We start from the raw sequence: 144,179 nt of genomic DNA, 5'->3' as shown, positions 1-144,179 counted from the left end.
TTGTGTTTGCGGCTTGCCTTCTTACCAGACCTTTGAGATTTCTCCACGGATCGCGATCGACTATGTTTAGGCTTCTTAGCCTTCTTTTCTTTGCTACTTCCTGGAGATTCAGAACTGCTCCTTCCACTAGAATCAGAGCCTGAATGTTTTCTACTGTCTTTGGTGGCACTTTTCTTACTATCCTGTCTAGAATCATGTCTGATGATTTTAACAGATATCGAACCACTCCTAGAGAATGTTCTTTCACTTTCTCGTTTCCTTTTTAACCTATCGTCCTGATTACTGAACTTAAAATCTTTTTCGTCCCTTTTTTGTTTCTCTTTTCTCCTATCCTGTTCACGCTCCCTTTCTTTGTCTTTCCTTTTCCTATCTTTATCTACACTTCGACTCCTCTCCTTTTTTCTCTCTTGTTCTTTAGCCTCACCTTTATGCTTATGACTGCTCCCACTAAGATTTCCACGTGGATCATCAATTTTACGCCTATCTCGACTCCTACTGCGCGTGGACCGATTGGCTCGCCTATCTCTTGAGCGACTTCTACTTCTACGCCTGTCTCGGGAAGGGCTCCGATTTCGCCGTCTCTCTCTTTCAATGCTATTTCTAGTAGATCTCCTCCTGTCTCTAACCTTGACTCTAGCCCTGCTGCTCTCTATTTTAATTCTGCGAGAGTAACTTCTACTCCTACTACGTCTGGCTTTAACTGCTGGAGATCTGCTCCTACTGTGCCTCTTTTTCCTTTTAGGAGAAGAAGATCGAGAAGAAGTGCGGCTACTACCTGAGCTCGAACTGTATGAAGAGCTAGACGCAGTACTACTGGTACTACTAGTTCTGCTATTGCTACTGGAACTCCCACTGCTAGAACTGCCTGACCTACTCCTGCCTTGTTTCTCTTTCTCTTTATGCTCTTTTTTTGGTTCTAAAACTAATGGAGTTTCATTTGGAGTTCTTTTCTTTTCATTAACCACATCACCATCTGCTTCTCTTGTTTCTAGTAGTGATAAACTATTTTGCTCTTTATGGATAAATTCATTCATCTCTTTTGTAACCCTTTCTGTTTGCTGCTTTTCTTCTGAAACAGAAAAAGACAAAAATACACTAAGAAAAGTCAAACGTACAATGAAAAAAACTCCTATATTACCTAACTTAAAGCTATCAAACTATAAAAATACAGCAGTAATGTTCAATAGAAATAGTATGCAAGCTACATAAGCAATTCAAGATTTCCTCGTAGCTACATTAAAAGTAAAAAAAAAATGAATTAATTTTAGATTTTATTAACCCAATATATCAAAAATATTACCATTTCAACATGTAATCAGTTAAAAGAATACTGAGATAGAATTCCTGCTTTTTATTTTCTTGTGAAGTATTTGAAATCTAGGGTATTTTATACCTACAGCACATCTCAGTTTGGGCTAACTACATTTCAAATGCTCATTGGCTATATATGCTGTCAATATAGCAAGAGTATCAAAGTGTAGAGGTACAGGTGAAGCAAGTAAGACTTTCCTTTTGTCCAATAAAACAACTTAAAGAAAGTAAGTAATTTACCGGGAACTTTTGACTGCTAACTCATTATCTTTCAAATTGTCCAAGTAAGATTTTTCAAAAAAGATATTCTAATAGTTTCTTCTTTATTCCTAGTACCATTACGGAAACTAAGACTGGTACTCATTCATGTATTTTACATTAAAAAGAACTTCTAAAAAGTCCTGTATTATCCTTAAATATACTAGCTACAAATTACTTCTCCATAGTTTTGAAATGTATTTATTTCCCCCATTTCAAAAGCCTTCTTTTAAGAACTTTAACAAGAAATAAAAATACACTAGATAGCTTAACTTACACCCACTGGAATTAATGTCTCCCAAAAAGAACAAAAAACAGTTTACCTTTTTATGAACTATGTATTTTGAATGCTACACTTAATTTTTACTTTAGTGATAAAAAATTGAAAATAAGCCAAAAATCTTCATTTCAGTTTTATCACATAATATTTTAATCTTGCCTTAATTCTACCCTTTGATATTTTTAGGTTAACTGAAACATAAAAAGAAATATAATCAAACTTGGACAAAAATTAAGTGACTCTCAAAGATATACCTTCCATCTGTTTATCATGTAACAGCTGCTGTTCTTTTTCTTTTCTCCAAAAAGCTTCCTGTTTTTGCCGGATTCGGTGCCGTAATTCCTCCTCATCAGTATCAGATGACTCAGAGCCTCTGTCACTCCTCTCATCTTCACTGTCTCCGGATCCATAACCACCCAGTCCACCTGTGTGCATAAAGCCCAATCTATCATATGGAAAAATATTCTATGCACTAAAAATTTTTTAAGGTCTGAGAAGAAAGGTCATTTTTTTCATTGTCTTTTCTTGGAAGAATATGCTTATTCGGGGTGGGGAGGAGTATAAATGCCAATGCTTAAGGAGTTCATAGAACCCTCATGAAAATTGTTACTTAGTATCTTATTCTTTCTGGAATACTTCTCACCATAAAGGAACTGTTTTTTTTTTTTTTACTGTCCATACTAACCAACAAAAAAACAGTTAAAAGGGTAGTAACAAAACCTCACTAATTATAATCAATTCAACTACCTTAAAAAATTTTATGATGATCCTGGAAGTATTTCTAAAATTTACTCAATCCCAGGTAGTATGCTAAGCACTTTTTTTCCCTAAAAAAATTATAGATACTGTGTTTCCCACTGGCACAAAAATGATATGGTGCTAAAACTACTCCCCACCCTGAAGTGTTCAAAACAGTAGTCATCATAAAATCACATGGGCATTTGGTTCTACCCGTTTCTGTCAGTCCTCACAAAGGTTAATTTGAAATGAAGATGTGGAAAAGGAAAATTCAAGCTTTCATATACCTGATAATATATCATGCAAAGAGTAAATTATGAACACATAACTACTATTATACTATGACAAGATAGACCCTTTCCTCTATGTTAAAACTTGCCTTGCTGAAACACAATCTAAATAAAGGTCCCTAAAAGCGATATTGTTTAGGTTCTTCCCTAAGGCATGTATGCAACAATTGTGAAAGTAGCTTAAATACTATCATGGCTACATTATGAACTATGACAGCTTGCCCCAATAAACTATGAATTAGTCACCACATTTATAATAATCCCATCGTGAATGCTTTAGCAAAAAAAAAAAAAAAAAAAAAAAGGCAAACCTTTTAGAGACTGATATAACCCTAAGACCTAGGTTTTATAAATTGAGTAGGAACAGTACAGTTTCAAAACAGAACATGTAGAGAGACAAGGTAAGTGTGATTTTCCCTTTAAGGCCCTCTCACAAATCAGGAGAACACTTACCGAGTCCAGTGAGGGAGGCCAGTGCACTGGACTGTGCCAGCTGTTTTGCAGGAGCTTTGTATCACATCAACAACAGGAACAACATGTTAACACAAATAGCCACGATTTCATAGTCATGAGTCTATGGTATTGTTAAATCTACTACTATTGCTGCTTTTTGGGGAGAGAAGAAACATTAAAAACATAACATTCATTTTAAACTAGTAGCATGTCTGGCCTTGAAATTATAACCCTGATGTGAGCTGAAATTGGTTTATAATAAGAAAAAGTGTTGACCAGTATATGTCAGTATTTTTATTTTTAGGTATGGCCCATAATTGAAAGTTTGATTTCAATAAATTTTTTAAGTGTTACTGGGGTAGGAGGGGTGAGGATAACACTTGCTTCTGCAAGAAGTCTAAGTGGTAAAGTGAAAACTCCGCAAGTTTGTAATTCAATTCATTAGTCAAACTAAACTGTATTAGAAGTCATACACCAATACCACGGGATCTATTTTTAAAAAATCAGGTGAAATAAATTGATCAAGAATTCTCCACAATACATTTTAGAGAACACCAGCATAACAGCTAATGTGTGCTCAGAAAGGCTGGATAAAACAAAAATATTTGTATAGTTTAATATGGCGCCTACAAGCTAATCTTTCCCAAATAGTTCAAACATGCAAGAATATTCAAGCATCTACCAGTAGTTCACCAAGGACAACAAAAAAAGTCCAAAATAGCCACCAAAACCAAAACACCCCCAGAAAAACAAAACCAAGAACACCCACATGTACCTTTCGTTGCTTTCCGGTGCGCATCTTTGGCTACATAATAAATTTCTTCATCTGTGACATCCAGTAGGATTTCAGTCAGAAGCGTCTTTGTCAGCAACATCTAAAGGAGGAAATTTTACATATTGTTCTTAATTTAATTATCATAGTTACTAACAGTTAAACATTTTTCAAAAAAAAATTAAAGGCAAGACCATATTATAAAACATGGCTTAAAAGAGTTCAGCTCATAAGCTTTTCAAACAATATGGCTTCTCTCTCCCTTACCAACTTTACATCTCCCTGTATGGCCCCAGAAGATGACTGGTTAGCCAGAGACGGGTAAGATTCCTCAAGGGAGGAACAACCTAAGACAGGCACAGTCGCAGGGGGGCCATCACGTGAGAAATTGGGGAACAACAGAGGTGAGGCTCAGAACCTCACCCCCCCTGCTTTGAGAGAAATCTTCTGCATTCGTGGATGTCTTGCTGCCCTTGTCTAGCCTGGATTAATACTTAGTCCATAGGCACACACCTGATCATCTGATCATCTACATTTGCCCTCTTACAGCACTAAACTATGTTTTCTACCTTTATCTTGCATCTACCTACCACTTCAGCATTTTATTAAAAATAAAAATAATAATAATAATAGAGGGAGAAATGTGGGATCAACATATAAATCAAGTACAAAAATCAAAAGAATATTCATATTTGACCTGATTGTTTATACTTCATAATGCGTGATCAAAACCGAAAGTTTCTATGATGAATGCCCTTGTACTGTTCACCATGTAAGAATTTATTCACTATGTAAGAATTTGTTCACCATGTAAGAACTTGTTCGTTATGCTTCAGAAGATTGGAAACTGACGAGAATTAGGCTTGAGATGGATTAATGATTGTGCATTGAGCATTGACCCCCCTATACTGAATTTTATTGTTGTTAACAACCATTTGACCAATAAATATGAGAGATGCCCTCTCAAAAAAAAAAAGAGTTCAGCTCAGCCATTCCAAGGAATAGTGTATCTTGAAAATTATTCTAAAATATGAAAACATTAAAATATTTCAAAATCATATGGATTAAAGAAAAATATGAATTTATCTGTACAGTAGACACTGAATTCTAATTCTAGAGAAAAAATATTTTTTTAAAAGGTTCCTATTATAAAATTTTTCACAGATGTTGTAAGTTGAAAGGAATAGCCCCTCATTTAGTAATATTAGTAAGCATTACATTAACCTTCAGTCCACGTAAAATTTGAGATGGGAAAATAAGGAAAAGGCCGTTATTCCAGTCTATCAGATGAAGTCCTTTTTTTCTTGAGTACTATAATACAGAGTACATTAGGAATGAAAGAACACATGGATTCCAGAACTGGTTTGTTTGGCTACCAACAGTTGTTTCAAATGTAGACTACTAGTTCCTTAGCCTCTCTGGGATCAAGATTACTTATCTATTAAAATGCGAGTACACTCACAATCAGCATCTTCCAAGCACTTTTCAAAGATCACTGGTCTTTCAACATAAGAAACCAGCACGTTATATTTCCAATCTTAAAAAATGACAATCACATTACAGATACTAAAGGTTTTGGAAATTCTTCCACTGAAGAAATAGTTTAACTGTGTTTAACCCAGTGCTTCCTAAACTTATACTTCTATGAAGTCTTTTAATCTTTCTCAGTATTCAAAAGACACACTTTAGAAAATAACAGATCAACAAATGAACCCTCAGGTCTCATATACAGTAAAACATTGTTAACAGCGTTAGTATTAGGAGACGTGCTCAGGGTCTGCTTTATAAGCCAGTGATTGCGTGCCACCTGGCTTCTGCAGACATTACTGCCTAGCAAATCTATACATTAATATACAGTGTAACTACTTCATGAGTTCTCAGTTTTAATGTTTTAAGACAGCCAACCAGTAGTTTAAAATATTTCAAATTCTTTGGTATAATATTCTATGTCAACTATACCTCAATAAATTTTTTCTTTAATAAAATAAATCCTGTACATGGTAAGAAATTTAACATTTTACCATTTGATACTCCTTCTCTTCTTCAGTCATCTCTGGTTCACTTTGCTCTTCTTGAGGAACTGGAGATGGACTTCTGGTGACTTTCCCACTGCTTGCAGCCTCAACATTTTCAGCGTCTTCATCTTCCTCATCACTGTCCTAAAAAAAGTAGTAGTGTGGGTACCCCAAATTCATGTTTATAATGTAAAAGCACTTACAGTTTATTTCAGAATCCCAAATTAAAAAGTCGTTGAAACAGATATACAAAAATGAAATTTCTCTCTAAATTCCCTTTTGGTACTAGAGACTTCATTTAATAATTTAAAATGTTACCCTGAGGGGAATGTAAGATTATAAAAACAGCTTACGAGAATCAATGATTTTAATTATTCTTTTATTTTTTTTTCTTAGACAATTATGACCTTATTTTATAAATAACCAAAACTACATCATGCCCACAGACTGATTAAACTAATATTCCTTATATATGATGGTCCTGAAACCTGCAGCTTGTAGAACTTTGGATAAATGAACCACATTCATATTATTCAGCATAACCTTTACAGCTGTAAATTTAAGCTATTTACCTAAAATTGTGTGAATTAAAATGAAAACTCTGCAGTTAGTCTGCAGATCTCAGCTGGCCCCAAAACTCAGTGAAATCTACTTCTTTTTAGCCACAGAATGGACAGTAAAGAAATGAAATCTACTTCAGATGAAGGAAATGCTAGCAGTTTGTCTCTAAGGTTTTAGGTTTTCAGGTATCCAGACATTTTTCAGGTTTTCAGGTTTTAGGTATAGAGAGAGCATACCCACCAAAAAGTGGGTTCTTCTTGGGCAGAGAAGTATTCCACTGACACTCTAACAACCCTACTAAGTGAAAGACAAGGTGCTCCCTTAAATATTACCACTATGCAAAGACGACTGAACCAGGGAAGGAATACCTAGAACACAGCCCAGAGGCAGCTGGGAGGAGAGGAAAGAGCATCTCCAAACAAGTTTTCTCATGTTTTTTTTTCACTGAAGTATAGTTGATATACATTATATTGGTTTCAGGTGTATAATATAGTATTTGATGATTATATACATCACAAAATCATCACCACGGTAAGTGTAGCTCCCGTCTGTCACCATACAGAGATAACTACAATATTACTGACTATATTCCCTAAGCTGTACTTTTCATCCCCAAGTCTTATTTTATAATTGGCAGTTTGTACCTCTTATTTATTTTGCCCATCTCCTACTCCTAATGCAATTACCAGGTTATCCACTCTGTTTATGAGTTTATTTCTATTTTGTTTGTTTTTTATTTTACTTTTTTTTATTCCACATAAAAGTAAAATTATATAGTATATGTCTCTCTGACTTATTTCACTTAGCATAGATAATATTCTCTAGGTCCTCCCACGTTGTTGCAAATGGCAAGATTTCATTCTTTTTATAGCTAAGTAATATTCCATTATATATATATATATATATATATATACACACCACATTTTCTTTATCCTTCCATCTATTGATGGACACTTAGGTGAAAAGGGAACCCTTGTACACTATCAGTGGGAATATAAATTGGTGTAGTCACTATGGGAAACCATATGATGGGTCCTCAAAAAAATTAAAAATAAAAATATCATATGATCCAGTAATTCCACTTCTGAGCACTTACCCAAAGAAAACAAAATTACCAATTTGAAAAGACATATGCACCTCGATGTTTACAGAGGCATTATTTACAAAAGCCAAGATGGTCAATTTTTTGCTAATAAAAATAAATAAAATCTGGAAATCCACTACTAAAGATTTAAAAATTTTTTTTTAAAAAGGTTAAACATCAGTAGTGGCAGTTTGTTGTTCCCTATCTTCTTAACACCAGAATAAAAACACATTTCTGGCAACTTTTTGTTGTTAACAAATAAAAGTAACTTACTGCATATGGAATTCAAGCAAAACCAACGTTCGTTTAAATCTAGTTACCTCACTCTATTTGAAACTTGTATCTACAGAAGAAAATGGTCTTGGGAGGAGGACCCATTTCCAGAGGTGCATACCAGTCAGTGCTGCAGCTGTCTTACCGGGTAGGAGACATTATTGCTAAATCAAAAAATTCCTAAGCTGCTGATGTCATCTTAATGAAGATTTAAAGATTTAACTTTGTTACTTTTCAGAGCTCATGTCAAAAACCATTAGTTATTACAGCTTCTGGCATAAGTATATATTTACATGTTCAAAAAAGGCAGATTTATATCTCTGTTGCTGCTCTTAGTTTTGTTTTATCATTCACCACTAGGGAGTTAGCTGTACCACACAAAATAGATTTGTCCAGATATTCACTTACTCTTAACATCCCAATGAATAAATTCTCTCTGGAATAAAATGTTTTATAAACTTGCTACCCCTTTACTCCACCCTCAGTAAGACGTACATAAAACCATAATCCCTAATATACTTAACTGAAAATCATCTCAGGAACATTAATAATTCTCTACAGGCTAGAATACCTATATATTTCGATAAACTTTTCACATAGATACCATCACACGGAGTTTGATGTCAGGGGTTTCTACTTACAAATTTACTCCTCTGAGGTAAACGAGGACCATCCCCTCCTTCAGCATCTTCTGTGGCTTTCTTTTCTTTTTTGGACAACTGTGAACGTTGCTGTTCCATTCTTTCTTTCTCCAACTTCTTCTGCTTTTCACGTTCCATTTTTTCAAGACCTTCCCGAATCCAAGCTGGAAGAGTTCTGCGTTTTACTGCATCTGTTTCACATGGGAAAAAATATTAATACATTAGTTGAGTAAGAATCCTAAGTATCTGAGTTCCTTATTCTTCAATTTCTATAAACTTTGTGAGTAAATTAAAAAAAATAATTCTGATGCCATTTGGGTACTTACAACAAATACTATCATTCTTCAGCAAGACAATGGTAATAAAAACAAGCCATTAAACATCATGCTTTTCTTTAAAATCTTCATTTTTTTGTAGCAGCAGTGAACATTGTCATAATGCTTACAATGTTCAAGGCACTATGAAAGCACATTAAATATCATCTCACTTAATCCTAGAAAAGCCCTACAAGATCACTACTATTACTTGCTCTCTTTTACCAATGAGGATACTGAGCTAAGGGATGAAGTGGTGTGCTCAAGGTTACAAAGCCACGAAGCGGCAATGCAGACTAGAACTCATACTACCCTGCTTCCTGAAATAAGAACACAGAACAGAGTAGCACAATGCCATTTTCACACTGAGGATTCACTTGAACAGGTGATTATTTTGTAAGTTATAAAATAAGTTGTAATCTTCCTAAAATGTCTTCATGTTAAATAGGAGAGACTTAAATATCCTGGTCCATTAAGTACTGAATATGGATTTCCAGATATACAGTAGCGTAAATATGTAACTTGTCATTGAAGTAGGTTAGTTCTAAAATGTTATTTAAATATTGAAATTTTCTGCCAAAATACTTACAGGAAGTAAAATAAAAGAAAATTAACCTGGCAACAATGTTTCAGTTGAAATGAGAGTGGAAAGAGAACAGAGAGAATAACTAGGATGTTTTAAACGGGGAAACTGTGCACATATTGGCATAATTTACCAAACTGTCAACAATGAAAAAAATACCACAAAGCTATAGCCATGATAAATTTATTATTTCATCATAAAATCTGGAGTTTAAAGAAAATTATTCAAAACTTTTAATATTTTGGACCAGTACTTCCGTAATTTTCAAGTTTATGACTATAAAATGACATGACTGTAAAGTATCAATTCCTAACATAATTGGAGGTTTCAGAACAATTTAAGAAAACCAGACATCCTTATCACATGATCAGGAAATCATGCCAATTTTGGTTCACTAAACTTAAATAGCTACCAATTTGTGGAGGCTCCTGCTTCACAGGAAGTGCAATAGGCGATCGCTGCCGATCCCTGAATGATGAGGGCCTTTCTCTTCGATTCTGGGGAGGTGCTGGAGGTCCTGGAGGTCCTGGTTGCCAATAAGGAGGATGAAATCCACCTTGCGGTGGACCAAAAGCAGCCCCATGCTGAAAGAGTATTGCAGTTTATTTTTCTTCACATTAATACATTATACTTCCTGGGACACACGTGTGTTATGAACTGGGACAGTAGAAATCCATGTGTGCAGCAAATCCAAGAATTCCATGGTTTTAATATCCTTCGAAATTTCTGTAGCCTCAAAAACCTAGGCTTACTTTTCTTAAGAAAGATAAAGATTTTCTGCCAATGTAAATATAAAAAGATATCTAAAATCCAACTGATACACTATTTTTAAGAAGCATAGAAAAAGACATGTATATGAACTTTCTCACTCTGAATCCATTTGTATATTAATCATTCCACTATCAAAAAATCAAGTCAATATTTTCTATAGTCAGAAAACAAAGGGAATTTTTTCCCAATTCCAATTACCTACACCTTGTGAACTTCAATTGTTTCTGTAATCTTGCAAGAAATATCTATTTTAACCAAATATAAGTTACAGAATCATTAAATATTTTTTGCAATTTTGCCACTTTCAGAGGCTCTTCTAAGCCAGTTGCCAAAAGAGCTCTTCTGTCTTGTTAGCATGGAGATCTACCATGTAAATGTGCTGTAAGTAGAAGCTCTCTGCTACTACATTTCTTCAAAAGCACAACCAACCAAACATTGTCATATTTGTACACCTAGTATTAGGATATAACCTGTATCTGAATATGTTTGAATAAGAATTACTGCCTCAAGGTGAAAACTATTTACATTTGTGTCACTTATCCATACAATTAGTGAAATAACATACGGGTTTTTTCAAAATTTTAAATTATGACAGCTCAGTTTACAAGCAAACAATTGTAGTGAGTTATTTCAAAATGATACCTAGCACAGTAATTTAGGGGGATACCCTGGCTAAGTGTTTAGAAAAAATAAAGACCCACATAATGAACCTATTCCCCATAGAGTTCTATGTCCCTAGGAATGAATCAGATGCTAAAAGGAAATTATGTGGAGTTCCATTAACATGTCATGTCAGAATGGAAAAAATAGACAACACTAGAAAAAGTCCTAACTCTACACAGCAGAAGAACTGCATTTAGGAAGATGATCTATGTTCATGTATTTTATTCATGTATTAATAATCCATTATAGATAAATAATGTATTCAACTACTGTGTATTTTCTAAACTTTATTTAACATTTAAATATACCATTTTGAAATTAGAAAACAAATCATATAGCAAATGCCCTTCCACATTTTTCACTTTGTCCAAATTTTTCCCTAACAATCCTTCATGCCAGTTCCCTAAGCAAATTAAAAACCAGAAAATAAAAATCTAGTAATTTTAATGCTCAAATATTGATGATTTCTCTGAGACATAATATGCGCTTATCTGTACAAGACTGAAAAGTGAAACACATATCTTAGGTACTCTTGATGAGACACTTCCAAAGCATGGATTACGTGCACATCTACGTTATTAAAGCAACAAAATATCTTTCACCTGATAGTCAAACTGGTTCACTGGCCCCACTGCAAAATTATCGGGTGGTCCACCAAAGTTGTGATTGTTCTGGTTAAATATATGCCTGTTGTCAGGGGCAAATTCCCCACTGTCCTGACTGTTGCTGTCTTCAGAAGGAGGAACAATGTCCATTGGGCCTGGTGTTGGTGGCATCCATGGCTGATCTGGAGGGGGGTGTGGGGGTTGCTGATGCATTCCCCATTCTATTTAGGATTTAGGCATAAAAACATTCAACAGGGGGTTATAACAAAATCAACACAAATTTTTAAGATCTCAAGACAGATTTTTCAGTAAAGAAATAGATTTAAAATTTATGACTTCTTGGTCAAATTCCTCTTGTATATCTTAAAAATAAGCAATGAATTAATCTAATAAATAATTCAAATACACTAACTCTAGTCTAATTCGTATCCTAAACAAATGGAAAACAAGTGCCCAAAAGTATTTTTAATAAATAACAAAATCCAAAGCAATTTTGTTGAATTTTTCTATTTGTGTTCAGTAACAACGCCAGAAAATAATACCTTGAGATTTTATGTAATTTCTTTCCTCCATGATCACATTTATCCTCACAACATCCCTGTGAGGTAGGGAGAAATCAGGTATTATTTCTGCCAATCTCAGGAGGGAAAACTGAGGCACACAGACGTAAATCACTTTCCCAGGTCACAAAGAAAGTCACTGAAGTAATTGCGGCAGTGGGGATTCTAGGGTGGGTCATTTTTGGAACTTGGGAGCCAAAACATTCTCAAACTTGGGGAAATTTGGTTTAGTTTCAAGAAAATCAGAAATGATTTGATACCTCTAGGTATCAAAGGTGAGAAATGAGAATATTCATTCTCCTTTAAAAATGGTATTAGAGGATTATTTCCTGAGTTTTCCATTCTTACACTGAGAAACAGCAATAATAATTAATAGGGAAAGGGAGATATAACTGTACCATCAGCATACTGAAATGTAAGATTCCTCTACAAATTATCTGAAATTACTATTAGAAACAGTAACACAAGTTATGAAAACTGAACTAGCATCAAGGACTCTACATCATCTTGTGAAGTAAAAAAGCAAGCAAATAAACAAAAAATGAAACATAAAACTTATGGAAGATCTTCACTAACAGAAAAAAAGGGGAGAAAAACATGGGTGGGTGGGAGGGGCAGAGTATACTTGACAGATTAATTTGTCACATAGTGACACGGTTTTTCATTAGAGGCTACACATGTTTTGCTCTGCAAGTGCTGCTTCTGAAAAGGCCAGAGGTTGCAACAGAGAGACATAGAATGCTCTCTGCCCTAGATGACAAGTGAGGTTTCCAGTGTTCCCAGCCCCTGTCAGCCTAGGAATGAAGAACCAAGAAAAGAATCAAACCGAGTGCCACAATGCTAGCAGACTGAGAACAGAATCATTTTAACCACAAAATTTCAAGGTCAAATCTAATTGAAATTACCTATTCCTTAAGGAACATTAATTTCAAGAAGTCACAAACTAAACTAATTAAATAATTTAATTTGAATCATTTAAAAATATACTCCTACTGAAATTTGGAAATAATAAGTAACAAACCTGGTTGCCACATTCTGTTAAAGTTTGAATCTCCTTGAAAATTCCCATGATTGTTTGGACCGGATTCCATGGTAGGCATATCTTGTCCATTTGGCATCATCCCTGGTGGCTGTTCTACCATGCTTTGCTGCCCTGACGCTTCTCTTTGGGCAATCCAAGCTTGAGCCAATGCAGCCCAATCAATCTGGCCTAGCATAATTTGACACAGAATTTAGCATTCAGAAAGTAGACACTAAAATAACAGTGCCTCTATGCAAAACAAGCATCTCAATTACTCCTTACTTTGTGGTTTTTAAATATTACATTATGTTACGGTTAAATATTACAGAAAGGACACTTAGAAAATAACCCATATTCAGACAATAATACAAACTACTTAAGACTTTCAGAGAAAGAGTCCACAAAAACACTAGCATTTACTCATAAAAATTTATCATCTGTACCTAGTTTATCGAGCTTTTAAAAAACTTTTTTTTTTAACCACCTATTAAAACAAACGATCAAACTTACTCATTTCTTCCTCAAACAGGTCCCAGCCAGGCCTGCACTGGGTCCTCCCGACCTCAGAGGAGGAGAGCTGTCTAGCCCTAGTCTTCCTCTCTCACCCTTCTTCAGCTAAGGCTCCCTTTTCTAGAAATACGTCTTCTTAAAAACTTTGTGGCTATTCTTTATTCAAAATTCATGGCCCTCACTATCTTAAAAGTCCTCTTTTGCTTCTCAAATATCTATACTTAACATTTTAAGATCTAATAAGGGAAGCAAAGTAGAGTAAGATACAGCTTTCCACATCTCAGCTTAGTAAAGATTAATTAGGTATTCTCATACATTCTGGTGACATAACTCACTTGGAGTTAAAACTTGGCAACATGGATCTAAAACTTTTCCAATGTGCAACTGTGATCTAACAAACCCAGTTCTTAGAATTTTTTCTAAGAAAATAACTGGACAAACAAATAATATATGCATATAATTTACAGTAACTGTAATTAATTCAAAAAGTAAAAAGCTACAATCAACCATGCAAAAGTGAATTTACCAAATTACAGTACAGTCCTAAACAGAATGCTATGACTATTAAAAGAAGAAATAGGAGCTGATTAACCCAATAAAGACAGGACAGTAGAAGAGGTCATATCAATGAAACAAACTGGCCATGAGTTAATGACTATTAAAGCTAACTAATAAATGGAAGCTCTCTATATTGTTTTCTACATCTGTGTATGCTTGAAATATTTCATATTAGAAAACTTTTTAAATGATATAGCATAACTATGATCTATATAGAATTATAAATTCAGAATTAACAAGAGAATGCTTTATTTAAGCATCCTAAAGCGTTCTAAAAGACCTCTTTCTTTAGAAAAACAAGAACTAATCAGTTTTTAAAATGTAAAATCTTCATAAAGTTTTCTACCCTCTGAGGCAATCTTCCAAAGGGAAATCTATTCCCTAACATATATGCTATGGCAAGATTATTATGAGAAACGATTAAATTGACCATAAAATTATCCAACAAACCAATCTCAATCCCATCTCCCTAACCCCAGTGCTTATCTCCCACTCATCCCTCTATCTCCCGTGTCCCACCTTCCAAATGCAACGCGTCCTTACTTGGATCCTGCTGGTGCTGGAATGACTGCATCCATTGCTGCTGGTTCAGGGGCCACTGCTGCCAAGGCTGTCCTCCTCCTTGGTCCCACATCCTGACTTTTACATATACTTGACTTTCTATCTACAACAAAATACACACATTTAAAAAAAAATGAGAGACAGTTCCAACCTGAAATTATTATATGATGATACATTTATGCGATCAGAACTCTAAAATTGTAGTCAGTAGATTGCCAGAGGCAACTGGATTTTTTCAGTTGGCAACCAAGAGCAAGAAATTTCATGCTAATACCAATGCAGAGTTTGGGGGCAAGCATAGCTCCACTCAATTTAGCTCAAAAAGGGGGGAGGGGAGAACCTAATTTTCCCCATTTAAATCTCTGGAATTGTAATTATTTTGAAGATTATATGAATAAGTGATTTAATCTCCCCCAGCCAAGACTCTTTGAGGGTAACCAAATAGCTCTAGCTGATACAGAAAAACTCTTCATTATAAATAATCATAGCTAATGAATGCAAAAGGTAGAATAGATTTAGAAAACTTTCATATTACCAAACTTAATAAAACAATTGATTCAGGCAATCTTAGAAAAAAAAGTTGATGGGAAATCACAAATCCAAAGGTTGTTGAAATATCACCCCTACAAATTATTAGGTGTCTCCCTATGAGATACAAAATTATGTACCCGGAATCACTAGCAATAGTTCCACCAAAAAATGTTTCACTGGATCTGTTAAGCTTCTGGATCTCACTTCCAGCCTAAAAGAATCACAGGAGACAGGAGTGAGGTCAACAGTATCAAAGAAACAAGCAGAGAAACCGATAGTCTACAAGACCAGGTTACTTCACATGTAAATAAGCATAGAAAGGGGGGAGAGAATACTTAATTATTAAATCTAGGTGATGGGTATGGGGGAGTTATAACACTAGTCTACTTTTCTGTAAACTAGTTTGAACTTTCATAATAAAAAAGTTAAAATTCCTACAAGGCTAATACCTACTTTATCCAACACTGATACACATCCCTGTTCAAGAACCACTGACACACATGGTAAGAAGGGCTTATTTTTTCAGTATTATACCCAGTGCTTAATATATAGCAGACATTAAATAAATGTTTACTAAGTGAATCCTTCTAGGCTGATCCATTCCTCTATTCTAAAAGCCAGCCTTACTACCGCAGGATCACAGAAAGTAGGAAAGCCAGGTAACACGGACGTAAGAGACCAACTCAAACAGGACGATCGGCTATAAGAGCTCATTCAGGCTCTTAGAATTTGCAACTCCAGTCTTGGCAGCATTCACAAAATGTTATATAATTCTATCAATGGCAGATCCTGGCCTCTCAACTGAAGAACACTATGCGTTAGGGAAGACATATTCCTTTGTTTGCTTGATTTACTTATTAGTCAAGTGCACCTATCTTAGTTGTACTAAGATAATTTAATTAGTTGTACTAATTTAAAGGCATTTAATGTACTATTATAATGGCATTATTAGAATATGAGAAATACGCACTAAGTAGTACCATACTTGAGGCCAACAGCTGGCTTGGGTATCAATTCCAAACTATACGTACTCCTTTTTCTAATCTTTCTTCAGGTATTTTTCTTTTTTCCCCTCTCCTCTTTACAACTATACCTTTAAAGCCTTTTAAAAGCTAAATGACTCATTATAGCCCTTAAAAAGTAACTTCACTTAAAACTTTAATTAAAAAGCAACAAATAAACAGAGGAAACACCCAGAAGAAATATCAAATGTTATTTTGACTGACCTCAGAGGTTCACCTTCTGTTTAAAATTTAGGTTGATTCAGGCTACAGCTTGGAAGCATAGCAACAAGATTACTTATGCCCTGAAAAAGAAAAGAAAAAAGTGTATGTTTGCATTTAGATTACCAAGTTATTAGAAATAATAAAAATAAATTCTAGAAATATAACATGAAAACGTGATCATCTGCAAATGAACTTGGATCTTTTTCTCCCAATCACTTTATAATGAGAAAGTTAAGGGAAACATACATAAGAAATGAGAAGGTAAAGCTTTTTCTTTTTTCTTTCAAAATATCTTTTTTAGTTACCTGAACAGTTAACAGTATAAAATAATGCAAACAATGTAGAGATTGTCACACATGCTGTGAAAAAAAGAAACAAACATTTGAAAGATCTCATTCACCTGTTTAAATGGTAAAAACATGATAAAATGTATTAATTCTGATTTTTCTATGGACTTGTTTAAAAATTAGAATCAGCAAAGAAAACAGTTTGTCCCCCACAGGTTTTCATTTTCTCCCCAGTAGATCAAAAGCTTCTCAAAGTTAATACAAAGACAAATCTATTCATCTTTTTACCTTGCGTATGATACAAGACAGCCTCTTGCACACAGCAGGCATCAACACCAAATGAATACAGAATGGTCTGTAGCTCCTTCCTTGTACTTTAAATAAAAGTTAATGATAAGGAGGTGGCTGACCTATACTGACAAGAACCAAAAAGCTGGCATGAGCAGTGTGCTGTGTTTTCCAAAGCTCTAAGACATTTCAGAGTTCAATGCAGATTTTTCTGTCACAGGTTGTAAACCCATACAATGCAGGCATCGTAACTAGCTCTACACAGTGCCTACCGGAGTCACAAATAGACGTGCACTTAGTAAAAGGACTTTAATGATGAACATGTACCAACTCCCTACCGTCACTTCCATACACAGATTTACTTTCCTAGAAATCACTCTCACCTAAGTTTCCTTCACTCGCCCATGCTTAATGGTTGTCACGACGACTTTCTCAGTTCTCCCTTAGGTTTTCTGATTATCACTTGTCATCTAGACTTCAGAGCACGACCTCTGGTTCATGGTGCCTACCTGCACTGCTGGCAAGCTATGTGAACACAGGCACATCAACTACTCTCTATCAGTCCTTGGTTTTCTCATCTGTGTACTGAAGTTTATTATTAAAAAAATTAAGACAATCCAGTTTTCCCATGCACAAAGGGGTTTGTTTGTATATTTTCACAAGTTTGATTTGTACTACTTGTAGCCATTTTTCTTTTTGTTAAAACCAACCACTTCTACCTTGACTATTTTTTTTCAAAGATTTTTTTTTTCTCCAAAGTTTTAATGGAAGACACTACTCACATCCAGTGTTTGATATACTTAGGCTAAGAAAAATATGGAAAGAGATGTGAAATTATGAGCAGAGCAGAATAAAAACACAGCTAAGATGGTGACAGTGAGAGTCAAGTAAGAAGGTAGGAGCTATTTAATAAAATGGTTCAATTAAATCTGCAGCTGAGAAACTTTTCTGGCTACAGAGGATCAGTGCTGAATGAGGCTATATGTAAAACAACAAATGAGTCTTTTTGGATTACAGCCTGTTATCAACTTGTACAAGCACATCTCTCTGACCAGCCATTTCACTTCACAGTCTTAAAGCCATGGATGAGTATACTTACCATATAATTAAAGTCTGCACTGTGTTTTTAACAGTGAATATCCACTTTTAGTGACACTCAATTAAAGGGCAACAGGTTAGTTTATAAAAGTGAGCCACCCATGGATGCCTATTAAGCCATCAAAATGATTAAGGTAACTTTTATATGTTGAAATATATTGATGTACAAATTATATTATTAAGTGAAAAAAATACAGCATGAATAAAATATACATAACATGAATAAAAATGCACTCCAGGTCTTTTTCTTTTTAAGAATGTGATATGCAGATTTTTCTGTCATAGGTTGTAAACTCATACAATGTAGGTAACTAGCTCTATACAGTGCCTACTGGAGTCACAAACAGTCACAAAAAGAATAGTATAGACAATTCCTAAATTTCAAAAAAAATCTCTTAAGACTGGTACTCTCTGAGTAGCAAAACAGTTCAGGGAACTTCTCACTTTTTATTTTATACCCTTCTGCACTCCTTGAATTATTTATCATGAGTATGTATTTGTAAAAATAAATCTATATGTTTTTAAAGATACGAACATCAATGTAAGCTGACTAGCACAGTCCATAATGACTGGCATAGGCAATAAAATTACACAAACTATAACTATGAGACTTTGGGCAAATTCCCTGACCTCTCTTTCATTTTCTTATGAAAGACTGAGTACATTTCTGTGACCTAGTCCATGAAATTTAGTTACGCTGAATTTTGTAAAGGGATAGATTTTAAGGAAAGAGTTGATATACTCAAGTTTTTAATATAAAATTTTATATTCAGCATACAATGCTTGATAAAGGGTTTCACTAACAAGATTATGACTTGATGGCAAAGGTTTAGAAGCTCTTTATTCCTTCATCTTCACCATAAAATCTTCTTTACTGATTAACAAACATAACAAATGCAAAATTTGGAAAACAAAAGGAATATGAAAACACATCTGGCAATAATAAAGTTTTAATTTCATTGTGGTTCAGTGAAATAGCACAGCCTTGTACCATACAATATGATATTTACACATGGGCTTACTAATGATTTGGGAAATACTGGTAACTGTTAAACATGAGTGGTAAGTACATTAGGATTCACTATATTCTATTTTTGCACTGTTAGAAAACTTCCATAACAGTAAAGTTAAAGATGACACAGAGTACTTGTTATAGGGAAACTTATATTGAATTTTCATATGTTTTTGTCTTGGCTCAAACAAGAATCTTCTTGAAGGCACAGGAAATGTCTTATATTTGAATTGTCCACAGTGTTTTGCCCACATTAAGTAGTGAAATATTTTACTCAGTCCCTGAAATTTATTATCAAGTAAATACATTACTATTCAATGATGAAAATGACATTCTAATATTGCTACTCTGATTTTAAATTAAACATCCAAAATCAATCCCTATTGTTCTTCCTTTAGCTTTAATTTAAAGATCTTTAGGCTCAACTTCACAGGCTGGACGAAATTTTATTACAGATGAGCCAGGCTGCGAGACTTTCCCCTTACGGGGTTAAACTCACGGCTATTTCCTTGGAGACATCCGGGCCTGGGGAAGGACAGGAACATCAGTGGCCACGGTGCTTCGGGTCATCCGAGTCACACGCCCGGCAGTGAGATCTAGCTTGTGACCATGGCCCCTGCACGGACTGAACCGTGACCCCCGCCAGAAGGTGACGCTGAAGTCCTACCCAATCCCCACAAACTGCCAATGTGATACCTGGAAATAGGGTCTTTGCTGATGTAGTTATACTTGACTAGGGGGGGTCCTTATTCGATATGACTGGTGTGCTTAGAAGACACAGACACACACACACAGGGAGAATGCTATGTGACCACAGACAGAGACAAGGGTGATGTGTCTACAGCCAAGGAAAGCCAAGGCGGGCTGGGAACCACCAGAAGCTGGGAAGAGGCAAGGAAGGATCCTGCCATGGAGCAGAGAGAGAGAGAGAGAGAGAGAGAGAGAGAGAGAGAGAGAGAGAGAGAGAGGAAGGGAGCAGGGCGCCCACCCACAAGCAAGGCACTGTGGAAACTTTGGCTTCAGACTTCTGGCCGGTTGAGCTGTGAAACAATACACGTCTGTCTTTTTAGGCCACTCAGTTTGTGGTAATTCATTACAGTATCACTAAGAAACTAGAACAATCAGAAATGACCATCATTTACATTACCCATTTCTTAGATGACTGTTTTAGAAGAGCTTTATTCGTTGATTTGAGGTTCTTAAAATTACTTGTTTAAATGACAATCATTAGTATTTGCAAAAGTCACCTCACAGACTGACAAAAAGAGAATGAAAATGTAACATTTTACAGCCCTTAAGCATCAATTGCTAAATCAGAGCTACAGAAACACACCTATGCTTTGATACATATGGTGAAATGTTTCTCACATAAACTAAGTTCAGAAACCACAAAATGCCAAGAATCCTCCCTCTTCTCCCCTGTCATTTGAGCCCTACCCACCAGGTGACTGACCTAAAAATCAGGAAGATTTGTTCAAGTCAGTTTAGATTAGAAATGGCAGCAGGAAAGGTTAACTTGGTAATCATTTGAAATGTGACAAGGTTTTCGCTACATGATGTGACCGCATTTAGCAAACACTGAAATACTTTGCAGCTTGCAGATCAAGAGGGGTATTCAAAAAGTACTGGAGTGTATTTGGTTATAGCTATCCCTCCCCAAAAAGTGACAACTGAAAAATATAGAAAAGGAAATGACACCCCAATAGCAACAAGCAACCCTGCCTTCATTCTAAGGCCATTCTCCAGTAAAAGGACTCAGGACTCTTAAAGAAAGGGCTGATTTTAGGACTGGTGCAAGAAATCCACAAAATGACCCTGGACCAACTTGTGCCAAGAAGGAAGAAAGAGCTCAACAAAAAGGATGGCGGGGGCGGGGGTGTATCTCCCTATGTCCAAAGCTGGAACACACTGAGTAACTAAATAACGTAGTATGGGATCATAACACAAATTATGACATAAATATCTGAGTCTATACTGACATAAAGGGGAGGGAAGAGACAAATTTCTCATGCATAAGAAATCCAAATAAATTATATAGGTCCCCTAAAGGAGGGAGAGCCTGACTCTCCAAGCCAGTGTGCACTGTGCAAAGAGATTTCCTTCCAATGAGTACAGTATGGAAAAGAGAAGGAAAAAAGGGAAGAGTAACTTTTCAGTGGAGAAACGTCACAAACACTACTACAAGCAGATGATCAAGGTCAGCATCAACCTGGTAAGTCACATTCATAAGGGACATTCACACGTACCCTTGATAGGATGTGATGACAAAGTCATTTACCCCTGTGATCCTCCTCCCCCAAGCAGCTAAGACCAGTGGTATGAGAAAACCACCACATTCCAATAGCAGGGCACCCTACAATATAAACAACCCTCCCCTCCAACTGTCAAGGACACTATAGTAGTTCGCTACAGCCGCCACGGCAAAGTAGCCCAGACTGGGTAGTTTCAACAACAGAAGTTTATTTCCTCATAGTTCTGGAGGCTAAAAGTTCCAAGATCAAAATGTCAGCAGGGCTGGTTTCACCCAGAAGTCTCTCTTTTCCGCTTGAGGACTGTATCTTCCCTCTTCACAGGACCATCCCTGTGTTCGAACCTCTCCTTACAAGGACACCAGTCATAACAGATGAGGGCCTACCCTAATGACCCCATTCGCTTCTTTAAAGACCCTATCTCCAAACAGTCACATCCTGAGGTACTGAAGTTAGGACTCCAACATATAGATTTTGGAGGGGCACAATTCAACATGTCGTGGAAAACAAGGAAAGCTAGAAAAACCGTCACAACTAAGATGAGACTAAGGACACATGACAACTAGGATAAATGGCATCCTAAATGAGGCCCTGGGACACAAAAAGGGCATTCAGTTAAAACAGGAAATATGAATAAACTATGGGCTCTAGCTAATAATAATGCATCTATTAGTCCATTAATTTTAACAAATGTACTATATTAATGCATGTTAATAACTATGTGGGGGGGGGCATATGAGAACTCTGTACTATCTGCTCAAACTCTCTGTAAACTAAAAAAAATTGTTCTAAAATATAAAATCTACTGACAAAAACATTTAAATACAGAGTCTCAAGAACATTTAACTTAAAAGAGCTGACTTACTGTTACTTTCCCTATAGCCCCAGGACACTTTACTAACAGTCCCACAGGCAGATCTTTAGTGTTCTGGTTTATTTTTGTTGCTTTTGCCTTACTGCACTCAAATCAGAAATTCCAAGTTTGTTTTGCTCCTTTATGAATTAACCACAATCAAAGTGCCCGTAAAGTTCAGATAATATTCACCATTGAGTAATACAACTGAAATATTGGATACTGCCTGTCTCTCGGGAAGCTTAACATACAAGGTCCACCAGTGAATAAAAACAAGAAAAATACAAACTAGAGAACCTAATCGTAGTTACAGGAATCACTGGCCCTTGGCTGCGCCTGCGTAGTCGGAGATGCCCAGGGCGGAGGTCCAGGCCCCGGGCCCCCGCCTCCTCCGCGGCCCCGACCCCCTCCCCATAAGGGGGTTCCCACCGCGCACGCGCAGTGCTTAACGGCCGTCAGGAGCCCAACAATTAGTCTCTACTCACATGAGAGGCAACTCTCATACTTAAGAGGAAGGGAGCTTGCTCATTCTCTTTAATGAGAACATTTCCTTTTCACCGAGAGCACCGCTTCGATTCCCCAAGTCAGGCGGACAGCACCGCTTTAAGGGGATGAGATTCCAGCGATCGCGCCAAGCAGCGTACGCAGCCTACATGTTTAAGTTATGCTACCTTCGCCGCAGGCATCAAAAAGGCTGTAATGGCCGGGCAAGTCCGCCACGCAGAATTGTTGTCCACCACTTACCCACACTGGCTCCGAACACCGCTGTCGCCACCGCTCTTGTTAACACCTCTCCAACCCTTCCGATGCTTCTACTTCTTCACGAACAAGACAAGATGGCGCCCGATTGGTCCCACCCGGAAGTGAGCTTTTACATCCGCTTGTCATCTGAAGTCATACTGGCCCGCATCCTGGTCTATGAGGACGTGACCGCACCCGGTTAACATGTGTGGACGCCATCTTTGTTGTGGGCAAACCCACGTTCACCGTGTATTCAACATAGTGTGTGTGTGTAAACGTTCCGGTACGTTACCTCTTAAAATAACCAGCACCGTGCCCGCCCCATTTTCACCTTTACAGTGGGGAAAAAAGCCAAGAGCTTAAGTGTTCTGTACAGAGCGCCCTCAGATTTTTCCCTTTAGCAACGTGGTCCTCCTTCAAGAGGTGGTATGTTCTCCCGTAGGAATGCTTTCGCTTCGGAAATGGAGGCTCAGTTCGCGGCGCTTTCAGACTACGGAGGGGCCCCAGGATGAACCCGAGCCAACTCTGAGGGCTGCTCGCTGCGCCCGGAGAGGCGTGTCCGGAGGCCAGAATCTGGTCGGAACTTGCGGAGAACTCCGGGATTCGGGCTCAGAGGCGCGCCGTGGCCTCCGCCTCAGCGAGACCGGACGTTAGCGCCCAGGCTAGACGGCAGCGGTAGCGGCGACCTCAGCTGACCCCGCAGCCGTCGCGCTCTCGTGACCCGCAAAACACCGCGCCTCCTTCCGGGGACACTTGCCCGGCGCACAGTTAGTTCCGATCTTTTGATCTTTCGATCTTTCCCCGTGGCCCTTTGGGAAAAGTGGGGAAGTCCGGTCTCCGTGCTGCTACTCCTTCCTCTCAATGACAAGATGGCCTCCCCGGACGACTTGGGCAGCAGTTCTTCGAATAGAATACTTTGATTCCACGGTGTTTTCACAGGAAGGACGTTCAGTGTCAAAAGTATCCATTTCCAGGCTAGGAGCTACAAGTTACAAGAAAAAAATGTTTCAAAGACACATTTGTTTCTTATACTTTGGGAAAGTGCCTTCCTGGAGAGTAACATGAAACTTTGGTGCGGCTCGAGTCCACCACGTCTCTAAATTGTTTCACTGGAAATTGTGCAAAAGTAACAAGTACAGTAGAAATAAAACAGCAGGAGTACATCTAAATAAAGAAGATAAGACATGTGAGAATACAGATGTTTGCATGAAATTCACTCTTCCTTAATAAAACACTGAAACCCAGAAACTACTGGATTAGCGTTATAAGAAAATCCTCAATAACTAAGGATCTGATGATCCCAAGTCCAAGTGGCCCTCGAAATAAAAATGCATTTGTAATTCACTAATGACAGCTGCCAACACCGTGACCCGAGCGCATGAAGTTAATACTGCAGGAAAAAGGGAAGCTCCATTCCTTCGACTCCTCCCCTCATTTCCACTTAGCAAAAAAGGCCTACACCACATTCTAATATGCCTTTTTAAAGCACTTTATGGAACAAAAATTGGAAGGACATTTTGCCGTGCAATTTTTTTCTTAAAAATAATAATTATTTTTTTTTTTGCATAGCCAGTGGATTTTCAAGTTTTTCTCTCTCAGAAACATTTTAATCAGAGAAACATTGTATCTTCAATGTGCAGCCTGATTGTCCTAATGAAACGTTACATGTTTCTGCTTCCTATAATGATCTTGTGATTGTTTGCTTGTTTCCCTAGCAAAGTTGAAGCAATTTTTTTTGCAGTCCCCACCCTTGGGCTTCCAGCCCTAACGCCCCTCACCCCCATCTCTGCTCTCCAACTGGCCAGCATACTGCTTATTGCACAGAAAGTTTTGCGTTTATCCAACAAGGAATTAATATTTTGAACAGTGACACCAATATAGGCCATTTTGGAAAGCTATTGACGAATTTTACAGCTCCATTTCCCTTCCTCTCGCCGGTATCGTCTAGCATTTAACTATAATGTTATGGTCTGAAGGAGATGTCAGGTATACATATATCTATTTGAAAACCGCACTTTCTCAAAATGTATTCTCAGTTCAAGTGTCTTGTCACATACACGACCTGCTGCAGTCCGGACATTCTGCATCTTGCTGGGAAAGTGCTCTAGCAGCCACCTTCTCGCCAGTCAGCTATCTTCATGACTCACAATCGGGGGACTTCATAAATTTACATGTTTATTAACTTGCCCTGTTTGCAGTGTTTCAAGAAGGAAATTCACGGGGAGGATATGTTCAAGTCAGTACTGTGCATTATTATGGAAACAAGTCATTCCCAAGGTAAAATGGAAAAAAGCTGAATGAGTTGTAGAAAACAAAGGATTAGGAAGTATTCCTGCTTCTTGAGATGTGGATTTTTACAGTGTTAAATTCCATGTCACACCCATCTTAAAATTTAAGAAAAAAAATGATTTGAAGCTGTGATATATGCATATCATAGAAAGTTATGCAGCCTTAAAAAGGAATGAAATTCTGATACATGCTTAGGTGAAACTTGAAAATGTTACGCTAGGCGAAACAAGGTCTACACACAAGGACAAGTGTAATTTCGCTTATATGAGGTACCTGGATTAGGCAGATTCATAGAGGATGAAAGTGGAATAGTGATTGCTGGGGGCTGGAGTTACTGTTTAATGAGGAAAGGGTTCTAGAGATGAATGATGTTTGTGCAACTTTGTGAGTATACTTAATACCACTGAATAGTTCACTGAAAAGAGGTTAAAATGGTAGATTTTATATATGTTTTACCACAATGAATACAATGGAAGATAAATTAAAGCTATTATGACACAAAATCATTGGAAATGACAACTTTTAATTCTTAATATTGTTACTTAAGCATCTCCTAGAAAGTAGTGAGAGTATCTGGCATAATGAAATATGAGGAGGCTCTAAAATAATAATTACTTCAGCTATTTAACAGTGGACCTAACTGGGCTTTATGCAGGCAATGGCCATTTAGACCAGACTGGAGAAGGTAAGGTAAACCTACTAGGCTACTGACTGCATATTCTTACCTAAGATCCCATGTCATTCAACTGCTCTTTCTGTACTAATTTATTTGTATGATGTGGTATACAGTAGCAGGGTTCACCAATATCTGATTCCCTACAGACTTAAAAGCACACAGAAATGGCATTTCTAAGCCCCCTTCATGTTAGGACTTGGTGGAATAGTTCTGGCCTATGGGGCTGTGGGTTAGTGATGACTATTGTTTCTGGGATCTAATGTTACAAGACCTGATGCACTGTCACATCAACCAAGAAGAATACACTTCAGATAATGCAGTTACAGGTTGGTAAATCTCTATGAGCCTGGATCACTGAGTTACTTCTTAGGAAAAGTGACCAGAAAGAGCCCCAAATTCACAAAAGACTTTGAAATGACCACAAAGTCACTTTTTAAGCCTATCCTATTCTGACAAATTTAGATGTTGGTAAGAGGAGTAGGGTGCTGCTCAAAGAACCTAAATTTGCGGCAATAACTTATCAGTTGGTTGGCATATATAGAAAACTAACATTGGAAGCTAGAAACATGACACTTCACATTACGCAGTGGTAAAACATCTGACCTGTTACCCATGATAGCCTGGGAGACAGGAAATGTACATAACGAACTTCGAACTAGGGGAAGAGGTGGAAAATACGAGTGTGTGCTATGTGTTGGGTGCTACTGGGTGCATTTGGCAAGATAAAGAATAGTTGACTTGTAAAAGCTGACACAAAGGAATAGAGGCAACCATAAATCCTGAGCCTCACATGGTTGAGTTTTTCAACTCCCAACAGTAGAAAATACACTGAAGAAAGCCTTTAGGTGACAAAAGATTGTTATAATTCAGCCTTGCAGCAAAGATCCTAGCTAAGGGTGGTAGACTTTATACTTACTTTAGAATTCTTTTCAATGGATTAAGAGTGCATCTTTTTTTCACTTGGAAGAAAAACTACCTGAGTTTGAAAATGTGGATAAGAGGATAGCTCTCTCATCAAAGCTAATAAACAGTATAAACAGAAAGTCGTTGCCATAAAGTCAGGAAAGAAGCAGGAAACCAAATACAGCAAAAAATATAACAGCCCAAGAACTACTTGTCTCCCAAAATGGTATGGTTACTAGCATATATATCTGACCTGGAAACAGATAAGAGGCCTGCCAAGTTGTTAAGAGTTGGCCTGGAAGAGAAACCATAAACCTTAGCAAAGAATGTATTCCAAACTTAAGCCCCAATTATCTAGGAAACAGGCTGGAAAAAAGCTGTGCCACTCCCAAGAATGGCATATTCCTCAGTAGCCATTCATATGTAGGATATAACAAGTCAAGCGGACAATAAAAAAGATCACTCCAGAGTCCGGCCTCTGGAATCACAGAGAATGGAGAATGGAATTCTTAGAGAACAGAAAAAATGCTGTGAACATTCTCCATGCCAGGGCAAGGGATCCCGACAGTATCTCCATTCTTCCTCCACTCTCTGAATAAGAACTTTTCTTGTAGTGGTTCTACTGGTTCCACCACTGCACAGTAAGTGTGGAAAGTTAACACATATGCTTTTGTTTCTGGGTTTCCAACATCCAGACCTGACAGCACTTTAAAAGAGCCTGGTCTTGGAAAATAAAACTTTGCCTGGATGGGACCCCTTGAAAAGGGAGTCACTGTGTCCCGTGTGTAGAGAACAGAGCGAGCTGAGTATTTGGGGACTGGAGTGTGGATTGTGAGAGATTTCCAGTGCACTGTGTACCCCATTCCTTTCTTCTGAGCCCAAGGGAAACTTACTCTTTTCTACCGTCCTACCCATCCCTCCCTGCAATTGGGGCCATGTGACTTCTGGCCAAGGAGTTGCGACAAATCCAAAATGAACTTAATTGATGGTGCAAGATCTTTTAGTGCTCTCTTCCCCTGCCACCTGGGGAAGCCTAGTGTTAAAATGATAGAGACACGAGACCATCAGTCTGGATTACAATCACCAGTTGGAAAATAGTTTGCAGGTTGTCCAGACTCACAGTGGACTTTGCGTGAGGAAGATACAAATTTTTGTTGTGTTAAGCCATTGGGATGTGGGGTTATTTGTTATTGCAGCATAATCCAGCCAATTCTAGTACATACGGGAGTGCAAATATTTTGGATAATTCTTATTGAGCAACTTGAAATGTTTGAAAATGGCTTCACAGGGCCCATGAACCCCTCAAATTACATACAAAAATCTGGAGCATATATTTTTCTGAGAAGATACAAATGTCAAGATTTCCCTTTCCAACCTTCAGTGGGAATAAAGAGAAGGCCGCAGAATTAGAACCCTCCTCTTTTCCCAACACTCACAGCTTTCCTTTGGGACTATCAGGACTAATATGGTGACACCTTTTATCCCTAGAACAGCCTTCACCCAATGGACCTTAATTCCTATGTGGCTTTTTGAGTAATGCTGCTTGATTTTTGTCCCTATCATTTGCCATTTAATGTATCTTTTCCTTAGTCTTCACTCCTTAGAATATCTATTTCCTCACTTGCAGATTTCTCCTGTGTTCAGTGCTGTATCACTGATGCCTACCATGCAGCAGGTATTCAATAAATACTTACCAAATTACTGAACAAATGAAAGATGCTCTGTAACTTTCATCATAATTTCAAAAAGCTTCGTGATGCAAAAAAGGTTAAGTACAAATGGGTAAGCAAAATATTTCCTATTGAATTATCCTGCCTAAATAACTGGAACATTTGAGAAACTTCTAAACGGATGAAGAGCCACCCTTAGTAGATATTGAAAACTGAGTGAAAGTGGCCCATAAGAAGATATTTTGTTCTGAAATAATGAATTTCTAAAATCTGAAGGCTATTTTGAAAATAGCTAAGTAAGCAAATGGAGTATTGATAGATAAAATATTCTGTCAATAATGTGCATTACAAAAACTCCAGGACCAATCTTGAAACAAAGTAAATAAGAATTTAATAATCATTTTGCATGTTTATACAGTAACATCAAAATAATGCTCAATAAGTTACACAGCTATTTTCTAAAAACACTGCAAAAACAGTAAAGATAAAACAGTAGGAATGATATATAACCAATACTCAAAATAGAAAATATAGCATTCTATCTTTTGAACAGATTTGAACTGATGATTTCTACATAACCCAAAAGTTTATATATCTAAAAATATACAATTCTTAGTGCACTAGATGATATATAAAAGCTCAGTTTTATTGCACATAATATATTTGGTTTAGGCTTATTGATCAAGTAACATGCAAACTATGAATATGAATTTCAGAAAATTAGGCAGGATGTTATTTTGTACTACAAAAGTTAGGTGAAAGTAATACATTTCACAGCTTAATCTTCAGGAAATTTTATTCAGCCATTGTATATAAAACCACTGACTAAAATAATTACACATGCATTGAGGGCTATTAGATATATTATGGTCAACTAGCTCTGTTGGAACATTTGAAATAAGAAAACAGGTATCAACTGTTCTTAGAATAGATGCGAACTACCACTCTCCTTGGTTACCCAAAAAAGGTGGTCTTCACATCAGTTTTAAGAACATTAAATGACAAAATCTTAAGTACAGACACATATTTGGTTAGGTCAGAAATACATAATTGGCACATAATCAAAATTTTATATTTTAAATATGGAAAAGCTAGAAGAAACTGGATTAGACATACCCTGTAAAACAGTTTCTAAGTAAAGCTAGTGAAACATGTTTTCTTCTTAAATTAATTGGGCCAAACAACTATGTTGGTGTTTTGAGGATCTATAAATACTCTCACTTATTTGTACTGTTTCCTGAGGTCATCTGAAAGCTACTGTTATTCTAGTAACTTCACAATTTAGTACCCCTGCAAATGTGCTTTGGAATTATTCAAAATGAAAACAGAAATTTTATTGTAGACCCATGTCTAACTTAACATACTTTCTCTACTACAAAAGCTGTCTTAAGTAAATTCTTAGGTATCAAAATCAAATTCATGATCAACCCAGAGGGCATTCATAAACTGTAGGCCATAAAAAAATAAATTTCAGACTTAGCTCATTTAACATTATAAAAATGAAAATAAAAGTATCTTCATGTTACTTCTAGAATAATGTCTAAAACTTATATAGGCCTCTCCATTTTAAAACATGCTAAAAACAGTGTCAGCACAGTGCCTGACTCACACAGCAGGTATTCAATAAATATATACTTCATGAATAAATGTGAGGTTAAGCATAAAAACTACTGCAGTACTTGAATGGTGAGGTAATATTCTGAAGCTCCACTGTCTCACTCATTCAGTGAAAAACCAGTCTCTATTGGTACTCAGAATAAAGCTTAAAAGATCTCCTATTTGATGCACATGGCCCCGGTACACTGCCTGGCATCCTATCAATGAGAAGAGGACCTCGGCACTTTCCTTGACTCTTGCCCTCCCCTGTCACTCACCAGGTCTGACTTCAGCTGTGTAAGGGATAAGCCAAGAGGCAAAAGAAAAGAATGTTTTTATTTCTTTCCCCTCCCGGTTTCTTCCTCTCCTTCCCTCTCTCTCTCTCTGTCTATCCTTCTCTCAATAAAACAACATTATCTATCCTTCTGTTAATGAGACAAGCAGGTGACCATTCAATGAAAAGTACATGCCTCTTAATAGTATCTTTTCTAGGAGAATAATGAGATGTCTTAATATTTACACTCAGGGAGGGGATGATAACTGTCATTACCAGGATGGCTGACTTGAATAAAGAGATTTAGTATTTTAAAAAAAATTATTGCTCTAGTACTAAAATCTTTAATGTTCGTACGTTACAATTAAACAAAGTACATTACTTAATGTAAATACTGTTTAAACTACCTTTCACAGGACACAGCCTGAATTTGCAGATTAATTTACAAAGCTATATTCCCATCATTTCACTGTTAAAAATCAAGAAAAGCACTACTATTGAGATTTCAAAACCTTAAAAATAGAATTTGTGCAATGACATATTTAAACTCTGCAATTTCTATATTATTACCATCACAATTCCACTCATCCATATGTCAAAAGGGTCAGAGTCTTGGTTAAATATTTCTACACATTATCTACAGCCACTGGTCTTACCCTGCCTTTCAAGAGGAGAACGAACTGGGACTCGGCATTTACCCAGCACTGCCTATAGTATCATTTGTTGGCACTAATAATTACTATGCTTGAACCATGCGGTTATGTGTTTTGATTCAAGAATGTGACACCAAAGCCACCATTATGTTTAAAAATTTAAGTCTATGTACTAGGAGTATTTTCAGGCCGTATTTTGACAGCTTAATGATTTGTATTTTAAGGGAAAATATTATATTTGTGCTATTAATTATTTTAAAAGAAAATAGGAAATACCATCTTTATGCTCCATTAAAATAAAAGCTAAACCCACTTGAACTTCATGATGCTTGAAGACAAAGAAGTGATTTCAAAACCCCAAAACCATGATTAATATTTACTGATCTACAGAAGTAGAAAATATATTCCATTTCCCTATTTTGTACAAGAGTATAATTCTCTATCATTTACAAATAAAAATTGGTAATTTATATTTGAAATGTATCCTATGGTCCCATATGGATTAACAAATTCTATTTACCAATTCTGCATGTTACGATGACCTATAATTATATTCTGACCTTGGCTAATCACGTGCAAATTATCCTCAACTCTACCGTGAATAGGCTGCAAATAAAGTGGTGATAAATACTTCAATATTTTTCTAGTTCTCAAAACCTGGGAGCAATAAGCTAATTAATATATTATTTGTAAACCCATATTCCTGAAGTTATAGTGGTACCTTTTTATATGGCTGAGTCACACAAACTATGACGAAGTCACTATGCCAATTGCATCTGTACATGCTACCGCAACATTTCCCGCACAGCAGTACGCATATACTACCGACTTCCCTGAGATGATGTTGAATGGAGTGCAAATGGATGAGCAATTTTTCTTTAGTAGTTATATATCTACTTTAATGTTTATTAGAAAAAATATAACTAGCATATTATGTAGAGTATGCTCAATACAAGACTATGTTTTAAAAAGGGTAAAAAATAAGGGTAAAAACAATAAGTAAACAATGGCACAAGAGATATGTGCATGTGTATATATGAGCTCAGTAAGGTGGCATGTGACTCCTATTTGGGAAACACTGTTTTGAGGAATGATTTGGCTTGGCCACTATCATTTCTGGATGTTTGTAATAATCAGCCACATCATATAGGGGTTTCCTACCACTGTAAATTCTGGGTTTTTTTCCAGGACAAATATTTTTAAAAAAAATATGTGTATACATTTATTTTAAGAATATAAATTTGAAAGCATTGACTAAATATAATCTACTTTAAAAGGATTCACCAAAATGGTAAAAAATGTTCAGGAGCATTGAGGGAGATGCTATTCCTACAGGAGAAGACAAACTACAAGGCACCTGGCATATTATGGTTATCACTGCAGCATGTAAATAAAAGTCATCTAAGTCATCATTATCAGTGCTATTTAACAAATAATTATAATATTCTTTCATAGAATAGAAGGTATGCTTGTGCACTAAGTGCTCTTGATTCTGGAACCATCTGCACGTAAGTGTCACTAACATGGACCCACTCGCCTGCCGATTCACTCTCGGTTTCTTTAAAATCTAACAAAACAAAAAGAGGTATAATTTTAAAATAGGTAAGTTCTTACTCTACTTTATAAGCAACAATACATTCATCACAAACTATATTTATCCTAGTGCTAGATTTTATTGCCTAAGTGTTTCTTCTTGGGTTAAACATCTTCCAAAATGAATTCTTTCAAAGCATTAATATTAGAATCATTTCAAACATCTAGTGAAATATTAGATAGTCTTGTAAATATTAATTTGTTCAAGGAAAAAAATCATTTTCACGAAAAGAGAAAGAAAATAAAGTTAGCATGCTTATCCCTAAGCTAAGCCAGCAAATTTTCAACTCCAGCTCTCTCTGAGGACCCGGTACATCTTCCGACACTTTTGGTATCATTAAATAAAATGCTGCTCCACTGCAGTACAACAATGCCTTAACACCCTGAAAAACTATGTGTCACTTCACATCATCCTGACAGGTACAGTCTTATGATATTTACTACTCTCTAAGACTGTCTAAGTACTCTTAAAGGTATTTCTCACTTAATAGAAACAAAGTGAATCCACTTAAGGTATCCATGAAATAACATACCTCTTCCAGAAAAGGAAGAATAAATTCATTTGTTTTTTAAGAACAACATAAACTTAGGATGGCATACCAGGTACATTTTTCTTTCCAGTGATATGTTCCAGTAATTTCCTGGAGGGTGTCCTCACTTTCACGTAAGCGGTGTAGTGCCCTCCTCTCATTGAGCCACTATGTTCCACTATGCCATAGAGACCGTAGAGAACTTTATCGCCCACACTTACATTCTTTAAGACAAAGAAAAAGGCCAAATTAGAAATACTTAGTGAAAGTGCGATATTATTGTAAGGAAAATTGAGTCAAATGTACATCCTGGTTCAAATAAGAGAAATGCCTACTAAAACTACACTGAAATACTTCCCACACATATGAGACTGGAAAAATGCAAAAGACTGGCAATTTTCTGTTAGCTGGGCTATGGGAAAGGAGTACTCACACATACACTGTATGTGGGAATGCAAAGGGGCACAAACCCCTATATTTGATGTTATATAGTAAATTACATATGTATTACTCTTGTATTAATCAGTGTTATTTGTAGGATTCTATTTCATAGGTACATAAGCAAAATGCTAGAAGACATGCACCAGGCTATTAATTTTGGGATTATGTATAATACCAAAAACTTGAGACATAGAGATGCAATGTACAGCAAAGGGAATATAGTTGTTAATATTGTAAAAACTTTGTATGGTGGCAGATGGTAGCTACTTATTATAATAATCTCTTTGTGATGTATATAAATGTTGAATCATTATGTTGTACAACTGAAACTAATATAATGTCAAGTAAAAAATTTTTTCTTAATTTTTTAACTGAAATTGACCCAAATGTCCATAAACTGGGAACTGGTTGAATTAACTATGATGCATTGTACAAAGAGTATTATATTGCTTGAAAAATGGTTTACATCCTATCTGCAAATACTGCTATAAAATAATCTTCATGATATAATGTCAAGAATAAGGTAGCAAAAAGGATACATATTATAGGCCAAGCTTATTTAAGAGTGAAGAGGAATATATAGATACCTATCTATTAAAAAATAATAGAAGAATGAAGATGTTTTAAATGGTTATAAGGGGAAAGAAAAAAAGGTGTAAGAGACCTGGGAAAAAGCTAAAAAAGCTACACTTGTTTGAATTTACCTTGTTTTGTACATTTGATTCAGTTGACTGTGAACTACATAAATATTTTTATGCCATTATTACACAAAATATTTTAAATTTAAATTTAAAAAACAATCCTTAAAAATTAAAATAAAATAAAAAACCTAACCACATGAGTGCTATATCCCTTTGGTGGCATAATCATTCAGAGAGAAACCACTAGGATTATCTCAGGAGAACCCAGGAGCCAATCTGAGTGGCTTTCAGTAGCTAACTATGGACCTGCATGACTAATACATTAGAGCATGAATAAAAAGAAAAGTATAGTACATTGAAACAAATCTAATTTGTTTCAATCCATGAATTCATAATGATAAAATTTAAGTGATGACAGTTTGAGGATGCTAGTGAACTAAGTCGTTATTCTGAAAATCGGTTTAAAAAGAGGGCAAGGGAAGGACTGAGCATTTATTCTGCCTTTTCCATAAGAACTATATCATAAAATAACCACAAAGATGAAAGGAATTCCTCTTTCTATGGAAATATTCTAGTTAATAGATGAAGCAGAAATGACAGAATCAGGACATCACCATTCTGCAGTTCTTAGTGGACTCATGGATCTAGCATCACCAGTTGCTGATATAATATCACAAAAAGACAGACAGCTGGCACTTGGTGCCGTCTGAAGAAAGCACAGGACAATCCCTACCAAAGAGTGTCACCAGAAAAAAAAAAAAAAGGGTCTCAAACATGAATCTGTTCAAGCCTCTCTAGAACCAACTACCTGTTTGTAGGAAATAAGGATGACAGAGGAACAATCATCAAAATCCACACTGTGGAAACTACCAGAAAGGTGACCCAGTTTCTTCAACAAATAAGCTGCAAGTGGAGAGAGACGGGAAGAGGATGGGAGAGGGAACTGTATATTAAAAGACTAAAAGTCATTATCCAATCATAATGTATAGCCCTTAGTTAGATTAATTCATTTTAGAAACTTCATATATGAGACAACTGGAAATATATACACTAGAGGCTATGAAGGAATTCTTGATATTATTTAAGAATGAAATGATGCCTGATATTTGCTTCAAAATCAGATAGGAGGAGGAAGGAGATGAGCATGTGAATGGGGCAGGACTGGCCATGTAATTAAGGTTTTAGGTTCAGATAATGGATGCTGTAGAGTCACTTTACCATTCTGACTATTTTTGCGCATGTTGGAAACTAATCTTTTAAAAAACGGATTCTCATAAACGTAATACAGAGCTTGTTAAATTTTATTTCGTTTACCAAATTATCAAATTCTATGAATAATAAGTGTTGCCATTAACAGATATCCCATAGCAGATGAATTGGATTCACTAAAAATTTACATTCAAGATATTTTGTTTTGATTCATCAGTGTACTGAAAATACTACATCCATTAAGCATTCTGTTATGCTACATACTACAAAACCCAGAGTGCCAATCAGTAATCATGAACAGGGTCATGTGTTAGCCCACAGCTGTTTGGTTCTCTCAAGCAAGACAAAGTCATCAATTTCACCTACCAAGTTTGTATAAGCAAGTATAAACCAGTCAACTTTCTATACCTAGTTATTAAAGTATGAGCAATTTTAAGTATCATATCAGCTGACAAGTACACTATTCTCAGTAGTGTACAAGAAATGGCATGAAAAACAATACATCGGTATGTTGATTTGCAAAAAATAAAGAACTAAAATACTAAAAAATAAAGTGCTACAACTACTACCAATATTGTGTCATTCACAAAGAGAAGAGGGTATAAATTCTGCTTACTTCGCCCAGCAACTATTTGCCTCTAGCAGCATTTACAAGCTGCTTTGATCTTCATGATTATCAATGCCTGGTGATTTACGCATCTCTTCGACTTTCTCTTACTCTGTCTCCCAAAGGACAAAAGTCATATTCAGTGTGTTAAATGTTCCACGTATTACTGATTTAACTTCACTAACTATAAAAATCCCTTTCAGAAAAAAAAAGGCCTAATATGCATAGGACATGTTTAAGCATATTGTTTGCAAGTCATTTAAATATCTTAATAATATACTGTACCTTACAAGTAGCAGAACAGAACGGGGCTAAATCAAGCATGAGTGGAAAATCTACATGTCTGTTTACTTTGCGAAGACTCAAGCCAGCCTTAAAAAGATAAAGAGAAAAAACTTTTAATGTAACAGAGTTCATCTATATCACTGTTAATTAAAACCAAAAGAGGAATCCTGGAAGTAGTTTTTTCACAGACATAAAAACATGACTAATAGTCCAAAACTGATACACGACTAGGCTTTTTACTAGGTTTCATTAGCTGTTACTGCAAAGATCATTCATTTATTTACATGGGCATTTTTACCATAAACAATGTGGGAATAATTACTTTCACTGTGGCTTTTTAATGGTTAAGGAAAAGTAAACTCGATGTGATAGGAGCTAAGCTACTGACACAGAGGCCAGCATGACCATGTACTCAACTGAAGAGTCAGGCGCCTGGTGTTCTGGGCCGACCAATGTCTGGTTAAATCGGCTCTGTGCAACCTCATCTAGATCAAGGCAGAACGTAGATATAAATCGGTAAGTTTAGGGCCTTTTCAGTTCTAAGAGTCAGTGCTATTCATTCATTAACAAGAAAAAAAGCCTGAACACTCAAATCATCTTATCAATAAAAGTAAATGTTATATATTATATAAATAAAAATAAACCTTCATGTCCTTAAATAAACTCTATTTCTTTCTCTATTTTTAATTTCTAAAGGCAGACCTTGAAAAATGTACACTTTGCATTATGTAATAGTAATAAAAACAGCTGATACAAGTCAGCTGTTTGTGGTAGAAAACTCACAAGCTGCCATGGACTCGGATGGAATGAGAAGATACCTAAATCTGAATTGTTTGGGGAGACAAAAACCTTTCATGACGTCAACAACTAGACTTCTCATTTGCATACCAATCACAAAATTGTACTGTAGATCTGTTGCCTATTTCTTACCTTTTAAATAAAAAATTTTGACTGAAACATATAGCCACTTACACATGTTTTTTTTCAAGTAATCGTTAGAAGGCTTAACATGATATCTGACATAAAATAATGAGGTGATGTCCCAGGAGTAATTATTTAATCTGTATTTAATTTGTTTGCCTATTTTTTCCTCATCCTGGGACCTCTATAAGCACCAACACCCACACTATCTGAGATCATTTAGCTAATTGTCCTCCCCTAACAGTACTTTGCTTTGAGAAATTACTCTGTAACAGGAGAGGGCTTTGTAAAGGGTTTTAATGAAAGATAAATCTCTTTTTCTAGGGATAACTTTTGGAAAATATCTTGCCTTATATTTGGCATATGCAGTCTCCTGCCTTTTTCTTTTTTTCTTTTAACTGAAAGAATGATACGCCTTAAGTATTTTTTCCCATGTCTTTAAAATATAAAGCTGATGTTCTGCACATTGGACAGCTACATTAGGCCTCAGATCTGGCATGATCTGTAACGACTGGGATACACATTTTTGTGTATATCCCTACTTCTTTGTGACAGGTTCTTAAAAGTGGAAATAGTAAAAAAAAGTAATTACTTTTATTCAAAAATTATGTTTTATTCAAAACATCACTTAATGTTCTCGATATATATTATTAAACTACTTTCTATCTTTCTATGTGTTACAAACTTACATCCCCACTGCTGGTACCTGAGAGTACCCATATCTCACTTCATCCTTACCACTAATATATCTTTGCCAACTTGGATGGGTTACAAAAATGAGTCTGTCATTTTATTTTGCATTTGTTTTGCTGGAAAGAACAGATCTTTTTTTTCATGCTTTCTTGGAATTTTTACTTCTTTTATGAACTGTCAATTCATCTTTACCATTTTATTATTAGGGTCTTGATATTTTTCTTGTTGATCTCTAGGTGCTCTTTATATATTTATGGTATTAATCATTTGCCATGTTTATGACAAAGATCTCTATCTTGCCTAAGATTTGCCTTTCAGTATTGTGGATGTTTCTGATATACAGTTATAAAGTTACTACAGGAAAAAAGGCTGCCCAGCACATTAAAATACTAAAAGCAGGGACATTGCTTAGAGACCCTGATCTCTATAATTTTCAGTCCCTGGGAATGAAAATGAGGCTTTACTGACATTTTATTCAGCTAGAGAACAAGAAGGGATCAGGCTATCCATAAACATTTCCCTTTAAGGGCATGAATTCTTTTATAAGTTGTTCCTAAATAGGGATGCAAGTGTCAAATATAAAATAATTGTGGTACATCATAGAATTAGTGTCTGAGATCTGGCATAACGCTTTGTTGTTCACACACAGTCACTGCAGATGTACACCTTCCATTAGGCACTCTGATGTAAAGAGATACAAGACATCTTCTTCTGCTTTCCTGGCCATTTCATTCCCACTGAGTCATTTATAATCTTGGCTATAGGAAATCAAGATTTATTTATTTATAATCTAATCTTTCTGTGAATAGGGATTGGGGTGTAGAGAAATATCTCTTCAAGCTCATCTGTGGCACACCTGAAATGTTGCAGTTACATAATCAAAGCTCTTAATCTTTTCCCTTGAGATTTCTTTCATGAGTTTAATATTTAGGAAATCTTCCGCACAAAAGTCAGGTGATGGATCCTATACTGAATAATCCAGCCCTCTTTCCAAATGATCTGAGATTCCTCCTTTATCCTAACAAAAGAGCTTTAAATTTTACTCGTGTCTTCTTATGTACTGACAATTCTGACCATACATACTGTATAATGTCACTACATATAAAACTGGTATCAAAAAATCATCCCTTGTAACGCTTTTTTAAGTCTTTTCACTTCCTCACTCTTCCAGAGGAACTTGAAAATCATTTTAGCAAATGCAAAAAAAAAAAAAAAAAAATGGAGACCAGGCATTGGATCAAAATTTTAAATAACTGGAGAAAGAATTGACACATTAAAAACATTTAGGTTCCCCCCACTAGAGTCCTACAGGGCTGGGACTGCCTTCCAGCCCTTTTCGCATTTAGTCCTGGCCAACCTTGCTGAGCCCACTCACCCATCTCACTGGGATCCTGGGAGCTTAGAAAGCTATGTGCACTTTGCTATTTCGCTGCTCCTAAGGGTTCCTAATAAACCTTGTCTTCCACTGACACACATGCACCCATGTCTCTCCGATTCCTACCACCTTAATCTTTAAATATTGTTAATTAAACAATTAGAAAAATATTGTAAACTATTATGGCTGAAAAAGCAGTAAATCCCATATGACAAATTTCTAAATTCAATAAATTAATCCTTGAGAGTATTTCATAAGACATAAGGCTCTGCAAAATATGAAAATTATCGTAGTTCTATTGAAGGGACTTTTACCTGATGGAATCTTTTAAGATGGAGAATTAGGATAGCTGGAACAGCAGAAATGAGCAGTTGCTTCCTGGCATTAGTATAAACCCCTTCTGTTTTCTTTCCTGCATAAAATGTAATAAAATACCATTTTATATGCTATCTATCAAATAACAGAGTAAACATTTATATAGAAGTATTATACACCATTTTAAAAAATATTTAAAAAGAAATGGTTGCAGGGTGTCTATACTTCTTTTCAAAACTTCACTAAAATGAAAGGGAATTTTAAAAAGGGACACACTGATAAGGACGAAGCGTAGGGGAAGAGAAACTTGCAACAAAATTTGCGGAGCTGGAGAGCAGATGGACTAGCACTGACCTATGTCAATACTCTCCAGCCAAGGACACCAGAAACACCCATAGTTGAAAAACTTGGGTTGAGTCATTACACCCTGCAGTGAAAGATCACATATTATGGGAACGATGGAGCACTTCAATAAGCGGTTGTTAGAAAAGACTTGTGAGAGGACTTGAACATGGCCAATTGCATATTTAACTTGGATTAATGATTAATGTAGGTTGGTATTTCCTCCTCCCATCAGGAAATTTCTTTCATTACTAGTGTATTAAGCTTGTCTTTATGCTCATGCTTTGACATCTGGGGCCTCTCTGACACTAGAGGCCCCCTCTCCTTCCCCCCACTCCCCGCCCCCAGAGCTAGCTAAGTCCTAGACACAGTGAACAACCTAAGTGCACCTTCACATGCAAACCAACCAATCGAAAGCCCACGCCCCAACTACCTCCTTCCCCGGGCCCTTATACTCCGGGCCACTCTCCTCCTACCCTAATCACACCGGGGTCAGGGACCAGACAGGAGACGGCCCCTATGTTCCAGAGCCCGCTGAAATTATTCAACTCCACTCAGTACTACACCAGTTTGCCCTACCTCACCCATTCCTTCTCATGGAAACCGCAATAAAGGCTGCCACCCATGCTTTCTCCTGGCTCCCCCTGCTTCCCGACTAGTCCTGGTACTTCCCCAGGTGGCCCTATGTGGCATGGCTTAGCTCACCCCCATCTCTTGCGAACTCTAAGCAACAAAGTGTCAAAGTGATAAACTACCTTTCCAGTGGCAATCATCTGCTGGCTTCACCATGCCTAAGAAACAATAAAATCTACATTTTGAAACAACTAATCATTAAGAATCAGAGTATTCTCTCCACGGCTAGAAATACACTAAAAATTTCTTACTGGACAAGTCTGCTTTTTTCCACTTTTATCTGGCCAACTAAACATAGTGACTACATTGCTAGCTTTGTGACATACAATTATTTTAAATCTTCAAACTTATATTATGCTATGACTTCATACTAGATAAATGGAATGTGCACATTAATCTCACCAGAGACACAACTGTAAATTTCAGAGAAATTTCTTCTGGAAAGATTTCAGATAGCTAGTCCCCAGAAATAAGATTATTCAGATGTGCATTTTCAAGGCAGAGATGAATACGTCCTGTTCTTCAATTTACTTCAACAAAAGTCTACTGAAAATTTACTCTGCCCAGTCAATGTCTTCTGGATGAGGTACAAATATGAAAAAGACAACCCCCACCGCCAAGCAGCTCGGACGGGGAGATAAGGCTCTTGGCTTCCTCTATCTGGGACCTACCACCCACTCGTCACCAACTATCAGATAACCCATGAATACTGAACCAAACAACCTTAAGCTCAGTAAGTACCTGCAGAAGTGGTTTGCTTCTGGCGCCTCTGTTTCTTTTCAGTACAGTGCTCGCAGAGAAGCCTGTTACTCCCTATCAGTAACTCCATGGATGTGAACTGGTAGAGACAGGACTGAACCGAACATTCTTTCGCAGTAGTTACGTAGCTCTGAGAAAGGGTCTGAAAAGCACTCTGGGGGCTGTGGGACATCATCTGCTTCTCCTCTGAAACACATATACTACTTGGAACATTTAGTGGCTTATTTTCTCTGTCAAAATCTCTACCTCCACTCACAGGGCTGCTCAAGTGAAGCTGAGCCATAGCTCCAGCCACTCCCTCATCAGCACTGTCAGGGTCCCTGGAGGGGGGCGCCCGTGATGCTGGACGGGAAAGGAGGCTGTTCGCGGGCACCCAGCAGCCCCTGCTGAATCCCAATGACACAGTCTGCCTGGAAGCCCTTTCGGACTCGGAAGCCTCACTGTCGGCATCAGCACTGCTTTCAGAATGGCTGGCTTCTTTCTCACTGACGTCGGGGGGACTGTCAGTCAGAGCTGACTCGGTGTGCATCCTGCTTTCAAGCACAGAAGACTCCCCGTTTGTTTCAAGGTCTTCGTTTTTCTGGTATATGATGACAAGCTTATCTTCTTCAGACGACAATTTTCTTACATGTTTTCTGCCATGAACTAGTTGATTCTGTAAGTTGACAGTGTTTTCAGAGAAAAGAATCTTGTGACCTTACTGGAAATAAATGCCAATAAATCTTTTTTAAACGTTCCACAATTATTAAATAAATATTGTTTCTAGCACCTCTGAAATTTATTTCCTAAATCTACATAAACTACAATCAATAGAAGATATACTAACAAGTAGTTCTAATTTAAAAGTAAATCTTTAGACAAGAAACCAACAACAGCAGTTACGTATTTGCAGAGAACAGGACTGTTGCGGAAGGAGGCTGTGAGGGAGGCTTTTTAACTGCAAGCTTTTGCACTCTCTGCAGCCTTGCCACTTCGAGAGCCTTCTAAAAGAGTAAATCTGATCATATATCCATCTGCCAAGTTAGTACAAATCATGTCATATCAAAAAAAATTTTTGTAATGAAGTGCAGCTTCAGCCTGATTTCTTTACATTTTTATGGGATAATTCAACTAGTGAAATAACGGGTCTCGACAGTGGTCATCGGTGACTGGTGGCATCACGGAACAGGAAACATCACACACAGGCATCTCCTTGATGAGAATAAACACCACCACTTACCAGTTTTCTTGCCAAAAATTAAATAAATAATGAAACTTAATTAGGCCTCTAGATCTAATTGCTTTAGAGGAAATAAAGGAGACACAGGGACTAGTTCACACCATGAGGTACAATAGCAAAGTGAATTACCCTTGAATGTGGACATGTGAGGAACTGCTGAAAAAAATGGCTGATTGTTTCAACAAATGGCAAAGGGAAAGGAGGAGGACAGGAGGGCGGATCTATAGATCAAAAAGATTTAAGAAACATGCAATTAATAGAGATTGCAATCAACGTCCTTTTTGGATCCTAAATTCAAACACACCTTAAAAAGCAAAAACAATTATTTGTGAGACAACTGCACAAGTTTAAATGATGGGATGTTCAGGCTATTAAGAAATCATTAATATTTTAGGTATGATAATGGTACTCTGGTTATGTCTTTAAAAAGACTGTTTATCTTTTAGAGATACAAACTGAAGTATATAACGTATCTGGGACTTATTTCAAAGTAACTAGCCCTGAGCAGATAACTAGAAAGCTGAGAAATGGGTGCAAGGGATTAATTATACTATCTTCTCTATTTTTATATACCTTTTTTTAAAGTTTCTGAGTAAAAACTTTTTAAAAAACAGAGATGTCCCACAAATGCACATAATCTTACCTTGTCTTTTGATGAAGAATTCTTGGTGGCTCTGCGGTGATGAGAATTTTCTGTAGAAACAGGGCCACTGTACTGACCATGGTCTGTCTCCTGCAAACTTCTATATTTACTCATTCGTCCCAGAAGAACAGGTTTTGAAATCTAAACAGAAGTCACGTACATAGCAGAAAACTTCTTTAGGCAGCCATCTTGGCATCATCTACTTTTGAAGCTTCTAACTCATTTGAAATACAGATAACTTCCTTAACATTAGCTCCCAAAATACAAAACATAGGATTTCAATTCCTTGAGAATAACAAATACTTGATGCATATAGATGCAAACCTCCATACTAAATACACTGCACAAACTCAACTGTTGTATATGAAAAATAATGACTCTAATAACTGATAATACATTCAACAAACATCTAAACACATAAACGAATAAATGCCCCTCATAAAAAAGTTATCATTAAGCTTTTTTTTCTTCTTACCCTTTCTTCTTTTATAGGAAGTGAAATATCAATGAAAGGATCTTTCACCATGGAGATCTTCAAAAGAAATCATATTGAGAACTTCAGTTAGAATCCCAATACAACCAATGTACTTTTTTTGTAAAGTCTCAAAGAAATCAAAATTCCTGGGCAACCTGAAACTCTAAGTTAAAAAATGTCTCCGGGACAACAGTGATTTAAGTGGGTATATTATTCATCAATACAAGACATCTAAGATGTCAATAAATGCAATGCAGCTGAATGTCATGTTGTTGGTAGTGATGAACCTGTAATATTTAAAGTAACTTCAAAATAAGCTGTGTTTAATCAAACTAACTAAAGATATAAACATATTGGTGAAATTGGTGCCATAACATAAATAAAATATGAAAGATAAGGAAAAGCCAGAGTACTTGGCTATATTTTGTAGATTCTTTAGGATAATTCTGTTTTTAAAAGATACTCTCTAGCTTGTGAGAGAGAAATCAACTTCTGTGTTGAATATAACAGAAATTTAAGTAATATCATGTCGGCACATTCTATCCTTCAATACGACAGGCCAGAGGGAGATATAATACTGACTTTGCAAGACAGGAGAGGACAGAAAGATATTCCATAATCCAGGACAGGAAAATGGACATAAAGGCCTTTTCTTTTATGATTAACATCTAACAAAGCTTAAACCTATCATAGCCTAAGTCACATGCTTTCAGAAACATTCTTTACCAAGCAATTAAAAACCTATAAAACAGTTGTTAAAGTACAGATAACAAAAAATTATCACTAAATTAAAAAATGAGTCAAGTCTACTTCAAAAAAACTTCAGTAAGTCCCATAACTATAAACTTTAAGTCTTACGTGGTAAATCACCCTGTCGTGTCACTACATTATTTTTACTGGGATCACATTTTAGGGTAATGCATAGTTACTCTCTTCACAGAAGTTTCTCGTTTGTTTCAATCTGAGCAAGTAGCTAACACATTTTAACACATTAAAATAGGCTGAAAGGACTTCACAGGTTTGTCAAGAAGAAAAATGAAATAACATACTTTTAAAAACTGTAAATTATAATTATAAATTACCTCCTAGGAGCAAAGGATATATTTTAAAAAGACTTTCAAAACATATTATGTAGTCATGAATAAAAACAAATGACTGCTGATGACTATATATGTGAAAGAAACGATAAAAATGATGTGATTATAATTTATTCCATACGGATGTGATTTCCAAAATACCTACATTTGCACATTCTTCACACATGACTGTGCTAGTTAATTCGCCAATAAAGATGCGATCTATGAAGTTCATTTTCACACCTTCTCTTCCATATGCTGTAAATAATAATACGTTTTTTAATGCAAAACACATGTCAACCATCAACCTAACAATGTAACATGGTTTTTTTTTATTGATTCAAAGGAAATCTGAATGGGGCAGATGTCCAGTTCTACATTTAATCATACATTCTACTATATGATGTTATAATGTCTTTCTCCCTTATAATTCTGTTGAGAAAATGTGGGTGTCAACAACAGCAGTCTCCAAGAAATAACCAACAGTTCTTCAACTTAAGAGGTAAAATAAGTAGAGCAAAAACCGCTATTCAAACCATACAGCCCTCTCCTGTTCCACCCTTTTAAAGCCTCTGTGCCCAACCTGGAGGTAGACAGAGGGATGGGAAAGGAAATTAATACTTTTAGGGCCATGGATGCCAGGACCAACACTACGTAAACAACAGAGAAGTAAAAGACAAGTGAACACAGCATAGAGCAAAAAACTAACACGGGCAATTAATAACTCAGGTATATATACAATTGATCAGACATATTTAAAAATGTTAAAATGGGGGAAATAGTTACAAGTCAAAGGAAATTATGCCTATAATTTGCTTCAAAAAAAAAATCTGGGGCTGGGAGAAAAATAAATGAAACATTATACACCATGAATTTAATGTAGTTTAAGCAGGATGATGGGTAGATTCATAAATATCCTCCTAGGAGGCTTCATTATACTATTCTTTCTATTTCAATAGAAGTTTGACATTTTCCATAGCAAACCCGGCCAGTGGGGGAGGGGCAGCAGATATCTTAAAAAACCAATTCGCTCCTCTTTAAAATTTCTCTTCTGTCCTTTTTGGGTCTCTACCTTCAAATTTCATACAAGCAACATTTAAAATCATTTAAAAACATAACCTGAAGCACTGAATAACTGAGCTGGCTTATATCTAGATATATCAATACACACTTATTAATTATGCTACCTACTACTTAGAAGTTAGGGTAAACTAAGACGTTTCATTAAAAAATTTACACAAGGGGTTGAAAATAGAAAAGATCACAAAATGGAAACGGTGAAAGAAAAACAGGGCAGTGATTCTAAGCGCGTACTAGACGGCACTGCGTTAAAACAAAAGCACAAAGAACATGCTTGGGAACCTGCATTTTTAAAAATCTTGAACCCTTATCTGCTCTGCATATGAAATTTTGGCAGGTACAATCACAGTGTATGTACAGTTGCTTATAAATTATAGACATGCAGTATGTACATATAACACTATAAAAACAAGTTATAAAGAGAATAAATAACATACAAGTAGCATTTTAAAATGTGTTCTAAAAATGATGACTTCACATTACCATTAGTTAATATCTCAAGACAAAATATACATTTGGGACAAATTAAATCACTAATAATGTGGAATATGATAATTATAAACGACCAGCCTTGACTAGCTAATCATTGTTTCTGCCTCATATTTTGGCCAACGACACGCCAACAGTACAAGTAGACACATATGCCTGATTTATTAGTACTCTAGTCAATAGATGGTTTCCTTACAGGAAATCTTCTGAACACTTAAGCATTTTGTCTAGTTAAAACTAGATAATATCCATAAATCCACTTATCCAAGCACATGGCAACTACAAAATGATACAATATGATGAAACTCAATTTCCAAATGAGGTCGCTACTTTGAACACCCTTTCGGGTCTCCTTTAGGATATATCACGTAAGGACGTCTGTGCCAATCTGCATATCAATATTAGTTTTGTTTTTCAATATTCACATGGATATATTCTAACACTTTCTTTCTATGACTCACCAGTAGTTGCAGCTACTGGAGGAAGGATACCCTACTCTTTAAGGCCACAATATTTGTTCACATAATGCTCATTCTTTTGACCCTAAAAAGGAACTTTTACTATTTTCTTCTAAAGGAAAGTTTTAACAGTGAAAGAGTCAACATACCTTTTACTTTTTTTCTAGTTTCATCATCAGCAGTTTTAGTAGTTGGGTTGTTAAATGCTTTTAGAATGCTGGCTTGTATTCTCTGTAAAACAAAGTTAAGAAGAATTTAATAAGAATCTATACTAGAATGTATTCTTTCAAAGATTTTGTGTTCCTCTGAGTAGAATCTGGTTTAGTGACAGTTACCTCAAGCATCATCCTCTTAATAATGGGAGGACTTTGCAACTGCAAGATATATTGGATCTCAATTCCCTAGTCTATAAAATGACTAAGTTTAAAAAAAAAATTAAATATGTCCTTTCTTCCAGTTCTAATTCCATGAATGAACAATTCTCTAATGCCAAATACTCCAAATCAGAGTCAAAGCCACTATGTTCAGGTTCTCTCCTGGGTGCAAATAATTTTTCCCATTATTCCTATAGGTTTAGAGTAAGTTCACGCTCTTCTTTCTCTTCCCATTACCCCCTTCTTCCCTTCCTCTCCCCTACTCTGTCCCTAAAATGACATATTCCTTAATCAGGAGAAAAAGTGACATAGACATTATGAAATTTCTCATCTATGAAGAAAATTCTTAATACATAAGAAACTATGAAACTGGTCACTATAACCTCCATGCAGATTAGTTTACTTATATACATATGACTAAAGTCCAGAATATCAACTAATGTCCACAGCAAAAAGAATCTTCCAAATCTTGATTAATTTTATTTTATCTGCATTTAATTGTCAATAATAATCATGTATTAAAATCTTTAGCAGTTCTTAGTGAATGACAAGGTTTAAGTTTCCACTTCTCTTACGTATGCTTTAGAAAAGATCACGCTTATAAAAAACTTTCAGATTGAAATAAAACTATGTTCCAAGAATAAAGACTTAAGATAATAAATTATCATCTTTTATACTCATTATGCCCCTAATTAGTGGATGAATCTAACCTTCTCTAATTCACATTTTAACTTGGGATGAGAGGAAAGCTTGTTAATTAACCTTCAAAAGATTTTTTAAGTAAAGTCCTGATCACAGGTTTTCATATGTTTTACCACCATTTGAGCTGGACTTCCTGGTGTGAAAATGATACATAATTCTGTTGCTGAAAAGTTACTATGTCAGAGAGAAACTAAACCCAAATTTCAGGTTTCCCAAAGAAGAATAAAAACATTACATATCAGAATCCAAGATATTTTCCACTATTCAGAAGAAAATTCAGTCTTAAATATTGAAATCAATTGAAAAGAATAAAAACAAATGAGTTAAGCAATCAACTTGTAAACTTAGAAAAAAGAATATCAAAACTGAACAAAAGTAGAAAGTTAATAAAGTAGAAATTGAAGAGAATTAATGAATCAAAAGCTGATTCTTTGGATAGGGTAGAAGTAAACCCACTGGGGGGTGGGGGTAAATAAACCCACTAGCTAATCTTAATCAAGATAAGGATGAAAAGCATAACATCACACCGAAGAAAAGAAACTGCTAACAAAATTAAAGACATTTTAAGTAACCATGAGAGACCACTTTGCTCAACTCTTACATATTATACATATGAAAATTCAGAAAAAAAATAGATAATTTCCCAGGAAATTAATCTTAGAAGAGACAGAAAATCTTTCAGCTTCCATGGGGGGATTGGAGGGGAGAATGTTGGTCAATAGTACTCCTTACAAAAGCTCCAAGTCATCACAATTTCACAGAGGAATGCCATTTAGTCTATGTTCTAGGGTGTAGAAAAAGGGAAACTTACCAATTATTTTCATGAAGGCTAATATTGGTACCAAAATCTGACAGAGTGTATACCACACACACTGATGTCACTTAGCAAAAACTTATAAATAAAATATAAACAGAATACTGCAGCATGTTAAAAGAACAGTGCAATATGGCAAAGAGATTTTTATTCTAGTAATGCACGGATATTAGAAAACCCACTAAATAAGCCATCATATCAAGAGATGTAAGGAGAAATAGATTATAAAATCAAATCCCTTCATATTCCCTATTCACTACTGTTATTTATCATTGTATTAAAAGTTTAGTCAATGCATTTAATAGAAAAATAAATCTCAGACTTATGAAAATATAGAGGAGATAAAATTATTCACAGATGATAAGATTTTTTACCTGGGAAAGTCAAAAGAACCAGATGAAATAAAAAACAAATATTAATAAGAAAATGTCATATGGGGTATGTAAATATAATGAAACCTAAAGCCTTCACACACACACACAGAAATGACATATGGAAGAAAATGCCCTTTATACAGCAACTAATTTATAATAAATAGCAAGTAAAAGATAAAAAACACTAGGAATAACTTAAGAAATGTGTAAAAATCTAAATGAAGAAAACTTTAAAACACTACTGAAAGATATAAAATTTAACTAATTATGAATCTCTTAATTGATTTTTAAAAGCAAATTACAGGTAAAATATTATACAATATTATCTACTCAGTTTATCAGTTTGTTCAAACTATAATTACTCAAAATAACAAGTCTCCAAAAAACTAGCATAACTTACTTAAGGGACTGTTTGTTTTTTCTTCCCAGTTCAAATCTTAACTACTAAACAAATCATTTTCCTAATTCTATACAATACTGCTTATTCAAGTTTAGTTTTAATGCTCCTTCATTAGTGACTAGCACAAATAATATTTTCTTTAAAGCTTACTATTTAAAATTTAACCATAGTTATTTCACTATTTGAAAAAATATTAAATCTGATTCAGTAACTATGGTATATTAATAACTTGTTGAGGGGGTCAATACAAGATAACTAGGTGAAAAGAGAGACTCTGTCTTTGTATTATGAATAGTAAATGCATGTTGATGCTTCTAAGTTTACAGATGATGTAGAAACTGTCCACTTAAAGATTAAGAAAAGACAACTTATTCAACAAACATTCACTGAGCACCAACTATGTGCGAGGTACACGGGATAGAGAGAACACACAGTACCATTCCTTCAGGAGATCACAATCTAGGAGAGGCAAAAAGACATACATCTAAATAGAAATAGAAATATTTGACTTCATAATCAAAATATATAAAAGTAGAGTGATAGCAGAAATGGAATGACGCCTTCTAAAGTTGAATTCAACTCATTTGATAGGATTTTTCCTATTATGACAATGCAGATGGACAAAGGCTGCCTACAGCGCTATGCTGAGAATGATCCGGAGGCTGAATCGAGCTCATCGGGACTATTGTGAGTGGTCAGCAATGTCTGCTGTGAGTGAGAAAGGGGGAAGTGGAAGATAGGTGCTGTGTATCTTCAATATCTTGCATGTTCTCTGAAAAATTGTACCCTATCAGCAGTGGACCCCATCAAAAAAGCTGAATTTAAGTATGTTAATACTAAAGTCAACAAACAACCAATCGATTAAGGGACAAGACTACAAAAAACACTGAGCTATGACTTCTGTTCTCGGAAACACTCCCTGGCCCGGGAGGTTGGGACCCCACTCCCGTAGCCACAGCGACAGACCTTTCCGGACTGGATCCTAACCCAACATGATGGGACAGTGAAGTTTCTCTCTCTTGGGAATTTAGAATTGAGATTCACAGCCAGTTTCATTTTCATATCTGCACAACTGTGACATGCTAACTACGGCGGTCATGTGCTACCGTCCAGACACAAACAGAGAAACTGCTGAGTCTACAGAGAGATGAAGAAGAAATCTACAGAGCCAGCGTGAGCAGGGGGATAAGAATGCTACCCAGGCTCCTGAGGACCCTCCTGTCCCCATACTCCCAGCTAGATGACCCTTCACCAGGTTCTTAGATTCCCTTTCCTTTACCAAGCTAATGTGAATTGATTTCTGTTATTTAGGAGCAAACAGTATTAACTAACAAAGGATGATAGGGTTGTGAAAGGTTGAAGGAAAGTAACCTTATAGAAGAAGAGCAAGAAAAAAGGGGAGAATAAACAGGTTAGAAAAACAATTACTTCCTAGCCTTACATTAAGATTATGGTAGAAATTAATTCCTTCAGTTCTGTGCCCTCTTCTTACAGGGTGTATGTGAGGAGCATAAAGAAACCTGACCTTTGTTTCTTCTGTCCTCACTGCATCCAGCAGATAGTGCAGGAGCTCCTGACTGTCCTGCTGTTGGAAGCTTTTAAATCGAGGGGCCCTGCGATTTAAAAACAAAACAGGAAAGAAAAAAAAAAAAAGAATGATCATTTCATCAACAATATATTATTATTATTTAAAACCATTTTGAAATAGCATATAGTCAACTATTCATTTTAGTTCTTTTTCTGCTAAACAGACAGACAAAATGTGATTACCATTCCAATTAGCATGAGATCTCAGGTGCCCCGAGAACACTATGGCTATCACTTACTAAGCACCATACATGCCAGGCACAATACATATCTTAAGCTTTATATATGTTAAGTCACATAATCCTTAAGTAAACTTGGAATGTACTATTTTCCCCAGGTTATATGAGGACTCAGAGGGATTATTTAAATAATTTGCAAGGTCACACAGCGAGCAAAAGACAAGTATTCAAACCCAAGCCACTCTGATCTATTATCTTCCTAACTTAACCAAAAGAAAAGCAAGTTTATTTATACTACATTAAAGAACTATAAATTGATATCTCCATGAATGTATTTACGGATTTGACAGATTTCTTGTGTATTAATTACATAAAAGGAACAGGTGCTATTCATGGAGACATCGACAAATATTTAGTTCATTTCAGCTTCAACTTTAAAAAGTAATACTTTTTGCAATAAACTCCAAAGGTAAAATGAACAATTTTTGCCTTTAATGAAAACTAGTAGTAAATTTAGAAAGTGCTGTGATCCAAGATGAAGAAAGAATTTTGTCAGCATAGTAAGAATATCTTATGGTAGTACAAGATAAGTTCATAATGGTCTCATTATGATATATACAACGTATCTCATTTGATATACACAACAGTGCTGTTTAGGAACTCATACCTACTATGAGATCCATTTTACCCTTGAAAGAACTGAAGAACAAGCTATGCCACTGACATAAATCCAGGCGTTTTGACTCTTGAGTCTAGTACTGTAAGTATTATTCCTCATTATCACATGATAAACATTCATCCTGGTAACACAGTAACGTGAGTCCCTGAAGCTAAAAAGCTATCTGAACTGGTAGTGAATCCAGCCTGAAATTGGAACCATCATTTCAAGATGCAAATACCTGCCAATAAGCAAAGAGTTGCAAGACATCAAGCACACATTCAGTTACTCCCAGACGGACCTCCCCTTCTGCGTGTGGTGGATAGCGCCCACCTCCTACATCAGAGGGGAGGACAGAAGCCAAGACGGACATAAATTCCAACCCTATTTGGGCCTCCACAGCTGGAATCTATGAAAGGCCAAAAACTGTGTGACATTACACTTGTGCTGTACCAAGGTATCAAGAGGGTCACGAGGTAGAAGACTGAAAGGGGAATCGGGAATCCTACAGAGATCCTCACCAGCCAGGTGAGGTGAGTTTATGGCTTTTAAAGCATTTACACTGGAAGGAAACTGGTCCTCAAAAAAGAGAATCTGTTTCCACCATGTCTCTGCCTATAGCTCCATCTCAACCATGCACAAAGTACTTACTGCCTTCTAAAGCACTGAAGGAAATTTAATAAACCTAGATTCTTTTTTTCTTTTCTTACCTAGACTGCGGGGGAAGGGGTGGGAATCGTATGATGATTTACAGAATCTCTACTGGAGTTTATCTGAGCTACCAACAGACCAACAAGGATAAAGAGGCTAAAAAGAGAAAAATCACCAAACATATGAAAAGATTCACCCTATACAAATAAAGGGAACACTAAACATTCAAAGGAAATGTACCTCAGAGAAGTGTTACTGTGGGAAAGAGGAAGAAACTTCTAAAATCTCAAGTTGTAAGAAGAAAATGTACGCACACTCATAAAACAGGAATAGATTGTCAAGAAAAAGAAATGTACAAAGAGAGACTCTCTGGCAGTGTCTTCTAGGTGAAGACGAATCAGTCTGTTGATAATCTAAAAACTCTATTCCAAACATATAAACAAAAGAAAAAACAAAAGAAAATTAAACTAAAAGGCATAAGCGGGATTCAGTACACAATAAGTCCCGCAGAGCAAAAACAGAACATAAAATAGTAGAAAACACTGCACTTGATGGGCTCTGGGCCTGAAAGAGCTCAGCCTCAAAGGAACCCACAAACTGATATTATAAAACAGATAAAGAAATTTAAAGTTAAAAAATCAACAACTGTACTGAATTTACTTTGCTCCAAATTTTATGTCACCATCCTAAAGACATTAAAAGTATGTTGAGAATGTCCAAGAACATAAAGGCATAGCTGCTAATAAAATCCTATATACTAAGAAAAATAGCAAAAATTAAACATGTAGATATTGTTAAGACAGCCAATTAAAAATATTAGAAATAATAAAATAGAACCACAGATATAAAAATACAAAAGGGGATAAACTCAACCTTACACAGCTGATGGGTGAATTAGTAAATTAGAAGACAATACTGAAGAACATACCCAGAATATTATAGTATACTGTACCTTCTTAAGCGTATCACACACCACAAAATATCACAAAATTAGGAATATACATATATTTCCTCATGGACAAAATGCAAAGAAAGCTCAACACATTAATATTAGTTGGCAACAAGAAGGAGTGAAGGAACAAAAAAGCACATAGTGAGAATGATGAAACAGAATCACTCTACAGCATCTCTGAACCTATTAAGGAAGAGTGCATGTAAAAACTGGTAAAACCCAAGTAATATTTGAACCAGAGTTGATAGGATTGCATTAATGTCAATTTCCTGGTTTTGATAACGTACTGTTGTTACAGAAGATATTATCATAGAGGGAAGCTAGACGAAGGGCAAAGGTACTCTGTACCCCTCTTGCAACTTCATGTGAGTCTTAAAACTATTACAAAATAACAAGATATTGGAGGGGGAAAAAAAGGCGAGAAAAAGTTGAAGAATTTGGTCCAAACTTCATCACAAGTGGTCAATGTGTCTGGTAATCACCATTATATAGAAACTCCAAGAGATTGTTTCAACTTTTAAATATCAATCAATATATACACACAACATGGATGAATCTCAAAATAAGTACGCCTGGAAAAAGAAGTCAGAAAAAAAAAAAGACTACATGTTACATAGAGAATTTTTTTTAAATGAAAACTAATCTATAGTGATAAACAGGTAAGCAGTAGCCCAAGGATACGGCTTAGGGGAGGGAGTCCAGGGAGTGTAATTATAAAGGGGACCAAGAAAACTTCTGGGGGGTGATGGGTACATTCATCATATTGATGTGGCAATGGTGTCACAAGTGTATATATTCCTCTAAGTATATAAAGTATATAAAACTTATTTGATATATACTTTTAACATGTACAAGTTATTATATGTCAAATACATTTCACTAAAGCTATTCTGAACACTTGTTAATACAATTTACTATTTCAACTGCCTAAAAAGAAACATGATTATTTCAATAGATGCAGAAAAAGCATTTGATAAAATTCCATACCCATTTTTTTTCCTTCAGAAAACAACCAACATTCACTATCTCATGGTTTCTCTGGGCCAGGAATCAAGGTGTACCAATACCCATTCTTGATAAGAACTCTCAGAAATGGGAATGGGTATTTCCTCAACCTAATAAAAAGCACCTATGAAAAACCTACAGCTATTATCATAGTTAGGTGTGAAAGATTGAATGCTTTGCCCCTGATACCAGGAACAAAACAAAGGAAGCCCACTTTACCATTCCAACATTGTACTGGAGATTGTTGCCAGTGATATAAGGTAAGAAAATATATATAAAAGGATAGAGATTGGAAAGAAAGAACTAAAATGGTCTTTATTTATTGATTACTGTAGTCATTATTGTCTGCATAGAGAATCCCGAAGAATCTACATGAAACTACTATAACTACTATATGTAAGTGGATTGAAAAAGCAGCAAGAAACAATGTCGATATACAAAAGTCAAGTGTATTTCTATGTATTAGGAATGAACCATTGGTAATCAAAATTTTTTAAAGTACCGATTTACAATAATTAAAAACATGAAATTCTTAAGGGCAAATCTAACAAAATAATGCAGGATTTGTAGGCTAACAACCGAAAAAATTGATGAGAAAAATCAAAGACTTAAGTAATTAAAAAGATGTCTCATGCACTGGTGGAAGACCCAACATTGTTAAGATGTCAATTCTCTCCAAATTTATCTACACATTTAATGCAATCCCAATTGACCAACTGATTCTAAAATTCATATAAAAAAGCAAAGGACCTTGAAGAGCTTGAAAAAAATTAAAAAAGGAAATTTTGAGGATTCACACTATCCAATTCCAAGACTTTACTAGAAGCTACAGTAATCAGGACAGTGCAATACGGGAGTAAGGATAGAAATACAGATCAATGGAACAGAAAAAGAGTCCAAAAAGAGACCTGACACAAATGGCTTAAAACTTCTCCTGATTTTTTAATAAAATCATTTTCCTAATATATATCTCTTTTTAAAATAAACATAATAAATCAAAAGAAAATGCCATTTTTAAGTGTTTCTTAATAATGTTTGATTGAATAATTCTATCATCCCACAGATGTACTCTCACAAGTACAAGTTATATACATATATAGACATCACTCATACACAAATTTACTTATGTAAAATCAAGTAAGTTATATTCACATGTCCTAAATGGAAAGATGTAAAAAATACATTAAGCAAAACAAGCAAGTTATGAGTACTTTGTATACACATCTGTGTATGCATAATCACTTTTGAAAAGAATAAGGAACAGATAATAGTACTTTGAACTTTTATCTGTGAGCACCTATTATTTTAGCTATAATTTTAAAAATCCTTCCAGGTCTTTATAAAACCAGAAAAAAGGATAAAAAACAAAGCTATTTGGGCAGAGTCAAAAACAAATTTCTGAAGCACACAATGTCCTAAAACCTGTTGAAGTCTATGAGGCACACATATCTCTGAGACTCTCAAGGGCTTTTTTGTTCCTTAGGCTTTGAAAAAACAGCATTTGCCAAGCAAATGAAAAAGATAATAAACATTCTATGTTTTGGACTACACGTAAACTACCATGACACCTTAAGCTAAGGTAAATAAGTCATGGAAAGACAAGTACTGCATGATTCCATTTCCATGCGGTACCTAAAATAGTTAAATTCATAGAATTGAAAAGTGGAATGGTTGTTGCCAGGGGCTGGGGTGAGGGGGAAAGGAATGACTAAACACCAGACGTAAAGTCGAAGTCAAGCAAAGAGGACCTGCTCTACAGATCGGCTGGTCAGCACTGTACCTGTACTCAACAATCATCTACTGCACACTGAAGATCTTTTAAGAGTGTAGATCTCATGTTAAGTGTCCTTTCCACAATAAAACTGAAATTTAAAAAAGATACTACCATTGCTAACAATTCGATGAGATAAAATTCAATAATATAATACACCGTGGTACAGATAACTAGTGTAAATTAAAATGAAACTTTAAAGCTTGTAGATATACAAAAATACAAGTGTACATTTAATGAATTTTTTTCTACATATTTTAGTACTTGTGGACTGAACTGGTTTATGAGCTCCATACAGGGTCCTTTTTTAATATATTATATATTGTGTATACCTGGATCCTAGTAAGCACCCTTATAAGTACACTAGATTCATCAATTTTCTACAAGAATGAATGAATGAATATATTAAAGTTAAGTCATGTCTTTTATGGTATGTGTTTATTTCCAAGCACACAAGGATTTTCTTTTTAAACATACTAAAATATCTTGAGAAATTCACTTAAGTTCTATTTGTCTCAAAGTTCATCTCTAAAAATAAGGAAACTAGGTTAGATGCTCTATTACTGAACCTTTTAGGTTTTTACAATTCTTTAATTTTTCTTGCTTTACGGTATAAAATCATGGCCTCCTAAGGCAAGACAGACCGCAACTGAATCCTGGCTTTGTCACTATGGAACTAGGTACCCTATTAAACTTTAGTGAATCTCTTAAGTTTTCTAATACATAAAATGGGGGTAAACAAACACTTCTGAGTATCACGTGATAGAATCTACATAAAGCATACAGCTGCAACAAATTTTTTTTCTCTTGATAGTCTAAGCAATAATATCACTGTTACAGTAAAACTATACTATTTGATAACTCATCATTACTTATTTTAAGAATATAGATGCACCCACTTCTGACAAAGCTGGTTAAAAAGAACTTTAGGAGAAAGTGGTCCTTTTTCAGTCTCCTTCATGCTATGAAGAAACAGGAACAAGGCTGAGGTCAGTGGTCCAGGGCTCGAGAGTTCCACCACTAATGGGTCCTTTAAAAACATGACCAACTCTATTTCAGAGATACACGATTTTAAAATAACATGTTATTAAAAATCTAACACATTTTTTAAAGATGTCAAGTAAATTGCCTCAAGTATTCTAAGAACCTTTATTCCCTCATATATAAATGATATAAAGATGGAAAATGGAATTAAATGCCTTACCTTGAAAAACACAGGTTTTCTCATATACCCTGCCCTGGACTTAATAAACCTATCAGCTTAAGAGTGAAACCACCAATCCTTAGTTGCTTTACTGTCCTTTAATGTACTCTCCTAAAAGTAAAATTGGTCATCCAGCTGATATTTGTATATCTTCACATGTAATCATAAATTATGCTTATTAGCAAAGCTCCATACAGTTCTTTCCCCCAAATATTGTAACTCGTAAAATAAAGAATGGGAAATTATGTCACAAAAGTGGTACATCATTCTCCCCTTCTTAAAGGATAGACATAAAGCTTGACAAAAACAGCTAAAATTGTGTGAAAAATCAACTCCTTTATTCTAGAATTTATTTCCCTACCAAGTTTTGTTTCCTAAATATTATCTTCACCAGTAACCCCCTCTCCTTACGAACAATGAATAAAAAGCAGATCCCAAATATAATCTTGGGACATTACAGAACGTTATCTTCTAAGACAATTATCAAATATGTTGTGTCATTCATGTATTCATAAAATCCTTGTTACATTTATATATATTTCATACCAACTAACCTTAAAAACCCACCATCCAGCTAACACCACAGAAAGGATAGGCTATAATTTTCTATAGTTTTTGAATATCAAAAGTGTTCTTCACCATGTTAAATAAATTAAAAGTTACTTCAAGGGTCAAAAGCAAAATCAAAGCAGTCTCAAAGCTCAAGCACTAAGGTGCTGTATCCCCTACTCCCAACGAAACCATTTTTAGACAACATTAAAAACCTTCATGATCAAGCCAGGAAGTAACCTTGGTTTTTAAAAATATACTTAAACTTCGAAAACACAAAAAAGTCTGCTGATGAGGAGGGCGACATGGATGAGCCTCACACACATCCGTCGGAAAAGAAAAAGCTTCCTCTTGGATGGAAAGGAGCTAAATGCAAAAGTGTGCAGAGTGTGTGATTTTATTTATATATACCAGTAAAATAGGCAAAACTAATCTGTCCTGCTAGAAACCAGGTGAGTAGGTGTCCTTGCGGGCTAGGGAGGTGCTGAACGGAAGGCGACCTGAAGGGGAAGTCCAGCTGCTCTTCTGTTTCCTGAGCAAAGAACATTTCAGTTGGTTTCAGTTGTGTGTTCAGTTTGTGAAAATTCATCAGCTATACACTTAGGATGTACATAGACTTCTCTGTGTGAATATTTCAGTTTAACGAAAAGTTTTTGAAATCAAGCTTATTGCTCATATGCATGGACATAGTAATAAATTGAATCCAGCAACATATGAGAATAATATATTATAACTAAGTGGGGTTCATCCCAGAAATACAAGATAGGTTTAACATTTGAAAAAAATCAGTGTAATTTACCACATTAACAGAGAACAAAGAAGAAAAACCATATGGTAACCTCAACAGACACAGAAAAAGCACTGACAAAGTTCAACATCCATTCATGATGAAACTCTAAGAAAACTAGGCACAGAAGGGAATGTCCCCAACTTTATAAACTTTTAAATTTCTAGGTATTTATCTGAAAAGAATGAAAACACTAACTCAAAAAGGTATCTGCACCCTCATGTTCACAGCAGCATTCTTTACAATAGGCCCAATTTTGTAACAATGTAAGTGCTCATTGAAGGATGAATTGATCAAGAAAATGAGGTTTAAGGCTGAATAATATTCCACACACATATACACAGTGGAATATTATTCGGCCATAAGAAAGAATGAAAACTCACCATTTGCGATGGACCTTGGATGAGAAGCGAAATAAAGTCAAACAGAGAAAGACAAATACCATATGATTTCACTTATATGTGAACAAATAAAACAAAACAAAACAAAAACCCTAAGCTCATGGACACAGAGACAGATTGGTGGTAATTAGAGGTAGGGGATGGGAGGATGGAGAAAGATGGATGAAAGGAGTCAAAAAGTGGAAACTTGCAGTTACTGGAAAAAAAAGAACACCTATGAAAAACCTACAGTTAACTTCATTCCTAATCATAGTGAAAGACTAAACGTCTTTCTCCTAATTTGAGTGTTTAGGCAAGTATGTCTGCTCTCATCACTTCTAATCTCCATGTTACTAGGGGCTCAAGTTAGCACAGTAAGGTAAGAAGAGAAACCAAAGGCACATTACAAAGGACAAAAGTAAAATTGGCGATTCACAGAAGTGATCTGCGAGGACAGCCCCACAGCTCAGGTCACCTGCATGTCCTAAAAACCTAAGACCTAAGACTGAAACTTTCTCTCTTAGAATGACACAAACCTAACATGATCAGCTGTAACACTGAACTGCCATATAGTAATCTTGAGACACAGTCCACACGTGAAATACTTAACATCCAATCACATTTAACTAAGCATTAACTAACTTTTCAAATAACTAAGCATTAACTTCCGTTCCGTACTCTTCACTAACTCACTGCACTTGAGAAGACAGCACTGGGATCTCCCATAAACATTTAAAGGGGCTGAACAGGGAATGAGCTTACAGACTGACTTTTCAAAAATGAGAAAAACACAATACTGTCTTTCAAAAAGGCCCCCTTGAAAGAAAAATCTAAGATTACAAAATTGAGCTAAGAATTTGGGAGACTTCTCTTAAGTGTTTTCACAAGGCAGATCATGAGCTAAACATCCTCTTTTTTCCTCTAAAACGCACACATACAAATCAATTTCTAACCAAAACCATTATTACTAGCGTCAGTGCCTTCCAGCAAGAAGACCAGAAAGAACTCAACGGTAGTCGGACCAGGTGGGTTTACTGTCGCATGGAGAGACTATTCGCCCTGGAGAAACTACGGGGTATCTCAGGAAGAGGGGATCAGAAGAACCAGTAAAGGATCTGGGCTTTGGCTGGGTAACCTGGGGGAGAGTCTAAAGAAGCCGAGGGCTGCTCTCAACTGGATGCTGTCAGAAAGTGGGATAATTCTTTTTTCTTTTTTAATTTTTATTAAGGTATTATTGATAAACACTCGTAAGAAGGTTTCACATGAAAAAACAATGTGGTTACTACATTTACCCATATTATCAAGTCCCCACCTATACCCCAATGCAGTCACTGTTCGTCAGTGCAGCAAGATGCCACAGAGTCACTACGTGCCTTCTCTGTGCTACACTGTTCTCCCCATGATCCCCCACACCATGTGTACTAAACATAGTACCCCTCAGTCCCCTTCTCCCTCCCTCCCCACCCGCCCTCCCCCACTCCTCCCCTTTGGTAACCACTAGTCCCTTCTTGGAGTCTCTGAGTCTGCTGCTATTTTGTTCCTTCAGTTTTGCTTCGTTGTTATACTAGAAAGTGGGATAATTCAAAGACTGGGTATCTTGATAAATCTTACCTTTTGTGGGGAGACTAGAATAAGGACAAAACTACAAATTGTAAAAAAGGAGCAGTCACTCATTTTGCCCAAGAGAGAGGGCGTTTGGCAGTTTCTAAGTGGTAGAGTAATCCTGTTTTTGTCTGTGTTCAGACAAAATTATGAAGTGGGCTTGCTTTGTCTCATTTTATCAGTCTCAGAATAACCTAGCCTGAGGCTGCTATTCTGCGAGACCATTGGAATAACAGGGCCTAGTAGTGGGCGCGGACCAGCTTCTGAATGTCAGGGGCTGCTCTTGTTTTTTCTTTCTCACTAGAATAAAAATCCAGTATCAGACTAGGCTCCAAAAAATCCCTTTCAGTGCTATTAAAATTGAACCCATCTTTAAGGAACAAAAATGCTCTATTTAAGCAAATGTCACGGGTAATTACAAAACAGGAGTCCTAGACACTTTTCTCAACAAAAGTCAAACCCCTTTTGCTTTTTCCAGCATGTTTGTTTGAAAGCTGAATCAACATTTTTGCATTGTGTTTGACCCCTGCTATGTTTGAGCCATAACATAGCTTAAAGTTATAATTTTAGAAGTTTTAAATCTGACTGTGTATTATCACCAAATGCGTTGACATTATTTTTCCAAATCCTCTGACTACCACCTCAGCTAACAGTTCTGCAAAACAGGAAAGATAGACGTCGGCACCATCAGGGGCTCATCTGCAGAGAGCTCTTACTGACACAGCTCTACTCACCAGCTGAGAGTGGGAAGAAGGAACAATCTTGAGTTTTGTACCTCTTTCTCTCACCTCACTCATCAGTTCAGTGAGAATGTAAGACTGCGCCAAGTTCTGAAAGGAAATCAAAGTAAACTCGTTTGATTCCGTTGTAATTTGCCTCTGATTTTAGGGAAGAAATACTCAAAGTTTCAAATTTCATCTACACTGTGTACACTTTTTTATAACTTTAAAAAAATCTAATTGAATACATTTTACATTTAATAAGCGTCAGTTTTACTGACAGACAGTACATACAGACAAGACCTTTCCAAAGCCCTGTGGAAAGAGATGTGTATGAGTGTGGCGATGGCTGGAGATAGTCTAACAAGCAAAAAGAAGACAGAAATTCCAACAGGAACATGTAGCAGTCGCTTGACCATCTACAGGTGTGCCGACAAATACAAATGAATTAAAATAATCTTTTACATTTTACAAAGATTTCTGATGGCTCTTACCTGCATGACAGCATTAAAAAAGCAAGTATTTCCTAAATTCGTAATTCCTTTCACAGCAGCCACACTGCTGGCTGTACTTCCTTTCTTTTTTTCACCTGTTTCACATTTTTCTTCCCCAAGCTTTACGACTCTAGCAAATGCACCTACGTTAGAGAAAACATAACTGACATGAGATACAAAATTAAATATTTATCATTTCATATAATCAACTATTTTACTTAAAATTAAATACGATTTCCCCCCTGAATTAGTGTTCCAGAAGGGCAAAAATACAAACACAAACAAATGTCTCTGGCTTTGTATCTTACTGCTAAAGCAATTAATTCCTTTTACTATAACAGATCTGTACCTCATACCAAATCGCAGAATATATTACAGATGACTTTAAAAATTAAATCTAAATGAATAAAGTAGAAAACATCCAGATCTTGGTTTCTAAATACCATTTCCCACTAAAAGGAAAGAAGACTCATTGAAGAAAAGGCTAATCCTAAACCTGGGGCAGCAAGGAGACAAAATGGGCCTATAAGGAAATACACACAAGAAAGTGGAGTATGTCAAAAACAGGTGCCATTTTGAATGGGTTCCCACTGGTCCAATCTGGGACAATCTGAAATTCAAAATAAGGAAGGGCAGGAATAGATTATTATTCACTGAAAAACATGAGCATAAGCCTGAATCGATAATTAATAGATTTTAAAATGAGAGGTGGGGGATGGGGAGAATTCTCTTCTTTATAAGAGAATGCCAACTAATAAACAGAAGAAATGATGGAATTAGAAAGTCACCATAAAGTGGCAATATTTTCTGTATTGTTCTTGAACTTTTCTGTAAGTTTAGAATTGTCAATATAAAAAGTTGAAAAAATTGAACACACTATAATATAAAAAGTAAAATACCTAAGAATATGGTACGTAGGTACATGTTTTAGGCTTACTGATTTGTGTAATTAATGCAGATTTGAAAGTTATAGTATAAATTTTATATCAGAAGTTTCTAATATTTATGAATGAGCATGATTACTTAACAGCATATTACTTTCTGAACCAAAATTATAATTTGAAGTTTGACAGGAAACTCTCACTTTTTTTCTCTTTAATCATTTCTTGTACTTTATGGGTTTTTTTTCTCGTTTCTTTATTTCTCATTGGATTTTCTTAACTGTTAATGTGTTTTGTTTTATACTAACTTTGAGGTCTTTGCAATTTCTTGGCTTTTCTTTTTAACACATGGAACCATGTCATTGAGAAAAATGAATTGATTTCTAAGATGTTTTTCTCACTAAGCAAATCTGTTGCATGGAAAAAATTTTTCTTTCAAGTCTTAACTTTCATTCTGTGATGTAATATACTTTTATTTTTTAATTGAAGCATAGTTGACATACAATATTACATTAGTTTCAAGTGGACCACAGAGTGATTCAACAATTATATATATATTACAAAATGCTTACCACGGTAAGTGTAGTTCCCATCTGTCACCATACAAAGTTTACAATATTATTGACTATATTTCCTCTACTGTACTTTTTATACCTGTGACTAATTTATTCTATAACTGGACGTTTGTACCTCTTTATCCCTTCATCTATTCTGTGATGCAATACTTTGTCATAAACCCTATTACCTGTTTTTTCCCTTTATTACTGTTTGATTTTGTAAACATTGTTGGTTGTTGCTGGATGCCTGCTCCCCAGACACTGAATAATATTTTTAAACTCCTAACCCTTGAATTCTTAGGTAACACAGAAAAGAATCTTCAAGATAGATCTCTTCTCCTGTCCTCCAGATAGAACAAATGACAAGAATCAAACCCCATACTGGAGCCTGGGGGCAGAGGCTGGTATAATCAGTGAGAAGGTCACTGAGGTACAAAGGCCGGCATTGTAGAAAGGAGAAGCAGGAAGAGGCCAGACAGCATTCAAACCTGCAAGTAAACGTTCGGAGCAAATGGAGAAGCTTACAAGGCACAGCATGACAAGAGGAAGCCTACAGGGGTGCGGCTGGGTTTGCCCAGAAGCAGTCCCCCTTTTACTTATATCTGAGATTCCAACTGGAGCCTAGAATCAGCAGATGACAGGCTCTCTGGTAGATGTTGCGCTAGATGGTTTCCTAGTGATTCTGCAGTGATTAAAGATGATAAAGTAAATTCAAGCATCACTCCATCTTTTTGAGCAAGGCTCTTACTCAGATTTGACATTTACAAAACTCAGTCTCTAACAGATCTAATGATTTGCCCAAGGTCACATGATAACCTCTTGATAATAGGTCCACTGCCATTTTACCACTTAATTTCTCTTCGGTGATTTATGTATAATGAGAAGAATTATAAAGAAAAATTGTAAGGCAAGATTCCTACCGATTTGGGTATATGCAACCCTGAAGATACATGACTCCTCAAAAGTTATTTCCTTTAGTTAACAGTCTAAATAAGTGTTGCCTTAGTATTTTTTCATTTATTAATATGAAAACAGAATTGCTGGGGGAAATAAACTATATAGACCATATAACTATATATAAATAAATATATGTATATACATAATCCACTTGGGAAAATACTTCCAAGAATAAATTGTATTTTATTCTTAAAAGAATAGTATTTTTTAAACCGTAACATGCAAACCGTATTTACTCATCAGTTTTCAAAACATCTGGGATAGCATCCTAAAGTAAACAATGTTCATAAGACCATCTGGACAAACCTGTAGGCAAAAAAAAAAAGCATAAACATATGGAAAAACAGATTTTGCCTTTCCCTTCAGCAGTAAGGGATGACAAATGTTGAACCCAGATATATCCACGCTTCACTGTGTGACACTTTTCAGCACCACCTGGCTCTCCATGCAAAGCCACCAAATATGGACAGCGCTGCCAGAAAGAACATATCCACAGGGCAGCGGCAATAAAAATCATTTATTTCATGGTTAAATAGCCACTTCACACAAGTGGTGAGGGTCTGTTTACTGAGTTTTACATGTAAGTCTGGGAGAATATATTCAAAATTAATTATCCCCTTAGACTTGAATATTAAGTAGGTCACATAATTTTTAAAAACTAGGACATTTTCCAAGAATTATTTAAATGTGTTTTATTTAAAGCACAAGCTTTTCATTTTACTGAATAGCACATTTATAAAACATAACAATTCAAATTCAATCGATTTATCAAATGTCCATTGTGTGTCAGGTCCTTTATGAACCACTGTCTATAATTACTTATACCTCATTGCTGATGATTTATGATTAGAGTACAAGGAATTGACAGTGAACAGCAGAGAGATATAAAGCCTTAAATTCATAACATCTTAGTAAAAATTTTAGAAAATAGGTATACAAGTACATTTGCTCACTAAGACAAGTGTCAGCCGAGAGTTTAAGATTCTAGTTTACAACAAGGCTGTGTGCATCAGTCTCTCAATTATTCGACACACAAACAGGTAATGTGCGTACTAATTAAAAACAATGTATTACTTCTAGTTACGAATGACTATTGATAGTTTCACTTTTAGGGACAACAAAGCTTTCTCAGGCTGGCAGTGATTTTACATCGTATTTGCCTGAAGAACTCTTCCCTTATAAACACAAAACCAGATGCGCTGCGGGCTGGACTTGCTGGTATTCTGGAGTAGGGTGTGACTGAAGGGACATGGCTACCACAGTGACAAAAAGGACAAACGATACAAAATTTTAATTATCAATCATTTATTTTCTTCTCCTCAAGTTTTACCGGAAGCCATAAAATGCCCATAACTGGAAAGAATAATCACAGAATTTCAGAGTTAGAAGGTCTTTTATTAAATGGTGTTTATCTCGCCTTACTTATGTGCTTTATATTACCAACACTGTCATCAGACAGCGCACTTATGTAATAAAATGACGCAGAGTCCAGAATGCAAAGAACATGGAGAGAAAACTTTAGGCATTCCAGATAATAATTTTAAAGCTCTTTTCTAGCTCCATAGTTTACCTTGAAGTCTCTAATTTGAGTACTCAAAGAGCTGCTGGCTAACTGAGTGGACCTGACAGGTTTTGTACATACTGTAAGTCTTGCAAACCAGGAAACTGGTTGAAACACCAGCAAAGAAAGAAAAAACGTTCTCAACAACCTGGTTAAGACTAAGACTGTCTAAAAAATAATTCTAACTATCTCAAATTTTTCTACAGTAAAAATTACTCCAACACAAATATCCCATAATTATCATTTTTTTAAAAAGTTTAAATATGAAATTGGAAATATTTTAAAAAGTAATGTACCATGAATTTTAGGTGAATATCTTTATAACCTTAGAATACAAATGACTTGCAAGGCATGACCCCAAAGGCTAAAAAAAACATTACGGAGAAGATTAGTAGGCTTGGCAGTGATAACATTAAAAATTTCATTATTGAAAAAGAAAAAAAAAACCTAAAACTGTAAGCAAAGTTAAGTGCAGAAAAATGGGTATTCTCGTCAACTCTACCTTTTGCATAATCTTTCTGGAGGAGAGTTTAACAAAAGTAATAAAAATTTAAGACATGTTTATATATTGGCCAGAAATTGCAAAAAAATTTAACCTACAGAAATAAAATACACAAATACACAGAAATGAAGCTTTGCTTATCATGGGAGAAAACTGAAAACTGCAAACAGTGGATGCAACCAAGTAATTTTTACGTGTCTCTCTCTCTTCACAGAGGTATAAATATTTGTGAATTGCCTGGGTTTAACCAGGAGAACACTGGCGCTTCCTGAGTTTTCACAGGCCTGGGGAAAAGTAAGCTTATTTTGCAGTATGCTTATTTAAAGAAAGTTTGACTCCAAATTATAAAATAACTTAGTCACAGGGATGAAGGAATATAGCTCATAATAGGGCAGTGTCTGTGTGATGGCAGATGGCAACTACACTTGCAGTGAGCATTTAATAACGGATGTAATTGACCAACCACTAAGTCGTTCATATGAAACCAATATTGTATATAAACTATATTTCAATAAGAATAATGATTATTAAAAATGAATTAAATAAAGAAAGCATTTGAGAGCATTATCTCCCTGGTTAGCACTGTCTCCACTGCAGAGACAATGAGATCCAGACACACAGCTAGTTAGTGACAGGGAGGTTCAAACCCACGAAGTCTGGTTTCAGAATCCACACACTTAACCTCTATGATCTACTATCTGTCTATGTAATAATGGATGATAAGGTTAATAAGTATGATGGCTTAAAACACTAACTCAATGCTAGTGGTGCTTTGAAAGAAAAGGCCACTATTCGTAAGCAAAAGCTGGATGTAATCAATTGCTGGATATCTTTGGTGTGTGAATTTATAAATTTATTAGGCAGTTTACAGCAGCCCTTCTCATAGGGATGCTAAAAAAATTAAGCCCTAATGCTCCAGGCACCCACTGTATGTAATTCACTTCTCCTGATGTGTCTGGAAGGATCCTAGTTAGCAGAAGGGCTGAAAAAACAAGTCGCTCAATTTTCTATTCTATAGTTCAGATCTGTGAATTGGAGGAACCCTGGATTTAAATCTCAGGAAACAACAAATTGCTTTTTGAATATCCAATATCTTTTTGTCCCTAACCCCGTTTTCACATGGAAATAACTATTTTTAGTACGTTATTTTTGAAAATACAAATTTCATAGGCATATGACTTTCACTTTATGGAAAAACAAAACGTATCACTTTTTATAAAAAAAGTTAAAGAATTACATCACACTCAAATTGTTACTGTAAAAGTGCACAGTAATTATCCTCGGATACATTGTTAAGAACACAAATGTACTATTTACTTTATTTCAGAAAAAGATATAAGAACCTTACACTTAAAACCAAAATGACCAACATAACTCATGTCTTTTTACATCAAGAGCATAAGCTTAAGGAATTAAACAGAATATTCTATGCTCTCTTTGAGCCCTTTGAAAATGGCATCCCACCAGTATTAAAACTATGGGCCAAATTTACTGGTTTAGAAAAGAATGGGGATTGTCAATCATCCATCTAGTTCACAAAAAGCAAACCAATATTCAATGATATTATTTCACCAGGAATTCCTGTATTCTGTAAGTGTTTATAGAATACTTATGTGACATTTATAAGACTATCAAAGTGGCAAACCTCATCAGCCTTTGAGAGAACATTGGCACACTTTTTAATAATGCATATTTCTGGGTCTCATAAGGAAGTTCTTTTCTTTTTCAATCTTGTGTTATTTATAACCTTTTCATTACATGGGGATTTTATTTGTGTTTAGTTTTCTGGTAAATGTTTGAAGGGTGGGGGTGCGAAGGGGATTTTTTTTCTTTCCTAAAGCAAATCCGAGCATCAGATGTGAAATCTACACAGCTGGAAGCATTCTTCTGGGAACCGGCACCGGGATTTCCTCAACTGCTTAATGCAATTACCTAAACCAGTCATGTAGTATTAATGTAATGTGACCATTTCTACAGCTGAAAACTTCAACCTTTAAAGAATGAGTAATAAAAAACTTGCTGTCCCGCTACTTTTCTACTTCGGAACCAAAAATAATTCACCTGTTTATTCTCAAAATTTTACTAACTCCTACGTTAACCATCAGCCCTAGAAATCTTTATTTAGCCATATAATAAATTGATATTGCCACATACGTGGGAAGTATACATACAAAGGCATTTTTCTCTAATTTCATACTATAGCCTACGGACCATTCTAAAACATGAAACTCACCATCCACTTCTCCAGTTAAAATCTACTAGTGGTTCCTTACTGCCTACAGGACAAACTAAACTTACAAGGCCCTTCAATATATGTTCTTACTTACCTCTAGAGTCGCACCTCTCACCATTCCCCCAACATCACAAAACGCAACCTTGCAGCTCTGCAGAATTCCTTGAGCATTCCCAGCTCCCTCACTGAAGGGTGTTTCCTCTGCCTGGAACACACCCCTTCCCTCTTTGCCTGGATCATTCCTAGATGACCTTCAGCTCTCAGCTTGGCAATCTCTTCCTCTAAATAAAATCTTCCTGGCTCATCCAGTCTAGGTTGGCTACTACTACAAAGTGTTCTAGAATCCTCTGTGCTAGGTCACAGCATTATTTAAACAAAATAATTCTAATTAAATGTGATGGGTCAATATTCCTCACTATATGAGGGTAGGAAATGAGAAATAGGTCTGTTTCATTAATTACTGCATCTCCAATTTCTAGCACAGGATCTGGGTACAAGGTAGAAAGTCAAACTGAATAACAAAAATAGGTTTGATGTTAATATTCAGGGTTTTTTTTGGTGAAAATGCAAAGCTTATCTACTTCCTCAGTAAAACCTGGTCATATGCTGGTTCAGTTCAATTCAGCAAGTATTTACTGCTTCACTACATGACAATCAAAAAGAAAATAAGCCAGGGTACAATCCTCAAGGAACACAGTTTCATAAATAAGACACCTACACACATGACAGTTAAGCACCACAAAACCATGTGTCCGTACATTCTAAGGTATGCTGCATGGTAGAAAAGATAAGACAAAGAAATAGGAAGGTGCTCCTAAAGTAGGTGTTGAGCTGAGCCTAAGGGCAGTAAGGCCAAAGGAAGAAAATACAGACAGAAATGTGGGAGCTCAGCAGTTCTAAAAGTGGATCTGAAGACATATCCTCCTCCTTCTGGGGCCCTCAAGGTCAAAAGTATTTCCATAATAAAAGGCTAAGATGTTCTTTGCTTTTTAAAAAATTCTCATTCGTTCTCAATTACATGACTCAGTTTTCTGGAGGCTACGTGTCATGTACTGTCACAGCAGACTGAATGCAGAAGTAGATATGAGAATCCAGCTGTTTCTATTAAGCTAGACATTAAAGAGATCTGTCAAAACGTGGAACAATGCCACTTATTAAGTTTGTGTTGTTTTGGATGAATTGTCTTTCTTAAAAGTATGTTATTTTTGTTATCTCATGGAATTACTGCTTTTCAGTGAATTAATAAATATTTTAACTTTTTTGCTTTAGTTTCTAATATGATAGATGTTGATAGATGGTGGCCTACCTAACCAAAGCTCTGTAAGTCCTCAATAGTTTTTTAAGAGTCTAAAGGGCTACTGAGATTAAAAGTTGAGATTTACTGAGCTCGTTGTTTTTAGAGATGGAGGGGGCACCAGATTCTTTATTTCTCATGTAGAAAAGCTGAATTAGATGTAGGAGACAAGAAATTAGCCCAGGCACTGCATAACTTAAAAACATGCTTAAGTTTTATAGGCTTCCCTCTGTTATTTTTACTTAGTGCAAAACACAACATGAGTCTCTTAAAATCATTCTTTTCCTCCCCCCAAAACACAATATAGACAGTTTCACGTTCCCTTTGAATTTCCATATACAGATAGTTTCACATTTCTACATCCTTCAGAATTATCACTTAAAATAGCTGCAAAATCATATCCAGCATGCCTACAAACCTCATAGCAACTTTCATATTTGACTTTTTTAATATTTCATAAAAAGATGCTAAAGCCTCATGCAAGAAAGATACGGCAGATTACGATCCCCACAAACTTACTTCTGAATGCCAAAGGATCAAAGTTAAATCAAACTTGCCTGAGAGATACTGTAGCTTGGAATACAAAGATAATGACATTCTGCCCTAGAACTTCCGGAAACCGTGAATTCAAAACTCTCTCCCTAACGGTGAAGGCTCTCTTGACTCTCAAGCTCCCTCGAAAACCTGTTTCGACCGTTCCAGGTGCTAGGTTGGGTGCAAAAGCATGATTAAAGCTTCCCACCACCAGAAATGGTTTCTTATCCACCTCTGCTTATCGAAGCTCATCCCTTCAAGGGTCAGCTGGAAAGCCAGCTCATGCACGAATCCTTCTGAGATTTTTCTGACTGGATATTACATCCCTCTTTCACTATCTGAAGGGCTTTGAACGCCACTCAAGCCACAAATTCTATTCTGCTTCTATATCATCATTACTTTTTTATCTCACTCCTTCTTTTAGATCTTCAACTTCTTTAGGAATGGTCTTACCTCCAGTCCCCGAAGCACCACGGGAAAGAGGGAGAAAGTGCTGAAGCAGATGAGGCTCAAACTGCAATGTGCCCCAGGTCACACAGCCAGTGAATGGAAGGGTCAGATCTGAACGCCAGACCCCCCCCCCGAACTCCAGGCCCACGTTCTTGCTCCCGCACCACTCCATGCTCCCTACCTTACACCCCGTGTCATAAGAAATATCCTAGAGCTCTGTAAAACTGAATGGAATCAGACTGGCTTCGTTCTTAACCTCAAGGAAACTCTTAACATAAAACACCCAGGGAAAATGGTCCCTACCACCGTGCTTTCTGCCACCCTGGGCATTATACCCCTACATATCTTATTATGACCGACAGAGCAAATTTAATGTGCAGTTTTCAGGTGATGCATTAAGGCCAATACGTGTCCCTGAAGCGCCAGATGTCTGCGCTGCCATATCGTCCTGGTTCTTTCCCTGAGCAGAGCTGGAGCTATGGGTAGTGTGCTTGGAGCACAGCAGCATTTCAGTAAATGTTTGTTGAATAAATAAATGAATGAGAAATAAAATCGATCATTTCTCCTGCTGACCAGGACCCTGAGCTCTCCTCCTCCAGTTTCACCTCCGATTTCTTGCCCCTGACAGTCTCAGAGCAATAGCTGGCCAACACGGTTGTATACTGGGCTACAAAAGTACAGCCGATAACCATATTTTTATATAAATTTTCAGTTTCGGATGCCCCCCTACTAAACAGTACAGTTCTGCTCTAAAAGCACTTCAAAGTTATCATGTCCATACACGGCCGTTCACCTGGTTAATCACAATCCTGAGCTTTGTACCGATTCCTCCCACTCCCCCTACGCACCGACTCCAGTCCACTTCCCGTCCACCATGCCTCTACTAGCCTCCCCCTGCTCTAAGCGCAATAACCTCCTTCCACCTTCTTACTGATCACCCCCCTCCACTCCTAACCCCCAAGTCTGTTCTCCACGCAGCAATCAGAGTAACCTCTACTTTAAAAGGATGAAATGACTGTTACTCCCCTGCTAAAACACTTTAATAGCTTCCACTACACTTCCAATAAAATAAAAACTCTTTACTGTGGAATTCCTTACGGTGCTGCCCACCCAGCTCTTAACTTCACCTCATTCCACTCTTTTCCAGCAAACCACCTCCAGCCACAGTGGCCTTTCTTGATCACTGTGACCAATAGATTACCTATTATTGCAATCTGCTCTTTTCCTTTGTAGTACTTATCAGATACTGTTCTATATTTGCTTATTTTGTCTCTCCCCCTATCCTCTAAACCCCAAGAAGGCAAGATAAAATTGTTTTTTTTGCCACTATATATTGAAGAAACTATAAAACCTGACTTATGGTAGGCCCCTCATATTTCTGAATCAAGAAACTGCTTCTCTACATACTCTAACTTATGCTAACATATGTGCTGCTTACATGTTAGGTAACAAAGCATATAATGTGTAATATATTACTCATGTACAATAAAGGGTTTGGCTACCCTTTGTGCCAGGTTCCTGAGTACCCTGGACTTCTCCCTGAGTGACATGAGTGAGCCCTCGGACAGTTTATGCTCTGAGACGACTCAGGACAGGAGCCAGCCACGCCCCAAACACCAACCGTGTGATTACAGGGCTGGGTTGCTGGGGACAGTTTAATTATGCGGCCAGTGACTCAGTCATGCCTGTGCAATGAAATCCCAATACAAATTCTGGACACTGAAGCTCCAGTGAGCCTTCCTGGTGAACACTGTTGCCCATCAGTGGGCGGGGAATGTGACGTGTCCCAGCGCCATAGGACGCACACAGGGGCTTCATGTTTCAGACTTCCCCGGCCTGCGCCCTGGGGGTCTCTTTTTTTTGCTGATTCTAATTTGTATCTCTTTTTTTTCTAATATAATAAACCAATTTTAAGTATAAGCACTCTTCTGAGTTCTACGAGTCATTTTGGCAAATTATTAAACCTACGAGGGTGGTGGGAAGCCAGAATTCGTAGCCAGTTGGTCAGAAATGCAGGTGGTCCGAGACCCTAAGCGTGAAGATGGTGCCTGCGGAAGTAAGGGCAATCTTGTGGATGGACCCCTTTATTTGCAAGGTTCGCCTAACGCGAGGTAGGTAGTGTCAGAACTGTACTACCATTATGTAACAAATAACATTATTTCATAAACACATGTTTCATAAGTTTTAGATACATTTCAAGATCCTTAGAAAACATTATCTCTAAGCCTCACAACTACCCGCCAGGATAAAGTTATCATCCTGATTTTTTTAAGTATGGAAACTAAGGAGTAAAAGTCACATGGACAGTAAGTGATTTAAGAGGAGCCAAATTCCAGCTCAGTACTGTCTGACTCAAAAGCCAGGGACCTAGTCCCTCTCCAGCTCCTCAGAGTGGTTGGGTAGCAAGATGATGTCACAGGTTTGCTACCTAAGGAGGCGTGGCACCAGTCCTGAGAGGTCACAGCAAAACCTAAGCTACTCTTTACAAACTTATGAACTCTACATGAAATAAAAAAATACTGTACTTTAATACAGATTTCCTTATAGACTGCTTAACTTACTTGTTTGTGTTTTAGTGACATGTTTCTGGAGAAAATCAACTATCTGAGCCAAAACCTTCTTATTACAATGTGTTGATAATTTTTCACCACACTCATAACACCTGAAAAAATACAAAATGTAAGCAAATATTATGAAAACATCTTCAGTAATGTTGCACATCAGGTAATAAAGTTGGTATTTACCTACTTTTGTCTTTATATTATCGGGGCAAGAGGTATTACAGGGTGAGGCACTAGGGAAGTCTAGAGACATAAGCAGGGGATAGCTCACACAGACAGAGCCTTATCATTCAAATTAAAGCTTGGTAGTTTATCCTAAGGGTAATGGAGTGGGGAGTTGAAGCCGGAAAGTGGTATGATCCGATTTACATTTAAAAACATCTCCCTGACAGATTGGAGGGCATCAGGAATAGAAGCAGATCAGAAGAGACGTGGTGGATCTGGAAAGAAATGAACAGATCTGTTTACTTACGTATGTTCAGGTAGCAACTGTCATGAATTAGGTATAAAAGAAAAGGGGGAGGTGAGTGTCACAACAACTGCCATGGGAAAGAGAAAATAGGTGAGGGAATGTCAGTGGTTCTCAAGGAGATGCAGCTTTGCCATTTGGCAATGTTTTGAGATAGTTTAGTTGTCACAATCGGGAAAACATCCAGTGGGTAGAGGCCAGGATGCTACCATGTACAGGAATGTGTGACCTCTCACAACAAAGAATCATCAGCTCAAACACATTAGTACTGAGACTGAGAAATCCTGGTCTAAAGGAAACAAGATTTGCTATGAGTTGTTAATGTTTAGAGCTGGGTGATGGGTACACAGAAATTCATTATCCCATTCTGTCTACTTCTGTTAAAGGTTACAAAATAATATAAGATAAAAAGGGGAATAATGTCATTGCCAGGCTTCTGGATTGAATACTTAAGTGATGGAGTTTCCAAGTACAGAGATAGGGAAGACTGGTGTAGTCAGTGGGCGGCCCCTGTGGCTGCATTAGATTATACAGTGGTGATCCCTTCCATAAGCCCAAATATCCTTGTGTTAATTTTAGAACCCTGAAGTGAAAACACAAAGTTAAAATATTTTTGTCCAAAAGAAAACTTGAAAACTTCTGAGAATTCACTCAAGGAACCCTACGATGCCAGTTAGAAATTTTTCATTGTAAAATACAGGGAAAACTTTTCCTATAGTATCCACTTACACTGCGGCTAAGCAGCAGTGTGGTGTGCTGGTAAGAGACTAGGGGACCGAAAGACTTGTTTCAGTTCCTGGATTTTTACTTTGTAACCACAGAAACGTAAATGATACTTAATGTCTTACTATGTAAAATGAGGGAACTGGACTTGGTTCCTAAGCAGGGCTAAAGACTAGGATCACCTGAATCTGTATAAACCACATATGCCCAGGCCTCCCCTTTCCCAAAGCACCTGACTGCCTGAAGTGCTTTCCTCCTCTGGGACCCTGGAATTGTGCATTAGCAAGTTTATTACACAAAATCAACGAGCCACAGTGTTTCTTTCTCATACACTAGAATTGTTAGAGGAATCACTAAATGTTTTACTGTTTAAAGTTTACATTCATGGGTAATGTTCATTTTTTAAAATTATTTCATAGGTTGGTCAGGCTAAAAAGCATAAACTGGTATAACATCTTTATATATATGTTATGTATATATATATAGATATATATACTTATAAACTCATAAAGCTCAAGGCAAAAGGTATTTTTATAGAGCACATAAGTACTAACAAAATCTAACTTACCATATAATCCACGTGCTCAGACTAACTGTAATACAGTGAGGCTCTGTTGCCCAGCTCTTGAAGTGCTTCAGCGAATGCTGGCATTCTGAGTTTTTCCCGCAGCCCTGAAGATGAACAGGATGCTCTTTGTATGAGTCGCACGTAGGGATTTTTCAAACTCATCAGAACTTAAATCATAAACTCCAATTTATACTGAAAAGTTTTCTTTTTAATTTCAAGCAGGAAGGAAGAGTGCAGGAAAGCAATGTAGATTCTCATGAATTTCTTTCAAAGAGGCCAACTTGCTTTTTGTTATACAGAATTTCCCTAAAACAGTCATGAGCCAAGTTTATTTCGCTATAGTTTAAAAATGTATGCACTCTCTATCTTGTGCATGGTGGGGCACTGAGCATCCCCAGGGGCCGGTGGGCGCTCCCTGCTCCGCACACGTTTCCTACCACTGAGCGCACCTCCACCCAACCTAACCTGAAACTAGTGAGATTCAGACCCGCCACAGTACTTCCCCTCACCAGATAAAGACATGAGATGCAATTATGGTCAATGCAACGTAAGTAGCATCCTGCTGCATGTTTCTGGTTTATATCGCCACAAAGGTGGCTAAATGACTAAAAAGCACAGAAATACAAACAAAAAAGTTGTACTTATTTTAAAAAGAACACAGGGAGGGGATGCACTTTTCGCCTTCTTCCTGGCCTCTGGGGATTGCTGTGTGATACATAATGCAGGAAACATCTTTGGCCATCCTGCAGCCATGAAATCGAGAATGGCACAGCAGAAATCTCATCTTTTAATGTTCTTTTCACTGAATTCACTAGCCCAGAAGTGGCCCTACTTCTAGGCTGTCTATGTGAGATAATAAGATTCCTCTTACTTTAAACAGATGTTTATGCTTTTAATCCTATTAAAGAATTCCCTTATCATAAATAACAACTGCATCTAAGCTGTTAAGAGAAATTGTTTTGCCAAAAAAAAAAGGCATAAAAATCCTTTCTCAGAGAGAAGAAAAAAGAATCTAAAAAGCTGAGGAAAAAACTTGTATCTGTTTCCTAAGTGACTACAAACAGGCAAAGGCAGGTCTAGAAATGAGAACTACTGAGAGTGGAGTGTATTCCCTTCTGACCTATTTGTAAACCACAAATGATTACTTTCTGAACATAACCTTTTTTACTTTATCTTAACAAATATTTCTAAGCTCAGCATTGAGAGTTTTACATAAACTTTAGAGTTCTATCTAAAGTTATCTTGAGTTCAAAGCATTCAACACTGTAACTCACAGAGAGCATTTAAGGAAAAATATTTTAAGACAAATGCGCACATAAAGAACGTTTTCTTACCTGAAAACCACACTTGAGGCACAACCAAACATCAGAAGACAGTACTGGCTCCCCATCAGAGCCTCTTTCTTTTAAACATTCAGAACAAACAGACCACAGAGCCTCTGTTACCGCTTTCTTCACATGGTTCACACTGACAGCGTGACTTACGTGCTGGCAAGTGAAACCTACTGAATGAAACAAAACAAAATCTGAACAACTTCTCTGCTAAACCAAAGTGCTACCATCAGTAAGCAAAATTAACAGCATTAAAATGCTGTAACTAAAAAGCACAGAGATACAAACAACAAAGTAACTATAAAGGAAACATACCGCTTGGTTCCATTTCTAAAACATCCATGAAATGGAAGTCATTACAGAGTTGCTGAACAGATTAGGGGCTGCCAGGGGCTATGGATGGCGTGCATGGTTGTGGCTGTATAAACAGGGGCAGCACTTGAGGAGGTGATGGTGCAGTCAGGTATCTTGATTGTGGTGATTAAACAAAGCTAAACATGTAATAAAACTGTACAGAACTACACACACACACACACCCTTGAGTGCATGTGTGACTCAAGGTGAAATCTGAATAAACTCTAAGGATGGTACTGATGTCATTTTCCTGGTTTTGATACTATGCCACTGAAACACAAGATGGTAAGTGAGGAGAGGTTGGGTGAAGAGAGCCAATGGGACTTCCCTGTATACCTCTTTGCACCTTTGGTTAATACACAGTTCAAAAAATAAAATGCAATAAAAAAATTAAGATTATTAATTGAGCAGCTACAAAATGTGTCAAGCATCTTGAATGTATTTTCTTTCCATGAGGATACACACAGAAAAGCTTTCCACACAGACCTCTTCTGCTATGATGCTGTTCCCCTCGTTGGTGGGAGGAAGACGGAGGGACAAGCAATGGCAGTGGTTACAGGAACAAGAATCCTGAGAATCCCCCGGAATGAAGAATCCCAAATAACAAATGATTCTGCACGGTCCTTAATCACGTTTTACAACAGGTTCCCACTCTGCGCATTGTGTGGACACAAATGGCCAAAATCAGCAAATATGTTTTTGATTCTTCAGATAACCATATTCTTCTCCCGAGGGCACAAAAGCACTTCCATTTCTTCCAAAGACCTGAACACTTCCTACTGCTCTGCCTCAAGCATTCAAACCCTGAAACTGTGATTCCCGCCAAAACCCAACCACAAAGGCGGGGATGGATCCTTGACAAGGGAAACGGAAGGTGTGTACATATGCTTCACTTTTCTCCACTTTCCTTTCTAAATTCAAAGGATTCCTTTCCGCCTACTAGTTCACTAGAGAGAGGCTAAGTATTAGTTCCATTTCAATCTGAAGACTAAAAATGCGATTCCTGACAAATTATTTATAATAAAGTAAAATATCAACACAAATACTATGCAAATCTGATAAAAGATTAAAACTTTTAATTTTACACCAAAAGCAAGTGATTTATAATAGGCATAAAAGGAATAATTGTGAAGTTTTATGTTTGAAAAGTAAGGAGGCATGCCATTAAAGAAAGGGTTGTGTTCAGGGTAAGACTGATAAATGGCCACACAGGTACAGGCTCTAGAAATGGCTTACAGAAAGTCTCTGCTTTGCCTGAGGTTTTTTTTTTTAATTAAGGTATCATTGATATGCAATCTTATGAAGGTTTCACGTGAACAATAACGTGGTTTCAACATCCACCCGGATTATCAAGTCCTCGCCCCCCATTGCAGTCACTGCCCATCAGCGTAGTCAGATGCTGAAGAGTCATTACTTGTCTTCTCCCCGCTGTTCTGCTTTCCCCGTGACCAACCTGTACTGTGATTGCAAATTATAGTGCGCCTTAGTCCCCTTCTCCCTTCTTGTCACCCGCCCTCCCCCATCCCCTCCCCTCCCCTTTGGTGACCACTAGTCCCTTCTTGGTGTCTGTGAGTCTGCTGCTGTTTTATTCCTCTGGTTTTGCTTTGTTTTTATACTCCCCAGATGAGTGAAAAAGTCATCTTTGCCTGAGTTTTTGCATTTTAAAATCCTAAGGGAAAAATCTTGCCACACACCTGTATCATCTCTGGGGTGGGCTCTGCTCAACTTAACCTTTCTCTAATTCTATAATTCAGACTTATAAAACTGAAATTGTTATGATTCAGAGACAAGTGACTCAAGATAAAAAGGTTCCAGCCCCCTAAATTAAATCTATTAGCTTGTAAATGTCTCAACAACATATTCTTTTTGTATGCGATTAAGTAAATGAAAACGTTTGACGTTTTCCTATAAGAGCTAAGCCACATTTTAAAAATATTCACTGTCTTCTGTGGGGGGAAAATATAAAAATTTCTTTCTGTGTTAACAAGTAAAATTCCTCAAGTTTCCTGTAATTTGTTTAATCATATAATTGTCCAAATTTCATCTGACAAATAGGTCCTCTAGAGATTCCTGTATAAAATATAAGAACGTATTAAAGTCTCTGGGTGTTTCACATGAACAGATCAAAAACAAGAACCAAAGTCTCCATGATTTCTGCTTTGAATATGATTAAAAACTTTAACAGGAGGTCTTCTGCAAGTAGTGACTCTGTGGCATCTTACTATACTGATGGGCAGTGACTGCACTGGAGTACGGGGGGAGGTCTTGATAACATGGGTGAGTGTAGTAACCACAATGTTTTTCATGTGAAACCTGCATGAGAGCGCGTATCAGTGATACCTTAATATTTAAAAAATAAAGGGAGGCCTTCTGGTTTGCAAATGGTGGCATAAAACCAACACTTCCCCTTTCTCCTCCTAGATATTATCCAAGTGCAACAAGAACAGGAGACAAAAGCACAAGGTCCCTTTTCAGGAAAACCAAAAGACAGCTAAAGCCCCATGTCCCGAGTAAGACGGAAGGGTCCCACCGCAGTGCAGGGCTAAATGAGCTCAAATTCAAAAGTCCAGTTCGGTCTCAACAGGCCGTGGCCCTCCTTCTGTGCAAATCCTCTAAACAAACTGGCCCAAGAAAGGCAGCCCTACATCAAAAAATGGGTCATCAAAGAAACACCAAAGCCACAAATGCTACGCCAATAGGTAAGAAAAGGCAAGGGACGAAAAGGAAAAACGAACGGCAGGGCCATCAGGCCGACGAAATACGGACACAAAACAGAAACAAATACTTGGCACAAGCTGGAAAAACGGTAAGTGGCAGAGTTCGGGGAAGATGTGAAAAAAAACAAAACAAAACAAAAAAAACTCCCCCAAACGAAGGCAAAACTGAAAAGGGCGTAAGGTGAGGCAGACCCCGCTGAGAACACAGTAACGCCAACGGTGAGCGGAGCGTGCAAACCGAACACAGCCCCGGTAGAGGAGCTGGGGAACGGTGACCGCGACCCAACAGGCAAAGGAGAGTTAAGACCATGACGGGAATCGCTGAGAAAACCACACGCGCAGATCAGAACATTTAACGATATAATTCGGACTGCCTTCAACGCAGCAATCGAGCTACCCTGAAACGGGGGTATTTTTTTTGGAACTAGGCAAGCGGATGCTGAAGTGCACGCAGAAAATGGTAAAAAAATAAAGAGCAAAGGATTTCTGAATTAAAAACATGTTCTTTCTTTTCCACAACACCGTTTCGGACGCCAGACAGCACAGCTTACCAGCAGGGCCATCTGAGGGGCCTTCGTCCTGAGCTGCGGCAGGCCGTTTACTCCTTCTGGCTTTCGCAGGCAAAGCTCTGCTGGGCTCCTTCACCCGCATCTGTTAGTTACTGAGAAGGTTGGCAAGAAAAATGAACACACTTTAAAGTGGGTGCCTCAAAACTACAATTTTATGTATTTTACTGAATGCACATTAAAACTGAAGTGATTCCAATTTTAACTGGTCTAGTAAATTACCCGAGGACTCCAAAGAAACCTTGATTAAACCAATATACAAACGGCACATTACGTTCAACTTTTATTAACGTCTCCCTATTTTGTCCAGGTGAACAAAGTACTAAAGTTGTGGTCAGCAGTGTACATGCTGCTCCGGGATCATGTGTTCCCCTGGCCCTGTCGCCCATCCCACCAGCTAGGAGACAGTAGTAGGAGCTGGCAAGGCCTCCACGGACCGGGAGGAGAGCCACGCAGGGCCACCACGCTGGGCGTGAGACCTAGTGCTGGACTACTGAGAGAGAAACACATTCCTGTCTTTTTCAGCTACTGCATTTTTTATGCTTTTTACCCCCACTTTTTTATTATGAAAAATTTAAAACTTCACAAAAGTTAAAAGAACAGTATAGTGAACACCCATATACTATCTACATTCCACATATGGATATCTAAATATCAGTAGGTATATAGAGAGACATATATACATGTATGCAAGTATATTTGTTTTTGCTGAACTATTTGAAAGTAAGCTGCAAGAGCATGTATCTCTTAAGAATGACATTCTCCTACAAAATCACATCATTATCACATCTAAGAAAATTAACAATAATTCCCCAATATTATCTTATATCCCATCATATTCTAATTTCTTCAGCTGACCCAAAAGTGTCTTCCATACAACTGAAAAAAAAAATTCAGTCAAGGTTTGTATCTTGTACTGGTTATGTCACTTTAGTATTTAATCTACAACCATTCTTCCTATCTTTGGCTTTCCTAAAACATTAACTTTTTTTTTAAGAGATCAGAACAGTGCATCTGAGTCACCTCGGACATCTTGTTAAAATGCAGACTGTGATTCAGCGAGCCTGGCACAGAACCTGACATTCTGCCTGTCTAACAAGCTCCCAACAGGAAGCCATTGCTGGGGGTCCATAAACCACACTTTCTATATAGCAAGGTTGTATAATGCCCCACACTGAATTTGCCTCTTTCTTCATGGTTATTTACCTCTATCCCTCATATTTCTTAAAAACTGAAAGTTAATTCTAAAGATTTTAGATACAAGTCAAGCATTTTTGTTAATCCCTGTATATTCGGAGTCTCCGTTAAAGTAGCTTAGCCTAAATCTCACCTAATATCACCCTTCTCCATGGCTAGGCTACACTATAATTTCCATGGTTATCTGTTTATTTGCTTTCATTGATCAAGGTGGAAGAATCTTCCAATAGTCCAAGAATAAATTCTGGGTCTTGATTTAGTAATACCATGTTCCCCATAAGGGAACTTCTAAGTTAATCATTTTAAGAGCCACTTTTCTATGTCCAGGGGTTTTCACTTTTGACCTGAGCTGCAACAAATTAAAGCCTTCGGGGTTAAAGAGATGCTCGAGGCCTCCAAGTCCCTTGCCTACTTCATTCCTGGCTGCCTTTTCCCTCTAACTTCCTCATCCACTTACCCCCTACAATCCCACCTTGCAAAATCACTAATTCAAGTGCTGTGTGCGCTGGTCACAACTTAGAATTCTTCCAGCTTGCCTGATGAGCCACTCCTATCCCCTAGAGCCCAGGCTGACAAGAGGCTGCATGGCACCAAGTGCTTCCACGATCACTCTAGCAGGGTAGGGAGAAGGGGAAGTGGCCGATGTAGGGCTGGTTCCCATGGCTTCTTGTGGAAGGGACACAGGTCACATCTGCCCATATGTTACTGGCCCCGGGAGCTCTGCAGGTCACTTAACCTCTGTGTGTCTGTTTCTTCTACTGTAAAATGGGGGAAATCATAGTAAGACGTATCTTTTACGGTGATTGTGAGGATGAAGTGTGTAAGCATCTTTGAAATGGTTATAGCTGAGTGTGATGTACAGATAAAATAAGGTTTACCATCTGATTTCCTCAGTAAAAGTAGAAGACTAGATATAGTTTGAGAATTAGAGAGACGGCCACATTTAGCTTCAAGTAAACATGGGGGGGCTGTTTACACAAAGTGCAACCCTATCATGGACCCAGAAAGCAGAGAATATGTATGTACAGACTTACTGACTACATCACCCCTCTAACAGGATGTCAATCATAGATGAACCCAAGTAACTACTTTCTCCATGTCTGCATCCACACAGGCTGCAGAAAGTCTGATAAGAAAGCAAACTGGATCCACTAAATTCAGAATCACAATCTCAAATGGATCAAGACATCCCACTATCTATTAATTAACACCTTCTGGTAAACTAACTTACTCCTCACACATTTAAAACCTTTTTCACTCCCAAACCTGTAACTCCTCCATCTCTGTAATCCTCAAACTATATCTAGTCTTCTACTTTACTGAGGAAAAAGAGACATAATCAGATGGTAAGCCTGATCTTTCCACTCCCAAACTTATCTCCAACTAGCTTTACTTGATGTCCTGAAGAGAGAGGAATCACCAGCAGAATCCAGGAAAAATGGCCTATGAAAAACTGGTGACATTTTTTTCCCCAACTGCACAAACTCTTGATAAAGATGGGCAATAACACATAGATAATCCTGGCAGAATAACTGAAGGAACCAGGTATCTGCAAATACCTAGAATCTATAAAAGACCTGTGTCTTTTTTCAAAAACACTGACCCAAATATAAGTTGATAATGTAGATCAATTTCCAGTGATTTTGGACATAGGTAGTATGTCTAAATGTTAAAAATCATTTTGCACAGTAACCCACCACTTAGCAATCAACTAACTGTCTGTCTAGCTCTCTCAATTCCCCTTTAAGGCAAAAAGAGACAAAATTAAAGTCCAATTATTAGAGCTTCAATCTATCATCAATATGGTGTCTGGGGAGTTCCAAGAACACCCTCACGTTTGGAGATTCGTTTGAAGAATTCATAGGACTCAGCATAGAGTTGTACTAATGGCTAATGTTTATTGCAGCAATGTGGTAGGGTGACCATACTGGAAAAAGACACAAGTGACACAAGACTTGAGGAATCCATGTGTAGGCTTCTTTATGTACTCTCCCTCCCAGAAAGGATCAAATAGAGCACAGTCCTCTTCCCATAAGGAAAATCCAGCAATGTCTGGAAAAGTTCCTGCCCAGGGAAACCCATTACAGACTTGCAGGTTCAAGATTTTTACAGGGGGAGTGGGGGGCTGGCAACTTCTACATAAACCGTATTTGTGCAGCATGAACCACATTTTTCCCAGATGCCAAACAAGAGCTAACCCTGCAAGCAGGACTTTATCGATAGCAGTCTCAGGCCTGCTAGGTTAACTCATTTCCTCACGTGGTATTCCAAACAAAACTTTTCAGTTCTCAGCTGCAACATTACCCTAACATGTCTTTTCTTCACTGTAGGCTGTGCAACCAAGTCGTTAAGAAACATTTAATTTTTTAAAATAGGCCATGCAATCAAAGCGCATATTCTCAAAGAAGAAAAAGCAATCATTTTTTCCCTACCTTTGTACTCTTGGGCAATTACTTTCGCCGGGGTAGGGGTTAGAGGAAGGACAAAACTCTCCTTTTAGATACCAAGCTCGAAAAGATGAACAGCGCTTATTTTAGCTGTACATCACGCTCAGCTATAAGCATTTCAAAGATGCTTACACACTTCATCCTCGCAATCACCCTAAGACATAGGTCTTACTATGATTTGCCCCATTTTACAGTAGAAAAAACTGGGACACACAGAGGTTAAGTGACCTGCAGAGGTCCCGGGGCCAGTATGTGGTGGATGGGGATCTGGATGCGGCCAGTACCTCTCCAGAGCTCCTGATACAGGCGATGCTGTCAGAAACCCATGGTTAGACACGCTTCCTCTGATCACTAACAACATTCCAAGTTTCTGAAGTGAAAATGCGTTGTGAGGAGACAGCGCTGCAGCGAGGCCAGCCTCGGTCCGGGTAACGCGGGGACTCGGGACCGTACCCGGCGATCCCCTCCCGCCCGGACCTCCCGGACCGCCCCAACCGCACCGGGCACGCGGCCCTCCGTGCCCGCACGGCGCTCCAGCGATCGGGAGGGCGAGGGCGCGCACGGGGCCCCTCCCCAGGCCGTCGCGCCGCAGCAGGTCGGGGCCGCGGATGCCAAGACCCAGAAACGGCGGCGACCCCGGCGCCCCTGCCCGGACTCACCCCGCCGGGTCGAGCCGCCGCGTCTCCAACCTTCAGAGACTGCGCCTGCGCGGGCGTCGAGCCGGCCGACGGGGGCGGGGCCTCGCGGGTCCGCCCCCAGGCCGGGCGAGTTGGGCGCCGCGTGCCCGGAGTGGGGCGTGGACAGGGCGGGGCGGCTCGCGTCGCGCCTGCGTCCCCGACGCCGACTGGGCCCGCAGGCCCTGCTCACCTCAGAGTCACGGCAAATGGACTCGCAATTGGTGTGAGTGGTGGCCGCTGGCGTCTTCCGGGTGTCCGGGATCAGTCCCACCTGTTGCTGCGCGCCCGCGGGCACAGCCTCCGGCTTCCCTCTGCCACACTCCTCAGTTCAATAAAGTCACATCTGACAGTCATCCCATATTGCTTCGCATTTTCTCATTATTACTGTTATCCTGTCACTCACACTTCCTTATTAGACAGCAAGTTTCTTGACCCACACTTGTATCTCTCCAAATCTTCATTATCTGTTAAAGTGGTCTGCACATCACATATATTCAATAAAAGTAGTTTGCTTGAAAATATTTTCCTTGAATGACATTGCAAACAACACTAGTTATGGATAAACTCTTCATCCTGTTATTTTTCACACTTCGTCAGGCAGGAGACAGGTGTGGCCCTATAGATAAGATCTTTGGCTTGTGGGTCAAAGATACCAGAGATAAATCCAAAAACTGGTTTTCCCTTAAAAACTAATTCATTTCTTACAAAAGACTTAAAGAGAACTTGGCAAAGGAAGTTACTAGAGGTTTAGATTGTATATATGGAGACCAACAAATATAATTGGGTACAAGAATGACGGTCACTGTATTAGGTATAAGGTATATAATCATGTTTGGATTAGGGCAAATTTTTCTCCAAGGGAAAAAGAAAATATTCCCCAAATGAGAATAGATTGTGTTGTGGTGTAATTTTGAAGCCAAAATTGCCTACAACATAAATAAAAAGTTTTCATTTATTTTAACATCAGATATGAAACAGAACATGGAAGGACAAAAAAGATGCAAATGTGCAATTCTAATTTGCATAATAAATCGCTTTGCAGTAAATTAGTGTCCTATTAGTATACATTTTTTATCTTTGCTTTCTTGCATAAGTACTTTCAGTAAATAGACTATTAGCAATGGAAAAGCTGAGTCAACAAAAGTTCATTTTAAGTTTTGATAGAAATTCTTAAAAAAAGAAGAATTTAATGAATTCTTTTCAATGAAAGTTAATACATTTCTTATTTTTCATTTTATTTACCTAATATCTGGGAGCTTGAAGTGGACTTAGAAAGAAATGGGAAAAAAAGCCTCCTTTCCAATTGCCTTTCACTTGCATCTTGCCAAACAATAAGCTAAGAATTAATTGATTAATCATTAATCTCATCAAGAAATAAATATCTGTATAAATTTAACACATATCAACTTTCCCAGAAGAGATAGATTATTTCTCTACTTTTGTCCCACTTTAAGCATTGCTGGCTCTCTCTGAAGGAAGAACTTGGACACTTGTCCAAAGAGCAATGATCAAGACCCTCTTTTGACAGACCTTTTGTTCTAAGGACTTTTAAATAAACCAAGTTTGGTACTGTGCTAGGTACACAAGAACATAGTTACCTCAGAAAAAAATCCTTTGGAGTAATATTTCTCAACTAATTAGTCATGAACATTGGAAAAAGTGTTTAGTAATATGTGCTCTTGTAAAAGCATAAGGCACATTAAAAGTGATTCATTGAAGCCAAGTACATAGTTTCCATATCTGTGTCCATATGGCCTGTGGTGTAAGATGCATACTCAGAACAGCTTGGGGACGTCATGGGGTTTACCTGAATCTGCAATATACAATGACGTCTTCAAAATTACTCCACAAAATGGATTATACAGAGACTATGGTTAAACTCCAATGATTAGGAGAAACATAATTATAAGTGATGTCATTGGTATAGAAATCTGAAGTGGTTTTATTAATTATTAAACTACTGAAAACTGAATAACATAAAAATGCATGCTTAATGAAATTATTCCTTGGACATATACTTTAATATACCATTTAGATTTTTTTTAATGTTTCACTGTCAATCAATTTGCAGTTAAATAATGCTGTCATTGTGTTTGGGAATCAAATTGAGAATTAATGAAAAACAAGGTAACAAGAAACTATGGGGTAGGCCAAATAATGTTCTTTTCAATGAAAAGAACCCCAAAGGTGTTCTAAATCTAACCTGTGAGTGAATAAGTTACCTTACTTTGCAAAAGGACTTTGCAGATATTATTAAATTAAGGACTTTGAGATAGGGAGATTATCCTGGATTAATCTGAGTGGTCCCAGTGTAATCACAATGGTCCTTAAAAAAGTGAGGTAGAAGGGTTCGAGGAAGAGAAGGGGATGTGACGACAGAAGCAGAGGTCAGAGTTGGAGATTTGAAGATGCTAAAGTGGCTTTGAAGATGGAGAAAGGGACCACTAGCCAAGGAATGCAGGCAGCTTCTAGTAGACGAAAAAGATAAGAAATTCTCTCCTAGAGCCTTCAGACACCTTAAGTTTAGCCAAGGAACTGTACACAATAAATTTAAATTGTTTTAGGCTAGTAAATTTGTGGTAATGTGTTACAATAGCAATTGGAAGCTAACACATTTTATAAAAGACTTGGCCCTAACCCTGACAAAGCTATCATGGAATATTCTCATATCTCAAATTGCGGGGAACGGACAACCACATGAGGTTATCTCTAATATTGACATCAGTCGAACCAGGTGTTAGAATTCAGAGTATTTCTTAGAAAAGCGTCCATGTAGTTTGCTTTAAACTAATCCAATACAATCCTGTTATACATCGGAGAAATTCATTTACTTTAAATCTTTAAATGCTATCTTTAGTGTATTTTCTACTTTCATCTTTTAAACTCCGTCTTTCCCTAAAGAAATAATCATCAGAAATAGAAAAGCAAGCCCAACCCTTAGTTTCTTTCCCAACAATGTTGCGTGTTAAAGCGGGCAAGTGCCCCCGGAGGGTACCCCCGCCGTACTCGGCGGGGCCGGCGCGGGGTGGGAGGGCGCTGCGGAGCCGGACGCGGCGGCCGGAGGCCGGAGCAGGAGCAGGGCTGCGGCCGGGGGCGGGGCTGCGGCCGGGGGCGGGGCTGCGGCCGGGGGCGGGGCTGCGGCCCGGGATCCCGGCGCGCAGGAGGTGGCGATGGTGCTGCAGCGGCTGCTGCGTGGGTGGGCGCGCCCTGCCGTTCGCGGGGCCGCGGAGGCTGCGCTCTGGGGTGAGCTCGGTGCTCCGCGGGGACTGGCAGAGCGCCCAACCTCGGGCCCAAGGGAGGCACGGCCTCGGGAGGGTGGCCGCTTCTTCAGGCAGACCCGTTAGTCTTGGCCCCTGGCAACGCCGCTCCCTCTGCAGTTCTTGCTCCGACATCCCGGGCTGCTGGGGCCTGGGGAGGCTCTTGGGGGACGCGGGGAGAGGGGTAAGCATTGCCCGGGGAGCTCGCCTGGGGAGACGTTTATAAAAGTGTTCCTGGCGTTGGTTGAGTAAAGGAGGTCGGTTCACGACCCAGAGAAGCGAGCTGGACAGCCGGCACCTGCCCGGGGGAGAGGTAAGGGGCCCAGCGGGTTACCCACGTGACCCGCTGGAGGGCCGCGCTCCCGCCTGACCGACGGCCTCCTAGGACCGTAACGGGTCAGAGCTGTACATGCAGCGCGGCTCATTTTACAGATGGCGAGGCAGAAGCCAGAGAGGCGGAGGTGGTTGGCGGAGGGCTTTCGGTCCGCGGCCCAGAGCGGGCTTCCAGTCCCTTCTTTGTACCGCACATGCTGACACATGCGTGAGCACAGCTTGTATGTATGGAGGCAGCAGCGGGGGCCCTGGCTCAACACTCTCTCCCCCACTGCCTCTCCCAGTTATTCCGTTTTAAGTGAGATCACATCTTTATGACTTATGATTTTTTTGTAATATTTAGATTGGCCTTTTTGCCCATGATTTAAATTATCTGCTCATGTTTTCTATTAGTACTTTTAAAGATGCCACCAGCTTTTAAACTTGAATTTATTTACATGTAAGAGGTAACAGCCTGCTTAGTTTCTTCCACTTAGCTAGATAGCTCATTCATTGCCCTCCATATTTCTTGAATAAAATGTAATTTTCCCATTAATATGAAATGTCACTGTTACCAAATACTGAATTCTCATAGATGGCATATTGTGGGTCTTTTTCTGGGACTTAGACCTTTAAACCTTTTCCTATGCCAGTTTTACACAATTTAAATTAATTTTCATTTATATTTTAAACATTTGAAGCACTATTATATACCTTAAAGTGGTCATTTTATTGCGAAATATGAGGCCTTACTTTTTTTTTTTTTTTGCTTTTATTTTAAAATCTTTTAGGTTTTCCTTCATTTTTTAAAACATAATGGGTTCAACCTATGGAAAAATTGCAGAAGTCAAATAGAGTTCCCTTTATTCTTACCCAACTTCCCCTGATGTGAACACATCACACAGCACAATTACTGAAGTCAGGAAATTAATATTGAAATACTCGTAACTGATTCACAGGCCTTATTTAAATTTCACATTTTCCTACTGTTGTCTCTTAAGGTCGCAGATCCGATCCAGAATCTTGGATTTTACTAAGTTGCCGTGACTCCTTGGTCTGCCTCATTCTGTTGACAGTTCTATAGTCTTTGTCTGTTGTGACCTCAACATTTTTTAAGAGTGTTGGTTGTTTTGTAGATGGAGTTTGTCTTCCTTCTGATTAGGTTCAGGGTGTGCATTTTGGCAAGAACACTAAGTGATGTGCTCATCTCACTGCATCCTATCAGCCAGTGCACGTTACCAACGGTCTTCCTACTAGAGATCCTTGGTGAAATTGGTTATCTTTGGTATTGGGAAAGCAGTGTGTCCCTTTGTAATTAGTGTTTCCTAGGGAGGTACTATTCCATTTCTCATACTTTCATCCACTGCCTCTAGTATCTATCAGTGGTTTTTGCTGCAACAATTAGTACTGGGGTGTTTACCTAAGGATGATTTTTTGTTTCTGTCATCCCTTCTACATTTATCAATTGAAATAACCCCTTTCTACGTACATATCTATTCTACGCACATATTACATTAGTATGGGCCCATGGATTTTTGTGTTATTACTCAGTGCCACAGTATGTTACCAGTTATTTAACAGAGATAGAAATAGTGCCATGAATACTTACAAGTGTAGTTTCAAATATAAGGTCCCCACATCTAATTTATGGCTTATCTTTGCTTGCAAGTAGAAATTCAAATTTTCTCATATTGTAACTTGGATTAAGGTTAGATTTATAAATTATTTGCACAATTCAGTTACCAAATGCTGAACGTGGATACAAGCTCACCCTAATTAAGGGGCTTGGACAGAGTAGATGTAGAGCTGGCACGGGGCCAGCCATTAAGCATGCAGGGCAGGAAAGTAAAGTTGCATCCCTCAAATCAGTTAGGTTGTTTGTGAAATACACACATTGAATACACAGCTTGGTACAGTCAAAAGATCAACTGTCATTTGTTAATTGGAACTAGAATTCCTTTGAACTATTCTTTCCAGACATTAATAGTGATGTCATTTTGAAGGCACTTAATTTATTCTTTCCAGGTTTGAAGTCAATCAAAGGAAGCTGCCACAATTTTTGTACTGCTGCTTTTAAAGATGTCACTTATAAGGAGCTTAAAAACCTCTTGAATTCCAAAAAAATTATGTTAATTGATGTCAGAGAGAGATGGGAAATTCTTGTGTATGGAAAAATCCCTGGGTCTATCAATATACCATGTAAGTGACATCTGTCTTAAACTGATTCACTACAGAAATATATATTCAGTAGTTTACTGTATCTAAAATTGAAATTCTCAATGTTTTCTTTCAGTGGATGAGGTAGGTGAAGCTCTACAGATGAATGCGGAAGACTTCAAACAGAGATACAAAGAAGTACAGCCATCCAAATCTGACAGTGTAGTGTTTTCTTGTTTAGCTGGAGTGAGAAGCAAGAATGCTCTGTACACAGCATTATCTCTGGGATTTCACAGGTGTGTAGATAAAGGATAAAAATGGATTCAGGAATGTATATTGTAGTGTTTTGTATGTATTACATTTTTATTGGTGTACTGAAGAATTTCTTGTAACTACTATGTGAATAATGGCAGGATAAGAGCCTCTATCATCCTATTCAAAAGTTAATCTTTTTATAGGCTGCAAGTCTAAATAGTATAGTAAACAGCCATTGCATCTCTAAATCTCTGTGAAGTTCCTTTTTCAGCCTATGTTATAAAGCAGGAGAAAATGTTAACAGCACTAACTGTTTGACATATGTTTTCAGTGCCCAACACTATGCTGGAGGATGGAAGGAATGGGAAACGTATGAGTTTTCAGAGAAGAAACAAGGAAATTGAATTTTGGAATACAAGCTGGCTTTTTGCTTGTGTACATGCAGCCTAGGATGGTAGTAGAATGAGCACAAAATAAAAATCTAGTCCTGCCACCACTGACTAATGGAAAGAGAATAAGAGAATTTTGTACAAGTCAATTATTTATTGTATTTTTCTCTTTTATTCCAATTATAAAGTGCAAATACCACTTCCCCCTGCCTACTTCCAAAGGCTATTGAGTATTGAGATAATGTATGTGACTTGCCATGGAAATACATGGGTTGGAATTCAAGGAATTAAATTTTAAATAATTTGGTATAGTTCAATAGTATTCCAAAAGATGAGGCTATATGTATTACTTAATTATAATGTATAACTATTACATTAGCACAGCTTCTATTCATCAAAGAGGCTCTGCACTAGACTCATGGATTAACAAACAGACTTGACCTAAAAACACCAGGAACCTGGTATCCAGAAATGAAGGTGAAATATGAACAATGGAAATGCATTTGCAGCATCCACAGATTGATGGCAATGTTATGACCAACAGTTAGAATTTTCTATTTAAAAAATTAATATGATCTCTGGGGATAGAAATCAGAACAGTGGGTGCTTCTGTAGAAGGAAGATTCACTGGCAAATATAAGGAGAGAAATTTCTAAGGTGATGGAAATGCTCTGCATCTTGACTGAGGTGTTGGTACCTAGGTACATACAAGGATCAAAACTCATTGAGATGGACACTTAAAAGAATATCCATGTCTTGTAGTTATATCTCAAAAATTAATGAAAAGAAAAAAATTTAAATGACTCCCACTAGCAAATGAGTATATTCATTTATAATGTTAAGTCCTACACCAGTTAGTGACTAGTACACTGGTGGTAAAACAAATTTGTGCTTTCCTCCATCTGTGCTTCTTCAGACCCACCTGTTTTTAGTCTAATTTATGAAGTGATTCAGATTAAGTGCTAATGTAGTGATTCAGGTAATAAAAGTATTTGGTTTATCCTAAGCCATTGGAGAATCTGGGGGTAGGGATGTGTTGTGATCACTCTGAACTTCTATTTCAGATCATTTCATTCTGGGTCCTAGCAGAGCCAATCCCTACAAACACTAGAAAAGCTGGAAAATAGACACACATACTCCACTCCTCAGCACTGGTTCATCCTCTACAGCTTTCCTTCTTTCTGGATCACTGCTCTTCAAACCCTCACTGCCTTAGTATTTCCTTCATGCCTTTAAACGGATTTTTCTTTATTTGTATAAGCAAATAATACTGGGACAAATATTCTAAGGTACTGAGGATTTGAAAAGCCACATCTCACAGAGAAGGAAATTTTTAGGGAATGAACCAGCACTGAAATACTGGGACTAGTGAAATACATGGAAGCTGGGTAAATACACTGGGCTTTCAGAGGGAACCCCTGAATAACTACTCCCCAGTAGAGGTGAACCAGAAATTAACCAGCCCTTATAAAAATGTAAGGCTAGCTTTGAATCAGCTGAATCTCTGAATGAATTAAGTTGATTTCCTGATAACCTAAGGGCCTACCAGAAGTAAATCCTCTTTTAGAGAAAGGTATCATTACCAGCTGGAGCAGGGGTTGGCAACAGTAAATATTTTAGGTTTGTGGGCCATAAGGTCTCTGTTGCAACTACACAACTCTGCTACTATAACACAAAAGCTGCCACAGACAGTGTGTAGGGAATGAATGTGGCTATATTACAATAAAACTATTTATGGCTACTTAGGTCTGATGTTTATGCAAGTTTCATGTGTTGCCGAACATTCTTTTAATTATTTTTTCAACCATTTGAAATATAGCAAACATTTTTAGCCCAAATGTGGCAAGTGGGATTTGGCTCATGGGGCATAGTTTGCAGAACCCTGAGCAAGAGTCACAAATTATCCCATTTTTCATATTCAATGTTGAGAATTCTATCAAAACTTTCTAGAAATAGCAGTAAGTAGGACCTTTTCAATATGATGGAAGAAATAAGAGAAAAACGAAATCACAATGGAACAAATCCACAGAAGATAAACAATTGGAGTTTTCAGAAATAGACTTTAAAATAACTGTGATTTATAGATTCAGTAATTTAGATAACAAAATGGAAAAATTAGATGAATGAAAACTACAAAAAAGTATCAAGTAGAAATTCTAGAGTTTAAAAATACAAAAACCAAAATTAAAAACCCAATAGATAACAGATGGGTTTAAAAGCTGATCAGACAAAGCTGAGAGGATTAGTAACATACAAAGGAAGGAATGAATAACAGATTGCTCCAAGGACAGCAGAAAGTCCATAAGATGGAAATTAGAGAACAGGAAAACAATGAAGCTGAGGAACACAAAAAAGAATCTCTAGAAATGAGAGGATGCTAAGAGAACTGTGACCATTCCAAACAAAATGATATTTGCATAATAGGGGTACCAGAAGGAGAAAAGGGGGTATGGAGTCTCCTTGATAAAATAATTGCTGAAAACTACCCTAATCTAATGAAGGAATTAGACAGCCAGGTCCTGGAAGTACAGAGAGCCCCTAACAAGAGGAACCCCAGGAGAACAACACATAATTACAAATGGCAAAGACTAAGTAAGAGAGGGTACTGAAAGTAGCCAGAGGAAAAAAAAAAGTTACTCAAAAGGGAAACCCCATCAAGCTATCAGCAGATTTCGCAACTTTACAGGCCACAATGGACATATTTAATGTATCGAAACAAAAGGATCTTCAACTAAGGATCCTCTACCCAGAAAGGTTATCATTCAAAATTGAAGGAAAGATTTAAAATTTCCCAGATAAACAAAGGCTGAAGGAATTCACCACCACTCAACTGGCATTACAGGATATGTTAAAAGAACTTATGTGGACAGAAATGTTCCTAAGCCTAAATATTTTTCACCAGTGCAAATAAACCCACAGTAAAGGTACTAGTCCAACTACTTATAAAGCAAGTATGAAATTACAACAAAGCAAAAAGTAGTAAAATCAATTCTACACAAAATCAGTCAAGGGATACACACAAAAAATGCACATTATGACATCTAATTTTGTAAAGTGTGGAGAAAGAAGAGTAAAACTGAAGCACTTTTAGACTGTTTGAAACTAAGTGATCATCAACTTAATATAGACTGTTATATATTTAGGAAACTACCCATGAACATTATGGTAACTACAAACCTAAAGCCTATATAGTAGATACACAAAAAATAATTTAAAAAAAAGAAATCCAATCACAACACTAAAGAGAACCATCAAATAACAAGAGATGAGTATAAGAAAGGAAGAAAGGAACAGAGGAACTATAAAAACAACCAGAAAATAATAAAATGGCAATAAGTACATATCTATCATTAATTACCTCAAATGTAAACAGACTGAATGCACCTATCAAAAGACAGAGTGGCAGAATGGATAAAAAACAAGACCCATCCATATGCTGCCTACAAGAGACTCATTTCAGATCTAAAGACATACACAGACTGAAAGTGAAGGAATGGAAAAAAAGATATTTCATTCAAACAACAAGGAGAAAAAAGCAGGAGCAGTACTTTTATCAGACAAAATAGTCTTCAGAATGAAGAAAGTAACAAGAAAAAGGACATTACATGATGATAAAGGGGTCAGTCCAACAAGAGGACATAACCATTATAAACATCTATGCACCCAATGCAGTAACAACTAAATATGTCAAACAAATACTAACAATTTAAGGGGAAAATACACTTTAATTCACCTTAGACTTTAACATAACACTCACATGAATAGACCAACAAACCAGACATAAAGTAAATAAGGGAACAAAAGCACTGAACATTAGATCAGATGGACTTAACAGATACCTACAGAACATTCCACCCAAAAGCAGCAGAATACACATTTTTCTTAAGTGTACACAGAATGTTCTCCAGAATGATCACACACTAGGCCACAAAAAGAGCTTCAGTAATTTTAAAATATTGAAATTGTATCAACTTCTCAGACCACAATGGTATGAAACTAGAAATAAATTACATGAAGAAAAAAAAAAACATGAACATGTGGAAGCTAAGCAACATGCTTCTAAATAATCAATAACTCAATGAACAAATCAAAGTAGAAATCAAACAATACATGGAGACAAATGAAAACAAAAAGACAACAGTTCAAAATTTGTGGGATGCTGCAAAACTGGTTCTAAGAGGAAAGAACATTAGCAATACAGGCCCCCCTGAGAAAACAAGAACAATCCCAAATAAAGTCTAAACTCAAAACTAGTAAAAGAACAAATAAAAAGTTAGTAGAAAGAAGGACATAATAAAGATCAGAGCAGAAATAAATAAAACAGAAAATAAAACAATAGAAAAAAATCAATGAAACTAAGAGCTGGTTCTTTGAGAAGATAAACACAATAGACCAACCCAAAGCCAGACTTGTCAAGAAAAAAAAGGGAGTACATAAATAAAATGAGAAACAGAACAGAACAGTCACAATAAATTGGACAACTCAGAAAAATTGGACAACTTCCTAGAAAAATATAACCTTCCAAGACTGACCGAGGAAGAAAATCTCAGCAGACTAATTACCAGCAATGAAATTGAACTGGTAATCAAAAAACTCTCAAGAAAAGCACAGTAACAGTTGGCTTCACAGCTGAATTCTACCATTTGAAGAAGAGCTAATACCCATCCCTCTTCAAGTATTCCAAAAAGTAGAAGAGTCTACAGAATACTTCCAAACTCATTCTATGAGGCCAGCATCACTCTAATAATACCAAAATCAAAGACACTACAAAAAAATTATAGACCAATATCCCTGATGAACATATGCAAAAGTCAACAGAATATTAGCAACCAAGCTCAAAAATATATCAAAGGATCTCCATCATGACCAAGTGGGATTCATTCCAGGGATACAAGGATGATGCAATATTCATAAATCAATTAATGTGATACAAGATACACATTAATAAAAGAGTAAAAACCACATGATCATCTCAAGATGCTGAAAAAGCATTTGAAAAAATTCAACATCCATTCATGATAAACTCAGTAAAATAGATATACAGGGAATGTACCTCAACATAAAAAGGCCATATACAACAAACCCACAGCTAACATCATACTCAACAGTGAAAAGCTGAAAGTTTTTTCTCTAAGATTCAGAATAAGACAAGGATGCCCACTCTCACCACTTTTACTCAACATAGTACTGGAGGTCCTAGCTGTGGTAATCAGACAAGATAAAGAGATAAAAAGCATTCAAATTGGTAAGGAAGAAGTAAAACTGTTACTGTTTGCAGATGACATGATACTAATTGTAGAAAACCCTAAAAATTCCACCAAAAACTATTAGAACTAATAACTAGATTCAGCGGTCTCAGGATAGAAAATTAACAGAAATCTGTTGCATTCCTATGTACGAATAATGAACTAACAGGAAATCAGGAAAACAATTCCATTTACAATTGTATCAAAAAGAAAATATCTAGGAACAAACAAACCTAACCAAGGAGGTGAAAGACCTGTTCTCTGAAAACTAAGACACTCATGAAAAATTAAGAAGACACAAATAAATGGAAATCTATCCCATGCTCATGGATAGGAAGAATTAATATCATCAAAATGACTATCCTGCCCAAAGCAATTTACAGATTCAATGTAATCCCTACCAAAATACCAACAGCATTTTTCAATGAACTAGAGAAAATAATCCTAAAACTCATATGGAACCACAAAAGACCCCAAACAGCCAAAGCAATCCTGAGAAGGAAGAACAAAGCACTCCCTGACTTCAAGCTATACCACAAAGCTACAGTAATCAAAACAATAGGGTACTGGCACAAGAACAGACCCACAGATAAATGGAACAGAATAGAAGGCCCAGATATAAACCCACATATATATGGTCAATTAATATATGATAAAGAAGCCATGAATATACAATGGAGAAATGACAGCCTCTTCAATAAATGGTGTTGGCCAAACTGGACAGCTACATGCAAGAGAGGAAGCTGGATTACTGTCTAACTCCATGTAAAAGTAAACTCAAAATGGATCACATGAAACCATAAAATTCTTAGAAGAAAACACAGGCAAAAATCTCCTGAACATAAGCATGATCAATTTTTTTCCTAGACACATCTGCTTAAACAAAGAAAACAAAATAAAAAATGAACATGTGGGCCTACATCAAACTACAAAGCTTCTGTAGTAAAGGACACCATCAGCAGAACAAAAAGGCACCCTACAGTATGGGAGAATGTATTTGTAAATGACTCACTTAATAAGGGATTAACATCCAAAATACATAAACTCACACACCTCAACACCATAAAAACAAATAATCCAATCAAAAATGGGCAGAGGACCCAGACATTTCTCCAAAGAAAACTGATGGCCAACAGGCACATGAAGATACTCGACATTGCTAATCATCAGGGAAATGCAACTCAAAACCACACCAATTAGAATGCACAACCACCAAAAGACAAAAAACAAGTGTTGACGAGGACGTGGAGAAAAGAGAACCCTCCTACACTGCTGGTTGAAATGTATATTGATACAGCCACTGTAGAAAGCAGTATAGAGGTTCCTCAAAAAACTAAAAATAGAAATAGCATATAACCCAGTAATTCTACTTCTAGGAATTTACCAAAGAAAACAAAATTCCTGATCCAGAAAGACATATGCACCCCTATGTTTATCGCTGCATTATTTACAATAGCCAAGATATGGAAGCAACACAAGTGTCCATCAATAGATGAAGGGATAAAGAAGATGTGGCACATATACATAATGGAATATTTCTCAGCCACAAAAAACAAAAACAAAAAACAGAAATCTTGTCATTTGTGATTACATGGATGGACCTAGAGGATATTATGCTAAGTGAAATAAGCCAGGGAGAGAAAGACAAATACAATGTTATTTCATTTATCTGGGGAATCTAAAAACTAAACAAAACTAAATGAACAAAATAGCAGTAGATTCACAGACACTGAGAAGTGACTGGTGGTTACTATGGTGAAGTAGCTAGGATGGGTTTACAGGGATGGTGAGGGCAATAAAAAGGCACAAAAATTCTCATAGTTTAAGTTGGTCATGGGGATGGTAGTACAGCATGGTGAATATAGCCAATGATTCTATAACATCTTCCTATGTTGACAGATAGTAACTGCACTATGGGGGTGACGATTTAATAATATGGGTGACTTAAATCGCTGTGTTGTATACTTGAAGCCAATGTAAGATTGTGTATCAACAATAGTTCAGAAAAAAATCCAGGTCTATAAGTACAGTATGCCAGTAAAAATTCATGCATGAAGAAAACAATGAGTATTTTTAGGATGATGAAAACACATTGCATTCTCAAATAAGAACCAGGTGCTACTTAAAAGAAAAAGGAACCTCCAATTCCCCTTTTCTCAAGAAGCTACTAAAGGATGTAACTCCATTAAAACAAAGCTATAAAGAAAAAGTATATTCTCCACATCTTGGATACCTAAACAAAAAGATGAAGGACTTGAGAACAAATCTCTCCCTGTGAGTTATTTGGGGAAGAAAAGAATGATCCTGATGATAAAGGATGAAAAGACACAAAGTAAATTGAGCAAATTATAGCCAAGGCAATTACTACTTTCAGAAAGTGAAAAAAATTCTAAAAGAAAGTAAATGTAAACATAGTATACTACAGAACACAACATTACATGCATGCATGCTCTCAATATAAGGTGAATCTGAATTTCACGAAAGTTATAAAATTGTAAAGATGATAGGAGTAGTCTCAGTGTAGAACCGGGATGGGGACAAAGAGCCACAAAAGGGGAGGTGTGCTGGAAAGTGAAATCTTTATCTTCCACAGTAGGAAAGTAGATAAATACTTACAACTGAAAAAAAAATGAAATGAGGGTAAACAGAAGAGGCAGTATGGTTAAGTATTTAAGAGCATAGGCCTTGGAACCCAGCTGCCCAGGTTTTTAGAATTAGAATCAAATCCAAGCTCTGGTCATTTATTTGACTTGTGATTGATTAGTTACTTCACTTTAGGTTCCTGAGTTTCCTCATCTCTAAAATAATTGTTCTAAGAATTAAATGACTTCATAATGCAGAGAGCTTAGAACCTACTTGCCACTTAATAAGTGCTCAATAAATGCTCTAATTGTAGGCTTGTTATTTGGAAATGTGGAAGTAACACAATAGCAGAGAAATGGCTCCACGTTGCTGTGGGAAGTAGAAGTGAGAGAGTGAGAATGGGACGGGGGTCTAACGTGTTCCTCGTGTCTTTAGCAGCACCATCCAATAGAATTACAATGCAAGCCATTATTGTGATTTTTAATTTTCTTACACTTAAAGAGGTAGAAGAGGTGAATTTAATTTTAATAAGTAGGTTTAGTCCTAGGTAACCAAAAAATCATTTAAAACATGTAATCATGACAAATTATTTAGATATTCTGCATTCTTTTGTTTTTGTATTAAGTACTGAAGTCCAACATGTATTTTTACCTTTACAGCACATCTCAATTCAGACTATCTACATTTGGAGTATTCAACAGCCACATGCGGCTAGTGGCTATCAAATTGGACAGTGCAGCCTATGGTGATAATTGATTTTTAAAAACAATATATATCAGTGGCTGCCAATCACAAAAAGAGAAGACAACAACTATGACATGCCTCCTGACAGGACACCTTATACAGCAAAATTAGAAAAAAGAAAAAGAACCTGAACCTGAACCAAGCCTTTAGATCAAGTTACCATTTTATAGAAAATACAGGGGAGAAAGTAACATTGTAAATGGCACCTCAAGGATACAATCAGCAGAATCTTTATAGTAGATCATATAGTAAATCCAAATTCTTAGTAGACAAGCAAATCAAAAAGGGGAATTTAAAAAGTGAGAAGAATCCATGAATTTTAAAAGATTTAAAGGATTGATCAGTGAGTTGCAATGTTGGATCCTTATTTAGATCCTGACTAGAAAAATATTATTTAAGTTTTCATGATATGTATAACTTAAAATTCGGACTCTGATTATTCGATACTATGAAATTGTTTTGACTCAATTCTTGCTTAGGGACAATGATATTTTTATAGTTTTTTTTGAAGAGCCATTATCTTTTAGGAGTACCTACTGAAATAATTATGGATAAGATGGTATGTCTTCCACTTCTCCAAAGAATTCAGATGGCCAACAGGCACATGAAATGATGCTCCACATCACTAATCATCAGAGAAATACAAATTAAAACCACAACGAGATATCACCGCACAACTGTTAGGATGGCCTACATCCAAAAGACAAACAACAAATGCTGGCAAGGATGTGGAGAAAGTGGAACCCTCCTACACTGCTCATGGGAATGTAAACTAGTTCAACCATTGTGGAAAGCAGTATGAAGGTTCCTCAAAAAACTCAAAATAGAAATACCATTTGTCCTAGGAATTCCACTCCTAGGAATTTACCCTAAGAATGCAGGATCCCAGAATCAAAAAGACATATGCACCCCTATGTTTATTGCAGCACTACTTACAATAGCCAAGAAATGGAAGCAACCGAAGTGTCCATCAGTAGATGAATAGATGAAGAAGAGGTGGTACATATACACAATGGAATATTATTCAGCCATAAGAGGAAAACACATCCCACCATTTGCAACAACATGGATGGAGCTGGAGGGTATTATGCTCAGGGAAATAAGCCAGGCAGAGAAAGACAAGTACCAAATGATTTCACTCATCTGTGGAGCATAAGAACAAAGCAAAAACTGAAGGAACAAAACAGCAGCAGAAGCACAGAACCCAAGAATGGACTACCAGGTACCAAAGGGAAAGGGACTGGGGAGGATGGGTGGGAAGGGAGGGAGCGCGGCAAAGGCAGTACAGCAGAGAGAAGACACATAGTGACACTGTGGCATCTTATGCTGATGGACAGTGACTGTAATGGGGTATGTGGGGGGGACTTGATAATGGGGGGAATCTAGTAACCGCAGTGTTGCTCATATGATTGTATATTAATGATATCATAATTTTAAAAAGATGATATGTCTTGGATTTGCTTCAAAATAATATGCATGTTGGGGCAAGTGGGAGGGAGTTTAGATGAAATTGACTGAGATTTATCACTGTTGAAGCTGGGTGATACATCGACAGGGGTTCATTACACTATTTTGTCCACTCTTGCACACATCTTAAATTTTCTACAGTAAGAGGCTGAAAACAAAACTCCAAGTCATATGTATTAATTTTCAAAATAAGATTTAAAAATAATATAGGTAAGATTAAAGGAAAAATTAGGGCTAAGTAATGATTATACATAATCACTGTGCCCTTCCAACCCAAACCCAACCTTAATTCTTTCACACCTGAGAGCTTTTTTTCTTATTTCTTATCCTGCCCATAAAGCCTAGAAGACCTTTGTTATCAGTACTGACTGTTTGTGTAATCAGCCTTTCTAGCTTATCTGATACTCTCCACAAGGAAGCAGAACTCAAAAGTCTGTGGAATAGCTGTTTGAAATTATCCACTTGACAAACTACAGGAGGCTTTAATACTTACCTAAAAAAGTAGCAGTCTCAGAAAACAATGTAAGGCAGATTCAAAAAGATAAACTCAAGACACTAGTCAATATAGCTGGAGAACTTATTTTATTCTTTCAATTTTATACTAGGAAGTCAACATTTAATAATCCACTGTTCACAATTGATTTATAAAAAAATTTAATCCTTAAATTGTACATCAATATCCTTGACTCCAAATTTTATCACTCGCTCTCAAGTCTGAAGAAAATGATTAAGTTCCACAGACAGCACAGTCCCACTGACATAACATTGAGTCTGAAGTCCTACACTCACATGAGAATTAAGAATAGCCAGTATCAAACTGGCCTGAAACCTGACTGTGTTCCTGGCTCAGGATACCTGTAGTAAATTTGCAAATCCACACTAAGACACAAAAATAAACTAGGGTGTTTATGCCATATAAAAAACTGTTCACAGTAGAGTAAAAATTAACATTAAAATGTTACCAAATTTCAACCATATTATGGTGTTTTATCCAATTAGCTTTCAAAATGCCTTATTAACTGTGAATCAAATGCAAGTAACTTCACGTAGGATTTTTTTTTAAGTTTGCCCAGCATTTCAAAATGGTTACAGAATTAATAAAACTTTTAAAATGTCAACATATGCTATACATATTGCACTTTTCTGCTAGGCTGGGCTAGTATCTTCCATGGCAAGATACTAAAACTATTGAATAAAATACTTTTAAATCAATAGGTACTTGATCAATTTCCCTGAAATTATCAACATCATTACCAAAATCTTCCAGGATTTTGTAAGATTTGATTCCTTAAATACAGTTTAAAGTTTAACTTAAGGAGGGAAAAAAACCCTCATATATTTGACTTTTTATGTCCTTTTTTGGTCCTTCAATGACCAAAGAGAATTTTTAACAAATTATGCTTCATGTTTCTTGGCTTAATAAAAAGCTACAATTTCTGTTATCCGAATTCAGAAAAATTATTCTAAACAAAAACTATTAATTTTGAAATGTCTATGTATGTCTGTCTGTAGGTCCCCTTAGAACCTTTCCAAACTTTAACAATCAAGAGATTTTAATTAATTATGTGCTAGAATCAAATTAGGTTAAGGAAAAACTTGTTTTGCAAAAATAAAATCACTTCCCAATATGCTTGACAGAAACAAGCTATTCATTTTCATTTGTGTTCCACTGAAGACATTACTGAAATCTGTCCAATGGTTTATTTCCAACTGGTCCACTACGGATTCTTCGGAATGTGTTAAGATTGGCTGTAGCTAGAGTTCTGACTTCCATTTGGACCCTGCTCTCCTTCACTGTTCAAGTGGGGAAGAAAGAGATTTTATACCAATTAAAAGACTCATTTTCAACACCCTGCGAAGCCTACTGATTTTTAAAGTTAGTTACTCTGTGGTACAACCAAAAAACAAAGACATTCCTGATTGTAAAATACAGATGTGGAAAAATTAAAATCCAAAAGACTAATGTTTGGTTTTATGTTTTTATTCTTACGTAACTTGGTGCATTCACACATAAGCACTCTGGAAGCTGGTGTCCATATATACTCAAAAGGTTTGAATTGCGGTATGGGATTTCATCGTCATTACAGGTATCACTCAACATAGAGATTAGAGCTTCTGAACAAATCACCTTTAAAATTAAATCTTACATATAAAATCTTATTTCTACTAATCATGAAAGTGAAGAAGTGTTCTCCCAAAAAGAAATTACTGCCCAAAGGCATAATAAAATCACATAAAATACATCAGACTTTTATATATGTGGTAATTTTTAATTAGAAAGAAAGAAATATGATAATTTCCTGGAAAATACTGAGTATTAAAATAAAAATAACTAAAACTGAAAATACCAGCAACTGTGGCAACAGGACTATTGCCTTATCTTGTCCATCATCATCTTGCAGCTTCGGGCCCTGCCACTAGTGGAGACTCACTCAGGGAATTTCTGAAAAAAATGTATCCAAAGGTAGCTGTTTGAATGACTGCTTAAACAGCTCCTTGTTTAAGTCAAATATAATTTTTTTCCAAATGGTAACATTAACTTATCAGATCTACAAATCTATCTTAACGTTACATGGCTTAATTACTTTTCTTGATAACAGTTAAGATGAATAGCATTTCTTCATTTCCCTTCTGATCTTTTTCCCTCCCCCACATGATCTGATGTACAGTGAGAGCCGAGAACCACTGAATTAAATGACCAGATACTGTTTAACAACAAAAAACCCTCTTAACACAAGTGACTCATATTAGCAAAATTATGTTACTGTGTGCCAAGGAACTTCAGGTCACTCAAAAGCCAAACCTATTTATCTTTCCAATATCAGATCATCATCTAAGTTTTTGAAAACTGCTACTGAAATTTTAAAGCAGGATAATAGCCAATAGTTGGGGGGAGGGAGGGAGATGGCACAGAATCAAACTGATGTGGAACTACTACAGAATTCTTTATCCCTGCATTTCGGGTGAACTCGGCTCATTCTGCTCTGTTTACATTTATGTATAGTATGTAGCCATATGTTGAGGGATACCTGTAATAGACCTTCCACTGCATAAGGAAAAGTTAATAGATCAGATTAATGTTTTTTTTTAAATGAGACATTTTCTATCAAGTCACAAATTTTTAAAAAATGAACAGGTATCATGAAGTTTTGGAAGAAGATAAAACAACATAATCTATGGAAAAACATGGTAATAAATATGAAATATATAATTAAATGAAATCAGTAATTGAAATCTAAAAGTACCTGTTTGGAGGAGGTTTTGGTTTTGGCATCTTACTAAGAATAGTTGCCATCTCTTTTCTCTCATCAAAATTCTTCCACTGCTCATACAGTTTTAAAATAACCCTGATTATTTCCAAAATCTAGAAGGAAATATTGGAAAAGTTCTCAGTGGCAATACCAAGCAACACTTAGTATACGAAGAAAACAGGTCACGTGCGAGGCATCCTTCAGAAAACAGTGAAAAGACGGTCTCCCCTTCAGTACTCAGGTGAGACAACCCTGCCATACATGAGAGCAGTATTTTCACTACACTGCCAGCTAGGCTATTGCTCCTGCCCTCTCGTATGCCTTGTCCATCCTTACCCACCTCTGCGGTTGGTTTCCTTCTATCTGCTGATGTCTTAAACCAAAACAAAAGAGTGACATACTAGGAATAATGGTCTAAATCATGAAGGAGTATGCCACTATACAGTACACTCCTCTAATGCCAATTATTTCACACCATTTAATGGGAGGTAGTGCAGAAAAGACTTTGTGGTTAAAAGACTCTTGACTATTCTATGCCATCAGTTAGGTTGCTCACAAACTGGCAGCTGCAAATCTCTTCCATACTGTTCCCAAATTAGCCTTTCTTCCTCACCTGCGTAGCCCTAACCTTGGCTTGATTCTAATGCTGTCAACGGATCAGCAGAAAAGTTAGAAAAATGGGCAAAAACCACTTTGCTGGGCAATAGGCTGTGTTACAGGAGTAGTGTTAGGTGGACATTAGGTAGCTTTTAAAATAATCCTGGAAATCAGAGGTTGCTTTGCAGCCAAGCAAACAAACCAGAAGTCCACAATTCTGTTTAGTTGTAAATTGAAAAGGGAAATATAATCTGAGTAGTCAACATCAAGCCTTCTTGCCAAACACATTTCTTAGTATTTTTTTACTGAAAATCTTCTTAAGTCTGGTAGACATCATGAGACTTCTAGGCTCAGAATAAATAAGAAATGATTTTAATTTTTAAATGTTTAGATGTGTATTCAACTAAGGTAATTTTTTTCAAGAATACCTTCTCCATATCCACAGAAAGCTCGGCAAACCACTGTCTGGCATCTTTCTGTTGTACAACACAGGCTACGTGTAGGCAAGCTGGGAAGAAAATGAGAGACAAAGGCCCATGTTTAACTGTAAATATAGAATGCCTGGACACAGAACTACAGGTAAGATTTCCACTTAAAATATTCATATGCACTTTCCAATATTATTTTTTAAAAATTACATACATGCACATAATAGTCACCATTGACCATCTCATCAATTTGATCTCAGATAGAGAAAAAATTAGTAGACTATATTAAGGTTCTTGACATCTGCTCCTCACTGTGTGCCAGTCATGATACAGTTGCCTTGAGTTAGGTCATGTTAGTGGGGAAAAATCCAGTTAAGAAAACTCGGGTAGGGAAATGATCCCTAAACAGTGATACGAAGGAGTGGTAACAGTGTACCCAAAAGTAGGTGTGACAAAAGAAGAAGAAAAAAAACAATATGCTGATAAATTTCAACAAAATTGACCATTTTCATATTTCAATCAAAAGCATTGTTGCCCCTGCTTTTAAATTATTTAGCAAGTAATCACTGAAAACTGGGCACCCCAGTACAGAATTCAGTAATGAAACAGAGATTAGGAAAAATGTAATTATATACAACATAATTATATACATTACATACAATATAAACTAACAGAGATAGTAAAAGAGCCCAAAGACAACACTCTACATCATAATTTTGCCTAGTATAATCCCCACTGAGCAGCCTGGCTACCCTGATCCCACACCAGCTTGTTACAAGTTATGTCCCTGGTCTGGTTACCCATATGACTTTGCTAAGGATGACATTCTGGGCAAACAGTGACTCAAATGTGAACCGACATACTGGTTGTCCCAAGTCAAACGTGACTATAAAGTAGGGTTTAGATCCAAGAGGGACTGAGAGGCCAACCGACTGAAACTATAATAGCAGGTTATTAAAATACAGTGAAAACTGCCATGACAGCCACACATGGAGTGAATAAGAGACAGAGGAGACATCCTACACGCAGACTGAAGTGATGTGGGGAGTCCTGGGGTGGGGAGGGCACCATCAGAAAAGGGATACTTGAGCCCAGTCTTACAAAAAGATGAGTAGGTGCAGAGAAAGGTATGTATATAAATAGTAAAAATAAGCTGTGGACTTTACCCAGAAACTGGGAGATAAATTCTGCCTTTTTAAAAGTTCTTTCTACCTCAGGACTTCTCAGCCTTGGCACTACTGACATTGTGGGTTGGACACATCTTGAGCCCGCCCTGTGCACTGCAGGATGCGCAGCACCCAGGCTTCTCCCCGCTAAAGGCCAGCGTTACCCCACCCCAGCCGTGACCACCAAACCCTCTCCAGCACTGCCAAAGAGCCCTGGGCATGAAATTCCCCCAGCACAGAACCAGTGACCTAGCTCTGGCCTGCTGGCCACACTGGCTCTCAGAGGACAGGGTTGCTGGAGGCCAAGTGGCCGGTGAGGAGACTGCTGTGGCCAACCTGGGCAGAAACAAGACGGCTCTGAGACTACCGAAGGACAACCGAAGAGAAGGCACAACAGGCATTGGTTACCAAGTAGTTGTAGGTTCTGAGGGAGATTAAAAAGCCCAACTGCTGGCTCCCTAAGGGACCTGCCCATGCTCTTCACCAAGCTAGCAGAGACACTAAAAGGAGCACCTTTTTGACAAAGTGATGAATTCAGTCCTGATCACAAGTCTCAGGTGCCAGTAAGATGCCAAGTGCTGCTATCTAAAAAGCAGGTGGATATAAACCACTGCTCAGGAGCAAAATCTTGGTAAAAGAAATTTTAATGTTTCAACCCAGAAGAGACAGTAGAAGCCCTGGGGCCCAGGGACACGACCCAGGAAGAACAAAGACAGCAGGGACAAAGACGCGGCCCATTCCCTCCGTCCCACCCACGCAGATCCCAGCACTCCTTCCTGCTGACCCCAGATGCCACTTCACAATCCTTCCAAATACAGTGCTTCCAGAGAGCCTCTAATATTACAAAAGTATAAGTATAACCTATTTGCCACCCCTGATGTAAGAAGGCTGAGAAACACTAACATTTAAGGAATAACTGAAAAAAAAGAAACCAGTGAAAACAGTCTGAACTGGTAAAAGAATGAGGGGAAAAATCAAGAGGATAATGTTACAGAAATCAAGAGAAGAAAGGGAACAGAAACTAGTAAGTGCCTAACGCATGGCAGGCAGTATTTGATGCTCTACAAGATACCTCGTTTAATTCTTGCCACAGCTCTGCATGGAGTCATTAGTATCCTCAACATTTTATAATTAAGGAAACAAATTCAGAAATATTAGGTAATCCTCCCACAATTGTAAAGGCAGCAAAGTTTAAACCTAGGACTAACAGCTCCTAAGAGTGCGTTCTGACCCATTACAGTCCTGCCTTCCACAGATAGAATGGTAGTCAATTTCTCCCTCCAGCAAGGCATTAAGGGCCACAGAAGCTCTGTTACTGAACCTCTGAAGAGTTAACTGAGCTTAGAAAATAAAAGACAGGCCCAGTTATTTTACAACTAATATTAGCAGGTTTAATTCCGAACTTTGCCCCCTACAAAAAAGTTCTACTCAGACACAGGTTAAAATTATTTCAAATAATTTCAAAAGAAAACTACCAAAGAATGGGACTGGGGGGGGACAAAAATCCCAATTTGTGACAGTTGCAGTTCATATTATTTAAAGTGCACATGAAAGGATTAATCTATCACTTCATGGAACATAAAAACATAAAGAAGCATAGGGTGAAATTTCTTTAAGCATGACCTAACTAGGTTTATGACGATTTCACTAACAAAGGCACACCACACTTACTTACCTAAAGCTATCATGAAAGGAGGATACAGCAGGCAAAGATCTGTTCTGTAGGTATCATTCACTATCCTCCTGTGGAAATGTAAATCATAGTATTACCGAAAGCAGGACCACCCCCTACGAGTGTACATTTCCCCCCAGAGAGGCACAGATCTCCCAACTTTCTACACCTTTTCCTTTCATATTACGGAAACACAAACATAAAGGTGAAAACAGCAAGGAAAAAAGATGGATACATGAAACTGGCAATAAATAAGCATATTTTAATGAGTAAAGTTCCAGCTAAATATATTTTAAAGTTTAAAACCCACAATAAATTATAAACATTTTTCTGATTTTTCAAAAAGTAGAAAATCAAATAGAAAACTAGTTGATATTGTTGAATATCAACAAAAGTACTGATTATTTTAAAGATAACATCTTAATGTTTATGTAGTCTTTTTATAAGAATCAAATTTTAATGGAAATACTAATCAAATAGATAAAGATTCTTAGCATTCTAGCATTTGTATACTAATACAGTTATTAAAGTTCAGCAACAGATATTTTGTTCAATATAAAATATCTTGGGGCACTGGTTTAATTACTTTAGAAATACTAAACTTCACATTTGGTTGTCAACCTTCCTAGCTAATAACATGTTACACTATGAATAACTTCTGTTCTAATTACCATGCAAGGGGAAGCAACATGTCTTCTTGGCCCATGTCCTGCACATACTGGAGCAAAGGTCTATAAGGATGATACACTATCAAGCAACAATCCTAGAAACAGTTTAAAAAACGTGTATGTATAAAAACAGATTTATTACAACACAAAAACCTTATCATTAACCAACTGATTTGTAGTTGTGAATTTCAGAATGTATTTCTCTGACTCGTGCTTGCTTCCCTCTTACTCTCGTAAGCAAGCAGTACGGCAGCCCTAAACTCTACTGTAATAGTGAAGGCAGTGCTCTCTCTGGAATATACCTTGGTAAATCGGTTGGCAGTCAGTCAGCATCCATCCCCTTAGAGACTCAAAGTGTCACATCTGCAACACACTGAAACCTCTTATTAGCCTATAAATCCGTAATTCCCAACTGGAGGAGCAGATTTCTGCCAAAGACATAATCTATCTTTAAATAACACCACACACATACACAAATTGTGCAAATAATTTACAGTGGCTTAATGTCCTGACTGGTTTGCTTGTAATCCTTTTATTATTGTTACTACAGAGCAGAAAATTTTTCTCATCCTAAGTAGGATACACAAAAAAGTTTACAGACTTCGGAGAAGCTGCTGATGATGCTAAGTACTACGATGTTACCATCATGTACCACTTGGATGGTTTTAAAATGCACCTCCCTACAAATAATTTTTTAATATAATTCCTGACTTCACTAAATTTGTAAGTAAGTTTTACTCTACTAATCACAGAGAAGAAATATACTTACCATTAATTCTAAAAGATAGAATTCACATTCTAATATCTGTTAAAAAAATTATAAATGTCAACATGAAGCCAAATTAGATAAGGCTTACGTCTAACATAATTCAGACATTACAGTGATTTCTCACCAATTTTTACTGAAGTTTTTTAATTAAGAAAATAACAGTAGCTTATAATACAATGAACATATGCAATAAAATTATCTTACTATTACACAATGCATGCAGTTATTACTATAAAACATTCTAATCCTTACAAGGGAAATCTAGCCTCAGATAAGCATTCTTACTATTTATTAGATTTTCCAATACACCTTCCACTCAATAAATGCAAAATTGAAATTATCTCCACTTAAATGTTATTTATATTATATATCAGGAAGAGGAACAAATACTGAAAATGAAATTAAAAAATGCAATTTAAACGGAATGACAAAATCCCTTGCAAGGTGGAAAAAGGACATACTATTAAAATGTTAATAGAAATTCATCTTCTAAAATAATGCAAAATGTCAAATATGCTTTTCATACTCTTCCATAATAGCAACTATCAGCCCCAGCTGCACATTAGAGAAAATACCAGGCCATGGGCCTCAAGACTGAAAATTCTGATTGAGTTGGTTGGATGGAGCCTACATCAGTATTATTAAATAGCTCCCGAAGTGATTTAACAGGCACCAGGGTTGATAACCACTGCCAAGAAGTATTTTTATAAATGAAAGAAGCAATTTAGCCTTACTTTAGAATTAAAGTCTATATTCTTATAGTATTTGAAACTGCAATTTCTAGGAAACTATTTAGTTTATTATAACATAAAATGAAGATAGTTTATACACTACTTTGACAGGTAATTTTATCTTATACAATATACTTACATGGTTCATCCTATAAGGAAATTCCTTTGGAAAGGCATATGAAAATCTAGTTTTTACTGCAGAAAACAAAAAACAACTTAAAACCAAGAAAATGGAAAAGTAAATTAAGCACAAATACCTTAACATAGCATAGAATATTAGAAGGAAGGCTAAATTATTTTTAGTAGGAGCTCTTGGAGATACTTAGGGACCCAGATTTTTTGTTTTCAGGCAAGTGGAAAGACTGAGGGGCAGGAAGCCCCAGACCCCCATATATGTTAAATTAGAGAGCTCTGATTATATATTTAATACATTAAGGGTTCTGCTTGCTTAAAAATAAAGGGATTTGTGGGGGGGGGGGGAACCACTGGATTTTATCATCTCTAAAAGATCTTCCAGCTCTAGGATGGTATTATTCTATTCTTCAGTAATTTAGCTTAGAAGAACACAGCTTATATATGTGTTCACAAATACACATATGCATTTGTAAGTACATATAAAAATTGGAAAGGTAATAAATACACCGAAAAATGTTACCAGTGGTTATCTCTGAGATTTAAGGATTTTTACTAATCTGTACTTTCTATAATACTTGTTGCTTTATCAAAAGATACCTTTTAATTAAGAGCATGAATAAGTGTACAAAGGTCTCTAGGACTTTTCCATACCACACACACACATAGATACAGTTATTACTCTTCTTAGTCACTACAGAAGTGCAAATGAAAAACCTGTTACCAAATCTTCCATCTCCTCAAAATGGTATGAGCGTATACATTCAAGTACTATTTGAGAAAATTGTATTCAGGTCATTACAATGCAAAATTTCATTCAATCACGTGACTACTGACAGGTTCTATATAGAGGATCTGTGCTGTAATCTCTTCCATTTGTACAAAGCCCAAGTAACCTCAGAGATTTTTAAAAACTTCACTGTGTGCTGTATTTTCAAGTTTTATAAGTTGAGTATCCTAACAATTGAAATAGGTAACATCTACCAAGATTTGAAACCTAAACTATTTAAACTTGACATTAGGAAATGTATCCTTAATCTCTCCCTTCCCCACTCCTTTAATTAGAAAACATACCTACTAACGTTTCTGAGTTTTACAAATCTTTCAGATATAAATTAAGATGTAAAATGTACAAGTAAAACAGGTATTTATATAATGGTAACCAATCAACAAGGTATAATTATCTCTGTACATAAAACAAATCTACATCCCTAATCCTTGGACTTTGACACCTTACTTACTGAGATGAGATTTACCTGATGCTGTCAGCCTCCTTCCTACTCTACGATAATACTGCTTTACATTCTGATTTTCGATTTTCTAGCCCTTTCCTTCGCACTTGGAGGGAGGTGCATCCCTCCTCTTTATTGCTCCCCCTACCATTTATGCATTTGCTTTCATCTGCTCAACTGCTGGTTCCTCTTTTTTTTACATCTTTAACCATTGCTCCTCCAATAAATTTACCCACTCACTAATATGCTTAAATTCCCCTAAAAACAAAACCAAATAAAACTACTACCAAATCATATGTTTCTGCTTTTAAGTAGACTATTTTTTAGAAGTTTTTAATTTGCAGAAAAAGTGAGGAGATAATAGCTTTTCCCATATACCCCTATTATGTACTGAGTGTTTATTTCCCCAAAGGTTTTTATGTTGAAGCCCTTACACACCCTGTGAAGGTACTTGGAGGTGGGGCCTTTGGTCGTTAAGTTTAGACAGGCCATAAGGGTGGGGCCCCCATATGGGGTTAGCATCCTCAAAGAGAAGGAAGAGAGCCTGAGACCCCACAAGACGGCGTAAGTGGAGAAGCAGCAGCAAGTTCACTACCACGGGAAGGACCTGAACCAGCTGCTGGACGTGCCCTCAGAACAGCTCATGCAGCCGTACAGCGGCGGCTGACCCTCGGCCTCCTGGGAGCAGGACTCACTGTGCTGGTGTTGAGGTGTACGAGGCATTTGACCTCTGCAAGGCCAAGGAGGTGCTGCTGCCCACGGGGAAGGCTGAGGTGGTGAGGACACACCTACGGGACAGGATCCTCCTGCCAGAGATGGTGGGCGTCTACAATGGCAAGACCTTCATCCCGGTGGAAATCAAGCTTGACACGATTGGCCACTACCTGGGCGAGTCCTCCATCACCTAAAAGCCTAAGAAGCACGGCCAACCTGGCACTGGGACCACCCAGTCTGCCCATTTCATGCCCCTCAAATAGCCTGCTGGGCCACTGAAGGCAAGTTATAGAGGAAGAGCGACCAGAGATCTCTCTGCCACATGAAAACACGAGAAGGCAGAAGGCAGCACGAGACTCTATGCAACTCTACTTCTTACAACTTTTATTTTTATTAATAGGCTTTTTAAAACTGAAGTATTGTTGATACACGATCTTATATTGGTTTCAAGTATACAACATAGTGGTTCAGCAGGTACCCATATTTCTAAATCCTCACCCTCTCTAGTGTAGCTACTATCTGTCAACATAGGAAAGACATTACAGAATCATTAGCTATATTCCCCATGCTGCACTACCATCCCCATGACCAACTTATACTATGATTGAGAATTACTGTGCCCTTTTATCCCCCTCACCTTCCCCAGCCACCCACCCCAGACCCTTCCCCATGGCAACCACTAGTCACTTCTCATGAGCCTACTGCTACTTTGTTCATTTTGTTTTGTGTTGTTTTGATATTTCACAAATAAGTAAAACATATGGTATTTGGCTTTCTCTGCCTGGCTTACTTCACTTAGTGCAATACCCTATAGGTCCATCCATGTTGTCACAAGCGGCAGGATCTCTTCTTTACGGCTAAAAAATATGCCATTGTGTATTTGTACCACACCTTCTTTATCCATTCGTCTATTGATGGACACTTTGGTTGCTTCCATATCTTGGCTATTGTAAATATTGTGGCAATAAACACAGGGGTGCATATGTCTTTTGAATCATGGATTTTGTTTTCTTCAGTAATTTCCTAGAAGTGGAATTACTGGGTTGTATGCTATTTCTAGTTTTCTGAGGAACTTCCATACTGCTTTTCACAGAGGCTACACCAATTTACATTCCCACCAACAGTGCGGGAGGGCTCCCATCTCTCCGCGTCCTCGTCAACACTAGTTATTTCTTGTCTTTGGGACGGTGGCCATCTGACCGGTGTGAGGTGGCGTCTCACTGTGGCTTTGGTCTGCGTGTCCCTGATGATCAGCGATGCGGAGCAGCTTGCATGTGCCTGTCGGTCATCTGTGTGTCTTCTTTGGAGAAATGTATGTTCAGGCCCTCCACCCATTTTTTTATTGGGTTATTTGTTTTTTTTGGTGCTGAGGTATATGACTTCTTTATATATGCTGGATGTTACCTCCTTATCGGATAAATAATTTACAAATAAATTTTTGCATACTGTAGGTTGCCTCTTTGTTCTGCTGATGGTATCTCTGCAATACAGAAGCTTTTTAGTTTGACGTAGTCTCATATGTTCATTTTTTATTTTGTTTCCCTTGCCTGAGATGTGTCCGTTCTTTCTTAGAATTTATCAAGTACTAAATTTCTATCACTGGCCTCGTATTTCTAAGAGGATGTTTTACTGATACATTTACATTTAGAATATCCAAGATAAATTTTAATTAGTTTCAGAATTCACTTTTCTCATCAAGCACCACTTTTAGCTCCCCAAAGGCCAGGCATGACACCTCAAAAATCATCTTCAATTCTTCTTAAATCCTCGCTTTTCAAAAGTCCTGCTGACCCGATCATTCAAATCTAGCTTGCCTGTTCTCCTTGCTGGCTGCCAAAATATTTTAATCCTTCATTGGTGCTCATCTGGGTTATTTCAATAACTTCAAAAAATTTTTGTTCTACTTTAAATTTGTTAGCTTTTATTTCTCATAGCACCCTGTGGTGACCGCACCCACTACAGTTTGCAGTTTTATATGTATTTCAAAAGGGTTTTAATTTCTTTTTGGTTATTTTAAAATCATGGTAAAATATACATTACATAGAACTTACCATCTTTAACCATTTTTAAGCATATAGTTCAGTCGTAGTAAGTCAACACACAGACTGCTGTGTGGCCATTACCATCACCAGCGCCATTTCCAGAACTCTTTCATCTTGCAAAACCGAAACTCTAGTCATTAAGCAGTAACTGCCCACTTCATCCCCTCCCTCCAGCCTCTGGCAGACACCAGAGTGGATTTCCTACCTTGATGATCTGATTACTCTAGTACCTCATATGTAAGTAGAATCACACAGTATTTTTCTATGACTGGTTTATTTCACTTAACATAATGTCCTTCAAGGTTCTTCCTGTTGGAAGATGTGAAAAATTTCAAAATTTGTGTCTATTCAACTAACACTCTCCTCCAAATCATTTTAAACTAATTTTGCCAGATTTGTCTTCCTAATGCACAGTTATGGCATCATCCTCATGTTAAAAAACAAAGCTTTCAAAGGTACTATCATTGTCAAGAGAACAAATTGCAGATTCCTCACTGAGGGCACTCTTTTATCTGGCCTTAGCCAGGTAGGGCTTTTTCCCACTATTTTCTTACTTACCATTCACTAGTAACTCATTAGTTTTCCCTATTTTTGACCAAAATGTTCAGTGTTTCTAGGCTGTCTTTTGCCTACATTTACCCAGGTTAAAATTCTGTTTTTTCACCAATTTCTATTTAAGCCTTTCTGGATTGATCTAACAATATTTTCCCACTCAAAACAATCACTGAATTCTCTCTCTTATGCCACTATTGTCTTCGGGATTAATATTTGGATATCCATGTCTTAGCTCTTGTTCCTAAGTTCCTTGTATGTATCTGTGTACCCACCACGGCATGCATTGCATTGCTAATGATGCTGTTGCTGGTGATGAGCGCCGCCACTGAAGTTTACTGAGTCCTACGGACTGAACTGTGTCCCACCCCACCCCCCAAATTCTTATGTTGGAAGCCCTAAACCCCAGTGGGACTGATCTGGAGATAGGGCCTTTAAAGAAGTAATTAAGGTTAAATGACATCGTACGGGTGGGGCCCTAAACATTATAAGAGGAAGAGGAAGAGACACTTGGGGTACATACACGCAGGAAAAGGGCCATATGAGGCCACAGCAAGAAGGTGGCCGTCAGCCAGCAAGGGAGAGAGTCTCAGAAGAAACTGTTGATACCTTGCCTTTGGATTTCCAACTTCCAGAATTGTGAGAAAATAAACTTCTGTTGTTTAAACCACCCAGTCCCTGTCACTTTGTTACAGCAGCCTTACCAAATTCATACACTAAACAAGGCACTTGTTTTAAGAGCTTTATCACTATTAACTCATTTCACCCTCATAACAACCCTATGACACAGTATGTTCACCTTGCAGATAAGGAAACTGACACTGAGGTTGTATTTTGCTTGATTTACCACACAGAAAGAACAGAGCTATCATTTGAAACCTTTGCTGTCTGGGCCTATATAATACACTACAAAATTTATGAAATAAATAAAAGTCAATGAGAAAATTTTCCTATTCATGGATAACCAACCACTCTTATGAATATACCTTTAAGCCTTTGCATAATAAACATTGGTAATAAATATTTTACATTTTTTATAATATACACCTCCTAAAACATTTGGAAAACAAAGACTAATGTAAGAAGAAAAATAAGGCACCTATGACCTACTACTCGGAGATGAGCACTGCACACATTCCGCTACATTTCCCATTCCAGTCATTTCCATTTTTTAATAATTCAGTTTTCCAAAGGGCAATTCAATACTTATCAAAGTAATATATTTGGTATATTAAATTCCATGGCAAAACTGATTATTACTTTTCTATCCCTGAAAGAATAAGATATGACACAGAAAAGATGAATTAAATTATGACATCTTCTGGATGTATATGGAGCAGAACGGGGAATGACTCAAAAACATGAAAATTAGTCTCACAAACTTATTAGGCTCACAAACTTAACATGACAGGCATTCTCTGCCTCTTCTGTACAAGATTACAGAAGTAAAAAAGTAATAGTAATTATCTGAATCATCTTTCATTAGGTGACTGCCTTTTGCTTAACCTATGAAGATGGTGCAGAGTATAATGTGAATTCTTTGTGTGCAACACTGTACAGCTGCTACTTTACAAAGTTACTTCCTTTAATGTCATGACTCACAGGCAGCTAAACCCCATCTTTTTGGATGAAAAACTAAAGCCAAAAAGTAAAGCAACTTGCTGAAGGTTATGCAGCTGCTGCTCTGAGACAGAGCTGGGGCTTAGAACCAGCTCTACTGACTACGGAAGCAGCACTGCTTTCCAGCACCGTCTTTTCCAATGTGGAGGGAAAATACTTCTAATTCCCTAAGACATACATTACAGTTACTAAAGAAATAGGTTCCTTCACCCACAAGAATAACACAATGGCTAATCATTAGGAAGCAATTAAATAAAATTGGGAAATGAGGTTTTTCTATACTCCTATTATAAAATTAAGAACCACTGAGTTGAAGTTTTTGGGTCAATAATTACTATCCATTTTAAATATTAAAAGTAATGTCTTAGAAATAATACTAATCATGTTTTTCTAAATTTTTGTATTTTAACTTTATTTTTAGCCAAATATACTAGTTATAAAGGTGACCTCAGGAGATATAATAAACCCAACTAATCTCTCACAGGTCTCATGAACTGAAACACATTTGGGTCTTATGGAGCTTTTTTAGAATCCCATCCTTAAAGCAGGATATATTTTTTGCACTTACATACAGAAGTAGCAGCAGAAATCAATCTTGTATTTGAGACTACTCCAAATTCCTAGGGAAAGAAAAATGGATAAGATCAGGTACACAGTAACCCAATGAACCCAAGGGTACTTGAGGTGTCCTCAAAATGGAGTATTTCCTATGTTCTCCCATGTTTATGGTCTGTTCATCTTTTGCTTACTTGAGGTATGAAGTACTTAAATCTCTACAACTGCTACAATTTAAGACAAATGTTCAAATAATTTTATAATTTAACACCAAATTAGAAACAAAGCCTTAAAGTGACAGCATCAGTTTTTTGCACTCTAATTTCCATGATTTTTTAGATTCTACACTTAATTGCAAGAATAGTATTAAGTGCTTCCTATTCAACTGAATCTGGACTAACAAACAGGTACTTTATGATATTTGATAATAAATCAGTTGAATCTCTGAAGATGAACGTTAGTATTACCAAATGAACTCAAAAGCCCATACAAACAATTATTTTTTGGAACAAATCTTATAATCATTATAGTATAAGACTTCTAATGTCAGTTCCCATTTTCACTTTGAACTTATATGCCACCACTGTAAAGATAACTAAAATTTATGAGGTGATCCACCTTATGTACATTGTATCATTTAACTTGATTAAAGTCTTAAGATTACTTATGTCTTTACTTCATTTTAAAACAAAAAAAATCAAGAATTGGCTCCTTATCCAACTAGTCTATTCAAATACTTTCAACTTGCACCCTTATCTTGTGTGTGGGGGAGTGTGTACACGTATGTATATTTGTATTTACGTTTAAAACTCAAATCATATTAAATGAAACTAAAAAGTAACTGCCTGACATATTCTTAAATGCCTTTTCTATACAATTCCTGCACAAGTGTACAAAACACAAAAGATTTGGTCACAGATAGATTTTTTTTTTTAAATGCTATAACCAAATATGAAAGGGTACATTTTTTTCCAGGAATAATTCTTTATCCAAAAATCTTTCACTTTCGAGTAATTCCTTACCTAAAACTTTCATGCAGTAAATCATTTAACCAAAGATATTTAACTAACGAGATAAATTAAAATCCCCAAGTTAGTCTGCAAAAGAGTATAAGTTTATAAAGTTTATAAAGATTTTTGTCTATGTTTCCCATACTGGATGTGCTTCAGGTACAGAAAATTACATGGTAGTATTTGGAAAAACTGCCCTATAATTCAGGCCTTTCATGAACACCTTCTTTTCCATTAAACAACAACAATAGGACTGGTTTTGCCTCCTTAAACTACCACTTAGAATTTGAAAACCTTAAACCTATAGAAAGCTTGTTTTAATATTATTTCTAATGATCAATTCTCATTATTTTAGGTAACAGTTGGGAAAGATGTCATGAATAAGCCTAAATAATGACTAAAACAAAACAAAACAAAAATGAGTACCAAAAACAATGCAAACTTACTAGGTTTAAATTATACTTAATACTCATGAATAAGATTACCATTCTAAAGGCACCTGAAAATAGAAACATAATATAAAATGCTTCATAACACTAAAGATTGCATGGATTATTATGAAAACCAGTCAATATCTGCTACTATTGTCTGGATTTTAGCTGAGCTCTCTCAAAAATAGTGAAAATGTAAATAAAGGTGAACAGAGCTTTGGTCTCAGCTGCAAGTTCCCAACTCCCCTCTTTCTCCCTCACCTGATTTCTCTACCCCCACTGCCCTAACGAATTATCATTAGAATCTATATAGCCGGAGCCACACCCAATCCTTGCCTTCCCTCCTGCCTCCCCTATGTCCTGGCAGGTAGCGAGTCACCCGGAGGCAGGGAAGGAACACAGGAGGACAAAGGGAGCCTATGGAGAAAGAGGGTCATGGGAGGAAGGACTACAACTCAGGTTATGGTAGAGAAGCTGTACACTTACAGAATACTACTTAGTGCCAAACAATGTCTTAAAGGCAGCGGAGCGAAGCAGTTAAGAGCCATGGGATTAGGAGCCAGACTCCCAGGGTTTAAATACTCACTCTGCCACTTACCAGTTCTATGATCTTAGGCAAGTTTCTTAACTTCTCTGTGCCTCAGTTTCCTCATTTATAAAATGAGGACTCCATAGTTTGTTATAAGGATTAAATCAGTTACAGTCATAAAAAAAATGTAGAATAACATTTGGTACATAGTAAGTGGTATATAACTGTTAAATGGATATATAAAATATGTATATACTTTACATATAACATATATATAATATATAGATATATATATAAAATATGCATATATACTACTTATTTTGATTTTTATATGAATTTCAGCATTTTGCATAAATCTCTATCTGTTAGTATTTTTACACTGGTAATGTGAAAACTGAGGCAGATTAGCCAATACACATTGATTATGCTTTGATGAAGAACAGAAAATTATTTCATACCTCTACTTTGGATGCCAAAAACACACATGTAGGAGCCATTAACACAGGATCTATACTTTTCAGAGAATACCTAAAATATGATAAAACAAAGTTAAATGTCACTCATGTATAAAACACACTGGGAAAAAACATCAAGATAACTCTATGACAGTCACATAATTCATTTGTACTAAGGTTCATCAACATTAAGTAAGAGTTTCAAACAGGCATAACATATTCCCAAAATAAAAGTCCTACCTGGCATAGAATCTCTTGAAATAGACTGTTGCAGTGGCAATAACTTGTTGTCTTAATTTAAGATGTTCACCTAATGCTTGGATAACTAAAAGAAAAATAATAAAATTTAAATGTGCCTTCTGGTATCATTACAACATTAACATTGAACAATAATTTCCATGTGGTTCAATGGTTCAATCATGACTATATTCATTCTCAACAAAGGGAAAAACCTATACATGCTGTAAAGCTCTACTTTGATCAGTGTTCTAGTACCAAATTTATTTAAAAAAACTTACAGGTGTGCATAAACAACAAAAAAAACCCAGAAATTGCCCCATAGCAAACACTATTCTTGCATTAAGGAAGTTGAATGATGGGTATCTACCCTCTTATCTTCTAAGAAGTTTATATACTTTCCAAATTATCTTTAGAATATAAAAAGGAAATATTAGATATCTATCAACTAATTAACAACTACTGCTTTATAAAGTTTATTTCGAACTCCATAATGAATCATCAAAACAACAGAGAGGTAGGTTTGCAGAAGACTAAACTGAGGGTTAGAAAGATTCAAAGCCACCACAGGGCAGAGGAAGGATCTTCTGACTCCAAATCCCCTTCCCTCTAAAGGAAACTTGTAAGATAGGAAAGACCAGTACAGAATGTCAATCCAAAGAATCACTTATCCTCTATATCATATAAAAAAATTAAGTATTTTGCTTTAGCCAATCTTAAAGTGGGTTTAATAATGCATATAAAAACTTTGGGATATTAAAGACCACTTTCAAAGTGTCTTGAGTGTCTGACATGTAAGATTCACAAAAGACTTTATTTAGATCACTTAAAAAGAAAGGTAAATGAATGTAAGTTGTATAAAGAATACATGTATAAATAAAAATGTTAAGTAGGGACTAAAACAGTCCATCACAAATTACCATACAAAAACATTTTAATTCAGAGACAACAAGCTGCACCATTTCAACCAATTTTTAAAAGTTTACCATTTGTAAAAAATATTTGTAATTTCCAATATTCTTCTTCGGCAAGAAACTTTAAGTCCTTTTGGCGTTCCTTCAACAGATCTTGTTTATCCAAAATCCATTGCAAACTAGAAGAAGCAAAGATGTTAAGACATGCTACAGAAAATCAACTAACAAAGTCACAGAAAACATTCTAAGACTGAGCAGGCTGTTAACATTTTGAGAAATACAAAGTACAGTAACCTTGAGAGAGCATTTTTCGCATTTCTTGAGACTTCAATACTGAGAATTACCTAATAAATGAAAATATGCCCTGAAAAATATTCTCATCTTTTATTTCCTTCTGTCTCTCCTTCTCACTAGTTTATACTGCACAGTTGACCCTTAAACGATGCAGGGTTAGGGGCACTGACACCCCCGCAACCTGCCCTGTGCAGGTGAAAATCTGTGTGTAACTCTGATTACCCAAAAACTTAACCACCAATAGCCTACTGTCAACTGGAAGCTATACTAATAACATAAATGGTCAATCAACACATAAATTGTATATGTATTATATACTGTATTCTTACAATAAGGCAGCCTAGAGAAAAGAAAATGTTTTTCAAATTGTTACAAATCTCCAACATTTCCAATATATTTATTTTAAAAATTCTAAGTATAAGAGGATTCACGCAGTTCAAACCTGTATCGTTCAAGGCTCAACTGTATTTCATTGCTTCTAAGACTCATATTTGAAAATATATTTGCACCCCTGTTTACTACAGCATTATTTACATAGCCAAGATATGGAAGGAACCTAACTGCCCATAACAGATGAGTGGACAATAACACATGGTATATATACATTATGGAATATTAATCAGTCATTTAAAAAAAGAATGAAATCTTGCCATTTGCAACAACATGGATGAACCCAGAGTGTATTTATCCTAAGTGAAATAAGTCAGCAAGAGACAAATAGCATGATTTCACTTATACATAGAATCTAAAAAAAACAATTAAGAAAATCCCAGGAATAGACTCATAAATACGGAGAACTGACGGTTGCCAGAGGGGAGAGGGAGACGGAGAGACAAAACAGATGAAGATGATCAACAGGCAGAAACGTTCAGTTATAAAATAGGTAAGTTACAGGGATGAAAGGTATACCCATGGTGAATATGGTCAATAATACTGTAAGAACATTGGGATGGCTCAGATAGTAACTACACTCCCGGTGAGCATTTTGTAATGTATCTAAATGTTGAGTCACTAGCTGTACACCTGAAACTATTATAATACTGTCAACTATACTTCAATTTAAAGAAAAATGGAATAATCAGGGATGCTTAGCCTTTTAATTGGTAGTATGTTTATTCTTTCAAAGTGATACATAAAATAATGGTGAAATCATCTGGCACCAACTGATGGTGCCTTCAATTTAGTAAGTGTATCTTTTCTCAGTTGTTCATGAGTAACTCAAGTATCCAATATCCCTACCTCACAAATTCTGATATTAAAAGCTGCTCAAGAATTTATTACACTGATAACCTCCCTCTTCCTGCCAAGTCAAATCTACTATTTATAACCAGAGACATGAAATTGACATAACCCCAAAAACTATTCTGCAACTTGCTTTTGTTACTCAGTATGTACTGGAAGTCTTTTTATGTCAATGATTTTGTTATTCAGTATTTTAAACAGTTCCATAACATTATGGATGATCATTATTTAAGTAATCTCTATAGATAGGCACTGAGGTTTTTTGCTCACTTTACAAATAATGCTTTAATGAATATCTCTGTAATTCATCCTTTTATATTTCATTAATAATTATTTGGAATAATGTCCTACATGTAGAACTGATGGGTCAGTTTTGCTGGTAATTCTGATACACACTGTCAACTTGTGTTCCATAATCACACCAATTTCCATTCCTATTAACAGTACATGAGGGTATCTTAAAATATTTACCCTATGGGTTACTGTCAATCTTTTAAATACTTCACAACTTAAAGGCAAAGTAGTACCTTACCGTTTTGCTTTTAATTTACTTCTGAGGTTAAACATTTTTCTATGCCTTTATTGGCCAAATATAGTTCTTTTGTATACTCTAATTCTAAGATGACAATTTTCCTAATGGAATGGTCACCTTTTTTATGATTAAGAGATTCCTCTTAACTAAAATTTGTGTATCTTGGATAATAAATCATTTGTCAAATATGCTGCAAATATTTCCCAAATTTAGCATTATCTCTTAATACTTTATTACTTCTAATTAAGAAATCAGAATCACATTTTCATTAAAATCTACCCATACTTTACTTGGATTTTATTTCTTTTACGGATGGGAGGGCCTTCCCTGACACAAAATGATAAAAAAAAAAACAAAAAAAAACACCGAAAACCATTCACTCATATTTTCTAATACCCTAGGCTTTTTTCTTTCAATTTGTGATCCATCTGGAATTAATTTTGGTACAGAGTGTAGAGATCCAGTTAAATGTTTTGTCAAGTGGTTATTCAAATGTTATTATCCTGCATTATTTTCTGATGCATAATTCTCAATGTATTTGGATCTTCTTCACAATTTCTGAATTTTAACATTTTTCTTATTCATATGTCATGCTATTTTAAAACATTTAAAATTAAATAAGCAAAATCCAATATGGATAACATCCCCTTGGTACTATTCTTCAGAAAATTTCTGCTATTCTATTATAATTAAGATTCTAAGACCTGAACTGAATGTTAGAATCACTATAAGTCCCAAAAAAACAAATTCACCCAAAATTTTGTTTGGAATTGCACTAAACTTATAGGGTCAATATAGGGAGAAAAGATATCTTTACAATGCTAGAATTCAGACTCCATTTATTAAAATCTTTATGTTCTATTACAGAATTACAATTTTTTCTTTCTATAGGTCCTGTATATTTCTTATTTATTCTTTAAGTATTTTGTTTTCTGTTGCTACCGTAAATTATATTTCCCTATCATTAATTTAAAAGAAACCTTTTTATTTTCACATTTTGTAACAGGTACCTTATTAAACCTTTGTTATTTCTAATAATTTTTCAATTAACTGAATTTTCTAGTTCATTGCCTTCACATATTCATAATTTTGCCCCTTTTTTTGTATCTCATTCTATCAACTGCATTGAATAGTATAAACAATGTTTAACAATGTTACACAGGCAGCCTAATTTTCCTAATGTTTCACCACTAAATATGTTGATGCTTTGATATGTTTTTATCATGGTAAGAAAGCATCCTAGTTGTTTTACTTTACTAAGAGATTTAGTCAAGAATAGATGTTTAATTTTATTAGATGTCTTTTGATACCTTAAGTGTTTATTAACAGACTTCCTAATATTGATTATATTTCTATAATAAAATCACTGTCATTTTTATACTTTAATGTAATGTTAGAGTCCATCTGGTAATACTTTTATGATGTTCAGTATTCAAAAGTGAGCGTTTTAAGTGCTACCTTTGCTAGACTTTATGAGTGTTATCATAGCTTCAGAAAGAAAACTGGAAAGCTTTCTTTTTGTGTGAACTGGAGTCATTTCAACAGCAGATCCTCTTCAAAATGGAAAAAAAATTACCCACAAAATAGTATGGGCCTACTGTTTCTGAAGGATAGCTCTCAGTTTCTTTTGGCTTTCAAATTTATTACTATGGAAATAACCCAAAGGTACATCTAGGTTTATTTACCTTTCTCATTACTAATTTTTTATTTTTATCATTCCTTTTCTTCCCTGATTCAACTAGCAGTTTAAAGTCTACTTCCAACGAACCAGCTGTTCTAATTTCTGACAATTTTTTTCTTATAGTATTTATAGTTTCCTAATTAAGCCTTTCTCTTTTCTTCCCCTTGGGTTTACTCCACTGTTCCTTTCCTTTTTAACTTCCTTAAGGAGAATACTTACTTCATTTTTATTCTTTCTCAGTTACTCAGGATGTTAATTTATAAGTTTGGCTTTGGCAACATCCCATAGGAATGGATATTGATCTCATTATGTTATTTCTTTGATACTATATAACTGTATGTTGTTTCCTACTTGATACAATAAAGTATCCAGAGTGGGTTTTGTACCTTTAGTTTTTGTTACCTGTTCCTTAATTCAGTCAACTAGCAAGTATTTAGTGCCCTTCTGGTTTTCTGCATCTTAGTCAAAGAACGTGTTGTGTGCTCTACTTCAACTTTCTAAAAAAATAGTATGATTCACTCTGTTCCAGAATTATCATCAATTTCATCTCCACAGTCACTTAATGTTTTAAAAAAGATAAATTTCACAAATATTTAAAAGTTTTTCCTTACTGCCTGTAGCATGGAGGTAAACCAAGAACACTTGTAATAATATATTTCATCAAATTTAAGATTACAGTGATTGTAAGATTCACCCCTATTTCATGTGCTATTAAGAAAAATAAATTGCCATGATTTCAGAAATGTTAAAATGCAAATCTTCAAGCCATAAAATACACCATATTTCATGTACATTTTCCACTTCCACCAAAATCACCTGAAACAATGGCCGGCAATTCATTCTTTTTATTTGTTCTTCCCAAATTGATTTTATTGTCTTTCATACTTGTTATGTTACCTTTTGCAGGTCATAATTCTTAAGGGATTTGTAAGGCTAAGTGACCCCTTCCTCCAGAACTACTTTGTGTGACAAGGATAGTTCCCGAAACGCACATTTAATATTACAATAATTTTATATTTGAAGTGAAAATAAAACTGTTTTTATAAAATATAAATTTTATACAACCAGTAATAAAAGCCAAAAGGAAATGAAAGTATAATACAAATGCTTATCAAATGGGGGGCTGTATTTTGTTTTTCAAGTCGAAAAATGGCTATAACTTCTGACAATCAGCAATTAGCTACCTGTTGATTCTCTCCCCTTCTTCCGAAGTTTATTAGAATACATTTCCACTACCTAGATTTTCTGTATTTTAATTATGCCCAAGCAAAATTTCAGTGGGTGAAACAGTGCAAAATAAAAGTATGACCAGAAGTAAAGCTTCTATAGCATTTCTACTCCACAGAGTCACTTTCCAGCAAAAGGAAATACTGCGTTTCTGAAATAGATCCCCGAGCCCATGTTTCTTTCCTGTCTCATGCAGAAGGCTAAAAAAGAATGAACAATAGGAATCCATCTTCTTCACAGAATCAGAATTCAAATGACAGTTACTTATGTTCCTTTAGCATTAAAAATTATTTACACTAACATAATATTATCAGGTTCTCATCTTTTCAGCTGTACAGTGGAAAGCCTAATCAAAGTTCCGTGAGTCCCACCTTCCTTAAACGAATTTAGGGGAAAATGTTTTTCATATTACTCTAGCTCTTCCATGGTCCCCCCCAACAAAAACTTATTCACACAAAAGGTTAAAGAAATCGGCCAAGTCGCTGGAAAATACACTATTCAGACAAAATACAAGGCACAGACTAATGGATTAATTTTGAGATCACCTGCCTCATCTAGGCATGAAGTAGTGGCAGGATGCGGTTAAGCATCAACAAGCCTGACTCCTTCCTCTCCTGGAAATAACACTGAATCCACTCAAAATAGAAGATGAACGACAAAAGACTACGTTGCTGACCCACTGAAAAGATCCCAGGCAAAAGTGAACCACACTGTCCTGAAAAGCCAGCTCCACATCCCTGCGCCACGCTTCCCACTTACCTGCGCCCAGCCCAGCCCGACACCCGCCTCCCCTTCAGGCCTAGCTCATCCAAGAATCCCAAGTTAAACTCCCGAACCGTCCCTCCTCGAGGACTGAACCCCCGCACCCCCACCTTCCCCCGCACAGATCTCCTCCCCTCCCCGAAACACGGCCAGGGGACCGCGAGACGCGTGTGGACGGAGAGACGCGCATCCCGAGTCCGGCCGCCGCCGCCTCCCCGGAGACCCCGCGGCGTCGGGCCAGGGCCGGGATCCAAGACGAGGGGAGCGGCAGGCCCCGTCCCCAACCGCCCAAGCGCCAGCCCCCAGCGAGAAGGCGGAAGGCCGCTTACTAATGGGAGCTCTGCCAAAAGTTCCCTGCCATGGAACACAGCTTGCCCTGATAAAAAAGCACCAGCCGGCGGAGCGGCCCGCGGAGCGACCATAGACCCAGCCCGCCCGGTAACCGCGCTCCTGGATCTGATGTGCTCAGCTCCGCTCCGCGGCGGCGACGGTGGAAGGAAGAGGATGGCACCCTGGTCGCCTTGACGCCGGCCGGCAACACACTACTGTGTAAACCCGTTCCTATGGATAAAAGTTCCGGCCCGCCCTGCGGTCGCGAAGGAAGCCGGCGGGGAGGAAACAGCCCGTGGACTCGCGGCGCTCGGGCCGGGAACTGGTGCGTACGAAGGCTCGCGGCTGGAGGGAAGCCTCGCGAGAGCTTCGCGCGGGTCTCTTCCCAGAACCCGCGCGTCTCGGGCTCCTGGGGGCTGCGTCGGTTAGCAGAGTGGGAATGAAATGGGGGCAGCAGCCCAGCCCGGGGTTTCTTACTCTGTCTTGCAGCCCGCCAAAGCAGCACTATGGCATTGTATTAAGGTGTAAGACTTCCTGGGTTCAACTCTTCCTCCTTCGATTAGAAAGAAAAATTAAGATTACTTTAGCCTCAAAGACCTACCAAAACCTACCGTTACCAAGCCAAACACGTTACTAATGGAATTCTTTTAGTGTGAAACGCAAACTTGGAGTAGCAGTATTTCTCTTAATACCAGAGAACTGCCAGTTTTGCAGAACAGCTAAAACTCTTTTTCCTTTATTACATATATGTATGTGAATATATTATTGCGTTATATTCACATATATTGTACCAAATAGAAACATACAGCCAAAAGAATAGTTTAATTTCACAAGAAGAAATAATCTGCTTCCCATTTCTACTTTCATTGTGACATTGCAATTATCGTAAAACATCTAGTTATTTTTCTAAATTAAACACACCTCAAAGTTGTTCATAGAAGATTAAAATGTTCTGAGGTAGCTTTATATAAAGGTATCTTTCACATTGTTGGTAGAGACCGATTAGGGTGTGGTGAAATTCAGTAAGTATAATAAACATTTTCCTAAATGAAGTACAGTATCAGACATAACAAGGGTATTATTTTTAAATTTTGATAGTTTTTTATATATACATATATATGGCCAAGATGTGAAATGCATGTCAGCAGCTTAACATAAAAGTATTTTAGCCACATTGTCACTCCTATAAAGTCTGCTGTGAATTAGATTGCTCTCCTTGGTGGATATTCTCTGTATCTTCAAGGATCTAGCGTATTTCTGTCTTTCAACTACTACAAATTGGTTCTATGCCTCCAGGCTTAAAATCTTTTAGAGAGAGTGCAGAGGACTCTGGCTGACTCTTAATCAGTGTTAAGAGACCTGTTTGAGGTAGAAACAACACAGGCACTTCCCTTCATGACCCATTCACCAGAATAGGCACATGCCTCTGATTTAACAGCAAGAGAGGCTGAGAACTTGTAGGGGAGCATGGAGTGTGTTTGATGAACACTACTGTCTGCAGGTCACAGTCTAAAAAGTTTGAAAGGCAGCAGTTTAAGAAATACCAGGCCGTAGGCTACTTAACAGAAGTTCAGAATTTCTTCAACTCTCAGATGTTGTCAGCCTGACATCATCCAGAAGATAAAGATACTGTGACAAATTAGTATTGTTAAATGTTTTGTTCTGTGTGTGCCATGACACTTTGTTTTTTACAACTGGACCAGCATTCTGCTTCATGCCCAAGTCTGACTCTTCTTCCCACAAAACTGTGAGCTCTTTCATCTTTCTATCTCCATTAGTTTAGGGCATAACACATAGTAGGCACAGCACATACTGGTATTTGAACCTGACTCTTAGAGAATTGGGGTGGAGAGAGTGATGAAAGAAAAAGAATATGGAATGGACACAAAATTAGGTTGAAAAGTAAGTATTTAGAATGCAAAAAGAAATCACAACAAATTACTAGAGTCTTGGAGATTCGGGTCCCTTTCTTTTGTGAATTCTTTTAGGCAATTTACTGAAAATGCTAAGTAGGAATGCTTCCTGTCTGCAACCTCGTTTCTGCTTCTCACCCAGAGCTCCAAATGCCCAGCAGCCCCTGGTGCTCTCAACCACCATGCAAGTCGGGAATCTGAAGCTTAGGCTACACTAGTTTCAGGGTAATTGTCTCTGAGGGTACCTTATAAGTATAGGTTGAGTTGAATTGACTTGAGCCAAAAGCCAACTTTGTTTAAGGATATATCTGGTGGAGTAATGCAGTTTACAAAAGCTGTTAAAATGCACAGATATCCCAGGTCACCTGGATGCAAAAGATGATAAACCATGTGGGTGTGCTTCTTTTTATTGATGGATTTTTTAAAACTTTTCTTTACAATTCCAGGAGAATTGTTTCTCAGTCATCACTACCACATAATTTAAACATACTGATTGATATCTGTCTTGAACCTTCTAATTTTTCATTTACCTTGTTCTTTACAAATAGGGATGTGAGCAGTGCATTCTTGATGGTAATGTTGATTCTTCTGGGACAAAAAAGCATTTATCATTTTTCCTACAATGCTTTCTCCACAGCATGAATGCTATTTCTCAGAAAACTAGAGCCCAGAAATTCAGAGGCTTTGAAGTTCACTTAGCCAGTAAATAGAAGGAACAGCTAGAATCCAGTTCTTCTGATTCCCAGTATAGTGATCTTTTCACCCAAGTACACAGCTTCAATAAAACTATAATAACTAAACTTTAAACGTGTTTTTCCAGGACACTATTATGAGAGCCTATCTTTTCACTTTTAGATTATTATTTTAATTTGCTTTGGTACTAATAGTCTTTATTGTGAAAGTAACTTCTCCTCTATCTAGTCATTCACTGTGCCTCCATTTATTTTAATTGCTGGGTACCTGTATTCGTTAATAACTGAACCTCCAATACATGTAAAGAACTAGTCAAGAACTCGGCCTCTAAATTAAACTGATTGGGTTCAAGTAAAAACTCTGCTACTTAACCAGTTGTGTAACAGTCCTGAGTTCAGACTGCTGTAAAAAAAAACAAAAAACACCATAGACTGAATGGCTCAAACAACTATATTTATTTCTCACAGTCCTGGAGGATGGGAAGTCCAATATCAAGGTGTCAGCATATTCAGTTCCCGGTGAGTACCATCTTCCTGCCTTGCAGATGGCCGTCTTCCTTATATGGCAGAGAGAGAGAATAAGGACATTAATTCCATCCTGGGGGCCCCCACCCTCAAGACCTCATCTAAACCCAATTAACTCCCAAAGTCCCCACCTCCAAATACTATCACACTGGGGATTAGGGTTTCAACATATGAATTTGTGGGAGACACATTTTAGTCAAACTACTTAGCCATTTCTGAACCTCAGTCTCTTCATCTATAAGATAGAGATAATCAGGGTTCCTAAGTTATAGGGTTCAGGTGAGGATTAAATGAACCTTAAATGAAACTCAAATAGTGCCTGGTACATGGTAAGAGCTCAATAATTCTTGGCTTTTATTATTTAAAACAAGTTTAGATCCTGCAGTTTGGACTATATAGAACTCTGCTTTCAGAGATAAGGAAAATAGTGCTACCTTGATACAAAGACATACTCTACCTCATAACAGTGGCTCCTGACAGTTTAGTGCATTTGTACCCCACAAAGAACAATAATCAAATGTGTTAATTTACAATGTGCCAGTTTACTCATGCCATTAGGCATTTGTTTTGCCTTATACATTTCTAGGTCTGAATCCTCAGTTTGGGGGATTCCAGAATTCACTTACTGGTTTCAATTAGTCTGAAAGGGCCTTTGAGAAAACATACTATATTAATAAGAAACCTTCGAGCCAGAGTCCAGTATTCTTATTGTCTGAAGATTCTGAGGACCAAGAAACAGCCCATTTCTAAGATTCCCCAGAACAACAAAAAAATGTCCAAATAATTGGTAAACACCTTTAGTTCAGTTAAGGTGATCCAGTTAGGAAGCCTGTCTGGATTGTGATTGTACTGAAAGTTTACCCCGAATTATTGCATTATTTTGCTTAAAAAAGAAATTATTTAAAGAAGGGAAATTCATGGGGTATATAAATGGAGGCCAGAAAGGTCCAATTTGACAAGGCAACTGTATGAGTTTTCTATTGCTGCTATAATAAATTATGACAAATTTAAGAGCTTAAAAAAAACAGGTTTTTAAAAATCTTAAAATACTGGAGGTCAGAAGTCCTAAATGGGTCAGTCTCACTGGGCTAAAATCATGGAGTCAGAACAGTGTTCCTTTGTCTTGCCAACGGGTTTCAGCACCAGGCAAGTTCACTATGGATTCAGTGTGACCAAAGAAATGACAGTAGAACAGTCTTGGGGTGAAAGGGTTATAATCCAACTTTATGTTCATGGTGGCAGGTCAATCACTAAAATCCCATCCACTCAGAGCGAGTCTGCAGGCAGCAAGCTGGTCTCTGCCTCGGGGCCTCTGTCCTCAGTGCTGCCACCACCCCAGCCTCTGCTCTGCTCTCCTGCAGCCTTGCGGCCGGGCCACCGTGTGTCAGAGCTCTTTATATATAGAGTCAATAACCACACATTGCCCACATGTGTGTAGTGAGCTAGCCAACCAGGGCCAGGTGAGAATCCTAGCCATAGGAACCTTCATTTTATCCACATCCTTCTTAACAGCTTAAGAGGAAAACTGGTTTTTCTCACCCTTTCCAACTTCTAGGGGCTCCCATATTCCTTGGCTCATGGTCCTCTTTCATTTTCAAAGCCAATAATGGCCGATTTTGACTCTCACATAGCATCTCTCTGACATGAACTCTTTTGCCTTCCTTTTCCATGTTTGAAGTACCCTTGTGATTACTACATTGGGCCCACCTGATAATTTAGAATTGTCTATTTTAGATTCAGCCAATTCGTAACCTTAATCACACTTGCAATTTTAATTCCCCTTTGCCATGTAGACTAACATAGTCACAGGTTGTGGGCATTAGGATGTGGGCATCTTCAGATGGGGGGTGGCATTATTCTGACACCTGCAGTGCCTTCAGATTGTTGAGTGGCTCTGGCCCACAGACTTGGGCTTTTCAGCAGGTATGTTTTTGGAATAGAAGTGGAGGCATCAGAGTGCTATATAACTTGATAGCACTAACTCCAATGAATTCCTAGTTATTTAAATTGTATACTTACCAAGAAATCATCCAATAATTATTTGGCTTTCCAAATATAATGCTCTGAATACTGAACAAAAGTATCAGTTCAATTTTGCAATTATTATCCTTATAAGTCAATAAGTTTATACTGTGTTTTTAATATGTGGATTTTTGTGGGCTTGATTATTGTGTGTCCCTACCTGGGAGATGTTTTAGATTTAATAAGCTTCCAGCTCAAGTTTTTGAGTCTGCAAAAATGAAAGCCAGCTCCCCAGATCCTAAGGAAGTCCATCTGTCTCACTGGTCTTCCCAAATGACTGTGGTCTTCCGATTTAATATACTTTTCTCTTCAAACCTAAACTTGGAATGGATCTCACCATCTGGCTATGGACTAGATGCTTTCCTAACTTCTCCCATTACATCCTTTTATACAGAGTCAATAACAACGTATGGCCCACACGTGTATAGTGAGCCGGCTGACCAGGGTCAGGTGAGAATCTCGGCCATAGGAACTTTGACTTTCTCCACAGTCATAGTCTCTGCTTCATTCTCTACTTTTTTTTTTTTGCTTGTTTGTTTACATAGAAGAGGTCACACACACAAAAATATTGTCCAGAGGCAGCCCTATATAGAATAGCTATGATTAACTTGGGGTGGTGGTCCTTAACCTTGATTATGCTTTAGAGTTACTTGGATTGCTTCTAAAATATTCTGTTTCTCAAACTCTCCTGCCAGGTCTTCTGTAGAACAAATACACATATACCTGTGTTCATATGCCTGTGTGTTTGTTTATATTTGAGCAAGGAGAAAAATGTGGAGGAATATGCATCAAGACATTTAAAATGATAATGGGATTAGTGAGAAAGCTAGAACAGGGCCACTGCTGGGGTGTGGAGTCTTGGGCAAAATTTTTTGTGGGGTCTCTTTGTGTAAACATTCTGTTTATGTAATGTTGCTCTATAAACATTCTGATTTAAAAATGTTCTCCTGGAACCTGTAAGGCTAAAGACAAAATGGAGTGTACATAAACATTGTACTATGGTTTGTAAATTGTTTCTCACAGGGGTGTAAAGTTCTAAACTTGCTTTACATGGATACTGAGGTTGAACAAATTAGTAAAAGGATAGTAGATAATGGGAGCCAAGTTCTCACTGTCAGAGGAAGAAGTCACAAATCATCAAGGAGAGAAAGAGAGAATGAACTCTATGGTGAGGGATTGGAGTCAGAGATTACAGAATTAACTCTGTTCATATATATATATATACAGATAGATACAGAAAACAATTTGTATGCATATATTAGTATACACATACATTTCATAGGTCTGCCTGCTGAGAAGAGCTGGAAGCACTGACACCCCAGTTGCAGTGCAGCACAGTCACACCTAAACCTTGATTTCTAAATACCATTCTCCAATAAAAGGAATCACGGTCCTTGGAGAAATGCCTAAACTTAAGACTGGGCAGGGAAAATATAAGATCATTCTAACTCATCTTATACTAGCAGGAAGGAAGGAAGTGCTCAAAAACGAAATGATAAGAAGATGTCAAAAGGATACAGGAATCAACCTGAAAGAAACCCCAATAGCACAAGATGCAAAACTGCCAAAACAACAGTAACAAACTAATGTAGCATTATAACCAAAATAACAAAATAAATATACCTGAATCCATACTGATATAAATACATGATGGAACAAATAAATGAGTAAAAAGAGATAATTTTTTTTAATGAAAAACTCCAAAGAGTACCTGTAAATACTTGCCCTTCCATAAAATGGAACTTAATCCGTCTCCCCTTGAGTATGGGCTGAACTTAGTGGCTTGCTTCCAAAGAAGATAGATCATGGAAAGCGAAAATAGCCACTTTGTAGTGAAGACCCCTGGGAAATACTACCTTAACTATGTGATTAAGGTTAACAACAGTGCTAAGGCGTGTTGATAGTATATATTCCTGACATGACATGATGAGAAAACACTTCACCTCTGTGGTTTTCCTCCCAAAGGCCCATAACCCCATACCTAGTTATGAGAAAAAAATATCAAACAAATCCAAATTGAGGGACATTCTATAGAATATTTGACTGGCTCTCTTCAAAAATTGTCAAGATCATCAAAAACATCAAAAACAAGAAAGAACTGAAAAGCGGTCACAAACCAGGGAGAATGATGGAGACTTGATGACTAAATGTAATGTGGTGTTTGGGTGGGATCTCAGAACAGAAATAGGACATCAGTGGTGGGAAAGACCGGTCAAATCCAATGAGGTGTGGCATTTTATTAATAGTAATGTACCAGTATTAACCTCTTAATCTTGACAAAGGTACCATAATTATATGAGATATTAATATTAGGGAGAACTGGGTAAAGGGTACATAAGCACTTTCTCTATTATCTTTGCAACTTTAATTTAAATTTGAATTCTTCCAAAATAAAAGGTTTATTGTAAATATATATATATATACATACTCCAAATATGCTCCGGGCCCCTGAGGCATGGGCTGGGGCAGCATCTCACGCGATTGGGTCCAAGGGCAGTACTGGATCCCACTGGCCTTGCATGTGGTTTGTTTATGCACAGGCATCTGACCGTTCTGGCCAATGCAGCAGGGAACACGTCAGGCAAAGTCTTAAATTGAAGCATTTGGAGGGAAAAGAAATCAGTCCCACTGCTGCTGCTGACCATTGTGTCTGTATGTCAGTGTTTCTTAACCGGGGCTGGTTTTCACCTCCATGGAACATTTGGCAATGTCTGACATCCGTGCTTGTCACAACTGTGGGGAGGGTGCTGTCTACTGTCATGACTATTGGGTAGAGACTAGGGAGGTTGCTAAACATTCCGCAGTGCACAGGACAGCTTCTCCCCAAGTGAACTGTCCAGCCCCAAATGCCAACAGGGCCAAGGCTGAGAAATTGCTGTATGTAATAAATGTCGTGTGTCCGACAAAGTGGCCAGGCTGAGGATTTACTGAAGTGAAGCATAGGGCAAGAACTGATTCATAGGGACATCACAGTGGAACCACTTTTAAACCCATTCTTCAGCACCTGCCTCTGGACATCTTGTTAGGTGAGATAGTCAGTCCCTCCATTGTTTAAACAATTTTCAGTTGCCACTTCTGATGCCCACAAACAAGAGCATCCTAATTGACATAGAAGGAGAGAGAGAAGGAGCAGGACAAAAAATGTGGTGGGGCTATAAGCACAGGCTGTCCAAAGGCAGAGGAAAATGGTCAATCTGGTACAAACACTGCTGAAATTCTACTTGCTCTGGGAAGTCCAAAAAATAACTTTCAGTGTTGTTGAAATGCTCAATTGGGCACTTCCTTCACATTAACCTGCACTGACTTTATTCCGCTTCTCAGAAATTAGAATAAAACTTATTTGCAAGTGACTTGAAACCAGGAAGCACATATCACACACTTTTAATATATTCTTGGAAGAAATAGCTCCAAACTTTTCTGTTCAAAGATATTTTAAATGCTGAAAAGGAAAGATAGTATGATCTCTTTAAATTTGCAACTCAAAAAAAATTTTGGAACCAAACTTGGAAAATAACTTTTTATGTTAATTGTTAAAATGGTGGGTAAATTGGAGTAGGAAAAAATGGAGAAAGAAAAGCATCATATTTTTCTTTTCTTCTTTTCTTTCTGTTGTGATAGGAAGAGAGAAATCAAGGAATATGGACTATAGTGAAAGCCTTTAGATGGTCTTATTGGGAATCATTTATTTAAGAAAGATGATTTGTGGCAACTCTGGAGGCAAAATATTCAGGCACACATGGCCAGTAAGAGAAATGCCTTGTATAAGCTGATTTAAAAATTTGCTTTTAAAAATCTGAAAGCTATGGTTTGGTCAAATTGCAATAGAAAATACTTCATTTTGGTGAACTAATGCTCTTATGCTATCTCTTCTTGCAAAAATTGTCATTTAGTAATGATTAGAAACTCTTCTAATATGAGTAGCTTTTAAATTCACATCATCGAATATAGAAATCCTTATTCAGTCGCTGGGTAATAACTCCCGATCTATGTGAAATCAGAGTCAGCTACCTGAAATATTACCATAGTTAATAATAGCTACAGGTACTTATTTTCTTTAGTCCTATTAAAAAGCCAATTATGGAGGTGTTATTATACTGTTTTTATGGGTGAGAAAACGTAGGCTGAAAGGTTAAATAAAGAGCCCAGGTTTACATGTGTGGTGTGATGGAACCAGGATGCAACATCAGTCTGTGTGCCAGGAGTGTGTATGGCTTTCATATGACACTAATAGTGCCCACTATGAAGGAACTAACCAGCAATGTGTCAATGCTGAACATGGCAACAAGCAAATGTCACACTCCCACAGGCCCTCGCGTAGTACTGAGCACTTAATTACTAGTGAATCTTCAATAAATACACATTGCTTAATTTTTTAAAAATGCCCTTGCTGAACTATAACTATATCATTCAGGAATGGTGAGCGGATCACTGAGCTAAACAGCAGCCCCAGATGCTAACAAGGGTTCTTCTATTATCTAACCAGGGGCCTTGGACAAATTACCTGAGGCTCATTTTTTAAATCAATTATTTATTTTTATTAAGGTATCATTGATATACACTCTTATGAAGGTTTCACATGAAAGAACAATGTGGTTACTACATTCACCCCTGTTATTGTGTCCCTCCCAAACCCCATTGCAGTCGCTGCCCATCAGTGTAGTAAGATGCCACAGTCACTATTTGCCTTCTCTGTGCTACACTGTCTTCCCCCTGATCCCCTCCACACCATGTGTGGCAATCATAATTCCCCTGAATCCCCTTCTCCCTCCCTCCCCACCCACCCTCCCCCACCCCTCCCCTTTGGTAACCACTAGTCCCTTCTTAGAGTCTGTGAGTCTGCTGCTGTTTTGTTCCTTCAGTTTTGCTTTGTTGTTATACCCCGCAAATGAGGGAAATCATTTCATACTTGTCTTTCTCCAACTGGTTTATTTCACTGAGCATATTTCACTCCAGCTCCATCCATGTTGTTGCAAATTGCAGAATTTGTTTCTTTCTTATGGCTGAGTAGTATTCCATTGTGTATATATACCACATCTTCTTTATCCATTCATCTACTGATGGACACTTAGGTTGCATCCATATCTTAGCTACTGTAAATAGTGCTGCAATAAACATAGGGGTGCATATGTCTTTTTGAATCTGAGAAATTATATTATTTGGGTAAAATCCTAGGAGTGGAATTCCCAGGTCAAATGGTATTTCTATTTTTAGTTTTTTGAGGAACCTCCATACCCCTTTCTCTGCATCCTCACCAGCATTTGTTGTTCTTAGTCTTTTCTATACTGGCCATCCTAACCCGTGTCAGGTGATATCTCACTGAGGCTCATTTTAAAAATCAGAATAACAACACCTGCTGGGCCTGCTTCCCCATGTTGGGACCACACATGGAAAAGTTCTTTGGACAATGTGATTTTTTGAACAAATGAAAGACGGTACACTTTCAAATTCTAAGTTCAGGGAGACTCATTGACAGGGATTCATTCCTTTGGAAAAACCAGCTCCACCTCTACTACACAGATTTGATTAAAGTGTAAACCCAGTTCCACATCCCACTGTAAGTCTGGCAAATAACTTCACTCCTTCATTGGATCCTACTTCTCTGAACCTATTTTTATGATTTTTCTCATTTTATTCCATCACCCCTCCAACCCAAACTAATGAGCATATTTTCCAAGTCATTTTCTGGAGCTCAAGAGAAGAAAGTAGGTTGCCCAGAGGTTCAAAAAATTCTGTTCAAAGAACATGTAAACCTTCTGCCCCCTTTTCCTACCCTAGGATATATTAATAATATTTCCAATTTCCTGTCTATTATGATGTTTTGACATCTAAAAAATCTGTCTGGCTGGGGACAGATTTGTCTCTATGAAGGCTAGCCAATTCTTAGAGAGTTGAAAAGAGCCCAGCCTTGACATGTCCTTGATTGGGAGCCGTACCTCCTGTCTCTGGCTCATATACCTTAGGAGGCAAAAATCCTCTGCCTTATCCCAGGGCCACATGCCAGGCAAGCCCCAAATCCCAGAAAATGATTTAAACCAGCCAGTTCTAAACTGTTCACTGTTCTCTGCTTTACCATTCCCTCAGGACCCTAGTAAAAGATTCTGGCCTAAATATATTGCTTGCTCCTGTCTGTGCTTCCTGACAGAACCTGGTGTTCCTTCTGAGGCCTGTATGGTGAGCACCTCCTCTTGTTTCTAGCAGGGCTGTGACTAACATTAAACTTTTCTTTCAATGGCACTGACTTCTGTGTGTCATCCCTCAAGTCACTTTTATAAACTGAGACATCAGCCCAGAACACAGACTCAGCAGGTCTTTGCAGAGCCATAAGCTAAAGTAGTTTAAGAGGAAGTGGAGTAACTAGTATTATTAAGACTTCCACTTCAGGGTGAGGTTGTCAGGATGTACTTATTTTAGGATTCTCACTCCCTTCATTGGCAGTCCCTGATCTATGTTAAAAACAGTGAAGAGTCCATCTGCTTTCAACTTACAATGCTTTCTTTGTGAGAAGAGAAAATAGCCTAATATTAACTAGCCTCCTCTGTGGAGGGCCGGAAGCGATATCACCCCGGAAGTGATGTCACCCCGGAAGTGATGTCACCCCAAAGGTGACATCACTGGATCCAGGCACCAGGAAGCGAAGATCACCAGAAATGAGGTTACTGGAAGCAGAAGTGACAACACCGGGTATGAGATCATCCCGGAAATATCATTGTTAGCCTGTCTATAAAAGCTGTGCTCAGAAATAGAATTGCATCACTTGTCCTCCACCAGTGGTCAGTGGGCCTCCTGATTCCAGCTTCGGTTTCCGTGTCTTTCTTAGATCTCTCTCTGTATTTCCCTTAATCTCCTCATCCACCCCTTTCAGGTTCAGCTGGTTTTTGGAGCTGCCCTCTGCACTCCTCCCCCATTCTTTTGGTTTGTTTTTAATCATTGGACTGCCTTCTCCTCATTCCCTTCCCTACCCCGCACCTTTTTATTAAGTCTGACTTCTTTAGTGTTCTTCCATGGGACTGGAACGGCACTAAAGACAGACCTTCCTCCCTTGCATATAAAATACACTCAACATCTTAGTCCAGTCAGACTGCTATAACAAAATACCATAAAATGGGTGCCTTAATAAAAACAAACATTTCTTTCTCATAGTTCTAGAGGCTGGGAAATCTAAGATCAAGACAGACTGATGTCTGGTGAGGGCCTGCTTCCTGGCTCCTAGCAGCTGATCCTTCTATCCTCCCAACGTGGAAGGGGATGGGGTCTCTCCGGGGTCTCCTCTATTACAGCACGAATCCCATTCATTAGGGCTTCACCCTCATGACCTCAGCACCTCCTTAAGACCCCACCTCCTAATGCCATCACTCTGGACATTAGGTTTCAATGTATCAGTTTTGGGAGGGCAGGAACATTCAGGCCATCGCACTAAATACCGTAAGCATGTAGGTAATTTGCCCATAGAACGCAGAACTGATGACTGCAGCAGGAGACCCCTGCAGTCATCCTTAATTTTATTTCCTTCTCCCTAGAAACACAAAGAGAGGGAGGAAGGGTTTGTTCCATCTCCCTGGCCTTGTTTCCCCTTCTTGTACTTTTTGAGGTGACCAGTGGAAAGGTGGCCCAGAGGTGGCATCTTCATTTCCACAGCTGCTCCTAATAACCTTTTTTCACCCATTCAACCAACTGGAAATAAAAGCTTGCTGAGGCCAGATGCCTTGTCTGTGGTGTTCACGTCTGTACCGCGGCCTGGCACGCAGTAGCCGCTCAACAAACACTTGTAAAATGAAGGAACCATTGTTTTACTGAGCGCTTCGGGGTGCCGGCACCCCTCTAGCAAGCTGAGATTAGGGAGCTAAGGGCGGCACTGCGCTTACTCTGGAGGCCGACACTAGACAACAAAAACAGACTCCCGGAGTGCTCTCCCCAAGCCCGCACTCAGGGCGGAGAGCCCCGCCAGGCGGCGCTGGGTGGCCTGCGCGTCGGGCCTATGCAGGTCCGGGTCCTGCTCCTCTGGCTCCTTCCGCGCAGATCTACCTGCTGTGCAGCAAGGCACCGGGAGCGGCTTACGAGCCAGATGATCCCCCGCTCCCAGAGGCCCCCCAGTGCTGCGGGCTCGGCAGCACACACCTGCCTGCCCCGTCGGCCCAGCTGCGGCTCAGGCCTGCGGGGCTCCGGGAAGCCCTGTGCTCCCCTCCCCGGCTGCGGACCAGAACAGCAGCCGGGCCTCAGGAAGCCCCAGATCCTTCCCTGCGACCTCACCCTCACCGCTCTGCTGATGGGGCGCGGACTCGGCGCCGGGGGAAGCGCGTGGAGCGCAGCCTAGAGGGCGGCTGGGGCGCTGCGCGCGGCGCTGGGGGTCCTCCTCGAGCTTCGAGGGGGACACAGTAAACCGCCGCTGCGGTGCTTTCTCTCCAAGCCTCTGGTTTAGCTGGAACCAGAGAAACCCGCAGTGCCCAGGGCCGGCCTCGCGGGCTGGATTCCCGAGAGCACTTGAAATGCGCATCTTAAACCCTAAACAGCTGCTAGAGTCCCGGAGGCGGGACGGTGGCTGCCGCGCTGAATCCGGCAGGGGAAGCAGCGGCCCCGAACAGCGCGGTGTGTGGGTCTCCCTCTCCCAGGGTCAGCTTTTGCCAACCTGCCAACCTGTTACTACGCCGGACATCCCCAGAGGCTGCCAGCCACATTGTCGTGTGGCGAGTACGGGGTGGGCGTGGGGGGGGGGGAGGACTAGCAGAGGAAGCGTTGATCTCCCACGAGGAATATTGCGTCTGTGCCCTCTCGTCCCTTCAGGTTAATGTTAGACTTCACCAGATATTTCAACATTTTCGCTTTCAAAATTTTCTAAAAGAAAAAGGTCTTCCTTCTTGATAAGCATGCTTTGTGGTTTGTGTTTCATAAGACACAGAATCATATCGCCCACTATGGACACAAGGAAACCAATCACTACCCTTTACAATCAGTCATAGAGTTTCTGTATTTTTTCTTAGGACATGAATATTTATATTATGGATAGGTTTATTCAGCTGTGGTTGTGAGTCTTTCACTAAATGGAATTAATTTTATGTATTCAAACCTTTAAAAAAAAGTGTATACACAGTAAGTGTAATAAAAGTCTTTGGAGTCTTCCCGTTTTTCTCGGGCAGTGAGTGACAAGCGCCAAGCCTTTGACCTGAGTGTCTTTACTCCCAAGCTTCAGAACCTGGGCCTGACTTCGGACTTGAACCTGAGACCACACGAGTGAATTGGACAACCTTTCCCTGGGCGTGACCATGCCTATTTTTGTAATGGTCACCAAGCTCCACAGACCTTTGAAACTGTCTGTGTAACAGTTACTGTAATGCTCCTGAAACCGTGGGGGAAGATTATATTTGAAGGGACCTGGGACGGCCTAGAATGATCCTTGTGAAGCATCCACAGAGCTGCCCAATAATGCCCTTCATATTCATGGAAAGCATGAATGACGCCTGAAATTAACACAGCGTGCTCACACCAACAGGTCCGTTACTCTAATTTCTACAGCTGAGCTCTTGCTTTTCATTTATTATTTTTGATGTATTTATAAGTAAAAAGGATTGAATGCGATTATTTTAAAAGGCTTCCTGCTTTGGGAGTCTGATGCCAGCCTGGTACAGCCACGTGCCGGGCTCTGATTTCGGCACCCGCTCCGCCCGCGTACCCCCCTTTCCCCGTCTCTGTCCCCAAGCTGTGAGAGCCTCGGGACCCGAAAGTCTGTCTGGCTGCGCTCTGCTCTCCGCAAGGAAGCGGCGCTCCGGGCGGTAGCGCAGCGCAGGGCCCGGCGGAGCCCACAGACCAGCCACCCAGCACCGTGGGCAGCTCAGGGAACGCGTCCGCGAGCGCTTCGGTCACCGCGCGCGGCTTTCCACGAGCGCGCAGTCCCAGGGCCACCGCGACGCGAGCCGCCATGAAGGCGTCAGGCGGGGTGAGCTGTGCAGGGGCAGAGGCAGGGGTCCTGCGCCGAGGTTTGCGGCGAGCGCTTCCTTCCACCTTCGCGGGAAAACTGCCTGATCGGCCCGTGCGTCCAACCCCAGGAGCAGAGCACAGGGACCTCGCGCCCGTGCTTTGCAAGCCCCCGGGAGTCCGAGCGCTCCTGTTCCCTGGGGCGCCGCGCGCAGGGCAGAGGCCCCGCCTCGCTCTCGTCTGCGCCCGGGTTCGGCCGTGTGGTGGAGCCCCTCTGGCCCTCGCGGCGGGCGTCCCCAGGCCCCAGCCCGAGGACTAAGACGGTGCCCTCGGCCGCAGGGGGCGGGCCTCAGCCAGAGCCGCGGAAGATCCCCAGAGTCCCGGTCTCTGCCGGGCTTCTCAGCATCTGCGTTTCTGCTAACGCCTGAGGTCAGCTTTGCAAGGGGGCTGAAGAATCCAAAGCGGAAACTGATGGAGTTTCACTCTCCGTTCCTTTCTCCTTCATTTTGGTCAGAGGGCGCATTGTGAGGACCTCTCTGCACCTGAGCGTCACTCTGATGAAATGAAGTAAAAAGTTATGCGCTGAGCAGTCATTTCTTGTAGGAGATGACTTATTTAATCACTGGAAAACCCGGCTAATTGCATTGCTCCAGAAAAAGGAATCTTGAGATTCCGCCATTCTTTGTGAATTTGGTATCTCTAGAATGTAGAATTGATTGTTTGAATTTATTTTCTAAAAAGCTGGTAGAGTTAGAATGTTGTTAGAAAATTCTAACCAGTTTTTAAAAGACCCCCCCCCACACACACACACTCCCTCCAAAAAATGCTGAAAGGTAAGGAAGTGAAAGCATGGAAGGGAAATATCTTAGAAAAATCAGGTAGGACACCTATTGAAAACTGGTCCCCCTTTTTAAATCTTAACCATCAGTTTTCTTCCACCTATTTCAGTCCCCAATTTGCAGGAGGAAGAAGCAAAGCAAAATATCCACATCTCATATTTAGATTAGAGATTCTGTGGTCTGATTATTCAGATAAACACCCAATGTTTCTTTATTCTTTGATGTGGAGATCTAACTGACAAGACTTTAAAAGTTGGGCAGAAACTTTCCTTAGGACAGACCTTTTCAAAAGTCGAAACACCATTTCTTTGTAATTTATATATCCCAGCTAAATCTTTCTTGATCTTCTCAAATGGAACAATTCTACCAGGTAAAGTAGAAAGTACTGCCTAATGTGTTTTGGAAGGAATAAGCTTGTGATGCTGAGAGAATCTTTCAACTAACACCATTTTCATTCTTGTTTTAAAATGAGTATTTCAGACTGCCAGATCTCAATATCTTTAGACTTGTATTTGGTAAAATGAAAAGGGGACATATTCTTAATTTTAACTTTCTCCTTTGCTTTGCCTGTTAAGAATGAAAAGCCATAGGTTAGGTCTTTGAATAACCCCGCAGTCATCCTTAATTCACAACTTCTTTCCAACTTTGAAGAGGGTGTAACTTTCTTCCCAAGATTGAATAATACTTACTTTTCTTTTCCATGTGTTGTCTCCCCATGCTTCCATTCTAATAACAGGGAGGCTTGGAAATTTGATTTCCCTTATATAGACAGTTTGAAATGAAGTAGGAATGGTTTCAGTGGTCAACACATACTATCTTTACTTTCCTTATAAATATTATGTGGAGTCTAGTTTTCCACTGTCATTATCTTCACCATCTAACCAATATGAGAATATTGAGGGTAATGTTATTCAGAATTTGAACAATATCAATCATTTTTAAATTTGCTTTTAGGGATAATTTTTTAAATTTACCTCGACTGAGTCACTATGGTTCCTTAAAATGGAATAAAGTTCACTAAAATGTTGCTTGTGTCTTCAGTATTCTCATTATTAAATAAACATTTTGTCACTTTTTATAAATCTTTAACTATTACAGTTGCCTTCAAATGAAGCTTTTACTTTGGTCCTTAAACACAGCAACATCTTGAGAGTTTCCTCATAGGCTGTTTCTACAGAGGGATATTATTGGAAATAGTTGCCCTGAGTTTATGCCTGTTCTTTGATGTTAAACTGACTTTGTGGAGAGGGGGGTTCCCCCCTTTTTTGGTACAACTTACTTGTTACAATGAGAAAAGAAATAGTTCTCTTTTCTTGGCCATAAAATACTGAAGCCAAGGAAGCTCAAATGTGACTAGAAGAAAAAG

General features: G+C 37.6%; 4 protein-coding genes across 14 annotated transcripts in view; 1 reads left to right on the top strand and 3 right to left on the bottom strand.

The window, feature by feature from the left end:
* PNISR (PNN interacting serine and arginine rich protein) overlaps positions 1 to 23,743 on the bottom strand; it is a 24,341-nt gene extending 598 nt beyond the window's left edge. The window contains exons 1-13 of one of the 6 annotated variants that reach the window (XM_073220922.1): positions 23,111 to 23,736; positions 16,580 to 16,659; positions 15,491 to 15,564; positions 14,805 to 14,921; positions 13,194 to 13,382; positions 11,610 to 11,833; positions 9,986 to 10,157; positions 8,677 to 8,867; positions 6,124 to 6,261; positions 4,106 to 4,205; positions 3,331 to 3,384; positions 2,104 to 2,274; positions 1 to 1,069 (exon numbers count right to left, since the gene is read on the bottom strand). The exon at positions 1 to 1,069 is cut by the window's left edge and continues 18 nt beyond it. In XM_073220922.1, the coding sequence (XP_073077023.1) occupies positions 1 to 1,069; positions 2,104 to 2,274; positions 3,331 to 3,384; positions 4,106 to 4,205; positions 6,124 to 6,261; positions 8,677 to 8,867; positions 9,986 to 10,157; positions 11,610 to 11,833; positions 13,194 to 13,382; positions 14,805 to 14,895 (2,399 nt within the window). In that variant the 5' untranslated portion in view covers positions 14,896 to 14,921; positions 15,491 to 15,564; positions 16,580 to 16,659; positions 23,111 to 23,736. Of the gene's footprint in view, positions 1,070 to 2,103; positions 2,275 to 3,330; positions 3,385 to 4,105; positions 4,206 to 6,123; positions 6,262 to 8,676; positions 8,868 to 9,985; positions 10,158 to 11,609; positions 12,967 to 13,193; positions 13,383 to 14,804; positions 14,926 to 15,490; positions 15,565 to 16,579; positions 16,660 to 23,110 lie in introns of those variants that run through there. The other 5 variants (XM_073220921.1, XM_073220923.1, XM_073220924.1 and 2 more) reach the window with 5 other exon arrangements.
* Positions 23,744 to 29,013: 5,270 nt separating this feature from the next.
* USP45 (ubiquitin specific peptidase 45) lies at positions 29,014 to 84,802 on the bottom strand. Of its 4 annotated transcripts, none has more exons than XM_037001097.2 (18): positions 84,716 to 84,802; positions 80,398 to 80,507; positions 76,779 to 76,948; positions 75,445 to 75,548; positions 73,685 to 73,785; positions 62,155 to 62,297; positions 61,676 to 61,771; positions 57,319 to 57,449; positions 51,142 to 51,229; positions 47,102 to 47,183; positions 45,092 to 45,183; positions 43,850 to 43,906; positions 43,375 to 43,515; positions 41,495 to 42,167; positions 39,778 to 39,875; positions 36,475 to 36,561; positions 33,362 to 33,515; positions 29,014 to 32,735 (listed from the first exon to the last, which is right to left on the bottom strand). In XM_037001097.2, the coding sequence occupies exons 2-18, from the start codon at positions 80,495 to 80,497 to the stop codon at positions 32,605 to 32,607; spliced, it is 2,448 nt and encodes an 815-aa protein (XP_036856992.1). In that variant the 5' UTR covers positions 80,498 to 80,507; positions 84,716 to 84,802; the 3' UTR covers positions 29,014 to 32,604. The 4 variants fall into 4 exon arrangements, with proteins under 4 accessions (XP_036856992.1, XP_036856993.1, XP_036856994.1 ...); XM_037001098.2 differs by having other exon boundaries at positions 76,779 to 76,945; XM_037001099.2 differs by lacking the exons at positions 73,685 to 73,785; positions 80,398 to 80,507; positions 84,716 to 84,802 and having other exon boundaries at positions 76,779 to 76,802.
* Positions 84,803 to 87,841: 3,039 nt separating this feature from the next.
* Positions 87,842 to 92,109, top strand: LOC108393574 (thiosulfate sulfurtransferase like domain containing 3). Its single transcript, XM_073220919.1, has 4 exons — positions 87,842 to 87,976; positions 90,328 to 90,501; positions 90,596 to 90,755; positions 91,046 to 92,109. Exons 1-4 carry the CDS (start codon positions 87,904 to 87,906, stop codon positions 91,116 to 91,118), a joined length of 480 nt encoding a protein of 159 aa, XP_073077020.1. The 5' UTR covers positions 87,842 to 87,903; the 3' UTR covers positions 91,119 to 92,109.
* Positions 92,110 to 101,708: 9,599 nt separating this feature from the next.
* CCNC (cyclin C) lies at positions 101,709 to 127,156 on the bottom strand. 3 transcript variants are annotated; one of them, XM_017654460.3, is made up of 13 exons: positions 126,916 to 127,088; positions 120,921 to 121,027; positions 119,938 to 120,022; positions 119,701 to 119,770; positions 117,286 to 117,337; positions 110,565 to 110,620; positions 109,695 to 109,730; positions 108,929 to 109,020; positions 108,261 to 108,328; positions 105,420 to 105,499; positions 104,389 to 104,507; positions 103,492 to 103,586; positions 101,709 to 102,937 (listed from the first exon to the last, which is right to left on the bottom strand). In XM_017654460.3, exons 1-12 carry the CDS (start codon positions 126,945 to 126,947, stop codon positions 103,535 to 103,537), a joined length of 849 nt encoding a protein of 282 aa, XP_017509949.1. In that variant the 5' UTR covers positions 126,948 to 127,088; the 3' UTR covers positions 101,709 to 102,937; positions 103,492 to 103,534. The 3 variants fall into 3 exon arrangements, with proteins under 3 accessions (XP_017509949.1, XP_017509948.1, XP_073077019.1); XM_017654459.3 differs by lacking the exon at positions 103,492 to 103,586 and having other exon boundaries at positions 126,916 to 127,154; XM_073220918.1 differs by lacking the exon at positions 101,709 to 102,937 and having other exon boundaries at positions 103,109 to 103,586; positions 126,916 to 127,156.
* Between the last annotated feature and the right edge of the window lie 17,023 nt (positions 127,157 to 144,179).

This window comes from Manis javanica, chromosome 13 (genome assembly GCF_040802235.1).
Source record: "Manis javanica isolate MJ-LG chromosome 13, MJ_LKY, whole genome shotgun sequence".
NCBI lineage: Eukaryota > Metazoa > Chordata > Mammalia > Pholidota > Manidae > Manis > Manis javanica.
Note: the sequence above shows the minus strand (reverse complement) of the source record. Positions and strands in the feature narration are given on the sequence as shown.

Bases quoted from the DNA above. Each gene is read 5' to 3' on its own strand.
- USP45 (XM_037001097.2), bottom strand. From the start codon at position 80,497: ATGCGGGTGAAGGAGCCCAGCAGAGCTTTGCCTGCGAAAGCCAGAAGG. The intron at 62,298-73,684 runs GTAAGTTAAGCA...TCTCTAACGTAG, and splicing joins TGTCACTAAAACACAAACAA to GTGCATTTGCTAGAGTCGTA. The intron at 36,562-39,777 runs GTAAAAGTCCCT...TATCTTTTTAAG, and splicing joins ATCTTAAAAGATTCCATCAG to GCTGGCTTGAGTCTTCGCAA.
- LOC108393574 (XM_073220919.1), top strand. From the start codon at position 87,904: ATGGTGCTGCAGCGGCTGCTGCGTGGGTGGGCGCGCCCTGCCGTTCGC. The intron at 90,502-90,595 runs GTAAGTGACATC...GTTTTCTTTCAG, and splicing joins TGGGTCTATCAATATACCAT to TGGATGAGGTAGGTGAAGCT. The intron at 90,756-91,045 runs GTGTGTAGATAA...ATATGTTTTCAG, and splicing joins TTATCTCTGGGATTTCACAG to TGCCCAACACTATGCTGGAG.
- CCNC (XM_017654459.3), bottom strand. From the start codon at position 126,947: ATGGCAGGGAACTTTTGGCAGAGCTCCCATTA. The intron at 120,023-120,920 runs GTAAACTTTTAA...TTTTTCTTTTAG, and splicing joins ACAAATATTTTTTACAAATG to TTATCCAAGCATTAGGTGAA. The intron at 108,329-108,928 runs GTAATTAGAACA...ACATTTCCACAG, and splicing joins ATGTTGCTTCCCCTTGCATG to GAGGATAGTGAATGATACCT.